Genomic DNA, 144179 nt, shown 5'->3' with positions numbered 1-144179 from the left:
AACAGAGAAGGATCTGTAATTATGTTTTGGTTTTCGCGGCGCAGATAAGAGAAGAAGGAAGATTCTAGGCATGCGCTCAGACATGGTGGTGTTGTGTGATGGTGTATCACAGCATTACCTAGCCGCCTGACATGCTACCCAATCGAAATCCACACACTTTTGCATCACCGTATGCACACAGATTTCCTCCCAAAAACGCTTGTCTAAACGCAGAATAAAAAGTGAAGACGCAATGCCACTTTTGCGTCTTCTGTTCAGACTGTCATCATGTAAACGTAGCCTTAGTGTGGATGGAAGGGCTGAACGGATAAATATTTATGCGTTTGTAGATTTACCCGGGTTAGTGTGGACGGGGCCTTAGTTGGAAGCATATCGGGTCATTGAATGGGCAGTTAAACCATTTAACACATTAAGGCCAAGTGAAAACTGCTCAGAAAAATCCAAATTCTTTGACATATAGCAACTTTATTTATTTTACAGTAACGCAAATAGTTACTTTCCCTGGTAATTAGTTACTTTTATTATAGAGTAATTCAGTTACTAACTCAGTTACTTTTTGGAACAAGTAGTGAGTAACTATAACTGTAACGCCCATTGAAATACTCGAGACTCCGGCTCCTTTTACTGATGGTTTAATCACACCGTATAACTACAATACAATACAGACATGAAATTAGTTTAACACACAAACAATTACCCAAGAGCACACAAATCCTCCACGGCAAACAAAAAGGAAACAAAAACAACACTAACCACTTTGCCTGCTTGTAGCCAATGGGGTTAACTTAAATCTCTTGTTGCCTGCTTGAAACGTAAATCCTTAGAACGTATATAGAACGTGGCTTGTCTGCAGCTGCGACACTAGCTTCTAGAAGCTTCTCGGCGAAAAAACGAAGAAGAAATAAAACATACATTTACGAGAAATAACACGAGTCCACCTTGAGGTCAAAGACCGAATTACATATAATACCCCACAGAGCAGGAAAACACTGCCTGCAGTTACACTCCCACCATCAGACAACGTATGATTTCTAACAGACTTAACATAGTGAACAACGTCTTTCCCAAAACAAACCATTGTATAATCAGACAATGTGGTTACATCACTTTCACGAAATGAATTGACCTTTTACTCAGCTTCAAGCAAAAGTACAGTTTTATGTATGGACCTTTCCAAATAAAATGGTCTAGTTGTGTATGTGCCTTTACTGTCTCGTGTTGTGTCACTAAGCAGTAGTTTGAGCTTTCTGACTTTCCCATCAACTCCTGGGAAGACTTCGGTAACCTTTGCCATCTTCCACTGATTTCTGGATGTGGCATCATCTTGCAACAGGACTATGTCATTCACTTTGGCATTTCTCCTCTCCTTGTTCCATTTACTTCTCTGTTGCAGACTCAGCAAACACTCCTTTCTCCACCTGTTCCAGAACTCATTTGACAAGAACTGAACTCTCTTCCACCTCTTCTGCAGATAGAGATCTTCTCTTACGAACTCTCCAGGTGGCGGTTCAATGATTGACGATTTCATTGTCAGAATATGATTTGGCGTCAAAGGTTCTGGTCCTGATGGATCATTGAGATGCTCTGTGGTCAACGGTCGACTATTCACTATAGCCATTACTTTATATAGGAAGGTTCTCAGTGAAGAACTGTATAGTCTTCCTGCAGACTGGTCTAGGATGAATGTATGGACACTTCGGACCGTTCGTATCTGCCTCTCCCAGACATCACCCATGTAACTGGAAGCAGGTGGGTTCATGACAAAGCTGCATCCCAGTTCTTTGACACGTTCTTGCTTGATTTCTTTCATAAGTTCCTTGAATTCATTTCGTCCACCCACGAAATTCGTGCCTTGGTCACTTTGAAGCTGACTTACATTGCCTCTTAAAGCAATAAAGCAACGCAGCGCGTTGAGGAAGGCATCAGAGGTAAGGTCATCCAACATCTTGATGTGGATAGCTCTTGAGCACATGCAGGTAAATAGGACCCCATATCTCTTGTGCTCTTTCCTGCCATCCTTCACATAAAATGGTCCGAAACAGTCCATACCACTGTATGTAAATGGAGGGGTGGCTTCCATCCTCTCTAGTGGAAGGTCGGACATTTTTTGTTCTTGAGTACACTTTCTTAACTTCCTGCACTTAACGCATCGGAAGATAAAGGATGACACTTCACTGCTACAACCAAGAATCCAAATTCTGTTGGAGCGTAGTTCATTGATGGTCATTCCACGACCTCGATGTAGCACCTTCTCGTGGAAGTGCTTAATTAATAGGCGAGACACATGATGCCCTTTTGGAAGGATAGCTGGGTGTTTCACGTGGGGATGAAGTGCTGCCTCTGTCAATCTCCCTTCCACCCTCAGGATATCGTGACTGTCAATGAATGGACTTAACTTGTGCAGCTTAGTTGAGTTATTCTCAGGCAGCTCTTTGCTTTGCTTCAGAGATTTTATTTCTTCACTGAACACTTCTCCTTGAACTGCATGGATTATGAATTGTTCAGCTTCCTGTCTTTCTTCGAGTGTAGAAACTTAATCAGATCCTGTCTTTGGACCCTTTATCTCCTTTGCACACCGCTTAAGTCTTGCTATGGCTCTTACCGCTGTCCTTAAGTCTGGAAACTTCTGTAAACGATCTGACAGTGACCTTTCCTCCTGTGCTTCAGTAGTGTGAACCTGTGCTCCTTTGAGTTCTGGGTCCTCGTCATCAAGCTCTCCCACCTTAATTTCTTCTTCCTGAGGGAGTTCTCTTTGCCACAGGAAACTCGGTCCTGTAAACCAGTTGGACTCTACAAGCTCCTTTACAGTGCGCCCACGAGAGGCATGGTCAGCTGGGTTCTCCTTTGAAGCAACATAATGCCACTGACTTGGCTCTGTGCTGGATTTAATCCGCTGAACGCGGTTGGCTACAAATACGTGGAACCGCCTTACGTCATTATTAATGTAGCCAAGAACAACCTTGGAATCAGTCCAAAAGTATTCACATAGGCCTTCCAGTTCTAGTTCACGCTTAAGCATATCGCTTGTTCTTGTGGCGACTACAGCAGCTGAGAGTTCCAGTCTTGGGATTGTTGTCACCTTTGTTGGCGCAACTCTTGCTTTCCCCATAACAAGAGCACAATGTGGTTCTCCAGACTTGTTAACAGCTCTGAGGTACGAACATGTTCCGTAGCCAGACGCACTAGCGTCGCTAAAATGGTGTAATTCGTACTTCTGAACTTCCTTGATAGTCAAGGGTACATAGCATCGTGGTATCTCAACTGAAGACAGATTGTGTAGATCTTGTAACCAAGCTTCCCAACGCAGCTTGAGGTCATCAGGAAGTGGTTCATCCCAGTCCATCTTCTCCTGACACATCCTTTGCAGGATCTGCTTCCCGTTCAAAATGAAGGGTGCAACAAATCCAAGAGGATCAAAAATTGAGGCCACTGTTGACAATACTCCTCTTCTGGTAAAGGGATTTTCCTTTACCTCGACTCTGAACTGGAACTTATCTGAGCCAAGGCACCACTGAACCCCAAGAGCCCTTTCTATCTTGGGTTCTCCAAGGGCCAAGTCCAGGTCGGTAGCACCCTCTGCGCATTCTTTCTTTGGGATCGTGGCAAGCACCTCCTTGCTATCGGTAAGGAATTTGTGTAAGCGGAGCATACCAGTGCAGCAGAGATCCCTTGCTTCTTTGACTAGCTGGATGGCTTCTGCTTCATTGTGCACACTTGCCAGTCCATCATCAACATAAAGGTTGCGTTGGATAAATCTCAAGCTGGCTTCGCTAAATTTGCCTGCTCCTTGTGCAGCGAGGTGCTTAAGCCCGAAGTTTGCACATCCTTGCGATGAGGCAGCACCAAATATGTGGACCTTCATGCGATACACTGATGGGGGAGCTTCCAGATTACCTCCTTCCCACCACAGGAATCTGAGGTAGTCTTGGTCCCTTGGTGCAACATGAAACTGATGGAACACACGCTCCACATCACACATGATGGCTACTTGCCCCTTACGGAAACGACACAAGACCCCTACGAGGGCATTGGTAAGGTCTGGCCCAGTGAGTAGATGTTCGTTCAGTGATGTGTTCCGATATTTTGCTGAACAATCAAAGACCATCTCTGGAACCTTTTCAGCATCATCTCTTGCGATCATGTCCTCCATGAAAGCCACATAATCATTGCGGTATTGTTCATCCTTTGTCAAACGTTTCTCCAGGCATTTAAGCCGATTTTCTGCGTACGCTTTGTTCTTTGACAGACTTGGCCTTTCTTCCTTGAAAGGCAATGGCATTTCGTAGTGTCCATTAGGCTTTTGCTTGATGCCCTCTTTAATCTGTGCCAAAAACTTGATGTCTTCCTGTGACATTGACACTTCTTTACTGGTCCTCTCAGTGAAATCTGACTCGAAGACTTTGATTATGTCTGCTGGAGTCATCATTTCTCTGACTTGGGTCCTGCAAACAAAATGGACTTCAGATTTGAGTTTAACTGAAGACTTGATTGCTGGTATGACTTGCTTTGTGATGATACGTTGACTCATGCCTATTTCATCATCATGTTCAAGGCCAGCATTGCTGTAGCCAATGATGCTCCAACCCAACGTAGACTTGAGCGCGTATGGCTGGTCCTCACTGCCACTAATGACGTCTCTGGGAAGAAGGGCTTGGGGGCAGTTATAGCCTATCAACAATCCTACTTCACAGTCAATCTCTGGAGACATTTCATGCTCTAGATGTTCTACGTGAGGCCATAGCTTTGCAGTTGTACTTGTGGGTATATGAGATCTATTTGCTGGTATATAATCCCTGGTATAAGTCGTTGGGAGTTTGATTATATTTTCAGAGTTAATGCCTCTTACTCGTAGACCGCTCACCCTTTGGCTGGATACGACCTTTGTGATTGATGTTATTGTTGACACTGTCAGTTTCACAGGCTCCTTCTTGACATTCAATGCCTCGGCTGTATCCTTTAATATGAAGGTGGTGTCACTCTGAGTGTCGAGCAAGGCATACACTAGAACTTCCCCGTGGATATTCCCTTTCCTTTTGCTTAGCTTCTTGTACTATTAGCTGTAATGCTGAAAAGGATGTGACTGGATTGCATGCAATTCGAGCCTCAAGGTTGAGAAACTGCACGAAGCAACTGAAATCAGGGAACAGTTTGTGTTCATCTTGGTACATAGTGACTTTTCTGTTCCAACTTGCGCTTAACCAATCAGGTAATTTGGCAGCTATTTTTTGGTTTTCCACACAGTCGTTAAGAGCTTGTAAACCTTGAACATAAGGCATGGCTGATTCAACACTGCTTAGAAAATCTGCAAACTCACGAAGATCTTCGCTGTCCTTGTGACCAATCTTATGCCATGCGTGTATCTTGTCGCGGTATGCCTTACCAATAACAAACTGATTGCCGTATCTGTCCTCAAGTTTGTCCCAGGCGGTTTTGTAAGCCGTTTCTGTTGCTACTAGGAAATGTCCTTCAATAGCTCTTTTGGCTGGGCCACCAACATACTTGCGCAAAAAGAAGAGTTTTTCTTGAGTTGGCAGGTTCTTACGATCAATCAGAGTACAGAATGAAAGCTTCCAATCATTATACTTGAGAGGACCTCCTACGAAGACAGCCGGTTCTGGGATTGGGATACGATTGGCTGTAATCGCTTCAGCGAGTGTTCTCACAAAATCATTGGAGGCTTCATGAGAGGTGGTGAATGTGGGTGAGTGAGTAGTGGGAACCTTGGTAAATGGGACTTGTTGAATGGTAAGAGGTTGATTGGGGATGGCTTGCTGAACCATTGGAGATTGAGGGGAACTGGCTGGTTGAGGTGTGTATTTGGATGTGAACATTGGGGGATGTGGGGGAGAGGTCTTAGTGATGGCAGCTAGGTGTGGATGATAAGATGGATCAGGTATGGTTTGCTGAGCAGGGCTAGCTTGGGGAGGCTGTGCTTGTTGAGCAGGATAGAAGGGGTTGCTTACAGGGTTGAGCGCGGATGGTTGGTAGAGGGAAACTGGAACCTTTAGTGAGGGTGGATAGACGTCTTGACTCTGTTCGGTCAAAATGGCTGACTGGTGCGCTACCTCGTCATAATGATCTTCTGAGAAAATATTCAGCCTGGCTTGTGCTGCATTGTGCTATTTTATTTCCTCCAACCGTTCCACTTCTCGCCTTTTCTTTTCCAGCTCCGTTTTTCTAGCAGGACTTTCTGAAATAAACTGAGTTCGTTTTCTAGCATTCTCTGCTTCGCTTTGAGCCGTTAACATTTGTTCCTCCACCTCAAGTTTCCAAATCTCTTCTTCTCGTTGATGTTGTTCTTTCATTATTTTGAGAACGTCTTGTGTAGCTGCAACTTCGGCCGCTGCTTGTAGTTTATTGTACCATGACAGACTGGAAGAGGTGTTTGACTCACAGCTGGGTTTAAGCGAGCTTGCACTGGATACTGTGTTGTCAAACACTGACTCAGCTTCAGGCCAGGGTACAACTTCTGAATCTTCATTACCACTGAGGTATTGTTGAGCCCTTTTATTTGCAGTCACAGTGAGTGCATTACATGTGTCATTTATTCTCCGGATTTCAGGTTCAGGAGTTGCAATATCTCTTATTTTGAGGTAAGTTTCGTCAATCTGATCTTGGATAGAGTTGATTGTGCTAACAACATCCTCAATCAGATCCACAGGATCATTTTCCCTAATGGTTCATCTTAAGCCATTAATGTGATATTTCTACTTTCCATATAGCTTCACAAAATGTGCGTTCAGTTCACACAACCTTTCATCCAGCTGAGCCTTTCCTTTTTCAGTTAGCGTTCGTGGACGTTCGCTTCTTCTCATGTCTGGAGGCTGTTGTGTGATATATGCACCAACCTGGGATTGTGCGTCTTGTGCTGTCGCTTCAGCTTGCTCACCAGAGTCAGCTTGAGCTGGGGTATTTTCACCATCTTCTTGTGGGTCTCCATGCTTGGCTTCTTTAGTTGCCTGTGTAGCACTTACGCTTGTTTGTGACATGTTAAATGTTTATGAATGTGTTGACATTTAACTGAAATGTACTCAAAATGTGCTGATATGAAATAAAATAATATGAAACCCAAAATAAATGTTTGAGATAAAATAGGCAATAAACTGTATAAGGCCTTTGGGATTGCCTTAGCTTAAACTTGTTTAACTACACATCAAGGCATCACACTGCTGTAAAACCTGTTTAGAATTGCAATGTAAGGCAAATAATAATTGCTATGAAATCTTAGGTACAGTCTTAATATGAAAACCCACTTGTATGAAATCACATGCAATAATTCAATGTTAAACTTAAAACATCTTACACTTAACTCACTTCAAAACACTGTATTTACTAAGTCACTTTGATTCTTACAACCAACCACAAATAAAATGTCCACTGTTACTTTAAGGCAGCACACAAATGAAATGTCCACAACGCAGCTTAAATGGCAGATTACTTGTGCTACTTTCAAGATGCGATCTTCAGCATTCTTGCTTGTGTAGCCTTTAACGTCTTTTCCTTGTTCATTCGAGCGCGACAGTTCTTATTGCGGTACCTCCTTTTAACAGTGTGCGGTGGCGTCGTCTTCCGTCCGCGCGCAGCTCCGTGTAACGTCCATCTTGGAGTCTTCACGATGCAGTGTAGTGTTCTACTGTAACGCCCATTGAAATACTCGAGACTCCGGCTCCTTTTACTGATGGTTTAATCACACCGTAGAACTACAATACAATACACACATGAAATAAGTTTAACACACAAACAATTACCCAAGAGCACACAAATCCTCCACGGCAAACAAAAAGGAAACAAAAACAACACTAACCACTTTGCCTGCTTGTAGCCAATGGGGTTAACTTAAATCTCTTGTTGCCTGCTTGAAACGTAAATCCTTAGAACGTATATAGAACGTAAATCCTTAGAACGTATATAGAACGTGGCTTGTCTGCAGCTGCGACACTAGCTTCTAGAAGCTTCTCGGCGAAAAAACGAAGAAGAAATAAAACATACATTTACGAGAAATAACACGAGTCCACCTTGAGGTCAAAGACCGAATTACATATAATACCCCACAGAGCAGGAAAACACTGCCTGCAGTTACAATAACTAATTACTTTTTTAAAGTAATGTTCCCAACACTGGTGTTTAGTGAGTCACTGTGTACGTCAGTGTTTAGTCATTGTGGGTCAGCTGGTAATGCAGCGTGAGACAGAGCTTGAGATAGTGATAGAGAAGATGCGTCTCACACAAGAGCTTGGAAAAAATACCAGGCGGTCAGTACCAGGCGGTCAGCACCAGGCGGTCAGCACCAGGCGGTCAGTACCAGGTGGTCAGCACCAGGCGGTCAGTACCAGGCGGTCGGCATCAGGCGGTCGGCACCAGGCGGTTGGCACCAGGCAGTCAGCGCTAAGCTCAACGCTCTAACTAAACCGGACTCGTTTCCTTTACCTCGTATAGAGGGTTGTATTGATGAAGTCGGTGCAGCCAAATAGTGTGTGTCATAGTGTGTGCATTAGTGTGTGTCATGGGGTGTGCCCGTGCTTGGTGTGTCATTGTTTGTGTGTGTGTGTGCCTGGTGTGGCTGTTATTAGCTTCAGTGTGTGTGGTTGTAAAAAAAGGTGGTTGGTTGGTATGGTAAAGAGTTGGTTGGTATGGCGATGAGTTGGTTGGTATGGCGATGAGCTGGATGGTATGACGATGAGTTGGTGGGTATGGCGATGAGTTGGTTGGTATGTCGATGAGTTGGTTGGTATGGTGTGTGTGTGTGCTTGGTGTGGCTGGTATTAGCTTCAGTGCGTGTGATTGTACTCTTCTGTTGTTGTTTTTTATGGGGATGTGACAGGTTCAGGGTCAGTGTAGGGTCAGGGGAGAGTGGAGGGGTCAGCATGGGGATGTGACGGGGTCAGGGGTCAGTATGGGGGTGGGATGGGGTCAGGGGTCAGTTGGAATATCAGAAACAACAATGAAAGAAAGCTTAACATAGCGTCTCCAACGCCACCGCTGCTACCACATGAGGTCAGTCTCTGAATGCCTACTGAGTGAGGCCATGTTTATTGTTTTCTGGTTTGAGTTTTAGGTTTCTGGTCTGCCCCAGAACGCAATCCTCCAGTAAAGTATAAAGTAAATAGTAGGAGAAAAACGAATTCATCACGCAGCCCGAATACACCAATGTGTAGAGGTGAGTTCGCAAGCACATCTGTCTCCGGCCTGAGCTGGAGAACGTGTGCAGCTTCACCACTTTTGGTTTTGGTAATTGCAAGCACAGGTGCTTACTGTGTGTTAATGTGAGTGTGTGTCTGTCTGTGTGCTCGTGTCTATAAGTTTGTGTGTGTGTGTGTGTGTGTGTGTGTGTGTTTGTCTACGAGTGAGGTTTTGTGTGTGTGTATGTGTTTGTGTGTGTGTGTGCCCACCCACAGGAGCTGCACTTAGAATCAAGCCAACCCTCATCAATTAACTGAACAGTGTGTGGTTGATTATTTAAAATCCCAAAGTTTTTGGATTCTTTGAGCTTTGAAGCCAATAAACATATGAATCCGGCTCTCGTGGTTTTCATAATAATAACAAAGCTCACATGTTCTTAACATTTATGGTAACAATAAGAGTGGCATGACACTGTCATGAACTTATCATAAACGTTATGAACATGTCATGAACGTTCATGACTTCGGTCATTAAGTGTCATTTGGTTCTTGTTATGACAAGTTTACATTGTTTGGGTTGTCTTGATTATGACAAGTTTACATTAATCAAAGTGACATTACCAGAAGTTGTCTTGGTCATGACAAGTTTACATTAATCAAAGTAACATTACCAAAAGTTGTCTTGGTCATGACAAGTTGACATTCAATTTGTTTGGGAGGTCTTTATAATGACAATTTGACATTAACCAGGAAGGCATTACCAGAGTTATTAGGTAGGCCTACTGCAGGGTTAGTTGTGGTTGGTTGTGGTCTTAGTGATACAGCCTAGCGTTGGAGTTGGAGTAGTTGGAGTGATTGCGTGATTGTGCGAGAGAGAGCGCACCTGCCGTGGCGATGTTTGGCTTGTTGTGGGCTTTGTGTATGTGTTCAATGATGTATCTGTCTGATCGTATTAGCTGTAGATGGATGGTTAAATAATGTCACAAGATCGGTCATACTGCAGGCTCTCATTTGCAAGTGCACTGATTGTGTGCCCATCTCCGATATGCTATATAGGCAGGGTGCGATTTGTGAAAAAACCAGAGGGGGGGATAATTTTGAGAAACATTTTAAAATGTTTCAAAATGAAGACGGACCCTGTGTATTTTGGTTGTTAATTATTACGATGTAATGGTGAAAATACTTTGGGTGGGGGGGATAATTTTTGTCCCCACAGAGGATAAAAATAATTCAGCAGAGGGTAGGACGTGTAAACCAGAGGGGGGGATAATCCCCACCATCCCCACCGGCAAATCGCACCCTGTATATAGGCCTACCTGGCATTTATTCAGTTCATTGTTCTTCTGAGTGCGCAAGAATGGTGCCAATTATTGTCGTGTTTGCATTGAAATGCACAACTTTGCCTCTCCCTTGTTAAGTATATTACTGAATATAAGTGCAGGTGCAAAGCCATGTTAAATAGCCTACACATAGACGTGATTATATGAGCGTGCGTGCCTGGGTGCACTGTTTAATGTCATGTGATCATGCGCAGAATAAACGGTCCGAGTAGTTCCCCGACCAAAGAGTTGATGGCGGCTGTGTGTGTTTTTCTCCGGTGAATATTTGAAATGTCTAACGTAACATCCCTGTTATAAAATAATGTGCATTTCAACAACTCTAGCCAATGCAGGCTCCTATGTCAGTGTTGCTTTAAGAGTGTGTTTTAAGTGTGTGTGTGTGTGTGTGTGTGTATGTGTGTGTGTGTGTGGTCATGTAGGCTATCATGCTGGCTTGTATCCATGAAATATTGTAATGTTATGGCCTAGGCTACTGCATATTGAGAACATTTAGTTCGGTGTTGCGCAACAATCTGGCGATGAGGACATCCCTGAATATTGACGGGTATTTCGCACACTGCCATCTCAATATATAGCCTAACATATAAAAATGTAACACTGTACTAGACACAAATGTATTTTCCACTAGCTAGTGGTGGTCAATACATTGTAGTGTATAATACTGCAGAGAAACTAGTTAAGTCAACACAGCTTTATTAGGCGGGTAAAGATATGAAAAAAAGGCACCTTACCCTAAAAAAAATTGCAACAAAAGGTTTCTCAACTGTTTTTTGTAGTATTGGGTGTCCTGAATAACATACTAAAAGTCTACCAAAATCTGACCACTCGAAGGGTGTTATTTTCAAGATGGCGTCCAAAATGGCCGAAAATCATTAAAATAGCCTAACTCCCTCATTATTTATCTTAGAAGTACTTTTTGTGTCCAACCCTATGTTTTTGGGGCCTAGAAATCCATTGGACTTGTCAAAATTGCAGAGATATAATTAGATAATTGGGAAATGCAATATTTTGTTGTGTGTTAATCTTGTTAAAACCCTATTAATGTTACGCTGGAACGGGGCTTAAACCGGACTCAGATGCAGAGGAAGTCTCCAATGAAAAGTTTAAATAACACGTTCCAAAAATTCAGGAGTTCCAGACAAAAAGGTAAAACAAGGTACATTCCAAAATCCAAAATGATATTCTAGTTCTCAAAAAACTCAAAAAAGCGAATATACGATAAACAGAGTAAAGTTCTTAGCATAAGCTTACTATGGGCGTTTGGACAAAAACTCAGCACAGCAGGAACTGAAAACAAGGTTTAAGTACCCACACTTAATTGGACACATGATAATCAACAGATTAACCTCAGGTGGCAAACCCAAGATGGCCGAACCCAAACAGAAGCATGAAACACAAGGTCATAGTAGCCACTAGAGGCCAGCAAAAAATCCCCAAATCATAACAATTAAATGTTCACCCGTTTCAAGTTAACTAAACTAATTATGTACTAAATGTCCGTATTGTATTTTTTATTATTCTTTTTACTGTGTAGACGGGTCAAAATATGGTTTGACCCTAACAAAAATTGCAACAAAAGGTTTCTCAACTGTTTTTTGTAGTATTGGGTGTCCTGAATAACAAGATGGCCGCCGCGAGTTCTTTAAAAGATCATTACTCCTCCAATATTCATCCTAGACAAGTAATTTTGGTGTCTAACCATATGTTTTGGTTATCTAGGAATCCAATTAGCTTACATAAAGAATAGTGAAGTGATTACCAGTACAACAATGTATTAAAAAGGGTTATTTATGTTATGTTAGAAATTAAAAATGTTTTTCAATATAAAAGGACATTTGTCCTTTTTCAACATGCCATAATATGCCCAGCATTGGTGATTTTACTTATACAGTACTTCAAATTATGTTGAAGCAATTTATGTTGTGCATGAATGTGTTATTACTGTGTGGTACTGTGAAATTAGTCGAAACAGGGCCGCCACGTGAAGGCTCAGTACCGCTAACCCCTATTTTTTTTTTTCTTTGATCTGCACGAGATTTACAATTGGTTGTCACACTCTTCCTCCCATAAAGGTTGATCATGCGGATTCTCACAATTTTCGACTTGGCATGGTCCACAAGCAGGCATGCATGGCAGTCCGTATCGTCTGCAACTACACCGTTGTGTTCGGCAGGCAGTTGTGCAATTACAATGGACCATATGCAGGAGGCTTTCTGGGGCAGCAGTTTTGTTGGTCATAATTATATATAATATCATAATATCAATTTCCATCCCCAATCCAATGGATTCATGTCACTCTCCATTTCGGTCCATACCATGATCTGGTAATAAACTCTTTGGCAGTGATATTTAGTCGAATGCTCTGTAGGAGGGAGATGTTCTGGGCTAACAAATGATGTGGCAGACACAATTTTCTTGCTAAGAAGTTTGTAGCGCAAAGATGCAAGTGAATCTGTATTCTTGCCACCAAACATAACTGCCATCACCTTTCTCCCAAGGTCCTCTATGACATTCTTTGCTTGATTAGGGAGCAGAAACCCATTCGCACAGGTCTGGATGGTTGATTCACCCTTCACAAGTTTCTGGAACGCTGACTTTTTGCCCACACCGAAAATGCGTGAAGTTGTGTCACATCCTGTGAAAGCATGAATAAACAGTAACTGAGAACACAAGTCTCTACCCAGGACTTGTTTCATCTCGCTGATGTCATACACTTTAGGCACTTTGGATTTGTCTGAACGAAAATAGAGGCCTCTATTGTTCGTCTCAGCTTAGTAGAGAAGAAGAATGAGCAAGTCGGTATCTTCCCATATCAAGGTTGTGGGCTGATGTTGTGACGCCCTGATCGCAACCTTGACAATGTCTAAATCAGCATCCCCTGGTGCATTTATAACAATGCAGCCCTTCTTCTCCAGTTCCTCAGTCACAAGCTTAATAAGCCCTTGTCTGTTAACAGATACGGAGAGAAAGTCATCCTTTCTTCCCACAAACTCAGTTTGTGCAGTGAAGTTAATGACTGGGTGGGTGTTTTGCCCACGTTGCTGGTGAGTATTGTCTTTGATGGAAGCACTGTCACTATAATCATCAAACACTGCAGCTGCTTTACCATAATGCTTTATGGTAAAGTCAGCATAGGACTGTGCAATGGCACCATAAATGTCACCCCTTTTCCATGGCAAGTGATGAATCAGGGAGCCACCATCAAGGACATATTGTTCAGTTGGTGGGATAAAATCCAGTATAGTTTTGATTGATTCCTTGCTTGACAGTTCAGCCACTGCTTGTGCTAGTTGGGGTTTGTCAGCTTTCCGGAATATGTCTTTGGCTTCAAACAGGGCTGCGGGGAATGTGCTGAGCTCATAGGTCATTACATCTTCCAGTGAAAGTTCTCCGGTTTTGGACATAATAAGAAATCGCTGGAACAAAAGAGCAGGATCAATGGCTCGATCTTTGTCAACTTTGTTGCTAGATTCATCTGCAAGGGTTTTTGCCCGGTCTTTCCTTTTAAATGAGATCCCAAAAATGGGTTTTTCAACCATTTTCTCAATGTTCTCATTCCCAACCGTCTGAAACTCATGAACATTCACGTCTTCTTTGGCGACTACACCAGTCACAATGTTTCTCAGAGATGGGTCTAGAGAGAATGGTTTGAAAGTGCTCAGTTTCTCCTTGATCTTTCCCAGGTCAGCGTGATCCCGTTCCATCCTGGAAGCTGTTGATTCTCGGTGTTGCTCACTGGTCGCATAGATAAGATCACTGAATTCATGCATGGCGTTGTTGTACTCGGATGTTATGGATGTGGATATTGTCCACAACGCACGCATTTCTTCGGTCATTCCACTTCCATGAGTCAAGCCTCCACTACTCTTCAACGACCGCATCAAGGTCTGCTCAATGACTAGGTCAGAGCTAAGGCCTGCCCAGAAGTCGTTGCTACGGCGTATCACATGGAATCCCCTGGAAAATTTGACTTGGACATCAGGGTGTCTTGTTTATATGTTACGGTGTAACATGGCAGGCACTGCAGCTCTGGACAATGCATTACTTTAGTCTGGCATTTCTCAAACGTAGTGGTCACGTAAAAAAGAGGGAGGGGCTCGTTTTGCATACCTAATAGCCGCGGCTATTAGGTATGCAAAAGCGGCTGTCGCTCAAATTTGACATGGACATCAGGGTGTCTTGTTTATATGTTACGGTGTAACATGGCAGGCACTGCAGCTCTGGACAATGCATTACTTTAGTCTGGCATTTCTCAAACGTAGTGGTCACGTAAAAAAGAGGGAGGGGCTCGTTTTGCATACCTAATAGCTGCGGCTATTAGGTATGCAAAAGCGGCTGTCGCTCAGCCGCGGACGAGCCACGGCTCGTCCGAGGCTAAATGCGTCTAAGCCGCGGCTTAGAGGGTTTAAACCGGCCAGTTTCCTAGGGCCGGATTATGGCCTTCTTGGCTTTCCATACTATGAAGACGAAGTCCCGCTTGTCCGGGTATGTCACATTATTGATGCCATCATGGAAGCAACTGCTGCTGGCTCTGCTGCTAACGTTACCACTCCGGTAGCAGATGACGAGCATCTCGACTACAGTGGCGAACTTGGCGAACTCCGTGGTGGTGATGAAGATAACGTTATACACCCGTGGCCGTATTTGCAAGAAATATTTTCGTACATTGGAGTGAAGGATTCTTCCGACCGGATTACTGTTATGCCTACCGAGAGTCACTGAAATATTGGCATTCAAAAACTCCCCGTCCAACCTGAAGAAGCACATCGCAGTAGGTTAAATAAATTTTCATTCAATGAAGCCATTGGTGTTGTTAAATATCTGCATATTGGCTAATCCGAAAAGTTAACTAGCACATGTTAGCTTGGCCATCACGTTAGAGAGATATCTGAACAGTCTTATGATAACTAATTCATGTTAAATAACGTTGACATTATGATTTTCGCTCCGATTTAATTCAACACAAAACTCTTGAAGACATGTCCATAATACTGAAATGGTTAATAACGGTTTCTGGTATAGCCTAAATGAAGTGGCGGCCGAATATTTCCTTAGGCAAATTAGTGTTACACCGGTGGAGGGATTTTATTTTTTAGACCACATTAGGCTAATTAATGGCAGGTTACAGAGGAGCGTTCAGGATTACTCACGTCTTCAAAAGCACCATGCATTTAGCTAAACTTGAGATTTGCTTTAAATTAATTACCTCAAAACTCAGTTGTTATCGGCTATTGTTAGGCTAATGTTATATATTGTGAATGTAGGCTGACATATTGATCAAAGTCAAAGTGCTTTTATTGCCACACAACGAGTTGGTGGAATTTGTTTTTGAAGGTCAGCTAGTAACAAACAGGAGACAAACAACCAGTTAACACAAATACAGTACAGGCTACACAACACCAACAACAGCAATGAATCCAAGTCCAAGTTAATAGTGTTAGTGACTGGGTGGTAGGGGTGGGCTTCCATGAGTGTTTATAATTCTTGCAATTAGGTAAAGATGATATCAAATATGACTGTTGCTGCGCCCAACAGTCATAATTTGACTGTTATTGTTGAGTAACTTTTAAACCCTGTAGCTTAAGTTGTTTTGCTTATAAAATGTCTTTCACCGTTACAGAGAATGCATGTAGGCCACCTCAAAAAATATGAGGGCTGACATCAAGAAAGAGAAAAAGGGCTCCTGAGACTCTTCCCACCACCATTAGGCAGACCACACTTGTGAACACCAGGGCTGTGTCTCAGAGGTCCATTGACAAAGCTATCCTGAAGTATGTGGTCCAAGTGCTCCAGCCATTCCATGTTGTTGAACAACCATTTCGAGATTTTGTCAAGGAACTGCAGCCTAATGCAAAAATTATATCACGGCTGACCCTGTGCTCCATGATTGATAGTGCCTCCTTGGGAATGAAGAAGGCGGTGACTGAGGCCATGAGGGGAGTCGACCATATCGCCACCACTACTGACTGCTGGTCTGCCAGAAGGCGGAGCTTCATTGGCAATACTGGCCATTGGATTGACCCAAACAGTCTCAAAAGATGCTCAGCAGCCCTAGCCTGTAAACACTGAGAGACTCGCACACATTTGATGTGTTGGCAAGTGCCCTGAATGACATCCACTCCGAATTTGAAATTTGGGGGAAGATTGTGCGAACAACAACCGACAACGGCTCCAACTTCATAAAAGCTTTCCACGTTTTTGGTGAAGATGAGGACAACAATGCAGTCGGAAGTGATGGTGAACAAGAAAGTGTACCGTTCAACATTTGGCAAGTGTAATGCACTTTGGAACAAATGTGGAAGATCCACCCTTGCAGCAGAAACTGTTGAAGATGCTTGCTCCCTCCAACTGCTGTGCCCAAATGTTACAAGGTGGAACTCCTTGTTCCTGGCATTGGAAGAAAGAAAGGGAGAAAAGGGAGAGGGGGCCATCAGAGGCATCTGCACCAACTTAAAGGTTCCAATGTAAGTAAGAATTATGTATATTTTATTTTGTTTTATTTCATCATAATTGAACATGAAGTCTTACGATTTATTTTTCCAATCCTTTTTTGGACAATAATAAGTTTCACATTGTATCCCAACTTCCACTTATCATTGATCCACTTAATTACTCATCCAGCAATTATTTTGTTGAATCCAATGAAATGGTTTCAGTGTTGTGCTATTATATACAATGGTGTTGTGTCTTTGTTTTCATCACAGGTTCAATCCAGCTGAACTTGCCTTCCTCACAGAGTATGCCGCTGCCATGAGCCCAGTTGCGCAGACAACCAACATCTTGCTGGCAGAAGCAAATGCCATGATGGGATGGCTGCTTCCAACCATCAACCTGCTGACCATCAAACTTGACAGAGTCAAGTTGCCACTAAAGAACTGCAAGCCTCTGGTGGATGCTTTACAGATAACTTTTATTCTTGTATTTACTTTTTATTGTCTTAACTCTTTAATGATTAATTTCAATTATATTCAAATGTCCTTTTCAAAATGTGTTACTTTGGCACTTTGTCAGTGCTTGTTGCTGTAATGTGCGATACAAATAAACTTGCCTTGCAGGTGGGAATCAAGAACCGTTTTGGCCACATGTCAGGAGACCCTGAGTTGATCGCAGCTGCAATTCTACTTCCAAAATTCCGTACAACGTGGACAAAGGATGAATCCACAATCAAAACAGGTAAGACATCATTGGGATAGTGAAAAAATAAGTGTATTTTTTTAATCTGTCCACACAACTAATTTATCCGTGGTTACTAATAAATAAATCTTGAATAATGGATGCATGGATAGTACATACAATTAAAAGAAGAGAGTTGCATTAGATCTATAATTTATATTTTCATTGTCACTATTTCAGGAATTGACTACATCAGACAGCACATTGAAGAACCATCCCTTCAGCTAGCAGATGCCAACCGGTCCAGTTCATCTGATGACGATGACTTCTTCTCTGCCCTGTAGTCGTCTCAAGCACAAGATGGTGCCAAACAACTGGATGGATACTTGGCCTGTTCAGCAGATCAAATGGACTTGCTGAAATCCTTTCCAGCGCTGTGCAAGCTTTCCGTGAAGCTGAACACTCCTACCTGCCTCAGTGGCCAGTGAAAGGGTCTTCAGCATCCCAGGACTTGTCTTCAGTCCAAGAAGAGCGAGACTCAATTCTTGCAACTTTGAAAAACAACTTCTTCAGTTTCAGTTAATAACTTCATGCCAGTTGAAAGACGTGCAGTTTGTCCATATAACACACAGGGAGGTTGAGAGAGAGTGCTAGTCACCATTGATGATGGCAGAAGTTACATTTTTGATGTTGAAAAAGGTCAAGCCTCTTACTCCTGTGTCTGGATATTATGCTTTCACTGTAAGGAAGCCACAATAAATTTCATAATCAAAATTCTAACCCTCTAACTCACTTTTTTTAAATACCTTTACTTTTACTTTTAATACTTGAGTACATTTTATATCAGACAATTACTTTTGATACTTAAGTACACTAAATGTCAGGTACTTTAAGACTTTTACTCAAGTAATATTTTAAAAGGTGACTTTAACTCCTACCAAAGTCATTTTCTGGTAAGATACTTGTACTTTTACTCAAGTATCGCTTTCAAGTACTTTATACAAGACTTCATATATACATACACACACACACATACATACATATACAGACACACACACATACAACACACAAACACATATACAAACATACACACACACATATACACACCATTCACACTCCCGCACGCACACACACACACACACATACACACACACACACACACACACAAACATACATGCACACACATAGACATACACACTTTGTGGCATCATGCCCCTTAAACCTCGGGGTCTTTGAGCGGACCGCCCAGTGGGAAAGCTGGCCCGAGGAGCAGTGGGCCCATATTGTGGCCCCGTTCCTCACCGGGCCCGCCCAGCAGGCGAGCCAGGACCTACCGAGGGAGACCGCCCGACAGTACCCGGCCCTCAAACAGGTAATCCTGGCGTACTACGGTCACAACCTTGCGGCCCGCGCGCAACGCGTCCACGACTGGCGATTCGACTTCCGGGGCGCTGTACGGACGCAGATCGCCCAACACAGTCCGCTGGTGAAGCGGTGGCTGGCGACGGGAGAAGGACCCAGCCCTATCGATAGGGTAATTATAGACAATACCCTTCGTCGGCTCCCGCCGGATGCCCGACGCGTGCTGGCCCACCACCATCCCGACACAGTGGATGACCTGGTTCGACAGCTGGAGAACTGGCAGGTGGCCCAGCACCTGAGCGCCGGAACCGGAACCACCCCACGACGTGTCGAGACCCGCCGAGACCAATGGGGACACGCGACCGGGGCCCCGGCACCCTCCCCCGACCCGCCGAGTGGGATGCAGGAGAGTCACGAGGGGAGGCGCTGCTTTGAGTGCGGCCAGTCCCGCCACCTCGCCCGCTACTGCCCGGGAGACCGAGACGCGTCGATGCCGTCGGCCTACGTGGACCTGGGGACAGGCCGACCCTGCATGCTGGCGACCTGTTGGGCGCAGGGGACGTCCGGAAGCCCGACCATACCGGCAGGGGTTATGAACCGGGACACGCAGGCCCTTTTGGATACCGGCAGCGTGGTCACCCTCCTCCGCCCTGGCTTGGCGGGCAGAAAGGAGGGGAAACCCATGGAGGTGGCCTGCGTACACGGGGATGCCCGAACGTACGAAACCTGCCACGTGGTCGTCCGGACCCCACACGGGGTGTTCACCGCTCGGGCGGGGATCGTACCCCACCTCCTGGTGCCGCTACTAATCGGGAGGGACTGCCCGATCTTCCACCGGCTGTGGGACCCGGCGCGAGAACTCCGGAGCCGGAGAGAACCTCCCCGCAGAGGGGCGAGGGGAGCTCGGCAGGCCTACGGGGCCACCAGGCTCCCGTCGTCCCCCGGAGAGCTGACGGCGGAGGACCAGGAGTCGTAGGGGAACGGACCCTCTCCACCGGGGTCCCCGGTCCACACGGGGAGAGGACACGTCCGGACCGGGTCGCCGGAACCTTCCCACGACACCCCGGAAACCCTCACGGCACCCGAGCAGCCAGATCCCCCGGAGGAGCCGGAGAGCTCCCCCCTCACTGAGTTCTCGGACTTCTTACCGGGGAGGGGGGAAGGCTCGGCATGACCCAGCCAGTTCGCCACCGCCCAGCTCCAAGACGACGCACTAAAACATGCCTGGAGCCACGTCTTGGTCCACGACGGACAGGCCGGAGACTCGGTGAGTCACCTACCACACCCACACTTCAGCACAAAGGGGGGGCTACTATACAGAGTAGCGGCAGGAGAGGGGGGAGTGAGAGAGCAGTTAGTGGTGCCCCGCACATACGTCAGCAAGGTGCTCTTCATGGCCCACACCCACCTCCTGGGGGCCCATCTGGGCATGGACAGGACCCGGGAATGGGTCCTCGCGAGGTTTTATTGGCCGGGCGTAAAGAGGGACCCCTTATCCCCATGCCAATCATAGACACCCCCTTCGAACGAATAGCACTGGACATCGTGGGGCCCTCCCCAAGACCAGCCGGGGACACCGCTATATATTGGTGCTGGTGGACTACGCCACCCGGTACCCTGAGGCTCTACCCCTGCACGCCGCCACCGCGAAGGCGGTCGCCCGCGAGCTAATGCTCCTCTTTAGCCGAGTAGGGATTGCAAAGGAGGTGCTCACCGATCAGGGCTCCTGCTTCATGTCACGGGTCATGAAGGAAGTACTCAGACTCCTGCAGGTGAAGCAGCTCCGGACCTCGGTCTACCACACCCAGACGGATGGCCAGGTCGAGCGCTTCAATAAGACCCTGAAGCAAATGCTCAAGAAGGCCATGCACCTCGACGGTAAGAACTGGGACCAGTTGTTACCTCACGTGTTGTTTGCAGTACGGGAGGTCCCCCAGGCGTCCACCGGATTCTCCCCCTTCGAGCTGCTGTACGGACAAAGGCCCCGCGGCATCCTGGACATAGCGAAGGAGGCCTGGGGAGCCAGCCGTCCCCCCACGCACCACCGTGGAGCAGGTGAGAGACTGCATGGCTCTGGTGTGGCCCATCGTTCAGGGACACCTCCAGCGAGCCCAGCAGACCCAGGCGAGGGTCTACAACCGGGGAGCCCAGCTGCGAACCTTCCAGCCCGGAGACCTGGTCCTGGTTCCCACGGCGGAGTGCAGGTTCCTAGCGAAGTGGCAGGGACCCTATGAGGTGGTTGAACGCGTGGGAGAGGTAAACTACCAGGTCAGACAACCAGGTAGGCGAAAGCCGACCCAAATCTACTACGTCAACATCCTGAAGCAGTGGAGGGGGGGGAAGGAGAAACCCTCCGACCCCGCTCCCCTGGCGCTGGCGGCCCGGTGGGAGGCCCGGTGGGGGAGGACCTCAGCCCGGCCCAGAAGCACGACCTCGCCGAGGTTGTCATGCAGTACCGGGACGTGTTCTCCGAGCTGCCCGGGAGGACCACGATCGCCCACCACGACATCCGGACGACGCCGGGAGTGAAGGATGCTGCAGCTCGGGGTTATCGAGGAGTAACGCAGCGCCTGGTGCAGCCCGGTAGTGCCCAAACCAGACGGGACCTACCGCTTCTGCAACGACTTCAGGAGGCTGAACGAGGCGTCCGAGTTTGACGCCTACCCCATGCCCCGCGTGGACGAGCTCATAGAACGCCTGGGGCCGGCGCGGTACCTCACGACCCTGGACCTGACCAAGGGGTACTGGCAGGTACCGTTGACCCGGGCGGCCCGAGAGAAGACAGCGTTCTCAACCCCCGGGGGGTTGTACCAGTACACCGTCCTCCCCTTCGGAGTACATGGCGCTCCGGCCACCTTCCAGCGTATGATGGACCAGTTCCTGAGGCCCCACCAGGCCTACGCGGCGGCCTACATCGACGATATCATCGTCTACAGCCCTAGCTGGGATGTCCATGTCCGCCAGCTGTTAGCCGTGCTGGGGGAGCTGCGGAAGGCGGGCCTCACCGCCAACCCGGTCAAATGTCATCTCGGGCGGGAGGAGACGGCGTACCTGGGGTACCAGGTAGGGAGGGGAACCGTGCGGCCACAGGTCAACAAAGTAGCCACCATCCGGGACTGGCCCCAACCCCGCACGTAAAGTCGTTCTTGGGACTGGTCGGGTACTACCAGAGGTTCATACCTGGGTTTGCCACGCTGGCCAGCCCCATGAACAACCTGACCCGGAAGGCCCTGCCGGACCGAATCACCTGGTCCGAGGCAGCCAACCGGGCCTTCGGGACGCTCCACGAGGCCTTATGCTCGGAGCCTGTACTTATAACCCACGACTTCACTCTCCCCATGACAGTACACACGGACGCCTCGGAGGTGGGGCTGGGGTGTCCCAGATCCGGGCCGGAGAGGAGCACCCCATCACGTTCATCATCAGGAAGCTTCTCCCCAACGAGCGAAATTACTCAACGGTGGAGAAGGAAGCCCTGGCCATCAAGTGGAGCCTCGAAAAACTCAGGTACTATCTCCTAGGGAGGGAGTTCACCCTGGTCACCGACCACGCCCCCCTGAAGTGGATGGCCGGGGCCAAGGACACCAACGCCCGGGTGACGCGATGGTTCCTGGCCCTCCAGAACTTCCGGTTTAAGGTGGACCACCGACCGGGCAGGGAGCACGCCAACGCCGATGCCCTGTCACGCCGGGATGCCTGCCTGGGCGGGTTTACCGGCGACCAGAGGCCTGAGCAAGCGGTGGAGGAGTTTGGCATCCCGCCCCTTAAACCTCGGCCCGGGCGGGTCCGAGGATCAGTGGTGGACGGGGTATACCACCGCCACCCACCAGCCGGTGACAGAGAGCACCACGTCTCTTCCCCAAATCAGCGAGATGGGGGACACCTGGCCGCAGGGAGGAGAAAGCCCCGGAGCCAGCTTAAAAAGGATCACGGAGTGGGAGACGTGTGATTCATACCGGGAACCTGGCACTTTGGGAAGCGGGCTACCACAACTTACACACACTGACACATATGCACACACACATACACACACACAGGCTATGTGGATAAATCCGCCAAAGTTGGCTCTGCCTGGCTCACCCTGGTTTGGTTTTCTGTTACCCCTGGGATATTTAGGACCAACGTGTGTAACACCCCACAGGAGCTGCACTGCATTGTCATTCAGATGGAAAAGTCGGGTCGATGTCTTTTGTGATGTTCTGGATGCTACACCACCAATGATGCAAAGCACATTCAGTTCGAACAAGAAGCAAGACATCGCAATCACATCACAAACAACGGGTTGTTTCGAACAGAATTGTAGTTCACTTATTACTGTAACGGGCTGATTACGTTAAAACTGTTAGCCAAATGTAATAAAAAAGAACAAACCACCACTGATGGACTCAGCGAATCGCCGTTAGCCAATAGATAAGTCCAATCGCCTAACCCCAACATGAACTGATGCAAACACTCATGCGCTCATGCATTCATGCAGACATACACAAACACACACACACATGTTTTATTTTTAAATATTTAATAAGAGTGTTTTCTTCTTCTCTCTCTCTCTCTCTCTCTCTCTCTCTCTCTCTCTCTCTCTCTCTCTCTCTCTCTCTCTCTCTCTCTCTCTATATATATATATATATATATATATATATATATATATATATATATATATCAGGCGCGTGCCGTCCATATGGGCAGGTGGAGCGGCGAACTCCCTGCAAAAGCATGCTCCCAAAAAAAAAGTTTATTTTTAATAATGTGATTGTCACATGAACTATCTATAATTTCTGTAGGCTTTCCGACTATTTTTGGTCTGTATATATCAAATTGATGGTGGCGATTCTAGTTGAGTTTAACGTGTCATGCAATGTGGGGCAGGGGAGCTCAACGACCGCGTCCCTCCATATGTTTCTCGCATAACCCTGCAGGCTGCAATAAGAATTGCAATCCGCGCTATTCACCTTATTCAGCAACGCCCCTTTTTAAATGTTATTGTCTTCCGCTCTGTGTTGAAACTTCCTGTCGGCTAGCTACAGCTAGATAGCTACATTGAAATACTCGGCGAATTAAGATTGAGAGGCTAACGTGGGTAGAGACAAAAAAACATGTCAAAAGTTCGGATGGAGGGATTGTACTTCGCCACCCGAGGTTAATGAACTCCACCGAGTGGGTGGATGACATGCGGCGGTGGCCTTAGGTGTCATATGGGGATGTTTTAATTTATTAAGTGCTGTCGATGGGCGTTGATGGGTCGGCCATGAAAATTCAAGAGCACCGAGGCGTGTCAATATTTACATAGTGGAAAGGTCGGTCGTGTTTTGCATTCCAAGAACGAGAAGGAGGAATATCTCTTTTTGAAAGCTGCAGTCAACCCCAGTCAGTCCAGCACACAAAGACTAAGCATTCTATTTCAGAGACATGCTTCCTTTTGTTTCAGACGAGTATAATGAAGGTCGCCTGTTGCTCTGTGAGCGTTATATGCAGTTATGCAAATGATTACTTTATGCTACTTAACTACTTGTACATATTCTAACTACTATTTGTACATATTATTGGCTATTGTTTTTGATGTAATTAGTTTTTAGGATTATGTGAAAGCATATACTAAATCATTAAAGGATTTAGCAAATGCGTCATGTGTCAAGTTTATTTTATTGACCCTCTCTGACAAAGACATCACGTTTGTGTATAAAAATACAGATATAAGTTAAAGTTTGGTATAGATTTGTAAAAATGAACAATATAAACAACAATATAAACAACATTTTAACCATGTAACCATTACAACTGATTGAGCTTATAACTGATTGAACATCTTATTCCTCATTTTCTTGTACAGTATAATGTCCCCACGAAGATTACATAGACCTGCAGACTCTCAGAATCTTGTTAAATTTTGGGGCAAGGTTAATTGGCACTGTTTAAGAGTTAGTAAGATAGTTCTTCAGGCAGCGTATGACCCTCTCGTGGCTATGCGCCTTGTGTTGGTCACCATCTGACTCCATGAGTAGCTTCCCTCCTCTCCCTGCACTACTGTAAACCTCACAGAATATCGCTGGTCCCGGCCCTACTGTAAACCTCTCAACATATCGCTGGTCCCAGCACTACTGTAAACCTCACAACATATCACTGGTCCCAGCACTACTGTAAACCTCTCAACGTAACGCTGGTCCCGGCCCTACTGTAAACCTCACAACGTATCGCTGGGCCAAGCACTACTGGAAACCTCACAACGTATCGCTTGTCCCATCACTACTGTAAACCTCACAACGTATCGCTGGGCCCGGCACTACTGAAAACCTCACAACGTATTGCTGGTCCCGGCACTACTGTAAACCTCACAACGTATCGCTGGTCCCGGCACTACTGTAAACCTCACAGCGCATCGCCGGTCCCGGCCCTACTGTAAACCTCTCAAAGTATCGCTGGTCCCAGCACTACTGTAAACCTCATAATGTATCACTGGTCCCAGCACTACTGTAAACCTCTCAACGTATCGCTGGTCCCGGCACTACTGTAAACCTCTCAACGTATCGCTGGTCCTGGCCCTACTGTAAACCTCACAACGTATCACTGGTCCCTGCACTACTGTAAACCTCTCAACGTATCGCTGCTCCCGGCACTACTGTAAACCTCTCAACATATCGCTGGTCCTGGCCCTACTGTAAACCTCACAACGTATCGCTGGTCCCTGCACTACTGTAAACCTCTCAACGTATCGCTGGTCCCGGCACTACTGTAAACCTCTCAACGTATCGCTGGTCCTGGCCCTACTGTAAACCTCACAATGTATCGCTGGTCCCTGCACTACTGTAAATGCTCAACGTCTCGCTGGTCCCTGCCCTACTGTAAACGTCTCAACGTATCGCTGGTCCCAGTACTACTATCTGTACTCACCACCAAACCACGACGTCACGGGGTCCCGCACTATGAACTCCAGCGAGTAAAGGTCCGCCACACTCGCCCTGGACCTCTTGGTGCCCGGGACTTCAGCTGGGGGCCAAAACAAACAAACAGACCAGGCGGGGGTTAGAGTGGGGCTCAGCTCGGGGGGAGCTATCCATGCTGGATGCTGTATTAGTTACTCATTAATTGGCGCACTCATCCTTCATGCAGTGATCTTTAGCAGGAAGGAATAGCAACAGATTTATAACACTGTGTGTTTTCACGCCACTCTTCTCAGGAACGCATGAAACACACTTATTAAGAACGACGACATACGTTACATTGATTTCTGTTTGGCAGTCTGTCTATATCGCAATTATACAAACAATAATATTGAAGGGTTGTTTAGCACTCTTCTCTGTGCTCAAAAATAACAGTCACAAGCATATCATAAAACCATTGTAAGAAGCATTCGAATAAATTAAAGGTCTGCGTAGCAGCAGCCTGCATCACATTCAGTTACCTTAAGGCACCAACCTTCATGACATCAATCTGTTAGGATCAGTCTGACCTACAGACAAACACACACACATGCACGCACACACACAGGCACGCACATACGCACAAGCACACGCTAACGCACACACACACACGCGCACACAAACAGGCAAACACACAAGCATGCTCACACACACAGGCACCCACAAACGCACACACACACACAAGCACACACACAGACGCACAAGCAAACACACACTTGCACGTGGGCGCGGCTACGTACCGGGGCTGAGCAGGACGACTGACAGGGAGATGAGGGCGCAGACACCCACGATGACCAGCAGGGAAATGGCAATGCCCTTCCAGTTCCTCTGAGGAGGGCTGACGTCCACAAACTCCTGTACCACACACACACACGCACACAAGCACAGGCATGCATGCACGCACACACACACACACACACACACACACACACACACACACACACACACACACACACACATAAACACACACGCATGCATGCACGCACACACACACCCAAACACATGCACAGACACACATACACAAATGCATGCACACATACACATGCATGCACACATGCACCATGCACGCAAACACAGGCACACATACAAGCAGACACACAGGGAGGCTAGTTAAAGTGGAACCCTAATGTTGTATCATAACAAAATAGCATCGTGACAGTTGACCTCCTTGGTCTGGGATTTATGTTTTCGTATTTCGGAAGAATATTATTAATGGTCAAACTAAAGGTTCTCAGTTCAGAACACATGCTGACACCCAGATAACTTCCTATGACATTTGGACTTTCTGTTCTGAAACATTGCTGTGTTCCAATATCCATACTTCCCGTATTCACTTTACATAGTTTGAATACGTAGGGCGTTCCAATTACGATCGGGGCGAAAAGAAGTGTACTGAAAGGACCCGGATGGTGTTCTCAAAGGGTGGATGAATGTACACTTTTCATACTCAACGGCAGCCATCTTAGCTACGTAGCGGAAGAGGCGGAGCAGGCTGAGCCAACGTCGTCACATCTTCCACATAGCCTGCATTAATGGAGTCATTTTTAGTTTTTATAGCTTCTATAGCTTTTTATAGCTGCTAGGCGTAAAGGGTTAACCGTTCAACGCGGGATGTTTTGGGCAGGTGACGAGCCGCGGCGGCAGTCACAATCATAATTTCCGGTCAGTGCACCACAGAGTATTCGATTTGGAACAATACTGACATCTGAAAATCTGCGCACTGGGTGAGTGCGGATAGTGTACTACGTTTAATTGTACTCATGGAAGTATGGATATCGGAACACATTACAGATCTGGCCCAGTCTTTCTGTAGGCGTCCTTGTGGCAGATTAACCCTCAGCTCCTAGCGCCCAGTAGGGCCGAGCTCTCTGAGTGGCCAACAACGTGCGTCGCAACGTAGGTCGCATTGGTCGCGACGTAGGTCGCATTGGTCACGACGTAGGTCGCATTAGTCGCTGTGTTGGTCGCTCGTCTGGCTGCTTTCAGTTGCTGTGGTCGCTGGCTGGCTTGGTCGCTCAAAGTCTATAAGTCAATGTATTACAAAGTTAATTTAAAATTAATTAAATATAGATGGATAGACCAATAGGCCTATTTATTTATATATATTGTGGCATCCCGACCCCCACCGGGAGGGTCCGGGGGTTTGTGGTGGAGGGCGTGTACCACCGCCATCCACCAGCCGGCGACAGAGAGCAGCACAACCCTCAACCCCATCAGCCGGATGAGGGACACCTGGCCAGAGGGAGGACACGTGGGCACAGACCTCTAAAAGGGGAGCGGAGGACTGACTCGGAAAGAACGGAGATAACGACGACACAAAGACGGCAGAGACTACGAGGCTCGCGGAGACCCTAGCTCAGCATTATCGTACTTAGTGTGTTGCACGGCTTCAAAATAAACGCCGACTGCGGCTTTAACCCTTGATTCCTGTGTGGTTCCTACCGGGTATTGACAAGCGGGGAAACGGGTTGCCACAATATTATAAAAAGGCCTATTGGTCTATCAATATCTAAGCTATATATTATTGTATGTACGTTTTTATTATACTGACACACGTATATTTATTCTGTTCAATGAGATGTTAACTGATAACATAGGCTTTTGGTAGCAGCCATGGTGACAATGGCTGGCTGCCACAGGTCGCTCATTCAGCCATACCTCTGGTTGGTTGCGACCTATTTGCCGCATTCATGGTCGCGACCTAGTCGGTCAGCCTGCCAGAGACAGCAGCCAGCCACAGCAAGCGGCCAGCGGCCAGCCGTGGCTGGCCTGTCGTCGCAGCAAGCCAGCCGATACCAGCCAGGCATCGTAGCCCGTCATTACGTCGTATAATTATCATACCATCGTACTAAATCATACTAAAATGTTAAAATGAAAGAGCCCCATTGCGTCAATAAGTTTGACTAAAAGAGCGAAAATATATCTGACCGTGGAGAGAATCTGACACCCACCCTCTTCATTGCTATCCTAGCGTCACTACCGCTTGTACCACTGGCATTGTCTTACAATTGTTACACTTATATTAAACTATATCACTCTATAACAAAGAGCTTTGTACATAATACACCTTATTAGGCTTAATGACATTTAACAAAACAAATAGGCTATATATAATATATAAAATACATTATTTGAATGCACCCCAAATTACAACTAATATATTTTAGTAATACTGATAAGAGCAAAGATTTCATCATTTCAATCTGTACTTCAATAGAAAAATATTAAAATAATATTAGCAATAAAGAGCTGTAGGTAGCTTTCACCAGAGAGCATGGCTTTCTGGTACTTCAACCAGGGGCGGCTCGCCCATAGTGGGCGATAGTGCACCGCCCTCCCTAAGCCAAACGGAAAAAAAGAGAGCGAAAAGAGTTTATTTTGCCGGTCTAAGTCTTAATAGTATAGTCCAAACAGCAGCCTGAATATCGCTGCGACAATCAGCAGCCTGGATGTCACTGTCCAACCAGTAGCCCCGCCCCCTTGGGGCGATATCAGTCAGATTGAAAATAGCCCCAGGCGCTCTCATAGACTTACATGTTGAGACTCTTTTTTTCAAAATTGGACCGATACAATGCATTTCTATGGGCTCTGGGGGGGCTTGCCCTAACGTGAATTCGTCATACGCACTGATGCGTGCTCGGACGTACAGCGCACGCGTCCGGCGGAGACCACTGAATCATCATGGCTGGCAACTGCAACTCCATCGTTTCCCTGAGGGAATTACCATTCAGTCGTCGAAGCAATGCGGATAAATTGGCTGTTAAAGAATTGGGACCACCCAGACCAAATTTAAACATAAAGCAGGTGTCAACAAAAGCGGGGAAAACATACAGTCGTGGATTTTCCCGGAGCTGGTACGAGCGGAAAACATGGCTAGCAGGTTGTGAAGTGGCTAACGCTCTGTTTTGCTACCCCTGTGTGCTAACGGATGCAAACACTGACACCGCCTGGACAAGACAGGTTTTACTGATATGCACCACCTCTCAGAAAAGGTGAAGAAACACGAAGCATCGAAGATGCATATGGGCAGCTGCCTAAAACTGTCGGCATTTGGGAGAGTGAACATTGCCACACAGCTGGATGAGAGCTACAGGATAGCCGTGCGCCGTCACAACGATGAGGTGAGCAAGAACCGGCACATCCTAGGCCGCCTTATCGACTGTGTCGCTCGCTGGACGAGGTGTTTGAGGAGCACTTAAGAACGGCCACAGTCTTTAAGGGCACATCAAAGACGGTGCAGAATGAGCTGCTGGACTGCATGGCATCTGTCATCAGAGAGCGATTCGTGGCAATCCAAGCAGATGAAACCACTGACGTCTCTACACAGACTCAGTTGGTGCTGGTGCTGAGATACGTAGATGGAAAACACGCTGTGCAAGAACGGTTCTTTGAATTTGTCCCCATCTTGTCAGCAACGGCCAGCTCCATTGCCGATGCAATTTTGGAGAGACTGAACAGCGTTTTCACTGATGATAAGTGTAAACTCATTGTGCAAGCCTACGATGGTGCCAGTGTGATGAGAGGAGAGAGAGCTGGTGTGCAGCAAAAGGTACGAGAAGAGTACAAAAATGCCCATTATTTGCATTGTTATGCACACCAGCTGAATTTGATCATGCAGCAGGCCACTTCACACATCTCAGCAGTGAGTGTTTTTTTCTCTGACCTTGGTGGGATTTCCAGTTTTTTTACCCGGTCACCCAAACGCACAGCCCTTCTCGACCAGATTGTTGCACGAAGGCTGCCTAGAGCATCATCCACAAGATGGAACTTCAACAGCAGGATCTTGAGCACTGTCTATGAGAACCTGGGCGACCTCATAGAGTGTTTTGAGACCATCAGGTCAGACAGCACCTTTGACAGCACCACGGTGAGGGAGGCGTCTGGCTTCCTGAGGATGCTGCAGGATGAAGATTTTGTTTTTTTCCTGCAGCAGTTTCATCAAATCATGCCTCATGTTGACATGATGTACCAACAGCTGCAGAAGAGGGACATTGACATGGTGTTCATCAAACGTGCCCTGCAGAACTTCACCAGCAGTATTCAGGCCATCAGGTAAGATAATTTTTTTTTAAAGATAGTAATTATTGATAATGACACTGACATACTGTCTCATTCATATTATAACACTTTTGATCTGTCTCCCTTCAGGAACCAAAGCTCCTCTCAACAGCAGCAGCAAGAAGCCCCAGGTACCACAAGATCAAGGAGAGCCTTGGGAGAACAAGAGAAGCAGAGGCTGTCAAAAGAGGTATCTGCATTCATTACTGACCAATGATGTAGGCATACTCAAGTGTTGGAACCAAGTGATAAAGTCACAGCCTCTGTTTTTACAGTTGGATTCAGTAATTAATCACCCATTACTTTTCCATTATACGCACACAAGGATACAGTAATAAGTCTGCATGAATAACAAAATAAATACTTTGGAACTGTGAGACAGTAGATACAGTAGATCATGGCCACATTCATGCCATCACTAGTAGATTTTTTTTTTCTTTTTTTTTTAACAATTGTGTGTTACTGACTATACATTTTTATAATTTTAACAGATCTGTGACACAATCCTGGGCCATGCCAAAGCCAGGTTCTCCTTCACCAGCCACCTTGTGAGTGCCATGCTGCTAGAGGCAGAGCTGTTTGACCGGCATCGGACAACATTCACTGAAGAGGCTCTGAATACCACCGTGAGGGCATACCCCATGCTACACAAGGATAGGCTCAGGACTGAGCTTTCTCTCATCTATGAAAGTCCAGACTTCAGGTGCAGCTGCGGTGCACTGGCTCTGTACCAGGTTATAAAGAGCTACAACCTCCAGGAAACCTTCTCTGAGACTGTGGCGCTGTTGAACATCCTCATAACCACTCCGATGACAACAGCTGAAGCTGAGAGGTGTTTCTCCACCTTAAAGAGGATCAAGACATTCCTGAGAAATACAATGGGACAGGAACGTCTGAATGCATTGGGCATGCTTTCCATGGAGAGAGAGCTGGTCAGGAACATACCTGATTTCAACGAGAGGGTGATTGATCGCTTTGCTTGCTTGAAAGAGAGGCGAGCTAAATTTCAATACAAGTGATGAGTGAGTGTGTTCTTAGATGGTGAGATGTGTTATGTTGTACTCTCCAAATGTTGAATTGTAAATAGTTGTATTGATTGCATATTGCCAGCCAAATATATGTTCATAATAATAGCAGTGTGTCATTTCCTCTTCTTCCCATTGAATGGGTCATCTTAGCCATCATCACAACTTTTGCCCCCCCTGAGAAATTTGTCAGGAGCCGCCACTGACTTCAACTGTCGCAAAAAACCCGTTAATAACATGCAAATTAACTGATTAACGACCGCCCACAGACTTTGAACGACCAAGCCAGCCAGCAACCACAGCGACTGAAAGCAGCCAGACGAGCGACCAACACAAAGACCAATGCGACCTACGTCGCGACGCACGTCGTTGGCCACTCAGAGAGCTCGGCCTTCCTCCTAGCGCGGGTAGCGGGTAGCGGACTGCTGCAGCGACCGCGTGTCCTGCTCTAGCCACGCACAGTGGTGTCCTCAGCAGACACCAGACAATCATTGACTCATCCTCTGCACCTGTGGTCATGCCTATTTATTCCCTCTGCTCCCCTTACTACCTGCTGTATCTTCACTAATGTTTGTCCTGTTGATTATTGCTGGAACGTGGTTCTATAGTTCCATACTATATAGTAGTGTTTTTGAGACGAGTTTCTCAACTTTGTTTCCTCACGGAGAGTCTGTGGTTTTTCTACTGCATCTTTTACTCACTTCATTAAAGAAGTATTTTGTTTTAAAAAAGATTTGCTGCCAGCTGCCTCTTTCTTTCCGCACTTTGATCCACACCTATCCCAGACCGTAACATCAGACGTCCCTGTCTGTCCCTTTGGAGAAAATCATCTGCTTAATGATTAATGATCAAACCGCTGAAAGAAAACTCCTACCACGGAACGTGTATTTACTAGGAGGACCGAAGCAGAGGAATACTCTGCCTTTAAACGTGCTGTGTAACTTTTTTCCACTGCAGCTATTTTTCTCCACAATCCTAAAATTTATTTTAGGATTACAAAAAACCTTTTGAACAACAGTGATGGCTGAAATATAAGGCAGAATGAAGAAAAAAAAAACTGGATTTATTTTCCAGATTATTTCATTGTCCTTAAAGGAAGATTATTTTAGAAAAACATTTAAAGGTTAAATTAAGGGGCACAGAGATAAGTGTCCGGCATTTTTACACACACACACACACACACATACACACACACACACACACACACACACACACACACACACACACACACACACACAGCATTTGTGCATCTGAGTCGGATATTTGTGAAAGAGTATGTGCGAGAGATTGGTTGAAGTAAAGGAGAGAGAGCGAGAGAGAGATTGAGAGCAAGGAAAAGAAGAGTGCATTCATCAGAATAAACAGAATAACTTGAGAGAGAAATGTGTCCAAAATTTTGCCCCTTCACTCTTTCAAACGGTTACCAGGCTGCAGAGGGGACGACCTGCTGTAGAGAGAGCGGCTCCTTATCGAGCCGAAGGGACCTCAAACATGTTCGCTGGCTAACTTAGGCTTTACCTTAAGTTCAACCTGACCATTCACTTAAAACTGTACATTTTGGAAAGCGACGTAAACAAATGCTTAGGGGAATGGGATTTGATTTGATTAATTATTGAATTGGTCGTGAGTTCTGGAACCACGTGGCCGCGATCTGTAGATCAGAGCGGGAATCCAAACACACCTTTACCTCCTCCTGCAGAGACTCTTTAGGCTTCTTCTTCGAGGGCTCGCTCGAAGCCGTCATAGTCAATACAGCGTCCCTGTTTCCTGTTTGTCTTCAGACAGAAATGCTCCAGTAATCGCTGAACCCTCTAGACGCCACTATCCGAACCGTTCCGAACCGATCCGATCCAAACTGATCGCCCCGCTGCAGTGGAGGAACACAACGCGCTGTTGCAACTCCAGACATCCACCTATTCCCTCCTGGTGGGCCAGACACGCTCTCCCCGGTTGGTCCTGTATGGTCTATCCACCGATCAGCGCGCGGAGGGCGGGCTGTGAGCGCGGTGCTCGGCTCAGTCTCAGTAGTTCAGCTTTCCTCTGGCGGCTCGGGGCTCTGGTGGTCCCGACTTCCACTCATCCGTTTACATCCTCTTTTGCTCTTACTTCTCTCATCCTTCTTCGTCAATATGTGTGTGTGTGTGTGTGTGTGTCTGTGTGTTTACATGTGTGTGTTTACGTGTGTGTGTTTTGTGGCATCCCGACCCCCACCGGGAGGGTCCGGGGGCTTGTGGTGGAGGGCGTGTACCACCGCCATCCACCAGCCGGCGGCAGAGAGCAACACAACCCTCACCCCCATCAGCCGGATGAGGGACACCTGGCCAGAGGGAGGACACGTGGGTGCAGACCTCTAAAAGGGGAGCGGAGGACTGACTCGACGAGAGCGGAGATAAGGACGACACGGAGGCGCCAGAGACTACGAGGCTCGCAGAGACCCTAGCTCAGCATTACCGTTCTTATTGTGTTGCACGGCTTTGAATAAACGCCGGCAACGGCTTTCACCCTTGCTGTCCGCGCTGTTCTTACCACGTACCGGGCACTTGGGGAAACGGGCTGCCACAGTTTGTGTATGTGTGTGTGTGTATGTCTGTATCTGTATACATGTGCGTTTGTGTGTGTTTGTTTGTGTGTCTATGTGTGTGTGTTTGAGTGTGTGTGTGTGTGTGTATGTGTGTGTGTGTGTGTGTGTGTGTGTGTGTGTGTGTGTGTCTATCTCACGGTGTGTCTCGCTTTATTTGGTTTGCTACTGTCGAGGAGCTTTCCGTGGTGCTGAAGGTCTACGCTACCTCGACGCTGCCCATGACTCCTCATTATTGGATAACCGGCACCTCAGAACTTTGTGTGTGTGTTTGCGTGTGTGTGTGTGTGTGTGTGTGTGTGTGTGTGTGTTAGCGTATGTGCGTGCGTTTGTGTGTACATGTGTGTTTGTTTGTGTGGGTGTGCGTGCGTGCGTGCGTGCGCTCGCATGTCTGCATGCGTGCGTGCGTGTGTGTGTGTGCGTGTGTGCAACAGTGATAGAGGGAGTGTGTGAGAGAGAGTGTGTAAATATATCTAAAAGAGAAGTATGCTAGAAATGAATGCAACTGATATAATCTGCATAATAGCGTAGGTAGGTTATGAGACTAAATAGGAACTAGAAAATGCATTTCCTGCAGAAAATGCGGGGAGTGCTGTCCTACAAAGTGAGGTTGAAAATATGTTATAATAAAGCCACATAGATTATGACATAAAGAAACTTTAAATGGCTTAAATCAAGTGAAGGGATTTGAACAGAGTTCTAAAGTCTATATGGAGTAAACAATGTAAATATGCACACAATTTAACAAAAATTTAAATTGTTGGAAACAAATAAAGTGACTGGTGAATGAAAAGCTCAAAGCATTGCTAAAAATGCAGAAATGTAAAAGGAATTGAACTGAAGAATCTGAAAGATCAAATGTATTGCAGTGCACTGCTAAAAAACCTGGAAGCTGAAATCGAAAAACTGACAGACGCTGAATTAGCCTGGCTTCGCCCTCCTAGGTACTTCCACTCAATTTTCATTTCCCTTCAGTATGACGTTAAAGTCAGCTCTCGTTGACGGACATCTTCACACACAGTGTTTGGTTTGTGTACAGCCTGTGCGCAATGAACGTGATTTTCGGCCGGTCCCGGTGCATTGGTGGTCACGACCAAACGTTAGCGATTGGTTATGGCAGATCCAGAGTGGCACTGGGCAGGTCCAATAGTTTTTAACTTCAACAGACTTCAAGTAAGTTAACGTTAGTCAATTGAGTGGGTCCAGACTCACTGTGCAAATGAAATGAAGTACGGGAGTCTGGTAGGACCAGGCTAACGCTGAATTGCATTATCTGAAGAAGCAAAGTGCTGAAATACATTGTTACAAAAGCTTGAAGTTAAACTGTAATACTGTCAAAGCTGGAAGATAGTAGTAGTAGTGGTACCAGCTGTATTAGTAGTAGTAGTAGTAATGGTAGTAGTAGTAGAAGCTGAAGTAGTAGTAGTAGTAGTAGCTGAAGTAGAAGTAGTAGTAGTAGTAGTAGCTGTGGTAGAAGTAGTAGTAGTAGTAGTAGTCGCTGAAGTAGTAGTAGTAGCTGAAGTAATAGTGGTACTTGCTGCACAAACAATATGCCTTATGAAAGGTATGGTATTAATTGATGAATGTAGAAAGAATTGTAATAATCCCGCCATTTTTTTTAAACCAGCCGAAATTGTATGTACTCGCCTAATGCAAATTTTTCCAGCCTAACGTTATTAAAAGTAGTCAAATTGGGCGGGAAAATCGCCCAATCTGGCAACGCTGCCTGAACATAGTATAAAATAATCCAATTGAGCAAGAAAAACTGCCCAATCTGGCAACACTGCCTGCACGTCCTCGCGCTCTCTACCGCGTAAATCAATGAGACCAACTGAAAACAAGCCGACATGGAACTTAAACTGTGATTTTGAAAAAAGTATAAAGGTAATCGAAATTCTGTTTCCATATTATTGAAGATACAAGGGTGTTGATTTGTTTAACCTTTGAACAAAGGTTAATGATAAAATATTGACCAAGTTACGAAGTCTGAAGTAGTTAGTGTCAGAGAATTGACTTCCATTTAAAAGAATAGTATTTTAATATCTTAAAAAGTATAAAATATTTAAAAAATCAGATAAGAAGCGCGCGATTCCAAGCTAATATGAACAATTTTGGAATAGTCTCTAGATGAAAAATTGAGGAAGGAGATAGGTCCCAAAGTTTGTAGAGAATAATAAAGAAAGAAAGAATATACCTTAAGAAGAGCAATAGTTGAGCGCTACATGCAGCACTCACCTAACTAGGAAGACAGAGAGAAAAGAGAGGGAGATGGGACGTGGAAAGGGGGGATGGTGTGCTCCCCTTTACCATTAAATATTTAACAGGTGCAACCAGAGACCAAACCAAAACGTTCTTTCTCTGACCCTTTACTCTCCCTGCTCTGTCTGTCTCTCCATCTGCTTCTCTATTCTCACTTACTCACTTTCGAACACTCGCTTATCCTCCTCCCTTTCTCTCTTTCACTCTAAATCTTTCGAATTCGGGTTTAATTGATTTGGTGCTGTTGATTAAATGAACAACAACTTGGTAATCTCTCTCTCCCACTCTCTCTCTATCCCTTTTTCTCTCTCCATCTCTCTATCCCTCCCTATCTATTTCTCCCTCTCTCTATCCCTTTCTCTCTCCCTAGCTCTCTCCCTCTCTCTCCCTATCTCTTTCTCCCTCACTCTATCCCTGACCTCTGCTTGTGTCCAATGGGCATTCTATATATGTGTGTGTGTGTGTGTGTGTGTGTGTGTGTGTGTGTGTGTGTGTGTTTGTGTCTGTGTGCGTGTGTGCTTGCATGCGTGTGTTTGAGAGTGAGAGAGAAAGAGAGAGAGAGAGAAGGAAGGAGAAAGAGGGTGAGTGAGAGAATGTAAGTGACTGTGTGTGTGTGTGTGTGCGTGTGTGCGAGCGTGTGTGTCTGTCTGTGTCTGTGTTTGGCTGTGCTGGGTGAGACATTCCTTCATCTAATATTCCATAAATCTCGTGCTGTCTCTCAAATGACATTCACAGAACCATTATATGAATATACAATGGTTCTGTCCAATCTGTTGTGTAATGTATACAAAATACATCATCAATAAATAGTTATGTCCTTGGCTTAACGTACACATTGAAGAAGTAAAGTTCCCTCCATTACTTTGCATATTCTGATAATATCTGTGCCTTGGAGATTCTATATGTAGGTTTTTTTATATGTGTGTGTGTGTGTGTGTGTGTGTGTGTGCTTCTGTGTGTGTGTGTGTGTGTGTGTGTGCTTGTGTTAAACAGGCAAAGGTAGAAAAGGATTATGTAATTACAGAGAATAAAGGAGATCATTTACGGAGTGGTAATGTGTGATTCTCACCCACAGTGAGTGTACCCTTCCAGTGATGTCATCGTGTGTTTAAATAGCAGTGCTTTAGCAATCAGGCTAACACACATTGACTCTGGACTGCCCAGCAAATCATCCCGTCATCTTTGACCTTGTTAGCGTAATCGCTACCCAGATGTCACAGCAGTAGAATGGAATGTGCTGCACTGGTTGGATTTCCTTCATTTGAATTCAACTTCAGTTAAAACAAACAATATATTTTTATTTGTATTATTTACAATGTATTATTCCAACAACCATATGGTATTTTGTTTGTATTTATCTATTAGAAGGCAGGAAAGAGTGAAGTGTACTTTTGTACATCAGTGCCAAATAGAATATCAAAACATCTGCTTAATAGCAACTGACCACACAAATTGACTAGAATTAACTGGAAACATCTAGATTGATCTGCAAGGAGCAGTATTACCACTATGGGTCACCAGCAAGGGCATGACTTATTCAATCAAGCTCCGATATTGATAATCATGAAAAAAGGGTAATAGGAAAACCTCTTGAATAGGCCTAAATACCATAGAAGCAGTGAGAAACATAAACTTAACCAATGTATGGTCAATATGGCCACATCGCTATATTCACTGTCCCATCATCACTATCAAAATATGTTTCATGTTTTACAGCCCTATAGTAGTACTACTGATGAGGGTAGTAGTATTTAGACTAGACCCAATCAATAATATGTAGATTAATAATATATTTACACTTCACGTGTATAGAAAATGAAATAATATCAGATTCTGTGCTTACCTCATTGTGAACATCCTCCTTTTCACTGCAAACCTTTATAGCACTATAAAAAATTCTATCATCATGAAATATACTAGCATATTTACTGCTATATTAGTATGCATGCTAATATTGATTGCTTACCTAGTCTGTATAACATTAAACCACATCATTAGAAGATGAACTCACATAAGATCACGTGCTTAGCTTCTGTAAATAACAACAAGTCGTTGACGCCTCACCTCTATGAAGCGTAGCTCTGGTTCCATCATGTTGTCTGATAAGCTCTCTGTGTGGTGTAGCCTTACGCTGTGAGACCCCCAGACCACACACACATGCAACAGTTAGCTCTTCCCTCAGCTTCGCGCTCCCATCAAGGATCGAAGCAAACCTTAACCGGGGGAATCTGCTTAAAAATACCAAGTCAATCACAAACCTGAACTGATTGGATGCAATGTGGAAAAATTGCAAAAGCTATTCAAGCTATTCCTAGACCCGTCGGTACGTCAGGAAAAGAGGTCTCTACCATCTCCCCGTTTTTTTACTTTTTTTTACTGGCAAACCATGTCATTTGTAATAGAAAAACCATTTAACCTCGTTTTTTTGTTTGACAGAGGGTGGCATCAATGGCGTATGGTTAGGCAACTGTGTTTGAATCTAGATCACAGCTCCCAATTATCTGTCCCTGGGAATTAGCCCGGCGGTGATTCATTAGCTCCTCTTCTATATTTAAAATATCTGTTTATCAACTTACATGTGTGTGTTTGTGTGTATGTGTGTGTGTGTGTGTGTGTGTGTGTGCGCGTGTGTGTGTGTGTGTCTGTCTGTCTGTCTGTCTGTCTGTCCATCTGTGTGTGTGTGTGTGTGTCCATAATTGTGCGGACGCCTATGTCTACACACTATTAGACATGAAAAGCTTGATTAGCCTAGTCAAGCATGTATTGATATCTTTGGGTAATTATAGAAAATACAAACAGATTTTTCTTTGTTTTTTGACATATCTGCATATGCGGAATGACAAAAACAAATGAATGGACAGAGATTTTTTTGTGTATTGTTTAAATGGCACATATATGTACATATGTTCCTGTTATTATTAGATGACATTATGTAACCCAGTTGGGATTCGGGTTCTGGTTATTCATAAGAATAAACAACATTATATACGAGTATTATTTTTCATAACGTTTTTTGACGTTTGTGTAATGGTTGCAAACTTTGTAGATGTTATTTGATGTATTGTAAATGTTGTATATATCCTTTGCTTAATTGAACTGTGATATGGCCATCCAGCCAGGAGGGGGCGCAATGAGGTGTTTGTGGGTGAATGTGGTGAAGGCGGGAAGGGAGAGGAGAGAAGACGTGCTGGAGTTGGGGAGAATTGAGGAAAGACGTTCGTTAGATGTTTTTCGTTGGAGTACCGTCTGTTGATGACATATCAGCAACTCTGAAGATGCAAGATAAAGTTCAATACGAACTTTACTAAAAAGCTCCACCGGACCAGTCCACATTAACGACCCGGTCAGTTAATTAACGCAAGGAGCTGAACAGTAGTGGCCTGCTAACTAGCGCAGCTAGCGACTCTACTACAAAGGGATTTTCCCGTGGACCGCCGCACCAGATAGTGAGTGTGACCACGAGAGTTGGTTCACCTTCCTCTGGCGAAGAGGAATCAAGCGACAAGCCAGTGAGGAACGTCTTTCCTCCATTCTCCCCAACTCCAGCACGTCTTCTCTCCTCTCCCTTCCCGCCTTCACCACATTCACCCACAAACACCTCATCGCGCCCCCTCCTGGCTGGATGGCCATATCACAGTTCAATTAAGCAAAGGATATATACAACATTTACAATACATCAAATAACATCTACAAAGTTTGCAACCATTACACAAACGTCAAAAAACATTATGAAAAATAATACTCGTATATAATGTTGTTTATTCTTATGAATAACCAGAACCCGAATCCCAACTGGGTTACACCCGCCCCCTTCTAAAAAGGTCTGTATGTCCCCATACAACACTAAAAGACTCAAACTAAGGGAAATGGAGAGTTACAAATGTTGCTTTAAGTATGTCCAATCTTAATGACAATACCTCTGTGTACAATGGTCAAAGGCTGATCTCTGGATCTACCCGGCTCATCATATGTAAGCCTGACTGGTGGCTTTATTGCTCTCTTTGGCCTAGGCTCGGATCTTAGCCTCCCATTATCTTTGGACACATTGGAAGTCTCTTGCTCAGGGCCAGATTCTGAATCAGTATCACTGGTGTCACCAGGAGCTAACTCTCGATCAGACTCTTGGTTTCTTAAGCTATGGTGCTCTGACTCTGCGTCATCATCAGATGAGGATATAGCATCAGCACCACTTCCATCTGCCTGATGGTTCTCTTCTTGAGCAGCAATTGTGTGTCTAACATTGTCTAGAGCTCTGTGAAACAACTCTCTCGAGTAAGTTCTGCAAGGTGAATAAAACTCAGGGTCAGATGACGAATCAAACATTTCCTGCAACTCCCTTTGTACTTTTTGCATTTCAGGTGAGGATATTTCACTCCTCCGGTGAGTCACAGCTCTGGTTTTTGGTCTGACAGGTAAATCAATCACCGGGTCTGTGTTTGGGATTCTCACAAACTGCCCGATGGGAAGGAGATTGTCTCTGTGAATGGTCTTGGTGCCAGTTCCTGCATTCTCAGGTTTTATTTTGAACACCGGAAGATTAGGCATCTTCCCCACCACCACATAAGGAACAGGGCTCCATCGGCTTTCTAACTTGTGTTTCCCTCTCAGGCCCCAGTTCTTGAGCAGCACTCTGTCGCCAATCTCCAAAGACTGTATTCCGACTTTTTGGTCGTAAGCCTTCTTGTTTCTCTGGTGCCTTTTATCTGCAGCCGCAGATGCTAGCTTGAAGGCTTCCTTCAGGTCTTCTTTTAGCTTTGCTACATAGCGGGAATGAGAACCATCCTCTGCTACCACATTTTATGTAGCCCTTTTACCCCTATAATAAAGAGGGCAGGGCCCTAGGTTCTTCTATGAATCTTAAATTATTATTTTTGAATTCCTATATTTGGTAACCATATAACAAGAGCATCCTTAATGAATATTAAACACTAAACATACACAATATCAACACTACACGTATTAGTAAGCAGCCAACAAAAAAGTAAGTAGTAGAACGTTTACTTATTTTAGAACAAAATATAAATGCATGTGCATGTCACAGATACCATATCACAATATCACAATACAGGCTATAAGTAATAATAACATTACTAAACTAAACTAAGCCAGCATAATATATAAAAGAAAACAAAAGAAAACAATCCTGTACAAAAAGAAAACCCTGTTGCAGGCCTGTTGATTTTAGAAGTCCTCTTCGCTCCTCCGAGCCAACGGGAACACGGTAGGCTACTCACACGTCCAGGTGAACGGCAACGGGCGTCCTTGAATGTCCGTGGAAAGGCCAGTATTGGGAAAGTCTGCGAAAGTCTGTCGAAAGGACAAAGACGCTCCTCACTGGCTTGTCGCTTGATTCCTCTTCGCCAGAGGAAGGTGAACCAACTCTCGTGGTCACACTCACTATCTGGTGCGGCGGTCCACGGGAAAATCCCTTTGTAGTAGAGTCGCTAGCTGCGCTAGTTAGCAGGCCACTACTGTTCAGCTCCTTGCGTTAATTAACTGACCGGGTCGTTAATGTGGACTGGTCCGGTGGAGCTTTTTAGTAAAGTTCGTATTGAACTTTATCTTGCATCTTCAGAGTTGCTGATATGTCATCAACAGACGGTACTCCAACGAAAAACATCTAACGAACGTCTTTCCTCCATTCTCCCCAACTCCAGCACGTCTTCTCTCCTCTCCCTTCCCGCCTTCAACACATTCACCCACAAACACCTCATCGCGCCCCCTCCTGGCTGGATGGCCATATCACAGTTCAATTAAGCAAAGGATATATACAACATTTACAATACATCAAATAACATCTACAAAGTTTGCAACCATTACACAAACGTCAAAAAACATTATGAAAAATAATACTCGTATATAATGTTGTTTATTCTTATGAATAACCAGAACCCGAATCCCAACTGGGTTACAATTATTTCAAATAGGTACCTGGGTCTATAACATGGGGATTGCTGGTACTTCTTCTAAAGGCCCTTCAGTAGTTTCTGTAGAGGTGGGAGACATTTGAGACCAATTTATCATTCATCACTTATGTCATCTCTACCATCGACCTGATGAACCAGCGCCCTCTCTAGTCATCGCTCCCTGTGCATGCCCTGCAGTCTTTGTTAAGCAGTTTTGGGACATTAAGATATTTAGCAGGCTAACCAGAGATAGACCTCATCTCTACGAGGCCGTGACTCACACAGATCGGGTTCATGTGGCAAATCGATCCGCAAGAATACAAGAAAATGGGAAAGCATGGCCTGAGGCAGAAATACCTGCGTGACATTTATATCTGTAAACTGATGAGCAGATACACCCTACATAGGGCCAAACAAACAGACTCTAGCTCGGCTTCCAGTTCAATCTTTAATATGTTGATATAAATACAGATGATATTTATAAAATCTGAATGTTTATGATATGAAGCTATTCAAGTATTTCCTCGAGTGAGGCCAGTTTGTTTGCTGTTGTTGTTTAAAGTTGTGCATTACTGTCACCTAGTGGTGATAGACAGAGAGGGCTATAATCATTGTTCAACAATAGCTTTACTCCGACTTCGGCGATTGAACAAAATACATCAGCCAGATCTACATTTTGCAAAAACAATAACCAACCAAATTCACTGGACCAAACACAATGCAATAACATTTGAATTTGGTATTTGTTCAATGAAGGAGGTGCAATGCCTGCAGTGGTGACCCTAACCTAACAAGGTGTACCCTGTTACCCCTAACCTAACGAGGAGTACCCTGTTACCCCTAACGAGGTGTACCCCCTTCCCCAAACGAGGTGTACCCTGTTACCCCTAACGAGGTGTACCCCCTTCTCCTAACAAGGTGTACCCTGCTACCCCTAACGAGGTGTACCCTGTTAGCCCTTACGAGGAGTACCCTGTTACCCCTAACAATGTGTACCCCCTTCCCCTAACCAAATGTAGCCTGCACACCCCAACAAGCTGTGCCCTGTTAACCCAAACAAGGTGTCCCCCTTTCTCCTAATGATGTGTACCCCCTTAGACTTACAAGGTGTAGGCCTTCCTCATTCCCTAATGAGGTATACCACCTTCCCCTAACAACTTAATGTTCCATTAAGGAGGTGAAAAAATAAGAGGAAAATGGAATTAAAATAAATATCCACTTTGACCGTAATTCTTTTGAAATACGTTCAGCCAACGGTGGATCTGCTGGACTAAAATGGATACAATTACAAAATATACCTTTGAATATTCAACATTTACCAACAGTAGCTTCGCTTTCCAAATCCTGCACTTCGACTAAATTCTAAAGTCTCAGCTATCCTCCGTAGGAGGATAGCTGAGACTTTGATGCAGATCTTACTTAGAATAAATTACCTCAGTTTGAGCCTCAACTCAGTCCACTCAGTCCGTCTCTTCCTGGCACACTGCTGTAACATTAAAACGCTCTCTCCTCTCTCTCACTCCTTTTCTCTCCTTCTTGCTCTCTCTCTGTCTGTCTCTCCCTCTCCCTCCCTTTCGCTACCACCTTTATCTCCCTTTCCTCTCTCTCACTCCTTTTCTCTCCTTCTTGCTCTCTCTCTGTCTCTCCAAAGCATTGCTTTGCATAAACTAACAAGTCATAACGATGGAGGGCCTGGATTTGTCAAAATCCTCCTTGTGCTTTATTGCTTAAAGTACCCATCAGGTTGATCACACAAGCAGTGAAACACTCTCAAAGGCACACAAGTGTTTGAGCAGAAGCTGAAGTTAGAAGAATGATCAAACTTCTACAAAAAGTATTTTTGGCTGAGTATAGGAAACTAAACTAGCTTGTAGATGCTTCAGAAGGGCGCTTAGTACGGAGCATACGAGTGGGGTTTGGCTCGGTGATATGTTTATGCCAGTTTGAAATGTCAGCCTTACCTGTAGCTGGCTTTGTTGTTATTTTAACAGCAAACAACTACAACAATAACAAAATTGTTTGGCTTTAGGGGATGTAAAATTACATCTGGAAGAAAGATAACCAATGAACCCTTTTTTGCATTGCTTTAACATTGAATCATGCCATTGTCGGCTTTTAACAATTTTTTTAAAAATGACATAATAATAATAATAATAATAATTGATCCGTTTTTATAGCGCTTTTCTAAATACTCAAAGACGCTTTACAAATAAGAAATGAATACATACAGACAGTACAGACACTCAAACAAAAGGGAAAAAATAAACAACACCACAAAAATAGGCAACACATTAAGAGAGCAGGAGAGAGTTGAATATGGCGGAGGATGATTTGTCAAATGTTGTAGGTGGTCCTGAAGAGATAGGATTTAAGTTGACTTTTGAATGAACAGTGTGTCAGAGTTTCAAATGGCCAGAGGGAGTTCCAGAGACAGACTTGATGGACTCATTACTCAGACAATGAATTGGAAAGGAAATGTGTGCATGTGTAGTTACTCAACATACAGCTCATTGGGCTTTATAGCACAGAACAAGAAATTATTATTTCTTTAATAATAATAAAAAAAAAGTTTAATAAAATAAAATGAACCCCCAAAAATAACCTGCTACCTTGACATTGCTGCTGTGCTGACACTTGCTCTGGTGAGACACGGTGGCAGTCTGGTTCATCTTGACAAGACCAGGTCCCGGGGATGGAGGTGGTGGGTGGAGGAAGGGTTTGGTGGCCCCAAAGGTTAAGGCGGTGGGTGGAGGAAGGGCTTGGTGGTCCGGGGGATGGAGGCGGTGGGTGGAGGAAGGGCTTGGTAGTCCCGGTGATCAGACAGATGCCAGCACCTGTCACTTCTTACTCCCTCCTTCTGGGATCCTTCAAAACCACGCCAAAATCCTTCTTCAGCGACACGTCGACAAAAACAAAGCTGAGACAAATCTCTGTCAGAAGCATTAAGGGGATTAAAAAAGGTTTGAAAAATAAAGTTCCTCTCTCCTCTGGTACTGAGAAAAAACCCACACTACCTTACTCAAGTCCAATCTACTCTGTTCTGCTCTGTGGTGATCGCTGAACACCTACTTGTCTGTCTGCAGGCTCTCTGCTGTAGGTCCTGCTCTGTGGTGATCACTGAGCGACTACCTGTCTGTCTGCAGGCCCTCTGCTGAAGGTCCTGCTCGTTAGCCAGCTTGTTAAGCCTCAACCAACCAGCAGCTGTTGCAGGATGTCTGGGAAGCCTTTGTACATCTCGCTCACCCCTCGTTGTATTCTCCTGGAATGTCTTCCCTCCCTAGAGATGCACCGATCAGGAATTTTGGGGCCGATCACCGATCACCGATCACCAAAAGCAGTATCTGCCGATCCCGATATTGCCGATCACCGATCACAGCGTCAAATCCATAAATTCTTCAATATTGTTGTCTCATGTAACTTTCATATATTTAAACAATGATTCTTCTTACACAACATTGACAATGTATTATTAAGTATAAAAATTGGGAGATGAGAAAGTATCATGAATTGATTGTTTTATTGCAGCAATAATTATGTGTAAAACACAACACACAACATGTGCAGTGGACCAACACAGACAATAGTAGACATTTCACTCTTAGATTCGATACAAGTTGTAAACTATAAACCTTAGTTTTTCTTAGTTTTTTTGTGCACAACACACAACATGTGCACCATAATAAACATTTCACTCTCTCTAGGGGCTCTTTCTTAGAGACGCAATTTGGAGTTTAGCTACAAGCTTTTTTGTGGAAAAATAAAATAAATATGTCATACAAATGAGAATGAGAACACTGACATATGTGCAACTGCAACATTATCTTTAGAGACTCTCTTGGACATACAACTTGGAGCTTATACTGTAGCTTTCCTGTCAAAAAATAAACTCAAACTGCAACATAAACAGGCTATAGCCAAAATAATAAAATAATGTAGTTTCAAGACATTTGTCTGCATGTAGGAGATAACAGACAATAGTGTGCAAACAAGTTCACAGCATTAGCAATAATCAAACAAAAAACGATTGAGCTATATCTGTAGGCATATCTATTTCAACTGAGGTAGTTTCTGTGCCCTTTAGAGAGGAGTAGGGAGAGAGCCATGGGCAATGAAGTGCATAGTAAAATACAAAAGTAAAAATAAATAAATAAACATTGTAGCTCAATCTGTAGGCCTGGCTATATCTCCTCTCATTTCAGCTGAGGCATTTCTTGTAACTTTTAGAAATATAGGGAGAGGGGGTGGGGTAGAGGGGGGGTTAGGGTCTGCCTCAAAGCTTACTTCTGATTACGCAGCATGAATGGCAGATTTGCCTTGCTAAATATAAGCATCTCGGCATTTTTTGCAGTTAACCTGCTCCTCTTCTCATCCATAATAAGTCCTGCTGTACTGAAAAGACGCTCGCTATCTACGCTTGTGCAAGGTGAACAGAGATAGGATCGTGCTGCTTGTGCGAGAGCAGGAAAGCGGCCTTCATTGGCCTTCCAAAAGTCAAGTGGCTGTTCGTTATCTGGGATAACTGGCTCTGAGAGGTAAAGAGTAATCTGTGATGATGTTGTGTTGTCAGCAGCAGCTTCATGTTGCCCATCTTCAGCCAACAGTTCAGCATACATAGCATGCAAGCCAGTCCGTGGTACCTTCTGTAGGGGCTCACCAACCTGTTGCTCCGCTGCAGTGGCCGGGCCCAGGATGTCAGAGAGCAGCCTGTGTGTCTGTGGCTTGAGTGCAGTGTGGAAAAACCTGTCTTTATACCTTTTTATTAGAAGAAAACAAAAGACAAAACTAAACATTAATTAATTTGTCATGATAGATTTTATAGGTCATGCTTTAACTTGGCTGGCCTCATAGCACAATCCAAACATGTTTAATCTATTCTATATTAGTTTATATTAACTGCTTATTTTTAAATCGAAATTGAGGGAAATGCAAACCATCCTACACTACAGGATAGCAAAACACAACGCTATTGTTAAATTTTATCTTTAAGCATAGCCCCCTTTATCAATCAAAGCTAGATGAGCATAATAATCTCTGTCACACACACACACACACACACACACACACACACACACACACACACACACACAGTGGAATGTGAAGTTATTCTCACCTTGGATCGAGGAGTGTTGCAATCGTGTACAGGGGCTCAGATTCAATGTCCTTGAATCTCTTCTTGACAGATTCCAAGAGCGTGGCTTTGACGGTTTTTACACCATGGTCAGCCTCTTGTGTTTTCTCAAGAAGACGAGTTAAGGCTTTGATGGATGGAATTACATCCGCAGCCGATGCAGTTGATTCGCTTATCTTGTGTGTGAGCTCGTCAAAGGGGTCAAGCAGTGAAATCATATTTTCAATCAATTTCCACTGGCTGGCGGTGAAAATGCCAGGCAGATCATAGTCGGCTGCATAATTGCATAGGGCACGTTTCTGTTCCAGTAAACTTTTTAGCATGGCAACAGTACTGTTCCATCGGGTGGGGACATCCTGCTGTAGCCGTTTGAGGTGCTGGGGGTTACTTTCTTTCTGAATGTCGAATAGCCTGGAGTAAGCAAGCGGAGAATGCTTAAAATGACCGACGATGCGTCGCCCAGTTGCGATGACATCAATGACTGCACGCTGTGCCAAAATGCCCTCATTCACAGCGAGCTGGAGTGTGTGCGCCATGCACGGTAGGCTTGGTAAACCAGTATCCTTCATAGCCTTCGCCATGTTACTCGCATTATCCCGTAGGATAACGTGTACTTTTTCCTTTGGGATCCCCCATGCTTGGAACATGTCTGCGAAAGCTTTACCGATAGCATCCGCCGTGTGTGACCCAGGAAACTCTTGTGAGTGAAGAACAACTCTCTTCAGCTCGAACTTTTCATTAATAAACTGTGCCGTTAGACTCAGCATCGACATGGGACTCACGCTAGAACTCCAAATGTCACTCGTGAAGGCGACTGACACGATCTTGTCGTCCTGCATAAGGCTTTGGATGTGACTGTATATAGTTTGGTACAGCTCAGGCAGGCATTCATCAGTGAAATATTTACGACTAGGCAGCGTGTACCGTGGATCCAAGCAGCTAACAAGGCGTTTGAACCCGATGTCTTCTACGACAGAAAGCGGCTGATGATCAAGGCATATGAATTCCATTACCTTATTATTTAGTTCTTTCTTTTTCTTGCTGTCGTTGCTGTAGGGTTGCTGTCGTTTGTATGTCTCTGTTACGGTCAGCTGAGTTAGCGGCGTTGCTGCACGCTCCTTGTCTTTCTCTGCTTTAGCAGCAGCCAACTTTGAAAACTCCGTATACTCCTCGATGTGAGAAACTTTCAAATGTCTTATCAGGTTGGTTGTGTTGAAATGTTTTTGTAGCATTCCTCCTCGAGGTATCTCCTTTGCACACACCTTGCAAACTGCAAATTTATTGTCCTTTTCGGACACATTGTAAAACTCCCATACCGGCGACGCCATTTTCAGTGTTGATTCTTTTTTTTTAATCTCCCTCCTCGCCTGCCCGGCTTTCAGTGTAGAGACTGCCACGCCCCCTTAAGAGACATGGGTCTGCGAAGTGGGAGTGCATGGCCTGGCGGCGGTTTGTTGTTATATTGTGTATTTGAAACGTCAACTGATCGGCCTGCTTTGGTCTATTTTTAGAATTCCGATCAAAACCGATAGGGGTATTATCGGCCGATTGCGATCGGTTGCCGATCGATCGGTGCATCTCTATCCCTCCCTTCTCTCGCTCTGTCGAGCTCTCTCTGCAGATAGCTCTGTCTCACTTTCTCCTTCTCTCTCTCTCTGTTCGCTCAGGGTCTCTCTCTCTCTCTGACTCTCTCTCTCTCTCTCTTCCCTCTCTCCCGACTCCCACTCTCTTCATACCTCAGTCTCTCTCTCACACTTTCCCGCTCTCTCTCACACTATATTTCTCTGTCTCTGACAGCCCCCTCCAACGTACAAAACATCACGTCTCTGATGGGTTGCTAATATATTGCCCCCCTCCCAGGCCGCTACAGCCGTGGGGCTCTGTGCTTGTCTGTTCACATGCTCGCTGGTCACTGCTTTGCATCTAAAGTGGCGTTGTAATGTGTGAACTGCAGGGACGTGTGTGTGTGTGTGTGTGTGTGTGTGTGTGTGTGTGTGTCTGTGTGTGTGTGTGTGTGTGTGTGTGCATGTAAACACACTAAATTGAAAGCTCCCGTCTTCCGTTGATAAATGATCAACAGAAGAGGGCGAGCAATCCCCAATTATTTCAGATTTATTTGTGTCGTCAATTCAACATCATCTCCCCCACTAGATGGAAATGTGTCATTAAATAAATAAATGTGTCCTCATTCATTTACATACTTATATTTATTTAAATATTGATTGCCTCATTTATTAATTTATTTGTTATTGACTCAAATGGCATTTATGCAATAAATAAATGTCATCATGAAATAAATGTGTCATTCTTAATTTACATACTAATATTTATGGATATATTTATGCCCTCATTTATTTATTATTGACTCAAATGGCGTTCCACATCTCCTCTCCCCCTTGCTCTCAGCCGGTGACACGCCGGTGAGTGGACCACCGTTTCTTTCTGTTCCGGCATGTTCTCTGTAAGTCTCAACAAATGCCTTCTCACTCCTTCCCTCTCGCATCTTTGTACATTCCCGGAAATTGCTTTTGACATTAAAAATGTAGAACTTCTCTATGATACATATTTGATGAATGAATGGAGCATGTCCAGTACATAGCCTATTTGTGAATAAATGTTTTGAATTCTGAATACTGGACATGGTGAGCTTAAATTGTAAAACATATCGAAAATAGATTTTCTTTCATTTGCAAATTATCAAACTATTTATTTAGATTCACAAATAAGCTATCTTCTATATTTTTGGCAAGCGGAGCCAGCCAGTCCTGTGCGAGTGTGCAAATTAGCCATGTGCGCCAAGCAGAAGAAAGATGCAATGTATAGAACTGATTGTTGTGCATAGGTAGGCCTACTGCAGGGTTAGTTCTGGTTGGTTGTGGTCTTAGTGAAACAGCCTAGCCTTGGAGTTGGAGTAGTTAGAGTGATTGCGTGATTGTGCGAGAGAGAGCGCACCTGCCGTGGTGTGATGTTTGGCTTGTTGTGGGCTTTGTGTATGTGTTCAATGATGTATCTGTCTGATCGTATTAGCTGTAGATGGATGGTTAAATAATGTCACAAGATCGGTCATACTGCAGGCTCTCATTTGCAAGTGCACTGATTGTGTGCCCGTCTCCGATATGCTATATACCTGACATTTATTCAGTTCATTGTTCTTCTGAGTGCGCAAGAATGGTGCCAATTATTGTCGTGTTTGCATTGAAATGCACAACTTTGCCTCTCCCTGTTATAAAATAACGTGCAGCCCAACAACTTTATGCAATGCAGGCTCCTATGTCAGTGTTGCTTTACGAGTGTGTTTTAAGTGTGTGCGCGCACGCGCGTGTGTGTATGTGTTGTCATGCAGGCTATCATGCTGGCTTGCATCCATGAAATATTGTAATGTTATGGCTTAGGCTACTGCATATTGAGAACATTTAGATCGGTGTTGCGCAACAATCTGGCGATGAGGACATCCCCGAATATTGACGGGTATTTCGCACACTGCCATCTCAACATATAAAAATATAACACTGTACTAGACACAAATGTATTTTCCACTACCTAGTGGTGGTCAATACATTGTAGTGTATTATACTGCAGAGAAACTAGTAAAGTCAACACAGCTTTATGTTACGGCGTAACATGGCACTAAAGCACTGCAGCTCTCGACAATGCATTACTTTAGTCTGGCATTTCTCTTCACTGATTGGTTAGAAAGCTTTCAAACTTAGTGGTCACGTAAAAAAGAGGGAGGGACTCGTTTTGCATACCTAATAGCCGCGGCTATTAGGTATGCAAAAGCGGCTAAATGCGTATAAGCCGCGGCTTAGAGCATTTAAACCGGCCGGTTTCCGTACGGATTCCGGCCGGTTTAGCCCTTTTAGCGCGCCATTCTAGGGCCGTATTATGGCCGTCTTGGCTTTCCATAACCGCCGGCGCCACCGCGCCAGCGGCAGCAGCATCGGCAGCCACCGATGGGACTCCGTTAGCGGCAGACGCTGGGGGAACCCCCGCACCACCGCTCAATGATGCACAAAAACGGGCAAAATGCCCCTCCTGTCCGCACCTGAAACACTTCAAATTGTCCGAAGTGGCAAAGACTGTGTAATCAAAATTTTCTACCTTGAATTTGAAGACTAGATTTAGATCGGCTTCATTATTTTTAAGACCATGAAAACATGTCTTCTGTAGGTAAAAACATGCTTTACACGGGGGGATTTCCCCCCAAGTCCTACCAATTTTATGGGCGACACCAGGTGTCCGTACCGGCCCAGTTCTCTCCCCAACGCCTCGTTGCTTACGTACGGAAGAACGTTCGAAATGATCACCCTTCTTGCTGGGCTTGCAAGCGGCAGAACTTGAGTAAATAAATCACGAATCACTACTCCACTCTCCACGACACTATTAACGTTATCCACACTATCCACACAAATCCACATTATCCACACAAAATGACCACCGCACTATTCATCCACGACGCAAACTTAACGGAGTTACACCCCACTTTCTCCCCAATCGCCGAGCAACACTCCTCCACAGACACCTGAGCAGCGGGGGAGAGTTTAACGCCATGCTGCCGTGTAAGCTTCTCCCCACCAGCCTCCGAACTCGTACCTGCAGGCATTATGCCCTGCCGGGCCGGTAACAACGTTAACGTTAACGAAGTTGACAAACCCAAATTAACCGACCAAACTAGAGAGGTTATTAATGAACAAAACGAACATACAAAAACAAACAAATAGACAATAATAAAGTGAGAAAAATCACTCACCCACCACGCCAAACACTCAGCCGCTCTCGCTCACATTCTCTCACGCATGCGTACGAGAGAGAGAGAGAGAGAGAGAGAGAGAGATAGAGAGAGAGAGACTTTAGAAGGGGTGAGCGCAGATAGTACAGTGCACCCTCTAGTTATATATGTCACTATTTAAATGTTTGCATTTTTGAAGCAGACCTCCTCAAAAACTGAAAATAAATAACTAAATAAAAATAACCGTGCTCCACAGAACGAAATGTAAACCAATGCATTCTGAATGGGAGTATTTCTCCGATTTTTCCATGCTACACAGAACGAAATGTAAACCCATGCATTTTGGATTGGAGCGTTTCTCAAAATATACATATATATTCATTATATAGGAGAGGAGTATATAGTGCATCAGTGTCCACCACTATGGCTCCCCCTCTTTCTTTTCCCATGTTTCGAGAATTCACATGATATAACGAGAAAGAATGTAATGATAACGGCAAGAAAATAAAGGCTCCATGGTCATAATATTTTAAATGTAATTAAATTAAAGCGTGTAACGAGGAAATGAGACGATCTACACTGTAAAAAATGATCTGATCAATAAGTTATGATAACCTATTTATTTCAGCCACTCTAACATAAAATAATGTTTTATGACATTTCAATTCAAATGTATAGGCGGGTAAAGATATGAAAAAAGGCACCTTACCCTAAAAAAATTGCAACAAAAGGTTTCTCAACTGTTTTTTGTAGTATTGGGTGTCCTGAATAACATACTAAAAGTCTACCAAAATCTGACCACTCGAAAGGTGTTATTTTCAAGATGGCGTCCAAGATGGCTGAAAATCATTAAAATAGCCTAACTCCTTCATTATTTATCCTAGACAAGTACTTATAGAGTCTAACCCTATGTTTTTGGGGCCTAGAAATCCATTGGACTTGTCAAAATTGCAGAGATATAATTAGATAATTAGGAAATGCAATATTCTGTGTGTTAATCTTGTTAAAACCCTGTTAAATTTTCACCCGTTTCAAGTTAACTAAACTAATTATGTACTAAATGTCCGTATTGTATTTTTATTATTCTTTTTACTGTGGGGGAAGGCTTCAAGATATCCTCAAAAAGCAACACAACTAATAGTCACAATTTTCAGTACTTGAGGTGGGGTGTACACCTCATTCACTTCTTGGGAAAAAACATTTTCTCACAGTGTGAATGGATCTGCTGGAGGATAACCCACAGTTTCAGTCACTGATTGATGAGGCAGAAGAAATGTACTCGTCCTTAGTAGCAAAAGAGACAACTTTGGAGAGTGCAGTAGCATCGGACATGTTGACACAAATCAAAGAAAAAATTGACAATAAGAAGGCAGAACTCAGCACAAGGTCAAAAACCAGTCGGCTGTGGCTGAACTATCAAAAGATGCTACAGATGGCAAGAGCACTGATCAAAGCAGATCGCACAGGAAATTGGACGATGCACTTGCGTGCAGTGATGGACTGCCTGCCAGTATTTGCTGCTGCTGGGCACTACAACTACCTAAAATCTGCTTTTTACTACGTCCAAGAAATGTGCCAACTCGAAACAAGACATCCTGATGTCTATGTCAAATTTTCCAGGGGATTCCATGTGATATGCCGTAGCAACAACTTCTGGGCAGGCCTTAGCTCTGACCTAGTCATTGAGCAGACCTTGATGCGGTCGTTGAAGAGTAGTGGAGGCTTGACTCATGGAAGTGGAATAACCGAAGAAATGCGTGCGTTGTGGACAATGTCCACACCCATAACATCCGAGTACAACAACGCCATGCAGGAATTCAGTGATCTTATCTATGCGACCAGTGAGCAACACCGAGAATCAACAGCTTCCAGGATGGAACGAGAACACGCTGACCTGGGAAAGATCAAAAACAAACTTAGCACTTTCAAACCATTCTCTATAGACCCATCTCTGAGAAACATTGTGACTGGTGTAGTCGCCAAAGAAGACGTGAATGTTCATGAGTTTCAGACCGTTGGGAATGAGATCATTGAGAGAATGGTTGAAAAACCCATTTTTGGGATCTCATTTAAAAGGAAAGACCGGGCAAAACCCTTGCAGATGAATCTAGCATCAAAGTTGACAAAGATCGAGCCATTGATCCTGCTCTTTTGTTCCAGTGATTTTTTATTATGTCCAAAACCGGAGAACTTTCACTGGAAGATGTAATGACCTATGAGCTCAGCACATTCCCCGCAGCCCTGTTTGAAGCCAAAGACATATTCCAGAAAGCTGACAAACCCCAACTATCACAAGCAGTGGCTGAACTGTCAAGCAAGGAATCAAGCAAAACTATACTGGATTTTATCCCACCAACTAAACAGTATGTCCTTGATGGTGGCTCCCTGATTCATCACTTGCCATGGAAAAGGGGTGACATTTATGGTGCCATTGCAGTCCTATGCTGACTTTACCATAAAGCATTATGGTAAAGCAGCTGTAGTGTTTGATGGTTATAGTGACAGTGCCTCCATCAAAGACAATACTCACCAGCGACGTGGGCAAAACACCCACCCAGTCATTAACTTCACTGCACAAACTGAGTTTGTGGGAAGAAAGGATGACTTTCTCTCCGTATCTGTTAACAAACAAGGGCTTATTAAGCTTGTGACTGAGGAACTGGAGAAGAAGGGCTGCACTGTTATAAATGCACCAGGGGATGCTGATTTAGACATTGTCAAGGTTGCGATCAGGGCGTCACAACATCAGCCCACAACCTTGATAGGGGAAGATACCGACTTGCTCATTCTTCTTCTCTACTATGCTGAGACGAACAATAGAGGCCTCTATTTTCGTTCAGACAAATCCAAAGTGCCTAAAGTGTATGATATCAGCGAGATGAAACAAGTCCTGGGTAGAGACTTGTGTTCTCAGTTACTGTTTATTCATGCTTTCACAGGATGTGACACAACTTCACGCATTTTCGGTTTGGGCAAAAAGTCAGCGTTCCAGAAACTTGTGAAGGGTGAATCAACCATCCAGACATGTGCGAATGGGTTTCTGCTCCCTAATCAAGCAAAGAATGTCATAGAGGACCTTGGGAGAAAGGTGATGGCAGTTATGTTTGGTGGCAAGAATACAGATTCACTTGCATCTTTGCGCTACAAACTTCTTAGCAAGAAGTTTGCCACATCATTTGTTAGCCCAGAACATCTCCCTCCTACAGAGCATTCGACTAAATATCACTGCCAAAGAGTTTATTACCAGATCATGGTATGGACCGAAATGGAGAGTGACATGAATCCATTGGATTGGGGATGGAAATTGGAGGACAATCACTTTGTGCCAATTATGACCAACAAAACTGCTGCCCCAGAAAGCCTCCTGCATATGGTCCATTGTAATTGCACAACTGCCTGCCGAACACAACGGTGTAGTTGCAGACGATACGGACTGCCATGCATGCCTGCTTGTGGACCATGCCAAGTCGAAAATTGTGAGAATCCGCATGATCAACCTTTATGGGAGTAAGAGTGTGACAACTAATTGTAAATCTTGTGCAGATCAAAGAAAAAAAAAGAAAAAAATAGGGGTTAGCGGTACTGAGCCTTCACGTGGCGGCCCTGTTTTGACTAATTTCACAGTACCACACAGTAATAAAACATTCATGCACAACATATATTTCTCAACATAATTTGAAGTACCGTATACGTAAAATCACCAATGCTGGGCAAATTATGGCATGTTGAAAAAGGACAAATGTCCATTTATATTGAAAAACGTTTTTCATTTCTAACATAAATAACCCTTTTTAATACATTGTTGTACTGGTAATCACTTCACTATTCTTTATATAAGCTAATTGGATTCCTAGATAACCAAAACATAGGGTTAGACACCAAAATTACTTGTCTAGGATGAATATTGGAGGAGTAATGATCTTTTAAAGAACTCGCGGCGGCCATCTTGAAAATAACACCTTTCGAGTGGTCAGATTTTGATAGACTTTTAGTATGTTATTAAGGACACCCAATACTACAAAAAACAGTTGAGAATCCTTTTGTTGCAATTTTTTTAGGGTCAAACCATATTTTGACCCGTCTAGTATGAGTTTTCAATTTTACAATTTAGGTTCTTAAGTTACTTCAATGAATCACAAATTCCAGGTGCTTGAATGAACTTGCCATTTTATATTGACTGGGGTACATGGAACTGGCATGTGTGTAGGACAGCTCTTTACGCATGTGCGAGTTGCAAGACCAAAGCCTCGAGACGTTGAGAATTTGAAGTTTACGCGCCAGACACCGGCGAGCAAGCAGAAGAGACTGGTTCATTTGGTGTAAAGAAGTTGGCTTTGGGTAAGTGTTCATGTTTTGTAGATATTTAGAATGTGCGTAGATTAAGCAAATAACATAAGTGATTAACGTTAACAATCGTTCGATATGTGCAATAACTGGTAACATTTTAGCGAGGCACATCCCGAGTTTGCTGGCTAACGTTAGCTAGCTAGCTTCATCAACCTGACTTCACTGGGCATGTTCTCTAAACTTAGGCTAGCCAGACTATTTTGGCCGGGTCCAGCCCGCATATTGCTTCAATCCAGCCCCCGCGATGCGCTCATAATTTGGAGGAAAAACCTTTATTCGACCCGCGATCCTGCTATTAAAATCAATTCAACCGATGTCGCTGTGTTTGACTCCCTGTAGTCCTGATTGAATCGCGACATGGAGGAGAAAGGGTGTGTTGCCGATGCAGACTCCCGGACACCCGCTGGCCCCCGGAGCTGAGCTCCTGCTGGAGCTGAATGCCGGAGTCTGGCAGGAGCTCAGCTCCAGGGGTCGGCGGTTGTTGAAGTCTGTGAGTCCATAAACTGCAACAATCCCTTTCTCCATGTACGAACTTCAGATTGATGTGGAAGTACCAAAGATGGAGAACCGTAATGACGGAGCATTGAGAAGAGCCGTGTAATAAATATGGATTTATATTGGGTTTATATTGGGTTGGGTTATATTGACTTGGCGGGGGCAACCGTCCTCTGCTGCGTGTCGGACTGTTCACGCCTCCGTGTCATCCATTAATTCCTGATAATGGACGATAATGATAATGGAGATAAAGAGCTCCAGGACGTGCGCCCGGAGTGTTCTGTGTGCGCCTCCAGATGATATTATGAATCCTAAACACCTGCATCGGTTTCTCTGATGTCTCTGGTACTTCCAGAAAGAGTAGAGACTGGCCATGGTTGAGAATGAATTGGCAGAACAGAAACATGGCGGTCACAAGGGGATGCCTCTCTCAAACTTGCTTGAAATTCCTGCGTGAAGAAGTCAAAGAAGGGTGAGGTCCACTACTGTCCAGATCCCCCTGAAGGACTGAGTGCTGAAGACATGGAAGGAAAGCGGAGGATGATTGAGGTACATCATATACACGCATACACATTGTACACACACATCATACCTGTCTAATATTACTACATAACTGCCTATATTATACTGACTACCTGTACTTTGGTTTTGTGTCTGTGAAGCCTACTATTTTGTCTTAGTTGGTGTCCTTTGTGCCCGGATCACCAGCAGATAGAGGAGCTGATGTCTGCCACATTCTCCAAGCGCAGACAGGAGATCGTAGGGGATCCTCTCATCTGGGATGTCATGACCAGATGGCCGGCCATGTTCTGTGAGAGACAGTTATCACAATCAACAACTCGGCCTGAGATTAATCACTTAATCCAATTATGTTTGACTGGAAATCAATGTGTGAGCTTCCCTCCAGGAAGTACTAGAGCTGAGTTACATTTTTGCATTGAGTCTTGCTTTGCATTTACAATGAGTCTTTTGTACATTATTTCCACAGAGAAAATGTTGGATACTGTATTGTGGTCAGTTCAGAAAATGTTGTCTTTTAATCTGAATGATTGCGTGAATTTGCATACGGATAAGTGAGAAGATTGTGTCTAGTTAGTATAACTGAGTGGACGAAAGCCTTTGACAACAGACAACATTAGCTTACATTAGCTTGGTGATGCTATGCTTTGTATATCTGTTCTCTAAGCTCTAAACATTTTTGTCTTTTTTTTTGTTTGTCTCCTCAGGTTCGGGCAGAGTTCAAAAGAGTCGTAAGCACAGACCTTCTTGAGTCGTTCCTCGACAGACATGATGACCTGGTACCAAGATTGCTGGAAGTGTACGAAGCTGCAACCAAGTCGAGGAATAAACCTGCACTGAAAGCCATTTTGGACTGTCTGAAGTGAGATGTGAGTGGACGAGCTGAGAATTCTAAAATTGGGCACCCAGTGTTATGGTTGCAATAAAATGTCATCACTGCTTATTTTTGTCTTGTTGGACACAAACGAAAGGACAAGGACTGCTGCTCTGCTGGGTCTGCCACACTACCTATCCGAAGAGCCATCTGACATCATTAGGATGTGTGACGTGAGATCTTTTTCTGTCATGCCTAACAGCCCACATACACACAAATCCACCCACATATAGACTTGTGCACACACACACCTAACCACACACACAACCTTTAACACAGATATTGGATTATATCCACTCATGGGTGCTGATAAAGTCCTGTGGCAACAGAATAGTGGTGATGTGGGGAAGAGCGAGGGGCAGAATGGTGGTGATTACAGGAGGGAGGGGCAGATCAATGATGTGGGAGGAGAAGGGAGGGGTAGAATAGTGATGGGGGGGACGACTCAGTACAGACTCAACATGCACATCCCCAGATCTGAGTGGACACTGAAGTTTTTTTTTAATCTATCACCCCTGCAGTAACCTCCCAACATTGCACCTACAATGCACTTGCACACTCACAACGGAAATCCCAAGGAGACTCTCTTATTGCATTCCAAAGTTGTAAAAGTATTTTTTCTTGTATTTGTTGGACTGAATATTGTTCAAATAATGTGGTCCGTATTTAACTGGTCCTTCAATCCATAGCCTTGTTGATCGAGGTTACCGAGTGCTGTTAGTAGGCAAAATAGCTTGAACATTTGGCACAATATTGAGAGAGTTATCAGGACAGCAGGTAAAGCGAAGCTTTGGAGGCAAGTTAGCTTTAGCTGCCGATAACATTCAATATTGTGCCAAATGTGCACATTCTTTTGTCTACTGAAAGCTCTCGGTAACCGCGATCATCAAAAGCTATGGGTTAAAAAAGAGTTCTCCTTTAGATCTAGAGTGTGTATGTTTATGTAGGCAAACACCCAGAGTGGGAAACTGCTGCTGTACTGTTCATACTACTGCTGTACTGTACTAACTTGTATTGGCTTAAGATTGGTTATAATTAAAAAAAAATTGAACTCAAATTTGTGTGTTTTTATAGTTAATTGTTAAGTGAAAACAAGACATAATTTTAGATAATCTTAACTTGATAATCTGATTCAAAGACATTATTTAATTGAAATTACAAGGTTGAACCCACTAATGAGGATAAGTGTACAGAATGCATATTGATGAATACATCACATTCTTTAATTAAAATTTCAAGTTGAAGCCACTAATGGGGATAAGTCAACAGAATGCACATTAGTCCACTTTATTTTGAACTTGCAAAGCAAGTTTGAAACAACAACTGTACAGTCATGTTGACTCACAGAAGGTAATTCAAAGCTTAACTAGACTCAAAATAATGAGTTGTTTTTGCTTGAAATTTTAAGGCAGCTGGGAAACTTGCTGGGAAATGATTTTAAGTCAAACCAAGTAGATAATTTTTACAGTGTAGTTGTGGGCCAGCAGAGGCTGAATTTTAAGCGAATTCGGCCCATAACCTTATTTTTTGCATCGTTTTTATATTATGAATAGTTTAATATTTTCTGGTATACCTGAACCACACTTACAAATTGGTGGAAGTGGATTTTCAACGGTCAATTAGGCTACAGATCTTGTTATAACGATAATTAAATAAAAGCTACATGGTCTAAATATTAGAGGTTAACTAAATAATTGTATATATATATATATATATATATAATATCTATTTTAATATTAAATTAATTCAATATTAAACCAATGCATTTCAATCGGGAGATTTTTTTTGACTTCAGAAGGGGGGGTGAGCTGCAGTGCACGCTCTAGCATCATCTTGTTATAACGATAATTGAATAAAAGCTAGGCCTACTGTATGTCTACAGTATGTCTACTTATAATATTATAACAAAATCATTTTCTATAAAAAATATATGTATATATAAATATAAATTTATATATAATATATATTATATAGCCTATTTAATATATATTTAAATATTTAATTCATTCAATATTAAACCAATGCATTTCAATCGGGAGATTTTTTTAGACTTCAGAAGGGCTGCGCAGGGCACGCTCTCGCCCCCCATATCGTTATATTTCCCACAGTTTAGACTTGTAATTAATGCGTTTCTTTTGTATTCAAGTGACTCCTTTCATTTTTTTTATCACTGTCTGGTGGCTAGTAGGCCTAGGCTATAACGTCACTCTGAGAGATGTGCACGGACACATTTAACGAGGCAGGGTTTTTGAAATAATTAATTAAGTTATCATGTGTGAGAGGTCATTCCTCCTCCTGAGTGTGAAGGCTGTGTATTCTATTCTTTTCAACGGGGCTGCGTCCACGTCACTTGACTGTCATGGTTGCTATGGTGGTTGCTATCGCCCGCCCCCTCTGTTCCTTACATGGCTCTAAAAACCACGCGGCAACGGAGCTGCCGTCAATTGTGTTGTTTTTTGTCGTAAACTAGGGTCCGCTAGTTAAAAAATAGACAGATATTCCAAGGCTTCCTTAAAAGGCACCTTGGATGTTTTTATTTTCTGCAGTTTAGACTTTTTCTATAACCTATTTTTGAACGCAAAACACCAAGCTCATTGATTTAACGAGGCAGGGTTATTTGAAACAATTAATATTTATATGTGTGAGAGGTCATTCCTCCTCCTGAGTTTGCTTCCTATTTATGTCTAGTGTACACCACTACTGTCCACAAGCACCAACCCCCCCCCCCCCCCCCCCCCCCCCATATGGATTTGGAGAATTGTTGCCACGTCCCAGTGGTGGTGGTATCATATATATGAAAGAGGGCATTCAATTAAACTACAATTATCAATTAGGAGGCCGAAGCCCTATAGGAAGTGATGCAATAGGTGACTGAGTCGAGAACATTTACAAGTAAGCTATACCTTGGGGTCTCTTTTATATCAAAGGGGGTCTCAAAGGACGCATACGCATCAACCTGTGGCTCAGCCCTACAGGAAAGGACTCAGCAAGTGCTCCATCTCGTTACACCTCACCCAGCGGCTCGCTTGCAAGATTTTGGCCTGAAGTTCTTCCCAGACCTACACCCTAGCCACCCAACATGCATATCTTAGAATCAGGTCTCTCTTTAATAATGACAAAAAGTTATGAGAGAAATGCACATTAACTATTTGTTATCTCATAAGCGGCGTGGTGCCGGCTCCTTTTGACCTTTTGACCCCAGACTTCAAAAACTTGGCCACAGGCCAGCTGTGTCTACACACCTTAAGCCACAAATGTACCTCCATCCCACAAAAAATGGGGACTAGAAACTAACCTCTGTCTTATGTACATTTACTCTACTGTTGGAGGTCATGCCCCTTTTCTGACCTTTTCGAGATAGCTAGAGATGCCAAAATGTTTACACACATTTCCCGGGTTCTCGAGAACGACATATCCGAGATTTGGAGTTCTAGCCCTTACAGAAAAAAAGTTTTGTTATTTGGACAAAGCCTCTCAGAAGTGTTGCCTGCAAGACCTAGTGGTTCAGAATGTGGTGGAAAAACTGTTTTTGAGATAGGAAGGTCCTATCGCCCTGAAATCTGAATACCTTATTCTAGGGCCTAACTGGGACCCCCACGCCGAAACTTGGCCCGGTCAGACCTCGAGGGCAGGGAGGGGGGGGGGGGGGGTCTGAGGTTTCGGGTTAGGGTTAGATATGATACCACCACCACTGGGAAGTGCCAACAATTCTCCATATCAGTATGGGGGGGGGCGGGTGCTTGTGGACAGTGGGGGTACTATGTACACTAGACATAAATAGGAAGCACACTCAAGAGGAGGAATGACCTCTCACACATATTCAATTAATTGTTTCAAATAACCCTGCCTCGTTAAATCAATGAGCTTGGTGTTTTGCTTTCCAGAATAGGTTATAGGCTGTGTCACTATAAAATCTGTCCATGCGCGTCTCTCAGTGACGTAACAAACCACCAAACAGCGATTAAAAAAAACAGATTCAAGTTCATTAAAAAAGTAACTTATTAATTACAAGTCTAAACTGCGGAAAATAACATAATACAAGGTGCCTTTTGAAGGAAACCTTGGAATATCTGTCTATTTCCTAACCAGCGGACCCTAGGTCACGTGACCTATTGAAAAGAAAGAACAAAAAAACGTAGGCATGTCACATGTTTAAAGCCGTTATTGTATTTAATTAATTAAATATTAAAATACATATTATATATATATATATATATATATATATATATATATATATATATATATATATATATATATATATATATATATATATATATATATATATATACAATTATTTAGTCATAATATTATAAGTCGACCATAGCTTTAATTCAATAATCGCTATAACAAGATCTGTATCATGACCATTGAACCGCCTGAATGAAATTCATATTGACGGTATGGCACTATATCCCTATTCTCGCACACCCATCTCGAATTTAATAGATCAGTCTCGTTGCTTCGAGGAAGTCTGGTGGTCTCCGTAGCCTATATAATAAATAAATATCCTAAAAACGATCCAATAGGAAAGATGCTCACAGCGTCTTAGAGCCGTAGTCGGGTTAATAGGCCTACAGGTGTGAATGGGATGCTGGAGCACCTGCTCTGAACGTCAAACATCGCCGGGTATGGAATAACATTGTATGCCATATCTCCGTTTGCAGACGAAGCCGAAGGGTACTTTTCCCATCAGCGAACGACGCTAAAGTGCCCTTGCCAACCGTCGGTGTAAGTTCTCGGAGTGAGACTGTGTCAGGGACGCGGGAAGTCAGTCCGAGGGAGGGGGGGGTGCTGAGAGAGTCTATGTTATGACGTCATAATAAATGCTGCGCAACATCCATTGTTTACATAGACAAGGTGACGGGTGACGTCACATTCAGGGCTCTGATAAACACTCTACTGGTGTGTAAAAAGACTAATGGATGACCGGCTGTTGTTTTGATGAAGTTTTGCCTTCTTCGGGCCAAAACAATCTGAAATACATCTTTTCTGCGACATGTTGCACTTGTAACAAGCTTGACTTTTTGAATTTTCCCGCCGCGCATAGCCTACGTCAGCCTACACAGACAATGTTCTAAATAAAATGAAATGATATGATAAATATCATAAAAAGGGTGGATGTCAATAATTTAATGAAAAATCATGTTGTATGATAAAATTATACTCTAAAACAAAAAAAAGCGTTGATTTGTTCAGAAAACTTTCTCACTTGCAGTTACAGCCAGGGGCCGCCAGGGGGTGGGTGCTGCAGCACCCTAAGCACCCCCACTTACCGCGTCCCTGGACTGTGTTGTCAATACACACCCTACACACTCAGGAGGAGGAATGGACCTCTCACACATGATAACTTAATGAATTATTTCAAATAACCCTGTGTTAGCAGAGTCACAATCTCACGGCGAAATAATAATTCTAATAGATTTCTCTCTTTAGCCGAACTGGCGTAGTTTATTTGTGAACCGCGAACAGACGCACGCTCTCCTAGAGCCAAGTGCAGAGAGAGGGAAAATCTCTGCGACATTCCCTTATATGGTCACAGACATGCAGCAAACAGCGCCTCCTTTTGGTTCTGAACAGGTAACTACAGTTACATGCAATCATACATATGTCATACATATATCAACACCCTGCCCCGTTAAATGTGACCGTGCACATCTCTCAGAGTGACGTTATAGCCTAGGCCTACTAGCCACCAGACAGTGATAAAAAAAAATGAAAGGAATCACGTTGAATACAAAAGAAACGTATTAATTAAAGTCTAAACTGTGGGAAATAGAACGATATGGGGGGTGAGAGCGTGCACTGCGCAGCCCTTCTGAAGTCGAAAAAAATCTCCCGATTGAAATGCATTGGTTTAATATTGAATTAATTAAATATTAAAATATATATTATATATATATATATAAATATACAATTATTTAGTTAGCCTCTAATATTTAGACCATGTAGCTTTTATTCAATTATCGTTATAACAAGATCTGTAGCCTAATTGACCGTTGAAAATCCACTTCCACCAATTTGTAAGTGTGGTTCAGGTATACCAGAAAATATTAACGATTCATAATATAAAAACGATGTAAAAAATAATGTTATGGGCCGAATTCGGTTAAAATTCAGCCTCTGCTGGCCCACAACTAGATCGTCTCATTTCCTCGTTACACGCTTTAATTTAATTATATTTAAATTATTATGACCATGGAGCCTTTATTTTCTTGCCGTTATCATTACATTCTTTCTATATATATATATATATTGAGAAACGCTCCAATTCAAAATGCATGGGTTTACATTTCGTTCTGTGTAGCATGGAAAAATCAGAGAAACCCTCCCATTCAGAATGCATTGGTTTACATTTCGTTCTGTGCAGCACGTTATTTTTATTCAGTTATTTATTTTCAGTTTTTGAGGAGGTCTGCTTCAAAAATGCAAACATTTAAATATTGACATATATATAACTAGAGGGTACACTGTGCTATCTGCGCTCACACCTTCTAAAGCCTCTCTCTCTCTCTCTCTCTCTCCGCGGTGCCCGTGGTACCCGGGCTGCGGCGCCCGCGTTGCCCAGGCCGCTGTCACGGTGCTCGCGGTTCCCGGGCCATTCATTCATTGACGGGGCACGGCGGGAGGTGCGGGAGACACGGGAGTGCCTTGCCCGCGCTGCCCGGGCCGCTTTCACGGTGCCCGCAGTTCCCGGGCCATTCATTCATTCAGGGGCACGGCGGGAGACGCGTGAGTGCCGTCGCCGCGCTCACGGTGCCCGCGGTTCCCGGGCCATTCATTCATTCGATCACGGGGCACGGCGGGAGTCGCGGGAGTGCCCGGGCCGCGGTCATGGTGAATGAAGGTTCAATTCTCTCACTCTCTCTGTCTCTCTGTCTCTCTGTCTCTTTCTCTCTCTGTCTCCTCTCTCTCTCTCTCTCTCTCTCTCTCTCTCTCTCTCTCTCTCGTTTCGTATTGTGGAGCACGTTAATTGTTTGAGAAACGCGCCATCTGTGAAGCACGTTCGTTTCAGTTTTTGAGGAGGTCTTCTTAAAAAAAACGGAAATATTGACATATATATAACTAGAGGGTGCACTGTATTATCTGCTCACACCCCTTCTGAAGCCTCTCTCTCTCTCTCTCTCTCTCTCTCTCTCTCATCCTCTCTCGTTTCGTTTTGTGGAGCATGGTTTACATTTCGTTCTGTGTAGCATGGAAAAAGTCGGACAATCGTGCTCTGGGACACGATTCAATAGATTAACGTTTGTGAGCATGAGCACGAAATCGCGTGATACCGGGTTGTATAGTAGGCTAACTGCTCTTACCACCCTACGAATACCCCTGGAGTCCTCTTTAGCTATGACGTTCGTTACCAACGATGCTTTCTGAAACGGTGTGAAAACTGTACGATGCACTTCACGAACCACTTAGGCTAATGATGCTTTCGGGAAACGGGCCCCTGATCAGAGCAGCCCAGGTTTGTTATTGTCTTGGATAATGTTAGTTTCCATCAGGCTGTTTTGGTCCGTAACTGGTACACCAACCATAAACAATTTGAAGTCGTATACTCGCCATTTCTATAACCTATAGAAGATTTTTTTTCGGCTCAAAGATGGCGTGTATATGACCGCCAACCACATGCCCACATGCCTTTTCTGCAGGCAATGGAACAGGCCTGCGGAGACATTGAGGTAAGGTCAATCCATGGATGAATTCGGCACACAAGGCGAGGATCCATAAGCCCACCCACAATTGCCTTGTTTTCCTGTGTTTACAGTAAAGTTGTGTATTTTTGTTTTATTTTTGCTTAAACTGAATTTTCTGCATCGTAAAGTAAATTACTGCAATGTACAGTACTGAGTATTTGATTATTTGGTTGTTCTGAAAACGTGCCTTCTGTGGAACTGAATAAAAACAGTGAATAGGGAAGACTGCAGTGTTTTATATAAAGTAGACTAGTGTGCTGCTGCTGATCTGAAAGTGATACTTCATATGACACAAGTGTGTATCATTTTGTCATCAGAGTGACATTTTGACAAAGGATTGTTAGGTTTTGATAGAAGAGTTTCAATTTGACATAGTGTGAATGGTATATTTCTCAGTGTTGTGTCTTATTTGCTTGTGTGTTGAGTTTTGACACAATGAGCCAAGTTTTGCAAAATTTGTTCAAGCAATTGAAAAAAAACTGTAAACATTTCCTTTGCAATTGAAAGGTGCATCTCAATGAATTAAAATATTGTGGAAAAGTTAATTTCAATTATTCAATTTAACAAGTGAAACTCATATTATATAGATTTATTCCCCCAACAGTGAAATATTTCAAGGCATTATTTATATTAATCTTGATTATGTAAAAATTCTGTAAATCTGAAAACTTGAATATTACCTAAGGCCAGTAAGAAAATGATTGAACTTTTTCAAAATTTTAAAACTTTGAGCTTTATGCCATAATCATCAAGTTAAATACAAATAAAGGCTTGAAATATTTCCCTTTGGGTGAAATTAATCTACATAATAATGAATGAATTAAATTTAATTATTGAAGATGAGTACATTTTCAACAATATTCTAATTTATTGAGATGCACCTGTATATGGTGAAGGGACTCCCACAGACGCAGTGTTCAATACTGCAGTGTCACTTCTAATCCACTAGGTAGAACCAAAGTATATCATTCAGAATATTTTTTAAATGGGAATACATGTGGTTTGTACGTTATATTATTACACTCATAACAGAACAGTAGGATAATCACAACAGTATTCTTCCGCTTACGAGAGTTAAAAAGAAAAGTAAATGAGTAGAAGATAGAATCTATTTATGTATTATCATCCCATATCATTAGTGTCCCATTTCCTGACAAATGTGCCGACACCAGCATTGGCTGTTTGGTGATAAAATGTGGAATTTATTCAAAAAAGTACTGGAAAAATAAATGCCATTGGATCACAGGACCTACACAGACACAAACGGTCATTTGTCCAAGCAATGTTAATCACCTATAAATCTGTACCTTGTTACCAGGCAACATAATTAACATGAACAACATCCTGAACTAGCACGTTCATCTTCCCACCAGGTACCCTTGGCCCCACGCCAATGGACCGCAGCATCGCTCAACAGCGAGCGATGCTGCGGTATGGTCATCATATGGTAATCTTGTAATGACCAACGACACGCAGCCAGGGATGTAAACGTTTATTGGTTTCAAAACAAGACATGAATAAAACATCTTGCAGACAGACATTCATAGACGTTCCACCTCCCACCAAATGAAATAGAAAGTCCATCAGGTGTGAAGTTATTATAGTCGACACATAGTAGACACATTTCTGCAGCCTCGCTTTTTATGCTTACAGTGAACATTTTTTAAATATTCTTTTCACGGACAAACCCAGTCAAAACATAATCCGATAAGATACTGCTGTATCTCAGGAACTCATTGTAAAAACTCAATAATAAACAATATCCCTTGCAGTATTTCAGTGCAAATGTAACCTTCACTGCAAAAAAATACTTTAAATGATTCAGGTGGCAGCATGTATTATTCAGTGTACATTGACGTTTGGACAAGTGGCAACACTGTTCTGAATCTTTCCTTTTGACAACACAAAGTTGACGATGTGTTTCGAAAAATGATCGGAAATGATCTGATAAGATATATCACAAAACGATGCGGCTAAGACGAGTACAAAACTACTGTTGTATTTCAAAATGAATTAAAGAGTAAATAAAAGATAAAAAACAAAACAAAAAAACAAATGCCACTTCTTGAAATCAACTGAAAATTTCAACATTCAAACATGTCTTTCACATTGTGATTGTCCTTCGTAAAAAAAACAAAAAATAACTGAACATAGCACCAACTCAAAAAGCCCCCTCCCCCTGATCTGTGACGTCCGTTGTCGGAACGACATGAAGAAGCTTTAGCGGTCGGTCAAGGACACGGAGCTCGTTGGGGGTGGTTTGGGTGAAAGTCAAGGTGCCCTTCATAAGAGCTGTGCTTGTTTTTCCATGGCTAAAACACAGGGCAGACATTTTCTTTCAGAGGAAAAATAAAAACGACCTTCTGAAGGGGGTACGACGTGGTGTTGGTGTTTTACACACACACACACACACACACACACACACACACACACGAAACAACGGGTAAAAACAAACCAAAAACCCCAAACTTCCAGATGAAAAATCCATGTACCCAGGGTGAGGGGTGTTCTGCGACCTTGACCAGTGTGAGGGGTGTTCTGCGACCTTGACCTGGGTGAGGGGGGTTCTGCGACCTTGACCAGGATGAGGGGGGTTCAGGGTTGCCATCGCAGACAATTCTTCATGGATTGTCTACCGTCCAAATCTCACTGTGGACCAAAATGGAGAAAACACTGTTAGTGTGTGTGTATGTGTATGTGTGTGTGGTGAGGTGTGTGTGTGGTTGTGTCCCAGAGATTATTGAAATTAATCTGCTAGCTTGTCAACATTGCCTGGGTTCTGATGATCAGATGTAGAAAAGCACCACACTGCAGACTGGGTGCACTGCGGGTCACCAGAGTCAGAGCGCCACCACGATGTGTTTATCCCTCCGTCAGGGATCAATACACTGATCAATTACCTACCATCCTCGAACCTCTGTGTGTTTCTCTTTGCCCGCGTGACTCGAATCAAAACAAGCAACTCGATGAGGAAACGGTTTAAACAACATAAACATTTGAGGTTATAGATCAGTACATAGTTATGGTCCTGGAAAAACGTTTGAGGTTGTAGTCTGAATGTTTGTAATTTGGAATTAACAGGCATTCATTGGAAAATTAAGGTATTGCAATTAACGGGACGGTTGATGGTAAATGTTGAACCGGGAACGTCTGGGGCTCGTCTGAACACAGAGCCCCCATGGGCCCCTTCAGTGTGAACCTCCCCACTGCCAGAGCCCTGACTGGCCTAAAGCGGGCCCCATTGGCTAGGTCTGTTGACGGAGGCATGATTGTCAATAAGAGCCATTTAGCTGGAGACCGCTGGAAACACAATCGACTCCCCCACCAACGCGGGGGGGGGGGGGGGGGGGGGGTCTCAAGCTTACCGCAGCATATCTACACGGGAAGGTGCACTGGCCGGTCGACCCCTCCGTCTCCGGGCTTGTGGATTGTGCCGGTCCATAGATCACAGAACGCCAGGAGCTGTCAGCGCCGCACACACACATTTTACCGCCAGCCAGGGAAACATAACTATCCCAATAACACTGTCACGCCTGGTCTGCTATACACGCACTACGTGGCAGTTGGTCGCCTTCCTTTGAGATCAGAAAAAATTATTTGGACTTGTCAGTAGGATGGGAAAAAACAACAACAAAAAAAACACACACACACACACACCTGGTCAGGCATAAAAGAGAAATGTTAAATCTCCAAATGTTAAATATCCCATATATATCTATATATATATACATATACAGTGGGGCAAAAAAGTATTTAGTCAGCCACCAATTGTGCAAATTCTCCCACTTTAAAAGATGAGAGAGGCCTGTAATTTTCATCATAGGTAAACCTCAGCTATGAGAGACAAAATGAAAAAAAAAATCCAGAAAATCACATAGTCTGACTTTTTAAGAATTTATTTGCAAATTATGGTGGAAAATAAGTATTTGGTCACCTACAAACCAGCAAGATTTCTGGCTGTCACAGACCTGTAACTTCTTCTTTAAGAACGGAGTTCAAACTTCTTCTTTGAACTCCTTATCAGTATAAAAGACACCTGTCCACAACCTCAAACAGTCACACTCCAAACTCCACTATGGCCAAGACCAAAGAGCTGTCAAAGGACACCAGAAACACAATTGTAGACCTGCACCAGGCTGGGAAGTCTGAATCTGCAATAGGTAAGCAGCTTGGTGTGAAGAAATCAACTGTGGGAGCAATTATTAGGAAATGGAATACATACAAGACCACTGATAATCTCCCTCGATCTGGGGCTCCACGCAAGATCTCACCCTGTGGGGTCAAAATGATCACAAGAACGGTGAACAAAAATCCCAGAACCACACGGGGGGACCTAGTGAATGACCTCCAGAGAGCTGGGACCAAAGTAACAAAGGCTACCATCACTAACACACTACGCCGCCAGGGATTCAAATCCTGCAGTGCCAGACGTGTCCCCCTGCTAAGCCAGTGCATGTCCGGGCCCGTTTGAAGTTTGCTAGAGAGCATTTGGATGATCCAGAACAGGATTTGGAGAATGTCATATGGTCAGATGAAACCAAATTATAACTTTTTGGTAAAAACTCAACTCGTCGTGTTTGGAGGAGAAAGAATGCTGAGTTGCATCCAAAGAACACCATACCTACAGTGAAGCATGGGGGTGGAAACATCATGCTTTGGGGCTGTTTTTCTGCCAAGGGACCAGGACGTCTGATCCGTGTGACGGAAAGAATGAATGGGGCCATGTATCGTGAGATTTTGAGTGAAAACCTCCTTCCATCAGCAAGGGCACTGAAGATGAAACGTGGCTGGGTCTTTCAGCATGACAATGACCCCAAACACACCGCCCGGACAACGAAGGAGTGGCTTCGTAAGAAGCATTTCAAGGTCCTGGAGTGGCCTAGCCAGTCTCCAGATCTCAACCCCATAGAAAATCTTTGGAGGGAGTTGAAAGTCCGTGTTGCCCAGCGAAGGCCCAAAAACATCACTGCTCTAGAGGAGATCTGCATGGAGGAATGGGCCAAAATACCAGCAGTGTGTGAAAACCTTGTAAAGACTTACAGAAAACGTTTGACCTCTGTCATTGCCAACAAAGGGCATGTAACAAAGTATTGAGATGACCTTTTGTTATTGACCAAATACTTATTTTCCACCATAATTTGCAAATAAATTCTTTAAAAATCAGACAATGTGATTTTCTAGATTTTTTTCTTTTTCATTTTGTCTCTCATTGCTGAGGTATACCTATGATGAAAATTACAGGCCTCTCTCATCTTTTTAAGTGGGAGAACTTGCACAATTGGTGGCTGACTAAATACTTTTTTGCCCCACTGTATATATATATATATAAATATATATCCCATATATAATTTTTTCTTCAGTTTGTTGATTGTTTATATTATGTTATTATATTATATAATGTCATTATATTAAATATTATATCGATATCACGTTATGTATATTTATCATATATTATAATATATTAAATTTATATTAAAGGTCCCATGGCATGAAAATCTCACTTTATGAGGTTTTCTAACATAAATATGAGTTCCCCTAGCCTGCCTATGGTCCCCCAGTGGCTAAAACTTGCGTTCAGAGTAAAACGAGCACTAGGTGTTCTGCTCGCCTTTGAAAAAACGGAGGCTCAAGCACGTTGATTTGGAATGTGGTCCCATATGTCGTCATAAAGGAGCTCCTCCCCTTTCTCAGCCTTGCCCGTCAAGAGAATTTGGCCCGCCAATGAGACACGACCGTGCGAGCGCCACGTGTGTGTGTGTGATTACAAACACTGTAACGCAAGTGTTTGCTGATGGTGTTATGGCGCATAACACGTTGGTTCTTTGACGTCTCTTGTATTTCCACAACAAGACTGTAGTTGGGGTTATCTCAGCCATGGTTGGGAAGGAATTGGGGGAAAGGAACTTTGGCTTTGACTCCCTGAAGTACATGAACTGCGACATGCTGCCTGCCACTGGTTGCCGCGAGGGGGGAGACAACCACGGTCAACAATCGCGGGCAACAATCCCTTTGTCCTCCATGTCGTGGTTCAGTCTACTTCAGATTGATGTGGACGTGGAAGAACCAGAGACGTCGGAGAACCTGACGCGGTCGTTTGAGATTCATAATATCGTCTGGAGGCTCACACAGCTTTTGGCCATGATAATATATATTATATGATATAGATATCTATGTATATATGATATTATTTAGATATAGAGCTCCAGGACTCCCGTGTGTTCTAGAATATTTACAGAACACGGCTTAAGGCTGTGTGCGCCTCGCCATTGCGATACTTCCACTGTAAACAGAGCACATGGTACTGTGCTTGCAAGCTGCTCAGGGCCACACCCCACACTCCTCCTTGACCCGCCTCCCTACTCCTTATTTGCATTAAAGCTACAGACACCGAAAAGGCGCATTTTGGGAAAGCTCAATGTGCGACTGGCTCGTAGTGGCTGTAATTCTGAACCAGGGCTGAATTTCGGGAACTTCTTTAAATACTGTGTTTGGGGCCTACTAATATCTATATTAAAGCATCCATAAAGTAGCATGCCATGGGACCTTTAAGGTCGCTCTAAAATCAAGAGGCTCTACATTCCAGCTTCAAAATAAAAGTCCTACCACAAAACGGTGGTAGTATTTTTATTTTGAAGCTGGAATGGAGACCCTCTCTGGAAGTCCCTTTCTGTTCCACGACTGCAAAATTGAGGCACAACCTACATTTTCATTTATTGCTTAAGGGACCTTTACTTTGAAAAGCTAGCAGTTAACACCGTGTGTGGGATGTTCCTCCGGCGTTGTGGTCGACCTACGCTGAGATCCGCAGAGAGGAGAACCTTTCCAGCAGGCGTCCTCTGTCAAGCCCCCAGGGGCCCTCGGGGGAGGTGGGGTGGAAGGGGACCAACAGGGGGTTGGGGGAGGTTGTTGTGGTGGTGGTGGGGATGGCGTCCCTTCTGGAAGAAAAACAAAACAATGACGAGACTAATAAAATCATCACGGCTGCTTTGATTGGCTCTGCAGAGTTGTGTTTAATTAGATGAGGTGTGTATGTCGGAGGGGGCTTGACAATTCATGAGATTATTCTGGGAGTGGATTAGAACATTTCTGGTACCTGATGGCTGGTACCCACAGGGGCTATGTGGAGTAGGGAGGGTCGGAGCAAAGGCTTGCTGTGTAGAGGCGTTGCCACTAGAGGGCAGCAGGCTTCACCTGCAGAGAGAAACATGCACGGACCACATCGTGGAAGCTTTGGAGCTTGTGCTTCAGACTGTTGGTCTCTCACCTCGCTGTTGTTGAGAACGCCAACAATGCCAAGCTGAGTTGCTAATGCCACAAGACGAAGCTAGTGTAAACCATCAGCATGCAAAAGGTCTGATTCAAAGGGCAGAAATTTGCTAATGCTTGCTAACTTGGCAACACACTGGGAAGAGCTAGCTAGTAGGACCGCTAGATAGTAGCATCTTTATTAGTAGCATCGTTCTCATCGTTAGCATCGGTCTAAGGACTGAAAGATGCTAAGGAGCTAGCTAGTAGCATTGCTAGCGAGCTCAAAGCGGGTGGAGGGAACATGTTTGTGATGTTTGTGTTTGTTAAAGCTCACATTGTCCACCGGGGTAGAAGGCTATAGGGAGGGGGTGCTGGTGAGGGAGGTGCTGGGGGTGGAGGTGGGCCATGAAAGGCATTGTAGGAAGGGGCAAGTGGGGCCCCTGGGTGGCCCCCGGGTGGCCTAGCAACGCAGACAGAGCCGGGGTCCAGGTTTGACTACCCAGTCGGACACTACTCTGGAAGCAGACGCACACACAAGAGAAAACGTCTGTTCATTTCAGCAGCGAGCCAGTCCAATGCTGCTTAGTGGCATTCAAGTGGTATGATAAAAAAACTGCATTCATGTTCGCACGTGATAATATTCTGATAGATTAGAGTTCGGATACATTATAGTTCTGATACATTAGAGTGCTGATATATTGTAGTTCTGAAACATTAGAGAGCTGATATATTATAGTTCTTATATATTATAGTTCTGATACATTAGAGTGCTGATATATTATAGTTCTGATACATTATAGTTCTGATGTATTACAGTAGGACGGCTGGGTCCCAGACTACTCAGGCACTGATTCAGAATGATCCCAATTAGGTCAATAATAATAAAAGATCCTGCCAATATCTAGCCGCATCCCACCATATAAATATCATACTCCATCTACCCTGACCCTCCTCCACATGGAGGGAGGATTGCGTCTGATAGGCTGAGCACCGGAGAATGTCTGATAGGCTGAGAACCGGGCCCGTACCTGGGGGTCGTCCGGTGGCTGCAGTCCCTCAGATGACCTGTGGGGGAGCTGTTGGTCGGCGCCGTGGAGCTTGTAGCCGGGCGGTTTCCTCTGGTAGGGGGATGGGGCCCGTGGCGGGGGATGGTACGGTGGGGGTTGAGCCGGCAGCTGCATTACCACCATCCCAGTGGCCCCGGGGGGCCCTGGATAGACGCCTATCGGCCCAGAACAGGTCACATCGGGGGGGCGAGCAGAACCAGGGAACAGGTTCAACACTGGGTAGTTTTATGTGGCATATATTTAGCATCAGGGGACTTTATTCAGGTAAACACATCCACACCTGCTGAATAGAAGTCCAAATCTTTGTGTTTTTCTTTAATTAGTTTTAAAAACGAAGTGGCCTTTCTCGACACTGAACGAGGAGCGGTTATTTGGTTTTCATTCCGACTCGGGCAACCAAGAAGTCCACAATAATGAGTTTTGTTTTGTAACACTTTCTTCATAATTGCATATGTCCTTCTGCGTTATCAATCCGGTTCCACTGAGCAGTATAATTGGTATTGTTATTTGTAATTTATAATCTAATTAGCCAGCGTTAGAGGGGGGGGGCACTCCAGACACTTTGGGTGGTTCTTGAATCAGGCCTGACGCACGGCAGGTACAACGTCTCCCCTGGAACCCCTGGCTTTGAATGAACCCGTTGCCATGGCGCTGGCAAAGCCAATTAAAATATGTTTACCAGGCGACAGCGACGGATTAATCACCCTTGTTTGAGAATTTCGTCTGACCTCATTAGCGAATAACCGAGAGGATTCTTTTTTTGTTTTGTCTCTCTTACCATATCGCCCCCTCCCTTTCTCCCTCCCATTATGCTAATAATAACTATCCCCTGAATTCTGGACTATAACTCATAAGTCATTCTTCAAAAGTGCATGAATATAAAGTACTCTTGGTAAATATATGCATCAATATATATGCATAAATATAGAGATAATGAAGAGTGTGCAAAGTTTGGAGAATATAAACATTGATGGGGTGGGTCTGTTAGTTTACCTAGCTTTTGTTTACAGACCCCCTGCACATCAACAACTGACTGGGGGGGGGGGGGGGGGGGGGGAGTGGTGTACCTGTGCAGTGTTGGGGGAGGCTGGTGGTGGGAGGGGGCTGGTACTGCAACGGCTCCACCATCTGGACAGGCAGGAAACTCACTGTGGAGCTGGCACACACACACACACACACACACACACACACAAACAGACTATATATTTATATATTATATTCTATATTTATATATAGTCAGTGAATTGAATCAAATAAGATAAGTTGGAAATGTATTATTTACACAATCCAGGAAAATGTAAAACAGGAAGATAGGCACAAAGCTATGTGGCAACTTTAATGAAATACAAAACAACAACTGGGTTTGTAAATCAATAATATTTTTTTGGTCAACGCTGAAATTTGGTGACAAAGTAGAATTCAAAGAAAGTGATTCTCAAAATTGTATAGATTTAAAATGTAAAACGTAATGTTTAAATCTACAGGTTTCAACCAGTTAGATTCAAGACTTTTGAATACCACTTAAAACGCAGTTTGATAGCCCATCGGCAACAGGTAAATGATAAAGGTCCTCAAACTGTTGGAATTGTTTTATAATATCTTTTATTCTGTCAGTTGACCACTACAGTGTGCTTCCCAGCGTTCAACACAGCATGCTGCTGAAGAAATATACATATCGGTCATTAAATACAGAACACTTAGACATTTATAGGTTTGTGGGTTATGATTTATCTTCTGACAGTCTCAAAAAAAAAAACAGACCTATGCAAATGATATTTAAGACTTGAATGACTTTAAAGGTCTTGAATTGAATTTGTATCATTTAATACTTTTTAAAAGCCTCCGCGGGTACCCCAATGTATTCTTTTTATATTTTAAAAGCTAAAAGCAGAAAAAAAGCAGAAGACCAGCTGGACAAAAACAAAGTTGGAATTATGAGTAGGCCAGCCCTAATTTCTTCTTAATGTTTAACAGTATGTTCCCTCACCCCCTTTGGGGGGGTGGGGGAACATACTGTTATACATTAAGCTGGTCCTACCTCATGGTGGTGTGGTGCTGGCCAGGTGGGAGGAGCCCGTAGCAGGGCTGCATGGCCACACCCCCCTGGGTCAGCTGACAGAAAACCATCAGCGGCTGCTGCTGAGGGCCGTAGGAGTGCTGGGGGACGGCCTGGGGGGCGTGCGACATGGACACCTGCTGGGGGGAGAGGGGAGAGAGGGACTTGGTGACATGGCTCCCATCTATGCTCAGTAAACAGACATACGTCTCCTTATAATCCTTGGTTCAGGTTTTATTGAGAATGAAAGTTAAAGTCAAATGCTATTGGGCGGCATGTAGCTCAGGAGGCAGAGCGGGTTGACTGGTAACAGGAAGGTTCCTAGTTCGATCCCCGGCTCCACCTAGCTGAGTGTCGAGGTGTCCCTGAGCAAGACACCTCACCCTAGCTGCTCCTGACGAGCTGGCTGTCCCCTTGTGGGTCTGACACCGCAGTCGGTGTGTGAATGTGTGACTGTTAGGCAATATTATAACAATGCTTTGTGTGGTCACTGGCCATTTATTTGGGAAAAACAAGCCCTGTTTAAAGGAGAGAACAACTTGGCCAATTTGGCCGATTTGTTGAGGTTCAACAGGTTTCTAGAAGGCTGTGTAGAGAAACGTCCTCAACGGAGATGTACACTGACAGCTCTCATTGTATTGGAGTGTAATTGATGTAAACGAATAAATGCACAAAAGCTCCAAACCAGCCAACTGGATAATTGTACTGAGTACTGAATTGTACAGATGGTTCGGAATTAATAGGACTAATTTGATCAATCAACGTAATTAAATTTATCCATGCTTTGTCCTGGTTTCCTGTAGATGTTATTACATCCCAGTGGTATCATTGTATTATCAATATCTGACTTGACTTCATAGATGAAGAGTTGACAACTATTGACTTGCATTTGATTTAACAGTTGTGCAGATAAAGGCCGCTGTAATCTCTTCATATTGATCACACTTCTCCAAATGTACTGTTGATTTGATGACTTTTAGATAAAATGTCATGTCACCACTAAAATAAGTTAGAATGAGAAAGACAGAGATAAATAGAGACAGACAGAAAGTCAGACGGACAGAGATAAACAGAGACACAGACTCACTGAAGCAGACAGAGCATTTTTAAACAGCTTGGGCAAAGTAAATGTGTATTTTCAGGACAATAAATCTATTTTGAGTTGAATTTAATAGAGAGACCAAACAAGAATAGGAACTGAGACAGACTCAAAGAGAGACAGTGTGACAGAGATAAAAACAGACCCAGACACTGACGGAGAAGGACAGACGGACAGAAATCCTCCTGATTCACAACCTGCGTTTGAGTTAGCATCAGTAACAGACATAAACATGTTGCTCCAGGTTTCATAACCAGAACAAGCCCCTCCCCCACGCACTACCTGATAGGTTGGCATGGCGGGGTAGTGGACCATCACACTCTGCATCTGGTTGTCCACGCTGCTCTGCTGGCTGCTGATTGGCTGCAGGCCGGCGGCGGTGGCAGACTGGTAACCGGGGGCTGCATTGGGCAGACTGGCGGAGGTGTGGTAAGCTGCACGGGGGGAACACAACGAAGAAGGCGTGAAAATAGACCCAGAGCCGGCCCAGGAGTCTGTCCGTGGTTAGGAAAGGCTTTAGCATTTTTTAGCAAAGGTTTTCGCTTTTATGATTATGTAACTGGGAGATTTTAGCATGTTAGCATTTAAGCAAACATTTCTGATGGTGTAGCGGGCTAGGCAGGAGTAGAATAGGGGAGACATTAGCATTTGTTAACTAGCTTAGCAGGAGGATAATAAGGGAGACGTAAGTATTTGTTAACTAGCTTAGCAGGAGGATAATAAGGGAGACGTTAACATTCTTTTGCAAACTACTGAGCTTTTATGATGTGGAATTAGCTTAACGGGACGATGTTAGCATAGAACATGTTGTAGTATTTATCCATTTGTAGAGGCAAAAGCAAAAGGATAAAATACTAGTTGAGTACAAAGTGTGAGTTAAACAGATGCAGCCCTGTGAAAAGCCCTGTTGAAGTTTCTACCATCGTGAACTGAACATTTATTATTGTATTCAAAAGACTGCAAAAGACAACGTAGGCCATCAAACAGATCTTAAGACCACATCGAAAGACTACAAAACAGGGGCGATATACTGTCGTTTCTCTTTCTTGTGAAAACTGTACTTAAGTCACTTAGGATAAAAGCGTCTGCTAATCGCCCTGAAAGTAATAGGCTTTCACACGACTACAAAGGCAGTGAGAATAGGGGATAAAGTAAGAAGAGTGGAGAGTTTGGGAAGCAGTGAGAGGAACGCCGTGTCCGTCACGATGGGAACGCAAGTGTCGGGGACGATCGAGTGAGTCAAAGCCATTTATTTTATGGCTGTGACCTGGAGAAAAACGGTCTAAATGCCACGGTGACAGGGGACAATGACTCAATGACTATCATTAGAGCAGAGATGGGCGGAAGGTGTGTGCGTGTGTGTGTGTGGTCTTCAGCACTGAGATAAACGGCAGCCAGTTATTTTGACAGGCCGGTAGTTCAAACAAAAACAAAGTTTGCAATGACTGTCCAGAAAATAAATCCCAAAAAGGAAAAAGATGATTCGACCGCCATTCCTTCCCCGGCCAAACGGAGAGCGACGCCCGGGAGTCAAGGTGACAGAGAGATGAAGGTGAGAGTGAAACAGAAACACAAAAAAACGGTCCCTCACGAAACAAGACGCATGGACCACGCACCGGTAGAGCTGGACAGGGGGTGTGGGAGAAGAGAGCGAGAGCAAGAGAGAGAGAAGAAAGGAAGGAGAGAGACAGAGAGGGAGAGAGAGACAGAGAAGGAAGGAGAGAAAGAGAGAACGAGAGAACAAGAGAGAGAGAGAGGCAAGGCAGAGTCAGAGAGACAGAGAGAGAAAGAGAGAAGGAAGGAAGGAGAGAGAGAGAACGAGAAATAGGAGAGCCCACACCAACACCACCAATGCTGTCCGTGTGGGCGGTCTATTTTTACGGCCGCCCGCCCTCTACCTTGAGCAGCAAACCAAGCATGAAATGAGTGCGGAATCGAACGCGCCCACCACCACGCCCCACTCCCGCTGCTCCGCTGCGGTGCACTTGCACGTGGGGGACGCCATTGTGACCCCTCTTTTGGCACACCCAGCGCAATTTGGTTAAGGGCTACACTCAACACTGAGCCGTCCCACTGCGGTCCGGACGCCCGCACTGACGTCAGACTGCAGCGTGCTGGTTGTAGAGGACAGGACTTTAGGTGGCCGTTGTAAATGGGTCATGGAATGTGTACGTTTTATCATGAGGACGTGTAAGTGAAACCCGATTTCTGCTCGAATTCAAACAAAAATGAACAGAAAAAGCTCTTTGGGCTCAGAGAGGAAGAGGTAGGCGGGTTATTCCCTTGGCTACAACCTAAAATGACCCGGGAAGTGTCCGAGAGGATTAACCCTCTCTCGGAAACAATGTGTGAAGCCAGTTTGACTTAACAAAATCAATGCCTCTGTTGCTCGGAGAGGAGCGTTCACAAATTTTTGTCTTAATCAAAATTTGTCTTATTTTAATAACCGTGACCAAATGGCATAATTTACTATGTTGATGATCATATAAGACATATAACCAAGGGTGCACACAACCGGTACGCAAATATGCATGCGTGCCCATAATCAGGGATGCGTAATGTCACTTGTGTCACTACAACGCTTTTGCGTAACTAACAGAAGTTCGAAAGAAATTGAAAAAAACAAAATACATTGAGCAGATACTTTGGTGTTCGCCACCTGCAAAGAAAAGGCAAACGGAGCAGGAGCAGAAGAAAATATTTTTTCTCGAAAAGTGGCGCCAAGGCAAGATGTGCCGTGGCTCGAAACGAATGATAAGCGCACTGAAATGTGCGCTCATGTGCGCTGTGCACTGCAGATAGACTGGAGAACTGCACAGAATCAGCTGATTGCAACGTTCCTTACTGTGAGATATTCAAACGCTCCGTGGTCAAGCTGCTGCAGTTTTATAAAAAAAGGTGGAGCAAAAAACACTGCTGTGCTTAAGAAGATGTGTATTGAAAATGGAATCTCCTTAGTGAAACTGGGTAAGATCATAATATCAGATGTTACATGTGGGGCTATGTTTGGGGTGCATACCAAACACCATCTCCCGGTACTCACCTGAGTAACTCACTAAAAAAAGTTATGTGCACCCCTGCATATAACCCAACTAAAACAACAATAAATGGTTTTGGGTTCACTGCCAAGCGCAGAGATCTCCATATATGGACGTTTCCAGTGTCTTGTGTTGTCGCTGAGCAGCAGGGGGCGGGAAAAGAGACCGGTTCACTGTGAGAATCGTTACGGACCTCTCAGGCAGTGTTCCGGCCCCGCGTCCCGCTCCCCAGTTCAATCCTGTTCTCAAGCAAGCTTCCATCCAGTTCCACACCGGTTGGCTGCGTTTGCGGGATGGATCGGATATTGAGTGAGTATTGAGTGATTGCTAGTGAGGCCAAGAAAATCAAAGCATACAATCCAAAAATCAAAACCTTGTTTTTTGTAATTTTGGAACACACTCTGGTCCAAGACAGCGCTAAAAAACTCAAACTTATACATCTTCAGATTTTCCGCTAATTGTGAAACTTTGGTGGAATGAGGAAGATAAGCTTTTAGTTTTTTTTTAGAGGGCTCCCCACATACCTCTAGATGTGTGTGTGAGTGTGTGTGTGTGTGTGTGTGTGTGTGTGTGTGTGTGTGTGTGTGTGATAATGACGAGATAATGTCGATTGGTTGGTGAGGGAAGGAAGCGGTGGCTGTAATTGTCGCTGGTCTTTCACAGCAGGGGGGCCGGGAGGGAGAAGTTGTGCAGACAAATTGTGCCACAGCATCACACGAGGTTGTGAATAAGACAAGGAGGCAGAGAGAGAGAGCAAGAGAGTGCGAGAGAGAGAGAAAGAGAGAGAGAGCGAGAGAGAGAGTGGGGCAAGAGAGAAAGAGAGCGAGAGAGAGAGAGAGAGACAGAAAAATCTATTTTCTTGCAGGGAGCAAGAAAATAGATTTGGAATAGGAAGCCGTCAAGAAGGAGCCAAACTATTGACATTCTCATAGGGGGTAAAAAATACAAGGACTGAACAAAAAAAAGCTGAATAGAAACCAAATAATAAGACGGCTGACAGCCAGGGGAGATATTTGATGAATAAAACAAATCTAAAAATAAATAAATAAACATCTGAAAGGCACAGATATCGGGTCTTTTGACTAAAAACAGTGGGGGGAGGGGGGTCTGTTGATTATGAAAACATTGTGCAAGGAGGGGGGCCAAGGAACAAATCAGAACTGATCTAATGACACCATGAAAGAGCTTTACACTCAAAATCTAAAAGTGTGTGCGTGCATGCCCATGTGTGTGTGTACTAGGGGTGTGCACGGGTACACATGTAACCGGTTAGTAAATCATAACCGTAAAAAACCCGTAAAAAAAACGTAAAAAAAAAAAGAAATCACCGCGCCATTGTTTCAATGGGAATCGCGACGGTCTATACTTCCAACATAAAGTGTACATATTTATAATTCGAAATTCGTCCCAGCCTTTATACCACAGATACTCTAGGGTCTATAGCATATAACCGCGTTGTCTGATTACAGTTTAATGTAATAGTAAGCTGACAACATCCTAATTAACACCGCAACTGCAAATTAACCACACAGAGATAACCATTGCAACCGGTCAAACAAATTTTCTTTTTGCGATCATTCTGCTCGCGCATCCACCGTGTTGATAAACAAATAATCCCCCTATAAGCGCGACTGCGGTCCACTTTAAAAAAAAATAAAAAAATCATTAATTAATAAAAAAAACGGTTAACTGTGTACACGGAAAAAAAAAAGGGGTTGTGTAACCGTTTACAATTTTTTGCAACCGTTCACACCCCTAGTGTGTACCTTGCTCCTGGGGCCAGCTGTAGGCGGTGAGAGGGGTGTTGGGGGGCGCTTGGTATGGCTGCTGCTGATTGGTCGGGTGGGCGTAGTGTGTTGAGGCACAGTAGTAAGAGTTCACCTGCAAGAGGCAACACCAAAAATAAAGGTAAAAATACAGGTTAAACTGACTTGAGATTGGTTGAGATGACTGGTTGAGATTAAGACTCTGTATTCAATGACAGTATTTTGATATGGCGTCTCTCATCCTGATTTGAATCCTGATTTTCTTTTTTTAATTAGCGTTTTGTATCTACATTTCGCCTGGCCTAGTGGTAGAGCTATAGCACCACGGTGAAAGAATAGTGCCAGCTAACTATAACCCAGGAGCCAAACCTCACTAGGCAGAGGGTAGAGAGGTGAGTGCCCGTTTACAGAACCATGTGACCAGGACTAAAGCCCGTTGGAGGGAGGATCCTACCTGTTGGACCGGGGGCTGGATGTAGGTGTGCTGCTGGAGGACGGACTGGTTCATCACCGCCTGTAACCCCCCAGGCCCTGGTGTGCTGGGGCCAGGGTAGGGCTGCTGGTGGTGCTGGTGGTGATGGTGGTAGAGGTGGGCAGCAGAGGCAGCGTTCTGGGTTGGCGATGGGGGGGCCCCTGAGAGGGCCCCGGCCACGAGATAGCTGGCCAGTGGATGGCTGGTGTTCCTGATGGTGTGGGGGTGCTGGGCTTGATGGTGGAGGTGGTAGGGGAGAGGGGGCTGACAGTGGTGGGAGTCCGGGGGAGACTGGACCATGCCTACCACACCACCACCTTCAGGAGGTTGGCGCATCGTGAGGGTCATGTGACCGAAGTGTGCGCTGAGGGCGTCGGCCTGGACACGGGGACATCAACACTCTCTTAGAGACAGGACACTCATTCAACGACAATGAATTAGGTACGCTAAAGAATGACCCATATGAAAACAAGTGATAAATATGCAAACAAATTACAAATACGCAACCGAATGCTAGGTTAACTAGTAATGAACAGGGAAAAGAATGAGAGGCTAACAAGTGGCAATGAGTACGAGTATTTCAGCGAGTGCAAGTTCACTAACTAGCCATAATAACATAATTCCTAGATGAGAAGACAATAATTTGTAATTAATATACGGTTCAGATGATCTAATGGAGACATAAAAAATAAGGTATTTCAGGTACCATATTACAGTACTTACCGGTTCACCCCGATGGCTATGTAAAGTTAAGCATTGCTTTGATCTAACAAACCCGATAATCAAATCCAATTAATACCAGTTAATCTGACAAAGTCTGAAATCCAAATGAAGCAATCTTCATCTGAAAGACCCCAAGTCAATTTAAGTGATCTCTGATGTCTTGAAATGACCAATTCTATTTTTCACTCATGGATAACTCATGAGCATTTAGCGTCTGCTAAATGCCCTAAATGTAAATGTAAATAAGCGCTAACATTATCTTTTCTGAGTTAATCACTTTGGGCAGGTGTTTTTGAGCACAGTATATCATACTAAACTTTTGGTAAAACGGTCGCCGACTGTCTTCTCTGTGCCAAATATCCCGCTGCTTCGGGTTTTCCTTTGATAGGCGTGTTGAGAGGAGGAACGGGCGATCAGCTGTTTATAAGTAGGGATGCACGATATATCGGAATTAATATCGGTATCGGCCGATGTTTGTCATTTTTTAACATATCTGCATCGTCCGATGAGTAAAATTAGGCCGATTTCCACAACGATATCCTCTAGTTTCTGTTTGTGTGTCGGGAGAGGGAGAAGGAGGGGGAGGGGGATTTGGCCATGTGTATTGGGGGATTATTCGTTTATCAACACGGCGGATGCGCTATAGACCCTAGAGTATCTGTGGTATAAAGGCTGGGACGAATTTCGAATTATAAATATGTACACTTTATGTTGAAAGTATAGACCGTCGGGATTCCCATTAAAATGAATGGCGCAGTGATTATTCTTCAAAACGAGAGCTGGTAAATTGTGAAAAATGAATTAAACTGTAATCAGACAACGCAGTTATATGCTATAGACCCTAGAGTATCTGTGGTATAAAGGCTGGGACGAATTTCAATTTATAAGTATGTACACTTTATGTTGAAAGTATAGACCGTCGCGATTCCCTTTGAAACCAATGGCGCAGTGATTATTCTTCAAAACGAGGGCTGGTAAATTGTGAAAAATGAATTAAACTGTAATCAGACAATGCGGTTATATGCTATAGATGCCAGAGTATCTGTGGTATAAATGCTGGGACGAATTTCGAATTATAAATATGTACACATTATGTTGAAAGTATAGACCGTTGCGATTCCCATTGAAACGAATGGAGCGGTGATTATTCTTCAAACGAGAGCTGGTAAATTGTGAAAAATGAATTAAACTGTATATATGCTATAGACCCTAGAGCAGGGGTCTTTTCCAGGCCAACGTTTTCCAGGCCAAGGATCCCCAAACTGATGGAGAAATGGAGCGGGGACCCACTACTTATATATTGTATAAAATTGTGTTTTACATCAAACTGGTCCTATAGTGCCATGTATAAATGTACCTTGTTATTTTGCATTCAATACTAAGATATTCACATATATTCATGTTTTCCTTTTAAACATGTGCAAGGTACAGTGAGTAGGTTGGCCATGCCAATGCCATTCATAGAAATAACATTACATAATAAGCTGATACCTGCCAAGATCAACAATGTCTGTCAATTGCATGTAATCATGCATAAAAGCAATTCAAATGGACATTTTTAAAACATAAATGTGGAAACGAAAATTAGTGATGTTTGTTAGTGTCGTTCTTATCACTCCGCGAGTAGTCCGGTAACTTATCAACCCCAGCGTGTCCGGTTGCTAAGCGACGTCAACGTCTTTGGCGGACTATTTTTCTGCTGATCACTTATTTTCCCGATAATGACCGGCGTTCTGTACATTATCCCTTACATAACAACACTCTCTCCCAACAGTCTTCGCTGCGCACTCTCATCCAAATACGTATTGTTTGCGGCGGAGGAGGGGGTAGATATAAAGACCGGACGAGAAACTGACGTCGCTGTGGTGTCCTTCTTCTTAATTGAAGGAGCAGGCAGAGAAAAGCTCTCTCCTGCTGGGCTTTCATTAAAATCAAATGCATAAAAATGTCGCAGCTAGTCCAGATGTGTCAGGTGTGCGCGAGAGACCCTGCGTACGTACGAACGTACGCTTACCACTTTTGTAAATGCCATATATATAGTACATTCGGATCGCATGATAGGAATAGATCTATTTTGATTAGAAATCGGATCAAAAGTGTCCATGTAAACGCGGCTAGTGTGTTGGATTCAGCTTAATGTGTATTTAAAGACATTTCAATTTGTGGAAAAAATGGGGGCAATATAAAAAAATGTCTAATCAACCAAAACTTTCGCGACCCCCCTGCAGTACCTCTGCGGACCCCCTAGGGGTCGAGGACCCCCTGTTGAAGACCTCTGCCCTAGAGTATAGGTTGGTTGGTAAAGGTTGGTTACTTTTGTTTTATTGGTAGCCCTGTAACCTTGTAATTTGGAAGTTAAATACATTCTGAAAATAAAGGAAGACATTCAAAAATTCAGTTTGCATGATTTTCAGTCTGTACAAAATGTTATTATCTCAGAAACTTTTTTTAAAAAACATATATCGATATCGGTAAATATCAGTTACCGGCCATAACAGCAAAATTAATATCGGATATCGGTATCGGCCAAAATCGGTGCATCCCTATTTATAAGTGCACCCGCGCATCACTGGCATGAATGCGCGCTTGTCTCTGTATGTGCATGTTCGTGTGCGTATGCGTGTGTGAACGAGAATGTCAGGGAGAAACAGTGCTATGAGGAGATGAATGAACGGAACGATATTTATATTAAAAAATAAAAGAATATAAAAAAGAAGCGGAATCAATTTGTGGTGCTCGGTGTTGATTCTGTGGCGCTGCGCCACACAATGGTCTATGTATGGAAAATGTGTACGTCAACTCGCTGTGCGATTTTTTTGGAGAGAAATGCTGAAAAAATGTTTTCAAACTCAAAAATATTAGTTTGAATAATCGTGTTAAAAATATTGACCAAAATAATCGTGATTATGATTTTTTCCATAATCAAGCAGCCATACTTGCTGTTTCCAATGGAAACCCCTACCCCTCCAAAACCTGACACTGGATTCTATACAGTATGTATAGCTTCAAACCGGGATCGGCAACACCAATCTCACATTTGATCCATCCCCATTACCTACACTGCTTCCCCCTAAAACCAACCCTCCGCCTCCGATTGGTCCATTACTCACTACCATCTCAGAACTCCGTTCCACCTCGAACCCGACCACACCCGGCGACGCCGGGTGGAAAACTAGAAGTTGCAAAGAAGAAGAAAAGAAAAGAACAACCAACCTGGGTGTGCAGCTGAATGGGCGGCTGTTGCTGGGTTGCCAGGTGGATGGGCTGGGCGGGGGGATGCCTAATTGGCTGTTGGCCCCGTCCCGTGGTGGGCGCGGGGCCCGGGCCACCGTGCATGGTCATGCTGCTGTCTGGGCCCAGGATGGGCTGGCCTGTGGAGAGGAGGGTCCACAATGAGACGGAGCAGGGGACCCAGAACTGATCCGACTCCAGGCCAACAGCCTAGGGCTGGGCGATTAATCAAAATTTTATTGTGATTACGATTTTAGAGTCAAATGATTTCTTTTTTTATTCATTCAATGTTTTATAGAAATCGCAGAACAGCTAGATACATATCTTCACATCATTTTCGATTTGAACATTTTATATTGGACCATTTTATATATTTTTTAAGGCAAAATTTCTCAGTTACAAAGTTTAAAGTTACAAAGTTTTTCAGTTAAAAACTTTTTTGGAGAGAAATGCTGAATATTGCATCATGTTTTCAAACTCAAAAATAATCGTTTGAATAATCGTGATTTCAATATTTACCAAAATAATTTTTTTGTGATTTTTCCCATAATCAAGCAGCCCTACCACAGCCCACTGCAAAATCTGATAGTCCGAAACCACACCATAACCCTTATCCACACAAATATCATAGTAGTAGCCTCATCCAAAAGAATACCATTCCGATCGGTGATGGTGACACATTCATACATTCACATGAATCATCAGGCAGAAGACCAAGGGGATTCTCACCAAATGTAACGGAACCTTTCAACATGGTAAATGGTAAATGGACTGCATTTACAGCGCTTTTCTAACAAGTGGCCACTCAAAGCGCTTTACAATAACATTCACCAATTCATTCAAACATTCACACACCGAGGGCAGACTCAACCACACAGGGCAACAGACCGCACGTCGGGAGCAGTCAGTGTGCGGTGCCTTGCTCAGGGACACTTTGACACTCGATCCCCGGCTAGGAGGAGCCGGGGATCGAATTGGCAACCTTAAGGTTACCAACCAACCCGCTCTACCTCCTGAGCCACATGCCGCCCACGTGAGGGGTAAGAAGGCTACATTACATTTATACACACACTTCAAACGGCTAGTCTTCTGCAAGAGCAATGGGGCCAAAAGTATTAGATATGCTTATCAATAAGATGTTGATGGCCTCAACAACTGGCTGGTTGGTCTGCCTGTTCCAGCCCTAGCATCTTCTGCAGCTGAACCCACCTGTGTGCACATTGACCAGAACGCTGGCCGGCATCATCCCCGCCACCGCACTGTCCAACGGAAGCACGTAGAAGCTGGCCAGAGCCACGCCCTCCACAGGGTTGCTCTTGGGGCCCCTGGCGTTGCCATGGCGTTGGGAGGGGCAGACGCAGGTGGGATGGGCTCTGGGAGGAGGCTGGGCCACGAGGAGCCGCGACAGAGAGCAGGGGACCATACTACTGGAGGAGTCGGACCCTAAGGAGGAGGAGGAGGAGGAGGAGGAGGAGGATAGACTTCAAGGTTACAGGCCATGGAAGAATGAACTAATTAGAAAGGGTTAGAGCTGCAAATCAATTCCTTTTTTCATTTAATGAGTGTTTATAATCTCCTCATTGAGAGGATGTTTGACAACCGGAACCAGTGAGGAGGAGGAGGAAGAGGGAAACGTGTGTACGGTCCCCATAATACACACTCATTGTTGTGTCTAATCGCGTCTTTGAACACACCACAAAAGAGAATCTGTTTTTGCGAAGATGAAGATGGAAAAACGACAATAAAGGCTTGGAACGTTGATCTGAACGGCGATCGATCATCGCTCTACCTCTCTGCGCCGCCGCGGTATTGACACAACATTGATCAGCTCTTTCAACAATAAACCCTGCCTCTTTAGAGTTGGAGCCCACAGCAAACAACCATTCACTCTTTTTCTTTATGGTCTTTTGTCTGTTAGAAGAGTGGCGGGGGCTGGGAGGGCGGGAGAGGGATATTTAAGTGGGACAAGGTGGTTTCAGGGTCAGTGGGGGGGCGGGGGGACGTGGGAATGGGGGGGGTAACTGGAGAAGAAGGGCGGCGTTGTCTTGCACTCTGAATGTTCCGCAGCGAGGGGAGGAGAGAGGACTATCTCATGAGGTGGTGTGTTTGTCTTCGTTCAACTGCAATGTGATCTGAATATCACACTGTCGGCTAGTCTGCTCCTGTTCCCATCCAGTTCTATCTCGTCTGCTCCTGCCCAATTTAGTCTAGTCTAATCTAAATTTTGTCTAGTTTAGTCTGGTTGCTGGCGTTGTCCAATCTAAGATTAGTCTGGTCTAATCTCATCCTGTCCTATGCCTGTCCAGTCCATGTCTTTCCTGTCTAGACTGTACTATATTTGTGCGATACAAGAAAATACACTGGTGCCAAATATCTATATTTTTTCTAAAAACTTTTTGCATTTATTATTATTACTTTATTCCTATATATTTTGACAGAAATATTGCCCAAAATATAGATATTTTAATCAATAAATTAAGGACAATTCCCTGCTCCTCGAGGTGGCGCTCAACACATGAATGAAGGAAACTTGAGGGAGGTACCCTGTGATTCCCACTCCTGTGCTAGATGGGACTAAATTAGACTATAAACCATACTATTCTAATCTAATCTAATCTCAGTCGTTCCTGTCCCAGTCCAGTCCAGTGATCCGGTCCTGTTCTTACCTGTCTTCCAGGTGCTCTTGCTGCTCGCGGTGCTGTCTCCACGCACCATAACGGGTCCGGGCACACGGCCGCTGAGGTCGCTGGGCCTGGCGACCCCGGCGCCGCCCCAGGCCGGCGGTGCAGGTGGTCCTCCTGACGGGGGAGGAGGAGGGGGCCGCTGGGAGCTCTCGGGGTGGTCGGTGCTACTCCAGGGGGGCGGGTCGACGGGCCGCGACGCCTCCGTCTCAGAGCTGCTCTGGCAACTGGCGCCGGAACAACCCGACTGCCGCCTGCTGGAAGGAGGAGGAGAAGGACGGGTGAGAGGGGGAGGGAGGAAGGGAAGGAAGCGTGAGAGGAGGAGGAAGGAAGGGTAAGAGGGGGAGGAAGGAAGAGGAGGAAGGGGGAGGAGGAGATAGGGTGAGAGGGGGAGGAGGAAGGGTGAGAGGAGGGAGGAGGAGGGAAGAGGAGGAAGGGTGAGAGGAGGAGGAGGAGGATGAGGGAAAAGGAGGCAGGGTGAGAAAAGGGAGGAGGAGGGAAGAGGAGGAGGAGGAGGGAGAAAGACAAGTGGTGGAAGAGGAAGAGGAGGAGGAAAGAGAAAGACAAGTGGTGGAAGAGGAGGAGGAGATGGGGTAGGAGGGTTGAGGAGGGAGAAGATGATAAAGAAGAAAAGGAGGAGGAGGATGAAAAATTTGGAGAAGGAGGAAGAGGAGGAAGAGTAGGTTAAATCCCGATACGTAAAAGGTGAACAGCACATGGCACGCTTCAGCGCAGTTTAGCATAGTTTAGCATATCTTTAGCATAACCTAAGCGTTACACCATCAGCATATAACATGGTATATTAGAATACTGCATTAAGTCTGATGTTTGGTCTCAATTTAAAGGAATATAAATATCACATACTCCTAAACCTGTCACCATGTAACTCTTTGACTGCAGGCAACACTTTTATTTGGAAAATTATTAGATTTTCTCACAGACTCCACAGACCAAATTGATTTATAGGCAGAAGAATAAAGAATATCCCTGGGTTGATCGAATGAATGGGTTTCATTCTTTTATTTTTTTTGACAGTTCTTCAAATAACTGTCACCCAAAGTTGATGACTGCAGTGAAACAGTCACATAAAGGAACATGATGTTGGTGGAATAACCCCATGAAAAATAACAAACCAAATATCAGGACCTTGAACAAGTTATCCCAGAAAAAACATCACAAAATGTTTAGTTTGCTACTTTGCAAATTTTTGTTGTAATAAGGACAGAAAAGATAGAAAGAGCATGTATAATTTGTTATGGTGTCAGATGAGACCATGAGTATTTTCACGCATCACAAATAAAGACTGAGCAGAACAGACAAAGGGGGAACAGGCTGAGAGAAAGAGGGCATAGGAGAGACAGACAGACAGACAGACAGACAGAGAGGGAGCATGGGAGAGACTGACAGACAGACGGACAGAGAGAGAGAGAGAGAGAGAGAGAGAGCATGGTAGAGACAGACAGAGAGACAGAGCATAAGAGACAGACAGATGACAAACAGACAGAGAGAAGAGACAGTGTGAGGGGGGAAGTTAGGAGGGTGGGGAACAATCTGGAAGGATGCTTGGAATAATTGGTGACAAGGTGTTGTACCTGAAGAGCTGGCGTCGCTGCTGGCTGCTCTTGCCAGTCTCTTTCTCCTGGCTCCTTTGGAGGGAGAGAGGGAGAGAGAGCCATAATTTAGCGAGCTACGGCAAGCCTGAGGGGACCAGGATGAATGGGAAAGAGGAGCTGTACTATCACATCAGACAGATCTTCCAAATTAGATCATACTTGTACCGAGACAAATAAAAAACAAAGCAATACAAGGCGGTTCCGAACCACCGTTGCATTGAAAAGTGTATTATAACAAGTAGAGGCCACTGTGTTTTCGGCTCTCACAAATCTCCAGAAATACACAAAGCAAAAATGACTAATCTAATTCAATTCAAAGAAGGTCATAGTTGAGCAGTGTTTTTTATTGAAAAAAATTAAGTAGACACGATTTCAATAGTTAGGGTAATAGTTTTTTATCCTATTTTTTAGTTATGGCGAACTGTGGTTGAGATTTAAATGGCTCACCTTGAACTGAAAATCAGATGATCCCCCTGAGGAGAAAGAGAGAGAAAAACTTGTCAGAAGCAGAGACTAGACAATGTCTCTCATAGACAGAGAGACCAGACCAGACCATGTCCATCAGAAACAGAGAGAGACCAGACAGTATCTATCAGAAACAGAGAGACCAGACCATGTCTTTCAGAGACAGAGAGAGACTAGACCAGTGGTATTCACTATTTTTTTCAGGAGAGCCGCACTGACAGGACGACGTCAACAGGAGAGCCATTTTTACCGCAAAGTATCAAAAGCTATAAATCCAGTCATAAATAAGTATGCCTGCTTAATAATATGTCCTCCCTGAAGCAGTGTTTCCCACAGAATTTTGTGAAACTGTGGAGGGAACCCGGTCCTTAGCGGGGTCCGGGGGCATGCTCCCCCGGAAGAAAATTTGGTACCTTTTAACCTGGAATGCATCAATCTGGTGCACTTTGAGAGGAAAATTAAGACTTGTGTGACTGTGTGCTATTTTCTGGAATAATGTGGAGACACTGGGTCACATAACATGGAAGCTATTGAAGAATAAGCTGTTGGTTGGTAAGGCCGCTGTTGATTTATTTTTAAAATAATTGTTTGTATTGTTTTTTTAAATATCTGTATTCACTGCATGATCATATCACTGTATATTTTTACCGCCATGCGAGCCGCAAATACAGGCTTGGCGAGCCGCATGTGGCTTGCGAGCCGCGAAATGAGTAATACTGGAGTAGACCATGTCTATCAGAAACAGAGAGACCAGACCATATCTATCAGGAACAGAGAGAGACCAGACCATGTCTATCAGAAACCGAGAGAGACCAGACCATGTCTATCAGAAACAGAGAGACCAGACCATGTCTATCAGAAACAGAGACTAGACCATGTCTATCAGAAACAGAAAGAGACCAGACCATATCTATCTGAAACAGAGAGACCAGACCATGTCTATCAGAAACAGAGAGACTAGACCATGTCTATCAGAAAAAGAGAGAGACCAGACCATGTCTATCAGAAATAGAAAGAGACTAGACCATGTCTATCAGAAAAAGAGAGACTAGACCAGGGGTGTCCAAACTTTTTTCACTGAGGGCCACATACAGAAAAATCTACGAAGGGTCGGGCCACTTGGCCTTTATATCTTATATCGTTGTTGTGCCCTTTAAAGGTCCCATGGCATGAAAATCTCACTTTCTGAGGTTTTTTAATATAAATATGAGTTCCCCTAGCCTGCCTATGGTCCCCCAGTGGTTAAAACTTGCGATCGGTGTAAAACGAGCACTAGGTGCCTTTGAAAAAAAGGAGGCTCAAGCACGCTGATTTGGAATGTGGTCCCATATGTTGTCATAAAGGATCTAAGCTCCTCCCCTTTCTCTGCCTAGCCCACCCAGACAATTTGGCCTGCCAATGAGACACGACCGTGCGAGCGCCACATGTGTGTGTGTGATATGCCCTAAATGTAAATGTGTGATTACACACACTGTAACGCAAGTGTTTGCTGTTGTTGTTATGGCGCATGACACGTTGGTTCTTTGACGTCTCTTGTATTTCCACAACGAGACTGTAGTTGGGGTTATCTCAGCCATGGCTGAGAAGGAATTGGGGGAAAGGAACTTTGGCTTTGACTCCCTGAAGTACATGAACTGCGACATGCTGCCTGCCACCGGCTGCCGCGAGGCACCACCGCCGCGAAGAACCACCACTTGGCAGCGGGCAGCCAGCAGCAGGCAGCGCGCGGTTCAGTCTACTTCAGGTTCATGTGGAAGTGGAAGAACCAGAGACGTCGGAGAACCCGACAAAGTCATTTGTGATTCATAATATCGTCTGGAGGCGCACACAGCTTTTGGCCGTGATAATATGTATTATATGATATAGATATCTATGTATCATATGATATTATTTAGATATAGAGCTCCAGGACTGTAACGCAAGTGTTGTACACTTCCTTGTTATTTGGACAACCGTTCTGCTGTTGGTGTTATGGCGCATAACACGTCAGACTCTTGTCTCTGGTATTTCCACAACGAGACTCGCTGTGGGGGTTATCTCAGCCATGGTTGAGAATGGGGGAAAGGAACTTTGGCTTTGAATCCCTAAAGTACATGAACCACGAGATGGAGGAGAAAGGGATTGTTGGCCGCGAATGTCTCCCGCTTGAGCCCCGCTTACCGCTGCCGAGGCGGTGGTCCCTCGGCAGCGAGGCTCTGGCGGGAGACAACCGCGGTCAACAATCGCGGGCAACAATCCCTTTCTCCTCCATGTCGTGGTTCAGTCTACTTCAGATTGATGTGGATGTGGAAGAACCAGAGACGTCGGAGAACCCGACACGGTCGTTTGAGATTCATAATATCGTCTGGAGGCTCACACAGCTTTTGGCCATGATAATATATTTTATATGATATAGATATCTATGTATAATATGATATTATTTAGATATAGAGCTCCAGGACTCCCGTGTGTTCTAGAATATTTACAGAACACGGCTAAAGGCTGTGTGTGCCTCGCCATTGCGATACATCCACTGTAAACAGAGCGCATGGTACCGTGGCTGCAAGCTGCTAAGGGACACACCCCCACCCTCCTCCTTGACCCGCCTCTCTCCTCCTCATTTCAATTAAAGCTATAGACACCGAAACGGCGCATTTGGGAAAAGCTCAATGTGCGACTGGCTCGTAGTGGCTGTAATTCTGCACCACGGCTGAATTTCGGGAACGTCTTCAAATACTATGTTTGGGACCTACTAATATCTATATTAAAGCATCCATATAGAAGCATGCCATGGGACCTTTAAACTCCTCAGATCAAGCAGCTCCGCCGTAGTGCAAAAGTTGTTGTCAACTCCCTGCAAAAATATCAATAGCTGAGCGGTGTCGGAGTCATCTGTGCTCTCGTCACATGCAATTTAACAAAAATCCAATGCACAGGCTTTTTCCCACACTTGGTGTCTTACGTTTGCTGATAGGTCTTCAATTCTCCGCACAACTGTGTTCCTGGACATGCTTACATTGTTAAATTCCTGCATTTTCTCAGGGCACATTATTTCAGCAACTTTTGTGAGACACTGCTTTACAAATTCACCATCGGAGAAAGGTTTCCCATGTTGTGCAATCAGTTTTGCTACCCCATAGCTAGCCATTGTGGCGCTTTCTTGTGTTCTTTGGCCCGGCTAAAAAACTGTTGTTGGGTTTGCAGGCTTGCTGCCATTTGTTTGACTTTAATTTGTTGCTCGGCACCAGTATAAGACATGTAGCTGCTCCGATGTTTAGTTTCATAGTGTCTTCGTAAATTGCAATCCTTCATCACTTTCCTTGCAAATTAAACAGAACTTGACTTCTGTGAAGAAGTATTCATTTTCCCACCGTGGCTGAAATTTTCTGCACTCACTTTCGATCTTCTGTTTCTTTGGTTCTGCCGTCCACTGGCGGGAAAAAAAATCTTTCATTGCTCTTTTAATGGGGAGTCGCCTGACTTGTTCGAACAGTAGCTCCACCTAGTGGGTTAACTAAGAAATGCAATAAAGTCAAGCAAAAAATTAAAAATTAAAAGGCCCATATTACATTATATTTTTAAAACGTGCCCCGGGCCAATCAATCAGTTTTGACACCCCTGCATTAGTGGGTCAACTAAGAAATGCAATAAAGTCAAGCAAAAAAAATAAAAAAATTTAAAAAAAAAATTAAAAGGGCCATATTACATTATATTTTTAAAATGTGCTGCGGGCCAATCAAAAGTGGGCCGCGGGCTGCAGTTGGCTAGACCATGCCTATTAGAAACAGAGACACTAGACCATGTGGATCAGAAACAGAGACTAGACCATGTCTATCAGAAACAGAGACCAGACCATGTCTATCAGATTCTCGCTGGCGTTACCATTCCACCTAACCAACCTGGTCTCACAGGATTCCGTGAAATGACCACGGACGCTTAACTCAAAATCTGTGGAATCCTCAAGGAAACACGCCAATTTCCGTGATATGGCCACAGATTTTGATCCAATGCAAGTTAATGACACTCGTATTCCGTGGCACACACACAGATCCCCGTCTTGAGTCGACCACAGGCACTTAACTCAAAATCCGTGGAGGCCTTACGGAATCACTTAAATTGTCTGTGATATGCCAACAGAATTTGCCCCAATGCAAGTTAATGACACTCATATTCCGTGGCACACACACAGATCCCCATTTCAACGACCGAGTCAACCTGGTCTCACAGGGATCTGTGAAAGGACTATATATAAATATGAATGAAATTCATATTGACGGTATGGCACTATATCCCTATTCTCGCCCATGCACCCATCTTGAATTTAATAGACCATTTTCGTTGCTTCAAAGAGGTCTGGTGGTCTCCGTATATAATAAATAAATAAATAAATATAAATATGCATGTGTATATACATATATATATATACACACACACATATACATATTTATACATATATAGGCCTATATATTTATTTATTTATTTTGTTGCTTCGAGGAGGTCTGGTGTTCTCTGTATGTTCTCGTCCTTTAGGAATATGATCTTCTTACTCTCTCATTTTGTTCCTATATATAGAAAAAATAATCTGGCAAAATATGAGCACAATTGAACAATATTTAGGGGTAGCTCAATGGCCATGAAGTTTCTGATACCCCAAAGCTGAAGCCGCCTTTTTATTTTTTTTATTTACTTTATTTACTCCACCATAGAGATGTTTGTCCAATCCTTTGAGTAGATCTATCAGTGAGTAGGGTTGTTACTAACTTGTTCCAAGTTGTTTATAACGTTTTCTGCATTAAAATAGGGTTCAAGGCATTTATGTTCAGTAGGGAAAAACAAGCTAATTATGCTAAATGCTTTTAGGCTGCTTTTATCATAGCACAAACTTCCAAAAACTTGGGGCAGAACATTGATGAACTTGCTCTTAACAGAGACTCAATTCGCCGAAACCGAGTACAACACAGAGGCCAGAGAGCTGCAAACATAAAGGCAGAGTTTCAGGGTAACGTTCCTCTTGTTGTTCATTGGGATGGCAAACTGATGCTGGATCTAATTGGAAAAGGAAAGGTTGATCGTCTGCCAGTATTGGTTTCAGGGAAAGGAATTTCTCAGCTACTTACAGTTGCCAAGCTTCCATCCGGAGGCTCAGGTTGCTGCTGTCTTCTGAAACATTCAAGACTGGGGCTTAGCAGACAGCATCCGAGCTATGCGCTTTGACACCACCAGCTCAAACACTGGTTGGATTGCTGGTGCCTGTGTCCTTCTAGAGCAGAAGCTTGAGAAAGAGCTCTTGTCACTGGCTTGTAGGCACCATACTATGGAACTGATAATTGGTGCAGTGTTCCGAGTATGTATGGGAGCCACATCTTCTCCTGAGGTTCCACTTTTCAAACAGTTCCAGGAATACTGGGGATTTATTGACACAGCCAAGTATGAACCGGGGATTGCAGCTGATGATGTGGCAGGTCTTGTTGAAGACATACAGCAAAGCACCATTGATTACGCCAACAAGCATCTTGAACAGAGTCTACCAAGAGATGTCTATAAAGAATTCTTGGAACTTGTGACTGTGTTTCTTGGTGCTGCTCCTGCACGAGAAGTGCGATTCATGTCACTTGGTGCAATGCACCACGCCCGTTGGATGTCCAAAGTTCTATACAGTCTCAATTTCTGGATGTTCAAGGCTCAGTTCAAACTGACTCCCGCAGAAGAGAGAGGGTTACGTGATGTGTGTGTGTTCGCAGTACGTGTCTACCTGAAAGCCTGGATCTCTGCTCCTCAGGCATCAGGTACTCCTTACAGTGACCTGCTGCTACTGAAGTCACTGCTTGAATACTCATCAATCCATTCAGCCATTTCAAAGTAAACATCACGCAAGTTTTCTAAACACTTATGGTACTTGTCACAGGAACTTGTTGGCTTGGCTTTCTTTGACAGTCGGGTCAGTTCGTCAACCAAGAGACGGATGGTTAGTGCCATGCAGAATGAAGAAGACCAAGAGCACGATCATTCCAAGCAAATCACTGTTGTTCTGGATTCATTCAACGACAAGAACTTAGAAGACTTTGTCACAGCGAAGTCAATGAAACCGATCCGAATGATGGAACTTCCAGATGGATTTCTCGCGGTTGATCCGGACTTGTGGCAGGGATGATTACAAGTAGGCTACAGAAACTGTCGAGTCTCTTAATGTTGTCAATGACCAAGCTGAACGTGGAGTGGCACTCATTCAGGAGTACAGTGGATTACTAACCTGTGATGAAACGCAGCTGCAATTCCTGCTGCAAGTTGTTGAGGACCATCGCAGATTGTATCCTGATAGCAGGAAACAGACTCTGTTCGGGTTTGCCATGAAAACAATAAATCTAGAGGTTGCTGGACATTGTTAGACTGATATTAGTTGTTAGAAACTGAACAAGAATTCACTAATACTGTGTTGTTTAAAATAAATTTGGAGAGATACTCCTAAGAGTTTGTAATTCGTTGCATTTTTATAAATTTCGTAATCTTTGAGGCACTTGAGCTACCCCTAAACATAAGAATTTATTGTTCAAACTTTGCATTTTTTTTATTATGCCGCACAGATTAGAGGGGTAAGACTTTCAAAAATAAAAAAATAGTTCTTTTGTTATAGTTTAAGCTCCACCCTAATATATATATATATATATATATATATATATATATATATATATATATATATATATATATATATATATATATATATATTTATTTATTTATTATATACTGTGGCAACCCGGGCCCGACACAGCGGCTCTGGAAGCCCAGGGGGCAGGTAATACAGGCAGTCTACCACCCTTTTCCCCCAGAGGGAGCCAAGGACTGCATTAGAGCAGCCCCAATCAACGCAAACGGGGGACACCTGCGAAGGAGGCCAATCAGGCACAGGAGAAGGTTTATAACCAGACTGGAGACATTGTCTAAAGGAAGGAGGTATGTGACCCATGCAGGAGCGGAGAGCAGACCGAGACTCCTCACCTCACCCGGACGGACCTTTGCCCCAGCACCCAGTCTAGAGGAGACCACAGGACTACGCGGAGGGACCTCCCCATCGGGATACCGGGACAGCATGTGAGGGACGACCACAGCGTCCCCAGTGGCTCACGGAGCCCGGACTCTTTTTAGTTATAGTTTGCATTGACGGGGGATTTCCCTTTTTTCTGTTTCGGATTCAATAAACGTGCCTTTGTTGGCAGTTTTGAGCACCAGAGACTCCTGATCCTTGGTCGGGGGCGGGGCTGATAGACCTGGGTTACCACATTTGGTGGAGAACGCAGGCAATCCGACCACACAACCGGGTTATTTTCCCCTACTTTCGGGAACATGCAGAACCCAGACAGAGCCGCAGCCGCGGCCGCCGCCCTGGGAGACGCCGCAGAGGAAAGGGCCCTCCTCCGGCAGGCCGTTAGACGGCTGGAAATGCGCTCCCCCAAGGTCTCACCGATCTCGGCGCCCACCAGCCGCCTAACCAAATTAGGACCAGAGGACGATGTGGAGGCGTACCTGGAGATTTTCGAGTGGACGGCTCGGAGAGAAAGTTGGCCTGAGGACCAGTGGGCCCACATCGTGACCCCCTTCCTCACGGGTCCCGCGCAGCAGGCGAGCCAGGACTTGCCCCCAGAACAGGCGGGTCAGTACCAGACCCTCATGCAGGCGGTCCTGGTGTACTATGGACATAGCCTGGCGGCCCGGGCCCACAACGGTTCCACAACTGGCGGTTCGACCCCAAGGGCGCCGTGAGGTCCCAGATCGCTCAGCACGCTCGGCTCATCAGGAGATGGCTCGCGGGAAACGATGGCCCCAGCGTGTTCGATCGGGTGTTACTGGACAACACCATCCGCCAGCTACCACCGGACGCCCAGAGAACCCTCGCCACCAACAACCCGAACACGGTGGATGAACTGATCCGCCAGCTGGAGAACTGGCAGGTGGCCCGACAGCTGAGCAGCGCCATCCGGCCGCAGCCCCGCCCGGTCGAGACCCGTAGGGACCGACGGGGACCGGAACCCCCTCGACGGATAGATCAGCCGAAACCGCAGACCCCATCGCAGGAAGCAACAGAGGCATGGCGGTGTTATATCTGTGGCAAGATAGGACACTTTGCTCGCCATTGCCCGGAGAACCGGGACGAGTCTATGCCCTCGGCCTTCGCAGGCGAAGGCCGGCCAGGACCATGCCTACTCACCACCTGTTGGGCACATCAGGAGCCCGGAGCACCGAACCTCCCGGCGCGGGTGGGCGACAAGGACACTCAGGCCCTCATTGACATGGGGAGTGTCGTCACCCTCCTGCGACCCGACCTAGCCGTCAGAAGGACGGGGGAGCCGATGGAGGTCGCCTGCGTGCATGGGGACACCCGCACCTATGACACGTGCCATGTGGTCGTGCGGACCCCCCGAGGGGCCTTCACCGTAAGGGCCGGGATCGTACCCGACCTCCCCGTGCCCCTATTAATCGGGAGAGACTGCCCCATCTTCCACCGACTATGGAACGCGGAGCCAGGACCCAGACCGCCCCGTCCGCAGCCAAGGCGACGCCGACAACAGGTTCGACACGCCTATGGAGCCCGGGCACCACACTCCTCCCCGGCGTCGGGAGAGGGAGACGTCACCGGGGGAGATGGCCCCACCCCACCAGGCAGGCCAGGCCGCCAGATAGGCGAGACTCCTCGCCTGGACCCGCCGGGGACCCCCGACACAATGACCGCGTCGGAGCAGCCGGCTGGGTTAGGGGAGACGGAGAGTTCCCCCCTCACGGAGCTCTCGGACTTCCCCCCAACCCCGAGTGCGTCGGGTCGGCCCCGGACAGTTCGCCACTGCCCAGCTGCAGGACGACACCCTGAAGCACGCCTGGAGCCACGTTTCCGCTCACGACGGTCACGCCAGGGACTCGGTGAGTACCCTACCTCACCCACATTTCTGCACCAAGTCAGGCCTTCTGTATAGGGTAACCGAGAAGGGGGGAGTAATAATAGAGCAGCTGGTGGTACCTCGCCCGTATACCAGTAAGGTCCTCTTCATGGCCCACACACACGTCTTAGGGGCACACCTAGGCATGGACAAGACTAGGGAACGAATCCTAGACAGGTTCTACTGGCCCGGGATAAAGAGGGATGTTACTGAGTACTGCCAGGCGTGCCCGGAGTGCCAGCGAACGGCCCCGAGACCCCCGACACGGAGCCCGTTGATACCGATGCCAATTATAGAGGTACCCTTCGACCGGCTGGCTCTAGACATTGTGGGCACTCTCCCCAAGACCAGCCGAGGGCATCGATATATTCTGGTCATGGTGGACTACGCCACCCGGTACCCGGAAGCCCTACCCCTCCGCGCCGCAACCGCTAAGGCAGTAGCCCGGGAGCTAATGATGCTTTTTAGTCGGGTGGGGATAGCACGGGAGATTTTAACAGACCAAGGGTCATGTTTTATGTCACGTGTGCTAAAGGAGCTTCTCAGCCTTCTACAGGTGAAGGTAACCGGGAGAACAACGGTCGCTCAACACGACATCAGAACAGCGGCAGGCGTCACGGTGCGCGTACCCCCGTACCGGGTGCCAGAGGCCCGTCGGGTCGCCATACGTGTGGAGGTCGAGAAAATGCTCCAACTCCGGGTGATCGAGGAATCGCACAGCGCCTGGTCCAGCCCAGTTGTGCTGGTCCCGAAGCCAGATGGATCATTCAGATTCTGCAACGACTTCAGGAGACTGAACGAAGTCTCGGAGTTCGATGCCTATCCCATGCCCAGGGTGGACGAGCTGATCGAGCGACTCGGACCAGCCAGGTACCTCACCACCATGGACCTGACCAAGGGGTACTGGCAGGTGCCAATGACCCGGACCGCCCGGGAGAAGACGGCGTTCGCGACCCCGGGGGTGTATATCAGTACACCGTCCTCCCCTTCGGCGTCCATGGAGCCCCGGCCACGTTCCAGAGGATGATGGACCAGCTCCTACGGCCTCACCGGGCCTACGCCGCCGCCTACATAGATGACATCATCATCCATAGCGCCAGCTGGGATATCCTTCTGAGACACCTGCGAGCGGTCCTGCGGGAGTTGAGGAAGGCGGGTCTGACCGCCAACCCAACCAAGTGTCACCTGGGCTTGGAGGAGGCCTCCTACCTGGGATACAGAGTCAGACACGGGAACGTCCGCCCCCAGGAGGACAAGGTGAAGACCATCATGGACTGGCCCCGCCCCACCACCAAGAAGCAGGTCAAGTCCTTCCTCGGTCTGGTAGGATATTACCAAAGATTCATTCCCAGTTTCGCCACTCTGGCAAGCCCCCTACATGACCTGACCCGGAAGGCCCTGCCGGACCGCGTCACTTGGTCGGAGGCAGCAGAGGGGGCATTCAGTCTCCTTAGACGAGCCCTCTGCTCCGAGCCAATCCTACTAACACCTGACTTTACTCTGCCCCTTATAGTCCACTCCGACGCCTCAGAGGTGGGCCTTGGAGCGGTCCTCTCACAGGTCCGGGGCGCGGAGGAACACCCAGTAACCTACATCAGTAGGAAACTCCTTCCAAACGAAATAAACTACTCTACCGTGGAGAAGGAAGCCCTGGCCATCAAGTGGGCGGTAGACAAGCTGCGGTACTACCTCCTGGGCCGGGAGTTCATCCTGGTGACGGACAATGCCCCACTCAAGTGGATGGCCAACGCCAAGCACACCAACGCCAGGGTGACAAGGTGGTTCCTGGCCCTACAGGACTACAGGTTCAAAGTGGACCACCGACCAGGGCGGGAGCACGCCAATGCTGACGCCCTGTCCCGTCAGGACGCATGCCTCTGGGCAGTCGGAAGCTCCCCGGGGCTTCATCTGAGGGTGAAGGAGTGTGGCAACCCGGGCCCGACACAGCGGCTCTGGAAGCCCAGGGGGCAGTTAATACAGGCAGTCTACCACCCTTTTCCCCCAGAGGGAGCCAAGAACTGCATTAGAGCAGCCCCAATCAACGCAAACGGGGGACACCTGCGAAGGAGGCCAATCAGGCACAGGAGAAGGTTTATAACCAGACTGGAGACATTGTCTAAAGGAAGGAGGTATGTGACCCATGCAGGAGCGGAGAGCAGACCGAGACTCCTCACCTCACCCGGACGGACCTTTGCCCCAGCACCCGGTCTAGAGGAGACCACCGGACTACCCGGAGGGACCTCCCCATCGGGATACCGGGACAGCGTGTGAGGGACGACCACAGCGTCCCCAGTGGCTCACGGAGCCCGGACTCTTTTTAGTTATAGTTTGCATTGACGGGGGATTTCCCATTTTTCTGTTTCGGATTCAATAAACGTGCCTTTGTTGGCAGTTTTGAGCCCCAGAGACTCATGATCCTTGGTCGGGGGCGGGGCTGATAGACCCGGGTTACCACAATACGAAGACCACCAGACCTCCTCGAAGCAGCAAAAGTGGTCTATTAAATTCAAGATGGGTGGGCGAGAATAGGGATATATTGCCATACCATCAATATGAATTTCATTCATATAATTTTCGAGAGGATGGTCAATGGTGAGATACAGATGTCGTTATAACAATAATTTATATCGATGTAACGAGTAAGGATGTAATGATAACGCCAAGAAAATAAAGGCTACATGGTTATAATAATTTTAATATAATTAACTTATCAAGCGTATAACGAGACAACGGATGCAACAGAGGCTGCATTTTAACCAAATTCGGCCTATAACCTTATACATATAATTGTTTAACTCTATATTCATGTCAAATGTGTGATATGCTGTAGGCCTACGTATAGGCTATTTTTTTTTATATTATAAACATTTAAATATTGTCTGGTTATACCTGAACCACATTCCACATAGAGAAAGTACACTGTGTTAGTTGGCCTCTTTGTTGATTGGATTGATGGAAGTGGATTGTCAAAGGTGAGATACAGATCTTGTTATAACGATAATAGCTACATGGTCTACTTATAATATTATAACTAAATAATTGTATATTTATCTATATATAATGTATATTTTAATATTTAATTAATTCAATATTAAACCAATGTATTTCAATCGGGAGATTATTTTTGACTTCAGAAGGGGGGCGGGCTTCGCAGGATTCGTCAAAACAACAATCCGATTTATCAGATTTTTTCAGCAGACCGCCTCAAAAACTGAAACTAACCACGTCCCTTAAACCCAGTCTCAAACAGGATTGTAGTAAAACTGCCCACAGCGGAAAATGAATTACAATAACGGCTCTAAACATGTGACACGCCTACGTTTTTTTGGCCTAATCTTTTCAATGGGCCTGCGTCCACGTCACGTGACATGTCATGGTTGCTATGGTGGTTGCCATCGACCGCCCCCCGTATCTTTAAACTCATTTGACTCATTTTTTTTAATCACTGTCTGGTGGCTAGTTACGTCACTCTGAGAGATGCGCATGGACATGTTTGTTAGTGACACAGCCTTTAACCTATTCGTGAAAGCATAACATCAAGCTCATTGATTTAACGAGGCAGGGTTATTTGAAATAATCCATTAAGATATCATGTGTGAGAGGTCATTCCTCCCCCTGAGTGTGTATTGACTATTTCTGGTGATTGAAATGCTCATTGCAAGCTCCCTACTTATGTGTGGTGTACCCCTACTGTCCACAAGCAGCCCCCCCCCCCCCCCACCATATGGATATGGAGAATTGTTGCCACGCCGCAGTGGTGGTAGTGTCATATTTATGAAAGAGGGCATTCAAATATACTACAATGTTCAATTAGCAGGCCGAAGCCCTAAAGGAAGAGATGCAATAGGTAACTTCTGAGTTACCTATTACCAAGGTAATAAGTAAGCTATGGACCTGGGGTCTCTTTTATATCAACGGGGGTCTCAAAGGACGCATACAATTATCAACTTAGGGATTCCAGCCCTACAAGAAATTACTCAGCAAGTGCTCCATCTCGTTGCACCTCACCCAGTGGCTCGCTTGCAAGATTTTGGCCTGATGTTCTTCCCAGACCTACACCCTAACCATCTTACATGCATATCTGAGAATCAGGCCTCTCTTTAATAATGACAAAAAGTTATGAGAGAAATTCACATTAACTTTTTGTTATCTCATAAGGGGCGTGCTGTGGGCTCCTTTTGACCTTTTGACCCCAGACTTCAAAAACTTGTCCACAGGCCAGCTGTATCTACACAACTTAAGGCACAAATTTACACCTCCATCCAACCAAAAATGGGGACCAGAAACTAACCTGAATTTACCTAAATAACCTGCACATTTACCTTACTGTTCAAGGTAAGGTCAAGCTCCACAAGCGCACATTCCCCAGGTTCCCGAGAATGACATATCTGAGATTTGGAGTCCTAGCCCTTACAGAAGAAAAGTTTTCCAAAATGGACTGTTTATTTGACAACGCCTCTCAGAAGTGTTGCCTGCAAGACCAAGTGGATCAGAATGTGGTGGAAAGTATTTGAGATAGGAAGGTCCTACCGCCCTGAAACTTGACTATCTTATTCTAGGGCCTAACTGGGACCCGAACACCGAAACTTGGCCCTCTCTGACCACGAGGGCAGAGAGGGGAGGGTCTGAGGTTTTGGGTTAGGGTTAGTGATAGGGTTAGGGTTGGCTTTTTTCCAGAGACCCATAATTTTCACAGAGTATCCCAAGATACACCCTGGTTGAAGGTCTAATGGAGAAGATTCTATCTCTTGTCAACTAATTTAGATTAATTTCTAGCAATGGCTTGTTGCCATTGCGTTTCAATGGAGCATTTGATGATGCTGTGTGAGCCTTTCCTGTAGGGCTGGAGCCCCCCAGTTGATAATCGTATGCGTCCTTTGAGACCCTCTTTGATATAGAAGAGATCCCAGGTCTATAGCTTACTTGTTAATGTCTTCGCCTCAGTCACCTATTGCATCACTTCCTTTAGGGCTTCGGCCTCCTAATTGATCATTGTACTATATTTGAATGCCCTCTTTCATATGACACCACCACCACTGGGACGTGGCAACAATTCTCCATATCCATATGGGGGGGAGGGGGGGGGGTGCTTGTGGACAGTAGGGGTACACTAGACATAAATAGAAAGCATACACAGGAGGAGGAATGGCCTCTCACACAATAATATATATGATTTATGATGATAACTTAATTAATTGTTTCAAATAACCCTGCCTCGTTAAATCAATGAGCTTGGTGTTTTGCTTTCACTAATAGGTTATAGGCCTAGGCTGTGTCACTATAAAATCTGTCCATGCGCATCTCTCAGAGTGACATAACTAGACAAAAAAAGTCAAGTTCAATACAAAAGTAACTGGGGTGCAACGGATCACAAAACTCACGGTTCGGATCGTGTCACGGTTTTTGAGTCAAGGGTCGGATCATTTTCGGATGAACAAAATAAAAGATAACAAGACAAATGTGACTTTAAATAAAATCTTCAAATGTGTACAAACAAAATGAAGTGAAAAATTTGGCATTAATCCTGCTTCCTTTAAGCATAGTAAATATTTAAAAAAATTGCTTGTGTCCACATAAAATAAAAACTTATAATAATAATAATAATAATAATAATAATCTTAACAAAATAAACTGCAATCTGAGGCATTATTCCTTCTTCTTTTTTAACATGGATAGCAAATAAAATAAAATAAAAACTGTCCAAAGGAAGCACAGCAGACCTGGATTTACAACTTTAAATTCAGGATGTCTGCATTGCCTGGGGAGAGATTAGAGTCTACACTCTCCCAAGGCAATGCAGACATCCTCATTTTCTTTTTTTTCATCAAGTATGGTAGCGGAATACAGTTATTATCGTGTTTTATTTGGCATTTTGTAAATCCATTGATTTTTGTTGGACGACTCATTGCTCGTTGACCGGAAATAGAAAGTGGGGCAGGTTGTAGTCTTTTCGCTCGGTTCTAGCCCTACTGTTGATACGGAGAACCAAGCAAAAAGACTACAACCAAACATAAACAGCCAATTTTCGCTACCGGTTCGGTTTCCGTTTCAATGGGATTTACGAAACGCCAAATAAAACACGACAGAAACTGTATTTCGCTACAATACTTGATTAGGAACATCAACAAACACCACTAACCACTCGGTGAGTTGCACATTTCTGAAAACGAATGTTTAGGGTTGTTTTAAGGACAGGTTTGTGAATGCCCAAAGCCAGCCATTCTGAAGCAGGCAGGGGCGAATCGAAATGAGCCAAATACCCGAGACAGGACAGTCAACATTTCGGTATGCCAACCACTATATTTCATCCTAGACAAACCAGATAGGGGGCTCAATGTGCTAAATACCGGAACTGTCCTTTAAACATGCGCTGATCACGTGAACGCACAACTTTTTTTCTTTTTTTTTTATCAGGCGATCTGCAGATAACTTGCGTCCTGAACCGTGAGGGTTGATCCGTACGGATCACGGGTACCCCGTGAACCGTTGCACCACTAAAAGTAACTTATTAATTACAAGTCTAAACTGCGTAAAATGGAAAGATATTCCAAGGTGTCCTTCTATTTCCTAGGCAGCGGACCCTTGTTTACGACAAAAACAACACAATTGACGGCAGCTCAGCTCCGTCCTTAACGTCGTTAACGTGGTTTGGAGCAGAGATGTTTGAACTCATGAAGTCGTTGCAACGTGAACGGTGCATACATCGTGTACATTAATGTTCCTCATCAAAACGTCCCGCTCCTATCACAGGAATCTAGAATCAATGTGTTTCTGGGGTTTGTTCAGAATTTTGTGCATATAACATAAACATGTATTAAATGCAGGATATATGCGTGGATGTTACAGAAAATGAAATAATGGCCATAGGTCGTAAAGAAGTGCATATGGATATATACAATAACTGTGGGGATGGGGGATGGGGGGGGGGGGGGGGGGGTGGAAGGGGGCGGTCGATGGCAACCACCATAGGATTGTTGTTTTGACGAATCCTGCGCAGCCCGCCCCCCCCTTCTGAAGACGAAAATAAACTCCTGATTGAAATGTATTGTTTTAATATTTAATTAATTAACTATTAAAATATATATTATCCATACAATTATTTAGTTATAATATTATAAGTAGACCATGTAGCTATTATCGTTATAACAAGATCTGTATCTGACCATTGACAATCCACTTCCACCAATCCAATCAACGAAGAGGCCAACTAACACGGTGTACTTTTTCTATGGGGAATGTGGTTCAGGTATAACCAGACAATATTAAAATATTTATCGTATAGAAAACTAGCACATACGTAGGCCTACAGCATATCATACATTTGACATGTATATAGAGTTAGACAATTAAATGTGTAAGGTTATAGGCCGAATTTGGTTAAAATGCAGCCTCTGCTGGCCCACAACTAGATCATCTTGTTGACTCGTTATACGCTAATTAATTATATAATTATAAGTTAATTATATTTAAATTATTATAACCATGTAGCCTTTATTTTCTTGGCGTTATCATTACATCCTTTCTCGTTACATCAATATAAATTATTGTTATAACGAGATCTGTATCTGACCATTGACCATTGATATTGATGGTATGGCACTATATCCCTATTCTCGCTCACCCATCTTGAATTTAATAGACCACTGTTGTATGTATGTATGTATGTATGTATGTATGTATGTATGTATGTATGTATGTATGTATGTATGTATGTATGTTAAAATGTAAGCCTATTTTTTATGTTCTCAGGTTACTTGACTGTAAATATTGTTTACTCTTAGCGACACAAGAGGACGCAAGAGCACAAACAATAATTAATGTAATGAATGTTCATGTATTGTATTGTGACCTAATGGACTTCCCGTACATGGACATTTTTATGCGTGACGTTTTTTTTTTTAAGTCCGCGCTCAACTGGCAGATGGCCACATTTCATTGTTCTAAAATAAATGTCCTATAATGAGAGAAGTCGTCAGCCTCCTTCCTACGCATCGTCAGCAGCACCACTCTGCTGATAAAACTCAACAGGTTATGGGCCCAGGAGACGTTTGGAGGAGAAGATAGTCGACGAAAGCCAAGAAAGTTGCAACGGATCGCGTGCTGAGGAAGGCTGCTAACCTGAGGAGAGGGGCAAGCTAGCATGGCAGAGCAACGAAGGGCAAGTAGCAGCAGGCTACATCGACTGGTATTCGACGGCGACGAGGCAAAGTATGAAGTTTGGGAAACTAAATTGTTGGGACACTTTCGTTTATTAGGGCTGAAAAACACTGTGTTGAATGAGCCAGTAGAAGAAGCTGAAATAGCAGCAGATCCTGAGAAAAACGCGGACGCGTATGCAGAGTTGATCCTACTGCTAGATGACAAAAGTCTGTCTCTGGTAATGAGAGATGCGCAAGATGATGGCAGAAAAGCATTAAATATTCTGTAAGACTATTATGCAGGGAAGGGAAAGCCTCGTATAATTAGTTTATACACCACGCTGACCTCACTTCAAAAGTCCATCGGCGAAAGTGTAACAGACTATATCATTAGAGCAGAGACCGCCATAACTGCCCTGAGGAGCGCGGGAGAAACGCTGGGGGACAGTTTGCTGGTGGCTATGGCGCTGAAGGGATTGCCAGAGAGCTTCAAGCCATTCGCAATTCATGTGGCGCACACCTACGATAACATCACGTTTGCTGACTTCAAGACCAAATTGCGGAGTTTCGAGGAAACCGAGAACATCAGAGCAACCGGGTCGAACGATGACAGTGTGATGAAGACCCAGGGGAGAACCGGACGACGACCTCTCAGTAGCAGCGCACATGGACCGGGCAAAGACGACAGCGAGATGGTGTGCTTCAAGTGCGGGACAAAGGGGCACAGAGCGAGAGCGTGTCGACAGAAGACGTGGTGTAGTGTTTGCAAAAGTGACACACACAGGAACGCGACATGCAGACGAAAAGACGTCTGCATGTCGCGTCCCTTCGGTCCAGACCGAAGGGACGACATGAGCAAAGTGTCGGAGAATGCTGAGGTAAAGGAGGACTTCGCGTTCAAGATGGCGGACGGACGGGCCAGTGACCAGCGGCAGTCGGCGCGCACCATCCAGGAGAGGGGCCTGATGGTGGACACCGGGGCCACATCCCACGTCATCAACGACATCGCCTTGTTCACAAGTTTCGACAGCACCTTCAGGCCGGAGACTCACAGCGTCGAGTTGGCTGACGGGACCAGATGCAGCGGCGTCGCTCAGCGGAGAGGCACGGCAGTGGTTACCCTCATCGACAGCAGTGGACGGCGGTGCAATGCGAAACTGTTGGACGCTCTGTATGTACCGTCGTACCCGCAGAACATTTTCTTGGTGAAGGCAGCAACCACGAATGGGTCCACAGTCGTCTTCAAAGAAGACAATGATGTCTTGATAACCAGATATGGTACCAGGTTTGACATTCATGTGTTTGGCAGGTTGTACTACCTGCACACTGAGATTGAGTCAACTGATGATAAGTGTAATGCAACCCACGACATCCAAGCATGGCATGAGATACTAGGCCACTGTAATTATGATGATGTGCTTAGGTTACATGATGTTGTTGATGGTATGCAGATCAAGGGAAAACTGAGTAAGCCTGAGCAAGAGTGTGAGGTGTGTATTCAAGGGAAGTTTACACAAACTAGAAATAGGAACCCCGATGCCAGAGCAAAGGCTCCTTTAGAAATGATACACAAAGACCTTGCAGGTCCAATAGCCACTGAGTCATTAGATGGGTACAAATATGCACAGTCTTTTACCGATGACTACTCAAATGCAGTATTTGTCTACTTTCTAAAGAAAAAGAGTGACGCAGTGCAGGCAACTGAAAAAATCCTTGCAGATGTATCCCCTTATGGGAAGGTGAAGTGTATGCGATCTGATAATGGAACTGAGTTCACAGGTGGTGATTTCCAGGCGCTGCTGAGGAAAAGCAAAATTAGGCATGAGACGACAGCTCCGTACTCACCGCATCAAAATGGAACAGCAGAACGTGGGTGGCGTACTCTTTTCGAGATGGACAGGTGCATGCTAATTGAAAGTGAGTTACCAAAACACCTTTGGCACTACGCAGTACAAACAGCAGCAACGGTACGCAACAGATGCTTGAACAAGCGCACAGGGCTGACTCCTTACGAGATGTTGACAAACAAAAAGCCCAATGTGTCCAGAATGCAACGATTCGGGTCTGTTTGCTACAATTATAAGCAGGAAAAGGGAAAGCTTGACTCCAGGTGTGATCAGGGGCTTTTTGTGGGGTACGATAAAAATAGCCCAGCGTATTTGGTGTATCACCCAAATACAAACAAAGTGCAAAAACACAGGCTGGTGAAATTTGTGAGCAAAACAGCTATAGAAAAACAAACACAGACAGATGAGCCAGATCTAAATGATGACAGTGTGGGGCACAGAGTCAGGACTAGGGGGACGCAGGGGGTCAACAGGAGTGCAGAAAAGGCTCTAGAGCAAAATGAACCCGGTAAAAGTCCACATTGCCATAGTCCAACGGCAGCAAATGAGTCTACTGAGCATAATGAAACTGGAAGTGTTACAAGCGTCGATCCTGAGAGTAGGCGGTATCCAACAAGAGAAAGGAGGGCACCAAATTACCAAGGTGACTTTGTGAGAGAAGAAAGTGATAGTGACGGGATGCATGTCACAGTAGACTACTGCTGCAGAGCAGTTTGTGGCATTCCGCAAACTTATGGTGAAGCAATGCAGTCAGACAATTCAAAAGAATGGAGAAAAGCAATGAATGAGGAAATCCAGTCTCTAAATGAGAATAAAACCTTTACCCCGACAACACTACCCGTGGGCAAGAAACCAGTGGGGGGTAGGTGGGTTTACGCAATCAAGTCTGGTGTAGATGGGAATTACCAGTACAAGGCTTGATTTGTCGCCAAGGGCTACAGCCAGAAAATGGGGGTAGACTATGGGGAAACGTTTTCACCTACAGCAGACCTAACCAGTGTTAGAATTGTGCTACAGAAGGCAGTGCAGGAAAATTTACTGGTCCACCAAATGGACGTGAAAACCGCGTTCTTACACGCCCCCATCGACCACGAAATCTACATCAATCCACCAGAGGGCTATGAAGAAAAAGAGGGTGTAGTCTATAGGCTAGAGAAATCGCTTTATGGTCTCAAACAGTCTGGAAGAAACTGGAACAGGGTTTTACATGATTGCATAACTGAAAATGGTTTCACACAAAACCAAGCTGACAACTGTGTTTATTCCCAAGAGTCTAAAGAAGGGAAAGTGATCATAATTGTGTGGGTCGATGACTTGATCATCGCTGCAAGCGATGAAGGAAAACTGAAAAAGGTGAAAGGGATGCTTGCAGAGCAATTCAAGATGAAAGATTTGGGGCAACTCAAACATTTTCTTGGTATTGATTTTGATTTTTCTGATGAATGCATTAAGATGTCACAAGAGAAGTACATTAACAAAATTCTACAGCGTTTCAACATGTCAGAATGCAGGGTGAGAGATACCCCTTGTGAGCAAAAGCTTGAATACAGTAATGATGCAGTTAAAATGACAGATATCAGGATGTACAGAGAGGCCGTGGGCAGTCTGATATACCTGACGACCTGCACTAGGCCTGATCTGAGTTTTGTGGTGAGCAGGCTGTCACAGTACCTAGCTGAGCCTACAGAGGAGCAATGGGTTACTGTGAAGCATGTCCTGCGATACCTTAAAGGTACAGCAGACAAAGGTTTAACCTTTAGGAGAAGCACTGAGAATCTTGGTATAAAAGCCTACAGTGATGCAGACTGGGCGGCTGATACCAGTGATCGCCGCAGTACCACAGGATACTGTGTTAGTCTTAGTGAAAACAGTGCACTTGTTTCATGGAAGGCAAAGAAGCAACTTACTGTTGCACTTTCCACATGCGAAGCAGAGTATATGGCACTTGCTTCTACTGTTCAGGAATGCCTTTACCTAGAACAATTACTGGAGAATATGGATGGTTACCAATACACACAAACGGTAATACACGAAGACAATCAGGGGACGATTGCTCTTGCCAGAAATCCTGTGAATAGAAAGCGTTGTAAACACATAGACATTAGGTATCACTTTATTAGGTCTACTGTGAATGAGGGTAAGGTGAATTTAATGTATTGTGCTACTGATGAAATGGTCGCTGATGTGATGACGAAGCCTGTCAGCAAGTTCAAACTGGAAAAGTTTGCAGGTCTTCTTTTTGGTGACTAATATGTGTAAGCCAAAGGTACACATTTCTTCAATCTTGTTTTGGTGTTTTTTGTGTTACCAACCTGAGTACAAGTGGGGGTGTTAAAATGTAAGCCTATTTTTTATGTTCTCAGGTTACATGACTGTAAATATTGTTTACTCTTAGCGACACAAGAGGACGCAAGAGCACAAACAATAATTAATGTAATGAATGTTCATGTATTGTATTGTGACCTAATGGACTTCCCGTACATGGACATTTTTATGCGTGACGTTTTTTTTTTAAGTCCGCGCTCAACTGGCAGATGGCCACATTTCATTGTTCTAAAATAAATGTCCTATAATGAGAGAAGTCGTCAGCCTCCTTCCTACGCATCGTCAGCAGCACCACTCTGCTGATAAAACTCAACAATGTATGTATGTATGTATCTATGTATGTATGGGACAAAGTCACTGTTTGGCAAGTCCCAAGTAAGTCCCAAGTCTTAGCAGTCAAGTCTGAGTCGAGTCCCAAGTCAAGACAGGGAAAGGCAAGTCGACTCCAAGTCAAAGTCACACCAAAGCCAAGTCGAGTCCAAGTCCAAGTCCCAAACTTTTTCAAGTCTTGAACAAGTCACCATGTATTTTTACTTAATGTCATTATTAGGCTATTGATCATAATTTCAACATATCACTCTAATGTACAGTCATTTCTTATCAATACAGTCATGTGTTCATTGTTACTGTCTTCAAATGTGTTATGATATGCGCATGCGCCAAAATCTTATGTTGTTAAAAGTAGCCCAATAGGGTGGGAAAACCGCCCAATATGGCAACACTGCCTGAACGTCCTCAAAATGTAGCCTTATAAGGCGGTAAAAAACGCCCAATCTGGCAACACTGATGAACGTCCTCACCTCCAGCGTCAACGTAAATCAATGACACAAACTGAAACAAAGCCGATATGAAACTTAAACTGTGATTCTGAAGAAAGCATAAATGATATCAAAATTCAGTTTAGATATTATTGACGATACGAGTGTGTAGATTTGTTACATTTTTTGAACGAAGGTAAACGGTTGAACAATGATTTAGTTACGATGTCTTAAGTGTCAGAGGCTGGCCAGACGGCTTCAATGGGACCAACTCAAAACGCAGCCGATATGAAAAAACTGTTATTCTGAATAAAGTATAAACTATATCGAAATTTCGTTTTGATATTATTGAAGCGTAGATTTGTCTTCGCTCGCTGTTTTCTTTTTCATCTTCACGGAAGTGAATGCGTCTTGGGTGTCTAGCCCTCTAAATAGGTTAGATATCTAAAACAATAAATGTTTTTGACTCAAGACATGTCGAGTCATAACAAGTCAAAGAGGCGAAGTCCGAGTCAAGTCTCAAGTCAATAGCAGTCAAGTCTAAGTCGAGTCACAAGTCATGCGTAATTTTGTCAAGTCGAGTCTGAAGTCATCAAAATCGTGACTCGAGTCCAAGTCATGTGACTCGGGTCGACATCTCTAGTATATATACTATTTATACATATATATATATATATATATAGATTTATTATATAGAGACCACCAGACCTCCTCGGAGCAACAAAATAAATAAATAAATATATAGGCATATATATGTATAAATATGTATGTGTGTATATATATATAAATACACATACGGCCTTACCACAATGGACACGCCCAATCTCGTCTGATCTCGGAAGCTAAGCATGGTCGGGCCTGGTTAGTACTTGGATGGGAGACCGTCTGGGAATACCAGGTGCTGTAAGTGGTGTCGGGTGGTGGCCAATAGGTGGCGCTCTTCCCTCTGTCCTTAACATCAATCCCGATGCCCCAGTGCAGTGACGGGGACACTGTGCTGTGGAAGGCGCCGTCCTTCGGAGGAGACGTAAAACCGAGGTCCTAACTCAGAGGTCATTAAAGATCCCAGGGCACTTATCGCAAAGAGTAGGGGTTTCCCCGGTAACCCTGGCCCAACCAGGCTCATTCAATCTGGCCCCCTAATCATCCTCCTCTATAATTGGCCGACTCATTATTTCCCTCACTCTCCACCTCAAGCTGGTGAGTGGTGAGCGTTCTGGCGCAGATTGGCTGCCGTGCATCACCCAAGTGGGTGCTACACACTGGTGGTGGTTAGTGTGGTCCCCCCTTCACTGTAAAGCGTCTTTGAGTGTCTAGAAAAGTCTCAGCCTTATGATACCGAAAATTGACCTAGCATGTTGGGGGGAACGGGTGGTGTAACTAAAACTTGCCCGCTGGCGGGATTTGACGATTAAGTGGTTAAGTGATTCGGTGAGGCCACCACGGATTTTGAGTTAAGCGCCCGTGGTCGACTCGGTCGTGAGACGGGGATCTGTGCGTGTGTGCCACGGAATAGAGTGTCATTAACTTGCATTGGAGCAAAATCCGTGGCCATATCACGGAAAATGACGTTTTTCCGTGAGGATTCCACAGATTCTGAGTTAAGCGTCCGTAGTCATTTCACGGATTCCTGTGAGACCAGGTTGCACCTAACCTAACCGTGGGCGACGTGCTTCTAATTCAGTTTGTTTGTTTGTTAGCATGCTGCGTTGTGCTGCGACACAAACACACGGCACCAATTAACTGATCTGCTGCCGAAACAACAGTGTTCACCACGTGTCTCGTTCAGCAACTAGCGCCAAGAACCAACCCTCTCGCCCCCCTGCTCCCTCTGGGACGACACACCGCAGGTAACGGTAAGCCAAATCACACATGGGCCATAACATGCTAGTTCTCTATGGTTACCAACTTACAGAAACCACCCATGCTATTCTCTCATCCCACACACACCTCGTATATCCAGTCGCGGGCCCGATGGTACTCCTCTTCTCGCTCCTCCATCGATTTACTCCTCATGTCTAATTTCAGACGCATCCGATCCTGCTGGAGGGACGCACACATGTGTAGGCAGTAGGCACACACACACACACACACACTAGTAGTGTAACGATTAATGCGATGCATCGATGAATCGATTGTCAGTCCTACCGATTCAACTAAATCGATCTGCTAAAATAAATAAATAGAATTTATCGCTTTGGCTTCACCAATAATCGATATAAATGCTTTTAATCGTATGAATCGGGATTCTTAATTATGATTAATGTTTTAAGACTTAGTTGACACATTTTCTTTGTGAAATGCAGTTCGGTAATCCGTAACTCTGTCATCAGCTAGGCAGCCTGCAAGGAAGTACCGCCGAGAGTTTTTTTTCCCCCTCACCCTCTGCTGGTGCATTTCAAACATGGCAGAGAGCGGCAGTGAGATTGTTAATGCACCAGCAAACTTGAAATCAAAAGTGTGGAAGCATTTTGGCTTCACAAAGAAAAATGGTGAAATTGACAAAACGTCTGCAGTGTGTCGAATTTGTAAAAGTGCAATTAAATCCCACGGGAACACTACAAATCTAGCCAGACACCTTTAAAGGCGACACGGTATCACAGAAGCGTCTGCTTCAGTAGCTGCAGCTAGTTCGGCTTACCCTTCTGCTAGCGGTAACGTTGCTGCTAACCTTTTTGAGCAAAAGCTCGGAGTAAATACACCACGGCCTAAAGCCATCACCGCGTCGATTGCAAAGTTTATTTGCACGGATTTACGTCCTTACAGCATAGTAGTTAACGCTGGATTTAGGGAAATGGTAAAAACACTCGAGCCAAGGTACAAGATACCCAGCCGCCAGTTCTTCAGTGACACATGCATTCCGAAGATGTACGAAGCTGTCAAGAACGAGGTGAAGCAGTCACTCTTTGAAGCGGACCGGGTGGCTATCACCACAGACGGATGGACGAGCTGCTCTACAGAGGGGTATGTCACCATAACCGCACATCTCATTAACAAAGAATGGGCCATGCAAAACATAGTTCTCCAGACCAGAGTGCTGAACGAATCGCACACCGCAATAAACATTGGAGGCTTACTTCGTGACGCCTGCCAGGAATGGAACATCACGGACAAGAGTCCGGCTCTAGTTACGGACAATGCCCGCAACATGATTTTGGCTGGAAGAGCTGCTGAGTTCAGTCCCCATATTCCCTGCTTTGAACACACTTTAAATTTGGACAGTGCTGATCGATTGCTAGTGAGAGTGAGGAAAGTGGTCTCATTTTTTCATCAAAGTCCTTTGGCTACCAACTCCATGCGAGAGAAGCAAAGATTACTCGCCTTGCCACAGCACAAGCTGAAATCCGACGTTTGCACTCGATGGAACAGTTCCTGCGAGATGTTGGAATGTTTTCTCGAGCAACAAGCGGCAGTAGAGGCAACACTGATGTTTAAAGATTTCCGAAAGGGAGAAGAGGCGAACACCCTGAAAAACTGTGACATCAGTAACGCAGAAGATGTAGAGCAACTTATGACTCCAATCAAGTTGGCCACCACCGTCATATGTGATGAGCAGCAGCCGACCATGTCTGTGATTGCCCCCCTCAAGGCTGAACTCCTGAGCCATCTTAAGCCTAATGAAGACGACTCTGCCATTGTTAAAGAAATGAAGAATGTGATGGTCAAGGAACTCTCTGACAGATACTCAGATGTCAATAAAAGTCTTTACAAAGGTATGCCTAAGTTATGCATTTTTGTTAAGAATAACTTCTGCCTTACAATATTTGTATAATGTGTGTGTTTGGTTGTGTGTGCACATATGCTCAAAAATGTCTTTGTTTTTAATCAGCATCAGCGTTGGATCCGCGCTTCAAGGAATTTCCTTTCCTTGAATTTGAGGACAGAGAATATACTTATGCTAAAGTAGCTGTTGCGGAGGCTGACATCCGTACCAAGGTAGGCCTTCTACAACAGATCTTGTAGATTTTCTCTAAAATGCTAGAAATTGGCCATAATTTAGCTACTTTTGGCTGATGGCTCATTAGGCTCTCTCAGAACCTACTGTAGGACCATGACAGTATATGTACAGTGGGGCAAAAAAGTATTTAGTCAGCCACCAATTGTGCAAGTTCTCCCACTTAAAAAGATGAGAGAGGCCTGTAATTTTCATCATAGGTATACCGCAGCTATGAGAGACAAAATGAAAAATAAAAAATCTAGAAAATCACATTGTCTGATTTTTAAAGAATTTATTTGCAAATTATGGTGGAAAATTAGTATTTGGTCAATAAAAAAAGGTCATCAATACTTTGTTACATGCCCTTTGTTGGCAATGACAGAGGTCAAACGTTTTCTGTAAGTCTTTACAAGGTTTTCACACACTGCTGCTGGTATTTTGGCCCATTCCTCCATGCAGATCTCCTCTAGAGCAGTGATGTTTTTGGGCCACACAGACTTTCAACTCCCTCCAAAGATTTTCTATGTGGTTGAGATCTGGAGACTGGCTAGGCCACTCCAGGACCTTGAAATGCTTCTTACGAAGCCACTCCTTCGTTGCCCGGGCGGTGTGTTTGGGGTCATTGTCATGCTGAAAGACCCAGCCACGTTTCATCTTCAGTGCCCTTGCTGATGGAAGGAGGTTTTCACTCAAAATCTCACGATACATGGCCCCATTCATTCTTTCCGTCACACGGATCAGACGTCCTGGTCCCTTGGCAGAAAAACAGCCCCAAAGCATGATGTTTCCACCCCCATGCTTCACTGTAGGTATGGTGTTCTTTGGATGCAACTCAGCATTCTTTCTCCTCCAAACACGACGAGTTGAGTTTTTACCAAAAAGTTCTATTTTGGTTTCATCTGACCATATGACATTCTCCCAATCCTGTTCTGGATCATCCAAATGCTCTCTAGCAAACTTCAAACGGGCCCGGACATGCACTGGCTTTAGCAGGGGGACACGTCTGGCACTGCAGGATTTGAGTCCCTGGCGGCGTAGTGTGTTAGTGATGGTAGCCTTTGTTACTTTGGTCCCAGCTCTCTGGAGGTCATTCACTAGGTCCCCCTGTGTGGTTCTGGGATTTTTGTTCACCGTTCTTGTGATCATTTTGACCCCACAGGGTGAGATCTTGCGTGGAGCCCCAGATCGAGGGGGATTATCAGTGGTCTTGTATGTATTCCATTTCCTAATAATTGCTCCCACAGTTGGATTTCTTCACACCAAGCTGCTTACCTATTGCAGATTCAGACTTCCCAGCCTGGTGCAGGTCTACAATTGTGTTTCTGGTGTCCTTTGACAGCTCTTTGGTCTTGGCCAGAGTGGAGTTTGGAGTGTGACTGTGTGGACAGGTGTCTTTTATACTGATAAGGAGTTCAAACAGGTGCCATTAATACAGGTAACGAGTGGAGGACAGAGGAGCCTCTTAAAGAAGAAGTTACAGGTCTGTGACAGCCAGAAATCTTGCTGGTTTGTAGGTGACCAAATACTTATTTTCCACCATAATTTGCAAATAAATTCTGAAAAAATCAGACAATGTGATTTTCTGGATTTTTTTTTTCATTTTGTCTCTCATAGCTGAGGTTTACCTATGATGAAAATTACAGGCCTCTCTCGTCTTTTAAAGTGTGAGAACTTGCACAATTGGTGGCTGACTAAATACTTTTTTGCCCCACTGTATGTGCTAGACCTGATTTGGTAGACTTGTTAGAGTTGTTGTGTAAAAAGTTGAGTGTAAAATATATGTTACCAGACATACTTTTCTGACAGTTTGTTCAATTTTGTTAGAGCTTAAACATTTTAACCAATATTCAACCAATCTTATCCTTTACATTGATTAGATACCAGGAGATGTGGAAGAGGGATGCTCACAATTGCCTGAGCCTGAGGGAGAGACAGGTGTGCTATTAGTATAGCTTTAAGTCAGTATATGATATTGCAACTGTGGCTCAGATCTGGTCTGGCTAAACTACGCCTGGCTTGTCTTTTCTTTTTTCACTGTGATCTACCATGTTAAGCAGCAGCTAAGAAAAAACTGTTCCAGTGTAATCAAACAAACAATTCTGGTTTCCATCATATATTTGCCAAACGTATAAAGTTTACCATACGTTTTAATTTTTATGTTTGTTTTTTTGTTTGTTTTGTTTTTCAGATGAGCCGTGTCCCAAAAAAGAAAAGGCATTGGACATGCTTTTTGGAGACACATTTATTCAGGTGCAGGAGAGCAACAACTTCCCTGATAGGACCAGGGAAGAGGTTGTCAGATACCGAGCAGAGGCTCCACTGTCACTGACAGGGAGTGTCATGGACTGGTGGAAGTCTCACGAGGGGGAACTGCCATTCTTAGCTAAGCTAGCTAAAAGATACCTTTGTTTCCCAGGCACAAGTGTCCCCTCCGAAAGGGTGTTTAGCACCGCAGGTGACATAGTGTCTTCTCAGAGGAGCACTCTTAAACCTGAACATGTTGACCAGTTAATATTCCTGAAGAAAAATCTGAAGTAGAAGTACAGACTGTAAGCCTATTGATAAGTGGGCTACTAGTACAAATGTTCAAAATAGCTTTGTTACAGGGCTGAGCAATTCATTTGTTTAATTACATTTTTGTATTCAGCATACAATATTATGCAGGCCTACTTTAGTAGTAGAAGTACATGTGTAGAATCTACCCACCCACTGACTCACTCACTCACCCACCCACTCACCCATCCACTGACTCTTAACTCACTCACTCACTCAGCCACCCACCCACTCTCTCCCCTGCCAGCATGTAGCCTATCAAAAATTTTTCAAAATAACTGAGCAATGTTTAATTACATTTTTGTATTCAGCATAAAATATTATGCAGGACTACTTTTTTTATAGAATAAATATGTTTAATAAGTAATTCTGTTGTCTGTTTATTTTTCACCTTTCAGAAGAATACAGATAGTTTCACTCACATTATTGCATGTTTATTTCATGGATACAGAATTTTGGTTAAAAGTTACTGAATCAAATCGTGGTTTACAGAATCAAATCGAATCGTTAAAAAAAAAAAAGTCCTTGAATCGAATCGCCAACTACTAAATCGTTAATCGAATCGAATCATTGAAGCCAAAGATTCACACCCCTAACACACACACACACACACACACACACACACACACACACACACACACACACACACACACACACACACACACACACACACACACACACACGTCACGTCGCCTCTCTCTTATCATGCCATGAAGGAAAAGTGACCGCTGGAGGGAAGAGGGAAAGAAAAAAGCCTGGACAAAAAGGAAATAAGGAGGAGAAACAGAGAGAAACCATACCAAGGCATCGTCGTGGTCGAAGCTGCGGTGGTCCCTCTTGAGGACGTGACGCTCCGGGAAGCCCTCGTCCGAACGGACCTCATCCTGGATGTAGTCACAGAACTTCTGCTCGGGTCTGCCGGGGAGGGGGGCACGGAGGGAGTGGGGGGGGGGGGGGGGGGGTTGTGTATAATTGTTGTGATTATGACATATACACTATCTTGAAAAAAAGCCACATGCTTTGTTCATCTTAAAATTAGGCATTAAAATTGACTACCAGTCCTCCATTTTTTAATGAATATGCCGGTCCTTGGAACATGAAACCCCTGCCCTAAAAAAAACCTACTCTAAAAGATTTTGGCAGTGACTGTCTCTGCCACATCTCCCTTCAAAGATCATTCTATTTTACCCAAAATTTGTTTAACGATCCAAGCCCACAAAACCTTACAGCTGCCAAACAACACATAAATAAAGCTACCCCGTAGCACCGAATGATGTAGCATACGAACTAAAGGATCCATTGAAAAATAGCATGCATGTTCAAACTCTACGGGCACAGAGATGATGGGCCAGGGGGCTCACATTCGGGTGCTGGTGGTCTTGTTGACGACCACCGACTTGCCGCTGGGGTCAACGTTGTGTTCCAGGCCGAAGTAGGCAGCCACGCGGTGCAGGAGCATGCGGTGGTACGAGGTCATCGGGGGGAACTTCCTTCTCTGGCTTCTGCAAGTAAACAATCACGGAAATCACAAGTTGAGTTGGGAACATATTATAGCATTTTTATGGTGTTAATTATTGCTATTATGCTATTATTGCACTTATGTAACTTTATTGTATTTAGCAATCGTGTAGTGATGAATTATTAGGTTATTGTTATTTCTTTATTCTTTTATTCACTATTTGGCACTTTGATGTCGCAGCCATTTGATTATCCCTTTCGGTTTACTCTTGAATGTCTATCTAGATAATGATTTATGTATGTTTGAAATTTTGCACAGAATATTTGGTACTAGCACAAGCATGCAGTCGCCTCCGTTAACCCAGTGCTATTTGGTGCTAGTTCCCAATTTCAGTTTACTCTGTCTATACAATAACATGAGGTTAAATAAAATAGTTACTCAATATTACTGATGAAGTCCAGCAGATCTTGCTCCAGCTTCAGCAGGGTGATACGGTCCCTGAACGGGCACACATAATGTTAGAACTGTGTTTGGGAGTCAGATAGGCCATCTTTAACCGCATGTTCATATCTATGTTCTTCGGAGCGTACCTGGGGTTGTTCGTCAGAGTATTGACAAGAAACTCATGGAGGTCGATGCCCGTTGAATCGGTGTAGTCCTGGCTGGAGTCTGACAGGGGGGTGGGGGTTCGAGGGGTAAAGCAAGTATTGACATCCCAGAGTCAATGAAAGAGGCCTTAGCTGGTCTTGGCCTCATGTTATCATCTCTCTTTGTTTTGGTTTCTCCTGTCAATATTCCTCCTGTCAATATATCTGAAATCAGCTGAATCACACCCAGTGATCATGAAACCGAACTTCCCGAAGGTCAGACTTAAACCTATTAACTTTAGAGTTCAGACGATGAAGGAGACATGAAACTCGTATTTATGATCCCTGATTTGAAATCCTCAAAGCATACGTACAGATCAAACCATGCTACACACACTGACCTCTTGATAACCTCTTCCTGGGACTCTTCCCCTCCTTCTCCGTGGAGTCGCTACAGCCCCGGTCCTCTGCCCCTCCTCCTCCTCCCTCCTCCTCCCCCGGGGGCAGGCCTCTCGGTTTAGGAGGAGCTGCGGGGAGGTGGTGTGGGGCCAGACCCCCGTCCTGCACACACAGGGAGACACACAGCTTTATTTATAATGGACCTGTTACGTAAATTAAGCACATGAGCTGCATTACCCCCACAAAGCCACATGGGAGCAGGATCAAACATATAAGCTGTAATTACTACACACAGCCACAAGGGAGCAGGATCAAACATACAAGCTGTAATAACTGCTCCAGCCACAGAAGGCAGCATCTTTAACACAGACACGGAAGCCGGAGCTAATACGTCACATAGGCCACGCCTACTCGCGCCAGGAGCCAGATGAGGTCAGAAACATAGGGCAGTCCCGAGTAAGATACGAGGGCCAGCCGTTTGTCGCTCCACGCATGTTCAATACAATTCCCCTCCTTTTGCTTCATAGTTACCATGCCGAAATACTTTAACAAATAAAGTGAGTTAAAAGCGATCCGGTTTGAACTACTTTCTTCAAGAACACGGCAGACCCCACCGTCAAGACTGTGGCTTCAAACATGTGCACGGAAGGAGGCCCCGTACTGGGGTTGGACTCCAAGAGGAAAGGTTCTGAGTTCTATGCCTTTATCCGTAGGTACCCTCGAGCAAAACGTCCCCCAACCCCTTCCTGCTCACTGATGAAATCTATCTAGAAAGAATCAAGGCAAATCGCTTCAGATTGAAGCATCTTCCAAATTACTAAATAGTTAAATAGTATTAAAGGTCCCAGATTTTCTAACATAAATATGAGTTACCCTAGCCTGCCTATGGTCCCCCAGTGGCTAAAACTTGCGTTCAGTGTAAAACGAGCACTAGGTGTTGAAAAAACGGAGGCTCAAGCGAGCTGATTTGGATCTAAACCCTCCCTCCCCTTTCTCTCCCTGGCCCGCCCAGAGAATTTGGCCCGCCAATGAGACACCACCCTGCGAGCGCAGTGTGCGTGTGCGTGCGTGCGTGATTACACACAGTGTTAGGGTTGGATTTAGTGATTCGTTTCCGTGATTCAGTTCGCCAAGAGGAGTGGTGCGTGAATCGTTCGTTCGTTCAGTCGAGTTTCCGGTAGTGGTGAATCGAATCATGCACGGTTCTCTGAGTCAGTCAGACTCAGCCCCTCCCTTGTTTGTTCGTTCAGTCAAGTTTCTGGTAGCGTTGAATCGAATCATGGAATGCACGGTTCTCAGACTCAGCGCCTCCCTCGTTCTCATTCTCAAACGTCAACATTACAAATTTAACCAAAAGCAGCGGGATGGGGGTGTAGTTGATTATTGGATGTTTAACATATCAGCAAGATAATAGACTTGATTTAGCAATGATGGTGGGGGTCCCGGGTGTTTTAGGCTCTCATTAACAGAACCCTGTGCAGCCCAAGACTAAATCTAGCTGCCATAATTAACGCTGCCTTCAAAACGAGAGCTGGTTAATTGTGAAAAATGCATTAAACTGTAATCAGAAAACGCGGTTATATGCTAAAGACCCTGTGGTATAAAGGCTGGTACGAATTTCTAATTACAAATATGTACTTATAGACCGCGATTCCCATTGAAACGAATGGCACGGTGACTAGTCTTCACAACGAGAGCTGGTAGGTTGTAAAAAATGAATTAAACTGTAACCAGACAACGCGGTTACATGCTATTTTAATGACCTCGCCGGTGACATAACGATGTCCAGTCATAAGTACTTGAAGGAACTTTAATGTAACAAACCAGGTCACTGAAACCCGTAACCAACGGCAAAAATCCACACTAACAACAGGTTACCCGGGCAACCCCCTAACCCGGTCTCTTCAACGTGCAAGCCCCCACCCTCCTGTTCTCCCAAGGCCCTCCCCCAGCTGACCTGATGAATCGCCCCCCACACTGATTGACAAGAAGAACATTCCAATGCATGCACATAGAAACTCTGGCATAATGGACAACGAAATACAATGCAACACATAACACACAAACTCTAGAAATGTCCCAGGGTCACTACACTATAGACCCTAGAGTATCTGGTATAAAGGCTGGGACGAATTTCAAATTATAAATATGTACACTTTATGTTGAAAGTATACCGTCGCGATTCCCATTGAAATGAATGGTGCGGTGACTAGTCTTCACAACGAGAGCTGGTAGGTTGTGAAAAATGTGGTATAAAGGCTGGGACGAATTGACAATGTTAACAGATGGCCAATGTGAATAAAAGATAGCTCGCTCACTAAGCCCATTTGTTTTTTCCCCAAGAAACCGGTTGATTTCTGTCTCTCATTGACTAAAATTCAACGACAGCGTCCTAGACTCAGTCCTAGAACAGCATACGATTGGCTGGCTCTCGTGAGTCGTGACGTCTCTCAGTCGGTCCCTCCTCACCACTCACACAGTGAGTAAACGAACTGTCAGCGAGTCAGAGACTAATGGGTCTGGGAGGAGTCGAGTCTGAGAACGAACGAGACGAACGAGAGAGAGGAACCAGTTCGGTTCGTTTGTCTTAAAGATTCGTTCATTCAAACTGATTCGTTCGCGACCGAGCCATCTCTACTTGTGACCCGACTGTCCATGTTATTATAGACCATGGTATTTGTCTCGTTTCCATAAACAGGCCATTACACCAGTTATTCAAAACCTAATGTTGTGATTCCCTCCACTGCCTACAACCCAGCCAAAAGTTATGTTATTCGCTCTTTCGCTATCATTTCGGTCGTCTGATGTGGTGTAGTCTCTTGCTCTGGATCGTCTCTAAGCAAAGCAGCGAGCTCGAGAAACAATGTGAGACAAGGCAGTATCATTCGAGACACAATGTTTATTCAGATCAACAAAGCATACCTACAGATCGTCCAAGGGAGATAACGCCCCTGACTAATTATTTCAGTAAAGTAGCCTATACGAGCAGAAAAGTGGCACACGCGGTTTGCGCGCCCTTCTCCGGTGCAAGCATGTTGGTCGCTGTTTCAGACCCTGCATAACGCTGCTTATCTAGAGCTGCAACGGCCTCCCGCAGCAGCTCCGCTCCGTCTTTTCCGCCATTTTCACCTTATTACTATATAAGTCAACCCAGTCAAACCTGGCACAATGCTAGGCATAGAAAAGAAAGTGCCAAGTGCTAGGTCGTGGATGATCAGCTGGTCTGACGAGGAAGTGACGTAGTTCCCGCCCAGACGCGATTGGCTGATGCGTTTTGCAAAACGTTTTGCAAAATCTTTTGCAAAGCGTTTTGCATAATCTTTTGCAAAATCTTTTGCAAAGTGTTTTGTGGATTGAAATGTCATTTGAATTTTGCAACACACAGAGCGTGGCGAAGTGCATTGCAATCACGGGGACGCTATAGCTTTTCAATTTGAATAAAGGAACTCAAAAATTTGACAGTTCTATTTTTATTTTTATTAACTTTTGCAAATTTTATTGAGGATTTCATTGTCACTTTGCATATTAAAATACACTTTGAATAACGTATTTACAAATTGCATTATTAAATTGCATAATGAATTGTCAATTGCATAATGTAATGACTTATTGAACTGCAAATTGCATTCCCATTTGAATTTTGCTACATATATGCTTCCATAGAGAACAGCCAGCTCATGATAAATACTTTTTTCTTTTTCAATTTTGACGACTTTTGTAGTACTGTGTGTAGCCACACGTTTGGCCCTTCTGAACTTAAACACGCAGTTAATTTCCTTTCCTAGCTCCTTTTGTTTATGTTGTTAGCTTAGCCATGTCATTTCACGTTGTCAACATTGGATACATGGAGCAGAACATAGTGGGTCATATGTCCGATGCTTTTTGGAAATGTTTTCTTCATAAAACGTGCCAGACAGATTTTGTATACATTTTATCCCTTAGTAATTAGCTACATGGGTATGCCGTCTTTCAGAACCTTTCATTACCGGCACTAAAGAGAGAAAAAAGAGTGCATCCTCATTGTACCCAGCACTTCTGAAAATGCACTTCCGAATGCGTCGCTGTCCCCAGCACATTTCAAACCAAACTGATGCCCATGCACATCATAGATTATATACAAAAAAATAAGACTGAGGCAATAGTGATAAGTGTTGACGCTGAAAAAGCATTTGATTCAGTTAATTGGGTTTTTAGAGTGTTAGACAGGCTCGGCCTTCATGATACAATTATGAAAACTATACAGGCACTGTATAACAATACTACGGCCAGAATTAAAGTCAACGGATATTTATTTAATAATTTTACCCTAGAAAGAGGCACCAGACAGGGCTGTGCATGGTCACCCTTACTTTTCGCGCTCTATTTAGAACCATTGGCTCAAAATATTAGACAAAACAAAGATATAAGGGGAATTTCTTAGGGCCCTATTTTAACGGTCTGAAACGCAAGTGAGAAACGCCAAGCGCAAGTAGCTTTTTGGGAGGTTCTATGGCAATGTTGCTATTTTACCGGCGCAAAAATGACTCTTGCGCCTGGCGCAAATCTAAAAAGGGTTGGTCTGAAGTAGCCTAATTACCCGTAGGTGTGGTTTGGGTGTAACGTGCAATAAACCAATGAGAGTGCCAGGTCCCATCCCCTTTAAGAGCCATGAGTGCATTTGAATCTGATGAGTTGATATTTTGACAGCACGTCTGCAGTCTCCGATGAGACTGATGCACATGAATTTAAAACTTCAAATGGCTCAGTTTATGGCCAGATAATATGGCCTAATTCGCACATGGAATAAGGTTTTCTTCCACAACTTCAGAAATACCTCAAGAGTCCTCAAATAATGGCATTTGCATTTCTGAATTCCTAGACAGGGGTTGTTGAAATAGTGTCGTGAGCTGGGTTTGCACAGCTCGTTTTTTTCCACAGCAACGATGATAGTAACACCTGGATGGTGCCTTTTTAAATGCGTGTGCATGTTAAGTGCTGTACGAAGACACGGGGAGCCTTCTCCATAGCCGGAGAGCCTGTCGGAGACCCTCTCCGTAGCTTTTGTGCGCATCCAATATTTTTTAACTATCCGTCGCCGCCATGGACCTATTGGTCGACGCAACGGAGACGGCAAGGGCTGTGATTGGTCCTCTAACAAAATCATTTCCTGAATCACTTCTCTGGTTTGACTTTGCACCTTAATTACTTTGTACATTGTTTACTTTGCACCTTAAGGACCAATAAAACACCAAATAAGATTTGAAATGCTTTGGAAGTTTATTTACAACACTGCTTACATCAGGGGTGTCAAACTCATTTTGGTTCAGGGGCCACATACAGCCCATCTGATGTCAAGTGGGCCGGACCAGTAAAATAATGGCAAAATAACCTACGTCAATTCCAAATCTTTAGCTTTGTTTTTCAGTACTATGCTTTATCATTTAGCCTACATTTGTAGCCTACATAATCACGGATCACAAGGATCTATATTAGCACAACACATTTATTCACAGATAGGCCGATGGAATTGAAATACAATGAATTTCACATTCATTAACAACTGGTTTATTTTTATAGTTGAGATGAGTGAATACATTTTTACATCTGAACACCTGAACCAACTCGCCACACTAAATAAACTCAAGTGGGAGCTATGAAGAAAGCTATCATACTACCTTGAAAATGTAAATGTGCACATATAAATGAAATAAACATACATACAGTGGGGCAAAAAAGTATTTAGTCAGCCACCAATTGTGCAAGTTCTCCCACTTAAAAAGACGAGAGAGGCCTGTAATTTTCATCATAGGTAAACCTCAGCTATGAGAGACAAAATGAAAAAATAAAATCCAGAAAATCACATTGTCTGATTTTTTCAGAATTTATTTGCAAATTATGGTGGAAAATAAGTATTTGGTCACCTACAAACCAGCAAGATTTCTGGCTGTCACAGATCTGTAACTTCTTCTTTAAGAGGCTCCTCTGTCCTCCACTCGTTACCTGTATTAATGGCACCTGTTTGAACTCCTTATCAGTATAAAAGACACCTGTCCACAACTTCAAACAGTCACACTCCAAACTCCACAATGGCCAAGACCAAAGAGCTGTCAAAGGACACCAGAAACATAATTGTAGACCTGCACCAGGCTGGAAAGTCTGAATCTGCAATAGGTTAGCAGCTTGGTGTGAATAAATCAACTGTGGGAGCAATTATTAGGAAATGGAATACATACAAGACCACTGATAATCTCCCTCGATCTGGGGCTCCGCGCAAGATCTCACCCTGTGGGGTCAAAATGATCACAAGAACGGTGAACAAAAATCCCAGAACCACACGGGGGGACCTAGTGAATGACCTCCAGAGAGCTGGGACCAAAGTAACAAAGGCTACCATCACTAACACACTACGCCGCCAGGGACTCAAATCCTGCAGTGCCAGACGTGTCCCCCTGCTAAAGCCAGTGCATGTCCAGGCCCGTAGGAAGTTTGCTAGAGAGCATTTGGATGATCCAGAACAGGATTGGGAGAATGTCATATGGTCAGATGAAACCAAAATAGAACTTTTTGGTAAAAACTCAACTCGTCGTGTTTGGAGGAGAAAGAATGCTGAGTTGCATCCAAAGAACACCATACCTACAGTGAAGCATGGGGGTGGAAACATCATGCTTTGGGGCTGTTTTTCTGCCAAGGGACCAGGACGTCTGATCCGTGTGACGGAAAGAATGAATGGGGCCATGTATCGTGAGATTTTGAGTGAAAACCTCCTTCCATCAGCAAGGGCACTGAAGATGAAACGTGGCTGGGTCTTTCAGCATGACAATGACCCCAAACACACCGCCCGGGCAACGAAGGAGTGGCTTCGTAAGAAGCATTTCAAGGTCCTGGAGTGGCCTAGCCAGTCTCCAGATCTCAACCCCATAGAAAATCTTTGGAGGGAGTTGAAAGTCTGTGTTGCCCAGCGAAGGCCCAAAAACATCACTGCTCTAGAGGAGATCTGCATGGAGGAATGGGCCAAAATACCAGCAGCAGTGTGTGAAAACCTTGTAAAGACTTACAGAAAACGTTTGACCTCTGTCATTGCCAACAAAGGGCATGTAACAAAGTATTGAGATGACCTTTTTTTATTGACCAAATACTTATTTTCCACCATAATTTGCAAATAAATTCTTTAAAAATCATCATCATCATTTTCTAGATTTTTTTTTTTTCATTTTGTCTCTCATAGCTGAGGTATACCTATGATGAAAACTACAGGCCTCTCTCATCTTTTTAAGTGGGAGAACTTGCACAATTGGTGGCTGACTAAATACTTTTTTGCCCCACTGTAAAAGTTATAGCAGTGCATGAGCAATGAGATTAGGCAACATAAGATCAAACAGTTTTGTAGGCTACTGAATGATATACTGCACAATATTTATTGTCTTTTAACATGAAACCTGAGTAAACTTATATTCAAAGATCTGTATTCATCAGAGTGCAAACATTTCTGAAAGAGCATCACAAGAATTAGGCCCAGGCCTACTTGCTGATTAACTTTTTTTTTCTCACTGCAGTCTATTTGCTGCTGCTGGCTCCTGAAACTTGGCATCTTTTAGCCTTTACGAGTGCATCAATATCAGGTGTCAAATCCTGAGTAGCAGCACATTTCACAATGTCATTCAAGTGTGTGTTTGTTAACCTTGAGCGGTGCTTTGTTTTATTTAGGTTCATTACAGAGAACACCTGTTCACAAAGATAGGTAGTCCCAAACATGGATAAAACCTTTGCAGCCAGGGATGATTATTTGGGGTACCCTGGCAAGAGATATTGATAAAATGTGTCCAAACCCACGGACGCAAATTTCTCCATCATATTGGTATCACACTGCAAGTCAATTATCTCGAGTTGGATGTCAGCTGGCATGTCACAAGGCTTGACTGTAAATGGCGAGCGAAAAAATGGCAAATTTCTTCTCTAGTTCACTGAAGACCTGAAACCTCCGCTCGAACTCCTGCAGCAATCCTGTTATCTTGTCTTTGTATTGATCCATATCAGCATTACGTCCGGTCGCATGCACAGCTGTTAGACATGGGAAATGGGCGGTGTCACCGCTAGATAGCTGCATCTCCCAGAGTGACAGTTTTAACTTGAATGCGCGTATGCTGTCGTTATACCGAGTGACAATTTTTTTGCGGCCCTGCAACATTTTGTTACAATTATTCAGGTGCTGTGTAATATCCACCATAAAGGCAAGATCCTGCACCCACTGCGGACATTTAAGTTCCTTCACTGGGCTACCCTTTTTCTCCATGAACTGTCCAAATGAACTGTCCAAAAGAAACGCTTGAGCACGGCACCTCGGCTTAACAACCGTACTTCAGTGTGGTATGGTAGGCCAGGCTGTCATTATCTCTGAGAAAGTGTCAAACTGACGATGATTCAGACCTCGCGCTCTGATGAAATTTACAGTTTTTACTACCACACTCATAACATGATCCATTTTTAGCGTTTTGCAACACAGCGCTTCTTGATGCAAAATACATTGAAATGCCCAAAAATCTTGTCCCCCATTTGCGGTCTGTACTTTCTCTCGGAATTTTGTCACAACGCCTGCCTATCTCCCGACCATTGAAGGTGCGCCATCTGTAGCCAGGCTGACGGCAGGGGACCAGTCCACTCCAACCATGTCCAGTGCTCCAACGAGAGAGCTGAATATGACATTCGCTGTTGTAGTGTCCTTCATAGGCGCCAACTCAAGGAACTCCTCTGTGATTTTCAAAGTTTCAACACCCCGAATAAATATGGCCAGTTGAGGAATATCTGTTACATCAGTGCTCTCATCAATTGCAACCGAAAAAGCAATAAATGACTTAATTTTGTCATTAATTTGGCTTCCCAAGTCTCCTGAGAGCTCTGTTACCCTATCTGTGACAGTGTTCCTCGACAGACTAATGTTGGCAAAGGCAGATCACTTTTCAGGGAACACAACTTCTGCAGCCTTCAGCATGCATGTTTTCACGATCTCACCATCAGAAAATGGCTTGGATGCTTGCACTATCTTGTGAGCAATAAGGTAGCTGGCTTTCAATGCTGCATCACTGACCTTGCGGCTGAAAGTAAAAGTAGACTGCTGTTTCTTCAGACCAGCTAACAATTTGTCTATCTCCTCTTTCTTAGTTGTCCTTTCAAATGGTGATATTTTTCATTATGAAGAGTCTCATAGTTGCGCTGAATGCTATGTTCTTTGAGCACTGAAACTTGCTGATAACATACCAAGCACACTGCTTTTGCATTCACCTCTGTGAATAAATAATTCTCAGTCCATTTTTCCTGGAAAACTCTGCACTTTTCGACAAAGACATGTGGCATTCCTTCCTTTTTTTATTTTGGCTGCTCCCTAGTGGCTGGAGTGAGCATTTTGTTAATTTCTTTAAAAAAATCATAACTCATCACAGCAATGGGCTAGAGACTTACTTTTTTTTTTTGACATACTCAGAATTGTATGCTCTACAAGTCGTGGGCCTGATCAAATAGTCTCGCGGGCCGGGGCCGTATGTTTGACACCCCTGGCTTACATGGTTTGTAGTCAACATATAAGATAGATCGGGCGGCGATTTGCATTGTGTATCCAACATCCCGACGGAGAACTGCTGAGGGGTCTCTGTAGTTACGGAGTCGGAGTAGTATACTTTGGCTAAACGGTCCGGGTGGAACTCCGAATTCAAGTTTTAAATTCCGCATCGCAAAGCAAGCCTTTAGATTTGCCATATTAACGCTATGTACGCCACATTTACGAACCGCGGTACACCTCTGTAACCGCACCGAAGTGCCTGTACCGTGACAGTTCGCTACAATTACGTGTACCGTTACACCACTAATATTGGTGCAACCAAAATATAATGCTCAATGGAAATCTATTGAAGAGAAAATGAATCCATGGGTGAAATGTAGTCTAAAAATGTGGAAAACTATCAAAAAAGAATATAAATTAGAAGGCGATATTATGTTTCTTAAATGGTGTGCATATGACTCAGACTTCATTCCTAACCAACTGGACAGTAGATTTAAGGACTGGACACTTAAGGGATTGACAGCTTCATGTAAGGTAATGAAAGGAGGAACAATGCTTAGTTTTGATTCACTCAAAGAGAAATACCTTTTGGAAAAACAGGATTTCTATCGGTATCTGCAAATGCGGCATTATGTTAATATGAAGATGAAAAACATGTTGGAGATAAATGTAAACTTGATAGAAATGTTTAGGAAAGCATACAACTCTGATGTTAATGGGAGAATAATTTCATGTGCGTACAAAATGCTGTCAAATCTTAAAATTAAGGATGAAAAAGGACAAATACTTATTGAACATTCTGTTGGTTGCAGCTAAAAAGGCTTTAACCAGGAAGTGGTTATCGCAGGAGAGCCCAACTCTAAATGAATGGATGGACATCACAATGGACATTTACAAAATGGAAGAGATAACAGCATTTTTCAATCATAAAACAGAGCAATTTACCTCATACTTTAAAAAGTGGATTCACTTTGTAACTAGGGATATGAAATAACTCCTATTTTTCATGGTCGAATAATCGATGGGTGGTATGAACGAATAATCGATTATTCGACGTGTGCCGACATTCGTCGTCGGCAAGAAATCACGGTATCTTAAACGCAAACAACAACTACCTGCTAAGTAGTTCCATTCAAATTGTCTGTTCAGCCTTCAAAATGAGAACTGGTAAATTGTGAAAAATGCATTAAACTGTAATCCGAAAACGCGGTTATATGCTATAGACCCTATAGTATCGACTGAATCGCGACGGTCTACACTTTCAACATAAAGTATACATATTTATAATTCGAAATTCGTCCCAGCCTTTATACCACAGATACTCTAGGGTCTATAGCATATAACCGCGTTGTCTGATTAATTCATTTTTCACAATTTACCAGGTCTCGTTTTGAAGAATAATCACCGCGCCATTTGTTTCAATGGGAATCGCGACGGTCTATACTTTCAACATAAAGGGCCCTATCTTGCATCCGGTGCAATTGACTTTCTACACTGACGCATGTGTCGTTGCTTGTTTGCAACTGGCGCAGAGCATTCTTTTCCATCCACCGCCACGCGCCTGTAAATTAAGAAATGATCTTGCGCCCCAAGGTGCGGTTTGGCGAAAGGAGGAGGCGTGTTCTGGTGCAAACGTTCCCTGGTGCTATTTTGCAGTTTCAGAAAACAATTGCGCCACAAACCAGGAAATACCTGGTTTAAAGTCAGTGGCGCGTTGTCCAGATGCTATTTTAAGGGCGCATGCATAATGTTGCTTGTGGACCTCGCGCATACACTTTGCTTCTCTCATCTTCCTAGCCACACATTCTTGGTAAATTATTTGGGAAAGAACAGCTGATACAGCGGTAGTAAGTTGTACTTTTAAATCAATGCATCTGCAAACACCGTACAGCAAACACATATTTTCTTGACACAGACATTGTGTACAAGCCCATAACTTTTAGGATTGATGAGTATTTGATCGTGAGAAAACAGTGTTTTACCGCGAGTGAGTGTTAAAAAGAATAAATGAATGCGGGCGCGCCTGTGTGTATGTGTAAAATAATCAATGAAAGTGGGCGCGCGTTGTGCGTCCATCGGTTTAAACACACGCAAACTAAACACATAACGCATAATACAGTCGATGGCAATGTACATTAACAAGGGGACACATACATATTAGGAACACAAGTCGATAACGATAATGCATACAATACTGGCAAGAAACGATGTTTGTTAATGTATTGCGTATATCATTAAATAGAACCACAGTTACCGCATGTCGTGTGTTAAGTTTTCCTTGCCAAAATTTATTTGACGACTCAGTGTTTCTGAAGTTATGGAAGAAAACCTTATTCCATGTGTGAATTAGGCCATATTATTAGGCCACAAACTGAGCCATTTGAAGTTTGAAATTCATGAAGTTATGCATCTGTCTCATTGGAGACTGCAAACGCGCTGTCAAAATATCAACTCGTCAGATATAAATGCGCCCATGCTCTTAAAGGGGATGGGAGATGGCACTCAAATTGGTTTATTGCACGTTACACCCAAACCACACCTACGGGTAATTAGGCTACTTCAGAACAACTCTTTTTAGATTTGCGCCGGTAAAATAGCAACATCGCCAGCACACACAGAAGATATGATGAATAATGTGGAAATGTTTGACACTACAAACCAATAAAAAATAAATTACAAAAAAAAAAAGGCACCAAATTACAAATTTATGTTTCTATTTGACTACATATATGACCCTCTTTCAATTCAGATTCCTTTCTCCACCGGTGAAATTCTCCTTTAATTGTTCTTGCTTTATCTGCCAAGCAGCCAAAAAAAACGAATGATCCATGACCCAAGTATTTGGATTTCTGCAGCATTAAGCAGCACACGTCTGTGTTTGTAGGTGTACTTGCTAAATCAAACCTTGAATCAATTTTTTTAATTTAATTTGAAAATGTTATGATGGTTGATAGGGATGTCTCGATACCACTTTTTCACTTCCTATACCGATACCATAGCTTAGGCTGGCTGCCGATACCGATATCTATCCGATACATTGTTTTACTCTTGAACAAAAACTACTAATAAAAAAATATATGGAACCCCTTTGCTCATGATTGCCGATATGCCACCTTAAAACATCTCACTAAAGAAAAGTTGAATGGTTTAAATCAAGTGAAATGATTTGAACAGAGTTCAAAAGTTTAAATGGAGTAAACAATGAAAACATGCACACATTAAAAAAAATGTAAATGGTTGGAAACATAAAGTGAAGAGTTAAACAAATAACTAAATGGTTAAAGTTTGAATACATTTGAGATAATATATAGAATAGCTGAGCTGTTACAGCTGATAGTTTGAAATGGTTGAATCAATTGTGTGCGCTTATGTGTATGCAATGCATGCGTGTGTGTCATCACTTGTAGTAACCAGGAAGTGTTGACACTATTCTTTCACATCTAGATAATCGAGATAAGATCATAAAACGATAAGGCTTGTACGGTTGGACTCCTTGTAGTGTCTTTCATATGGCATATCGTTTGTGTAGATATGACGTGAAAAAGATTGTTTACGTTAGCATTTAGCTTCTACCGGGAGTACATTGGATATGTAAGAAGCAGCTAGCCTCTAACCTTATAAATGGGGGTCCCCACACAAACGCCCGATTTATAATAATCATATTTCCAATTGATTAATAATTTTAATCGATTGGACATCCGCGACGTTGGAAATGGTTAGCTTTTATGATCGCCAAGCTTGTGGCTATCACAACAGCTGTGATCCGCTCTAGCCAAGGTTGGTGCGTGTGACGTGACAGCGCATGACGACGCCTCTCCTCAGCAACAGCCGTGGAGAACCGTGCAACAGCCAGGCCGAGGCTGTTGTACTTTTTTCTTCTTTAAGGTTGAAATACAGCCACACTGGTGACATGGTTTTTCAACAGCTAGCACTCATGTGGTAGCTCTTATTGTTATCACCTGACATGCTGCGCGGATCGGATCATATTTCTTACTCCCCTCCGATATCGGACCAATACCGATACCGTGGATCAGATCGGGACATCCCTAATGGTCGACTAAGCCGGTAATTGTTGCCACCTGACCAGTCTGTCTTGACGAGGACTGTGGGAACTATGGAGGAGGTGTCCACACGGGTCGGCCTAAACCGGATTTAAAACAGAGAATCTGAGCATGATTTGTTTTCCACTGAAAATAATTTGTATTTTCTTCTTGTAGAAGCAAAGGAAATACTACAATAACATTTAACAGTAGGACGTACATTTGTTTGTGTGGCGGCGGGGGGAGTTTAAGATTATAAACACACTATTAGCACAACAACACCGCTAACAGAGCGATAAGACATATTTGTACCGTTCCCTGCTGTTCCGTTAGCATGCAGCTGACGGCTCACCGGAGTGAAGCCTCCAGAAGAAAACTAATACAATTTGATAAAAACATTTGCTTCCTCGCTCTTCGCCCTGACAACCGTTTACCTAACGGGAGTAGAATGCAAGAATAGAGACAAGTAGGAAAGAGGCGGCGAATTGTGTCGATCTCTCGCATATCTAATTAACCACTGTCAACCGACCGCAATGTTGCCCCTGATGACAGCGGAGGCAGCACACACGCAGTTGGCGGTAATCTCAACCGTTTGCCAAGGTATTTTTTTTACGTTAGTATGCTTTCTGGTCAGATTTTTATTGAAAAAGAAAGAGGCAACCATTCCGATCAAAAAGGTCTATTTGACAATTGTCAGCTGCTTACTAGTGTGTAATATTATTGTTAAGAGTAGTGGAATATGGGAAACATGTCAAAAATGTATTTTAAATACATGTTTGGATTAATGTTCAGACTACTCATTTACCATATTTATTTTAAAGAAAAATCGTTTTAAACCCATTTGGTTCCATTGTTTGGCCTCTGAGGTGAAAGGTGGAATATAAGGTATCCTTTCAATGGTGTTATACAGAACAACATGAACATATTGGAGGGAAAAACCAAAGTGCCATGGCGGTATTCACAGCACATCCCCAAAACCAGTCTACAATACTTTCACTCACAACCCCGCCCAAGTTGTCTTTTTTGGAGGGGTTTTGGTTGGGTTTTTTTAACGGAGGAGTGTCAGCACCTTGGGGGCCAGTCCAATAACAACGACGGGGGAAATATCGGGACGCTTCAATTAAGTGTTCGCTCCACAGTCCTCTTTCACCACCCTCCCACTCCCTCGCCCTCTTAAAGGCTGACGTTTTTGAAATTGTAATTTCCCGACATGATTGATGGCTGTAATACGCAGCGCCACGCGCAAAAGTACCGCCGCTGTAGCGGGACCCCGAGGGGGACGGGGGGGAGGCGGACAAGACCGCCTTTGTGGTGCGGAACTCTTTTGCTAACAAAAGGCAGGGTGGGGGGGGGAGGTGATATGGCTGCAGTTTGGGCTGCGTTCTGCAGAAAAACAGCAACATTAACGTTGATTCGCGGCATAATTTGACACAAGAAAAAGCAAGGCATGGTCCTGTGTTGTATTATTATATGTAGTATTGCGATATGGCAATCAGACTAATTACTTCACGACTAATTAGACTAATGTCTATCAGCTTGTTAACTAATAGGTGCCACAAGCTAATTCGCTGAACCAAAGTAAGCATCTTTTGTGTATGTTTCTCTCTTTGTGTGTTAGCCTGAATGTTTTCCTGCTACCACTGCCTAAACCGACGACATACAGGCAGGCGTTCACAAACATGCATTGCAAAATAAAAAAGGCAGAAAAGCTCTCCATACGTTTTCGAGCAGCCTCAAAAGTGCCTGGGCTGGCTGTCAGCTGATCAGGGGGAATGGGGAAAATACAATAAAATAAACCGAACCCTCCTTTTACCGTGAAAGATGTTGAATTATATATGACTGGTCTACACTCTTTAAACGGGCCTTGGCAGAAGAGTGGGCCAACTGGGTCGGGCAGGTCGGTATGTTTCTGTACAATACTCCCACCTGGTCCACCACCACCACACATTCTCATTCCTACTAGAAGTTCTTTACATTATAGGCTTGTTCCTTATCACCACGGTAAGATGAAAGCTCAAAGACCATAGCGCAAACAGGATGTATTGCATATCAAGCTATATGGCAAATTTATACTTTGCTAATAATTTGCTTTTCTTATCACCAGGTGAACATATGCCTTTGTTATAGCAGTCGGTCGGTCGCACACACACACACACACACAGTATGTGAGTCGTTATTTTTCATCCCTGTACAATCCTGTGTGTGGGTGTCTGTGTGTGTCTTCATGCGTGTGTGTGTGTCTGTGTGTGTGTGTCTGAACAGATGGACTCTCAGCTGCAGGTATACATTGGCGGTGGCGGGGGGGGGTGTGAGAGGAAGGGAGGCTCTGCCCAAATCTCACTCAATCCATTACTGCTACATGGTGTCACACACACACACACACACACACACACACACACGCACTGCTCCCTGGCAAATGAAAATTAGCACTAAAGGAACGGATAGATCCACAGAGGACAAAATGAGGAGGACTTTTCCGAAAGGGACAGAGATAGAGAATAGATTTGGAGAAAGGGATGGAGGGAAAGAAATAAACACAGAAATAGAGAAAGAGATAGAACGATAAATAGAGAGACGGAGGTGGACAAAGGGTTGGGGAGACAGAGAAGAGTAAGAGAGAGGGCAAGAGAGCGAAATATACGGAGCAATTGAGGGAGGTAGAAAGACATAGGCAGAGAGAGATACATAGACAGAGAGAGACAGAGACAGAGAGACAGAGAGAGAGAGAGAGAGACATAGAGTTAGAGAGAGAGAGAGCCATTGCGTGCACTGATGGACCGACTAATTGAACAGTGTGCGGAGCGATCGCAGAAAACTAACAATGGAATGAAATGAAAAAAGGGAAAATAAAGGAGAAGTGAAGAGGAAAAGAGCTGGAGTCAGCAGAAGCTACTGAGGGATTTGGAGAGGGTAGGATGTGTGTGTGTGTGTGTGTGTGTGTGTGTGTGTGTGTGTGTGTGTGTGTGTGTGTGTGTGTGTGTGTTGGTACGTGTGTGTCGGCTCTCTGCTGCAGAGGACAAGTGCCCCAGGCAGATGGCTGCGCCCTCCCTCAGCCTTACTGGCTCCTCCACATTCTCCCACCCATCCATTTTCCGTCACTCCCATTCATTTCCCTCATCAGTTTTTAACCTCTTTCTCTGTTGGTCTCTCTCTCACTCTGTCTCTGTCTCTTGTCAAATTCTCTTAAATTCCACATCTCTCTTTTTTGCATGTCTCTTTCCCTCCTCGTCCTCTTCCCTTCCTCCGTCTTCTCTTTCTCCCCGAACTGGTGTCCCCATCTCTCTCCATGTCTCTCCCTCAGTCTTTACCTCCATCCCTGTGTCTCCCTCTCTCCCTCATTATCCGCCTCTCTAGCAGTCTTCCCACCCATCTCCCAACCTCTATCCATCGTCTTTATCATCTCTTTATCCATCAGCAATCTGTCTCCATCAGTCTCTCTCTCCCCCTCTCACTCCCTGCCTCTCTCTCTCCTGCTGATTTCTTTCCGTACCAGAGTGACAGATGCAGGAGGTTGGCAGATAAACCAGGAACAGGGCTCCAGATTCTCTCTCTCTCTCTCTCTCTCTCTCTCTCTCTCTCTCTCTCTCTCTCTCTCTCTCTCTCTCTCTCTCTCTCTCTCTCTCTCTCTCTCTCTCTCTCTCTCTCTCTCTCTCTCTCTCTCGGCCCAATTCCTATTTATAGGGGCAAGATTTGGAAAAACAATCCCTCTCTCCTTCACCTCCCCCCTTCCTCCAATCCTCTGCTCTTCTCTTCGGTATCGAAGCAGGGCCACTTGGATAACACGAGAGGACGCATCAGTTGGGAATAATGCCAAGAAAAATCCATCTCCTAATATTCAACGATTTTCACATAGATAAATGTCTGTGAGGTCACGATGTATCGCTAAAAGAGGCAACACGATGGTGATGGAGCCTATGGCCCACTGATGGAAAACCTTGCATTTGCAGTATGATACATTTTATCAACTGGGTGTCGGTGGCGACTCAGTTGGGATCTTTGGGAACAATTGCTCCTCATCACCAACCAGCGCCACAGAGGAAAAAAAAAGACATCTTTGAGACGGCCACTTTAATAAAAATCTAAAAACTTCACTTTGTTCACAGCATGTACCGGTTTAGTCTAGTGAAGACAATCGTTCAATCCACTTTGTTTCTTCTTCGTATTATATAGTAAATACTCCTTTTCATTGATTCACTCAACGTATGAATTATTAATGAATTCATTATTTCAATTAGGAAGAAGTGCAACAGTTAGCAGTAAGCATGCGTTAGCACATAGCAAAGGTCAAGTCAGCGCTGTGCCCGCTTATGTCATTGCGTCTGTGTCGACTTCATGCTACTCTCTAGAGTGTTAAACCTTTTTCCAACAAAAGAAATACAGTTCCCAAGATAACCTCTACCCCCCCTCCCTTCTCCCCCCGTCAACCCAGACATCGTCCAATCACGGGACCAATGGGCATCACATGTACTCACCATCTTCATCATCATCATCTTTGTGTCCTCCTTGCCTTCGCCGACTTCTTCTATGGCTAAAGACGTCGGGGTTGCTGCCAGGCCCTTGGTCGGCCCGGAGTGGGAAGAGGTGATGTCGCTCCCTACGTCGTCAACGATGCAGGCTTTGGCCGTTGTTTCCATGGCGACCGAGTTGGACATTTTCATGGCAGGGTCTTTACCTGTAGTCGCTCGTCAACGGCAAGGTTGCCGAGATTCTGAAAGAATGAAATCATATTAGAATAATTGGACTGGATGGTATTTATTTGTCGCAATTTAACATTTGGAGTGCAGTTGTGAGAATAGTACGTATTTAGTTGTGTTATTTAATCATTAAGGAAAATTGAAATAAATATGTTACATCATTGCAATATTCATGGCACTTGATTATAAAACAGCCTTTCTAAGTATTTATACTATGAAGAAATACTAAAACAAATTTAGTAAAAATCTAAGATTAACATCTTTATTTATGATGTAAAAAATTTGGTTGATCATCATTTTTATATTCTCTTGATGATCCCAGAACATGAGTTTAATAAGATAATTAAACTGAGTACCGTCTGATAATGCCTTCAGAGAGATGTGTGTGTAAGTGTGTGTTGATTTAATTTCAGGGGAGTTATCTGTTCTTTACAACCCTAATGTGCCACAGACCAGGTGCTTGTGGATTAACCCTAATATTCAGAAATACACACACACTTTTATAAAGACATCTGGCACATGCAAGCTCTGATTTATGAGTTAATTAAAGAAGGATTCATCAGGAACTCCAAAAGTGCGCACACACACACACCCAGCCCTCATTGGTCAGCACTTTGCCGCTCTCGTGTGTGTTTGAACGTCAGTCATTCCTAGGCTGATTTGCGCAGACAGCAAAAAGAGTCGTTTTCCCGCCCGTTTGATAGCAGCGTAGCGAAACAGTCAGCTTTTATCTTCCTCCTAGAAAGGGCTGATGCTGTGATACAACTTATTTCACAAAGATATAGATAATTTTACATTTACATACATATATATATATGCACACATATAATATACACATATATACACATAGATACACATATATATACATACATACATTACATACACACACACATATATATATACATACATATATATACATACACACATATACATACACACATATACATACATACATACATACATACATACATACATACATACATACATACATACATACATACATACATACATACATACATACATACATACATACATACATACATACATACATACATACATACATACATACATACATACACACACACACACACACACACACACACACACACACACACACACACACATACATATATATGTGTATGGGGGTCAAATTCTTCTTCTGTGACAGAGTAAATGCAGCTTCTTTTCACAAGAACCTTACACCGACTCACCTCTACGTTGCCATTTTGAATGCGCTAACGGCTAAAGCCCAATGCACAGAGACCGCGGAGATCGGTTCATATATGTAGCGTGACCCAAAGAAGAGATAGAATTGCATTGTTTTCATTTAACCTTCATAAAAGCAGGAAGGTACATTGAGATGCAGAATGCCTTCTTCCAGGACATCATGGCCAGGTTTAAACGGAGCAAAGCACATGGAGCACGACCGTAGCAGTGTTGTGTTTCTGAGCAGGCTTCGAATAAGTCTATTTAAAATGGGAATTCCTGCCTGTGGTTTTTTGCCAAATTGCATAGCCTTCTCTCTCTCTTTCGAACCACAGTTAATCAACCTGCCCATTAAGACACACCAAAATATTTATCAAAAAATATGGATTTTAAAATAGACAAATAGCAAGGCCAATTATATTGCTTTCCAACTGCGGCAGTTGTTTTGTGTGTGTGTGTGTGTATGTGTATGTGTGTGTGTGTGTGTGTGTGTGTGTGTGTATGTGTGTGTGTGTATTTGTGTATGTGTATTTGTGTGTGTGTGTGTATTTGTGTGTGTGTGTGTTTATATGTTGATGTGTGTACATGTGTTTATGGGTGTGTGTGTGTGTGTGTATGTGTGCATGTGCGTATACGTGTGGGTCCGCCCATCGAACACAGGGGAGTTCAACTGCTGAATTTCAACGAACTGTCAAGACTCGAGACACGAAGAGAGACGCCGGCTGGCATTTTATATAACTTTCAAGAAATAAAAGTACTTGGGAGGTTTACTACTCCCAGGTCCTGTATATTTACCATCTGCTGCGGACGCCTTCCATGCGAGAGCAACATTCCCCTGAGAGCGTTGATATGTTTTAAAGATTCAAAGATACATCGGCCACATATTATTCCACTTCCTTCTCGCTCCCTCTCTCTCCCTCCCTTTGCACTCCGTGATGGATATCTGCCTCATCCCCAAACAAATCAGTCCGCCTTTTCTCCCCTAAACACACACACGCACATGCACACACACGCTGGGGGAGTCCGGGCAGCTGGCTGTCAGGAGGAGTTTGGCCTTTGAATATGAATCCTGGTGTCTGGCCGCTCTCCGGCGGTGATAGTAATAGGTCTGTGAGCTGCTCTAAAAGAGGGGGGAAGGCGGCCGTGTTGTGCGGCTTCCACATGCATAAGTAATACGGAAGGATTAACACCCCAAAATTGTAATTGTGAGGTTTGAAATGAATAGTATTTTTTTCCTGTCCCAGCCCTTGGCCGGCACCAGTCTTTAAGGCTGTTCATCGGTCGTTATGCAGCCTGTATGTGATTATAAATAATGAGCATGGCTCTGTGCCCCGGGAGAGAGGTTATTATCGCCCGGCGCAACGTTGAGCACGACATGAGCTAGACGCACACTTCTTTTCTCTCTCTAAAACACACACACACCTGAAGGCGATCTACTGGTGCAGTTTGCTGTGGGCGTTGAGGTGGGATTTGGCGGGCAGTCTGGCCCATGTCCCGCTCAGACGCTACACAACACAGGCGGCAGCGGGGCCACCGGTGCAACGCTTTGACGTGCTCATGGTCCACGCCAACCTGGGCAGGGGAGGGGGAGAGGTCAGAGGTTAAGAGGTCGTTAGGGGCATTGGAAGAATGCGTTTGTTGGGGAAGGGGTCAGAGCATGGAACAGTTGTCACCCAAAGCGTTGGGTGAGTATTGCCCAACAGTGTGCATTGGCCTTAAGACAAGTGCCTGTAAGTGTGTGTGTGCACACACATATACAAGTTGAACGAATAAGAAGGATTATGTGTGCTAAGAGCATTAGCACAAGGGTGTGTGTGTGTGTGCGTGCATGCGTGTGCATAAGAAGCTGAGTGTGTCTGGGTTGTCAAAGTGCACGTGTTGTCTGTAAAATTCG

General features: G+C 44.4%; 1 protein-coding gene across 1 annotated transcript; it reads right to left on the bottom strand.

Moving 5' to 3' along the window:
* Window positions 1-68008: 68008 nt before the first annotated feature.
* LOC307074492 (R3H domain-containing protein 1-like) lies at window positions 68009-143785 on the bottom strand. The gene is given in 25 exon segments (XM_079734660.1): window positions 68009-69100; window positions 69817-69913; window positions 73246-73361; window positions 73363-73386; window positions 73545-73642; window positions 74034-74214; window positions 74728-74921; window positions 75834-75922; window positions 76805-76962; window positions 78204-78355; window positions 82726-82840; window positions 83180-83575; window positions 87134-87291; window positions 88361-88594; window positions 89818-90089; window positions 91425-91478; window positions 91893-91918; window positions 115832-115924; window positions 121172-121286; window positions 121733-121873; window positions 122269-122328; window positions 122421-122499; window positions 122819-122978; window positions 140858-141093; window positions 143708-143785. Coding segments are annotated over 24 exon segments (3201 nt in total). The 5' UTR covers window positions 141044-141093; window positions 143708-143785; the 3' UTR covers window positions 68009-69097.
* Window positions 143786-144179: the final 394 nt, after the last annotated feature.

The sequence above is a fragment of the Pollachius pollachius genome, assembly GCF_949987615.1.
Source record: "Pollachius pollachius genome assembly, chromosome: 4".
Lineage (NCBI taxonomy): Eukaryota > Metazoa > Chordata > Actinopteri > Gadiformes > Gadidae > Pollachius > Pollachius pollachius.
This window is presented reverse-complemented; position numbering and strand designations above follow the sequence as displayed.